Raw genomic sequence first — 144,179 nt, 5'->3', positions numbered from 1 at the left:
AAAATCTGTATAATTTTATTTCTATATTTAAAATGTGTATAATTTTATTTCTATATTTTAAATCTGTATAATTTTATTTCTATATTTAAAATCTGTATAATTTTATTTCTATATTTAAAATGTGTATAATTTTATTTCTATATTTAAAATCTGTATAATTTTATTTCTATATTTAAAATCTGTATAATTTTATTTCTATATTTAAAATGTGTATAATTTTATTTCTATATTTTAAATCTGTATAATTTTATTTCTATATTTAAAATGTGTATAATTTTATTTCTATATTTAAAATGTGTATAATTTTATTTCTATATTTAAAATGTGTATAATTTTATTTCTATGTTTAAATGTGTATAATTTTATTTCTATGTTTAAATGTGTATAATTTCATTTCTATATTTAAAATTTGTATAATTTTATTTATATATTTAAAATCTGTATAATTTTATTTCTATATTTAAAATGTGTATAATTTTATTTCTATAATTAAAATCTGTATAATTTTATTTCTATATTTAAAATCTGTATAATTTTATTTCTATATTTAAAATGTGTATAATTTTATTTCTATATTTTAAATCTGTATAATTTTATTTCTATATTTAAAATCTGTATAATTTTATTTCTATATTTAAAATGTGTATAATTTTATTTCTATATTTAAAATCTGTATAATTTTATTTCTATATTTAAAATCTGTATAATTTTATTTCTATATTTAAAATGTGTATAATTTTATTTCTATATTTTAAATCTGTATAATTTTATTTCTATATTTAAAATGTGTATAATTTTATTTCTATATTTAAAATGTGTATAATTTTATTTCTATATTTAAAATGTGTATAATTTTATTTCTATATTTAAAATGTGTATAATTTTATTTCTATATTTAAAATGTGTATAATTTTATTTCTATATTTAAAATGTGTATAATTTTATTTCTATATTTAAAATGTGTATAATTTTATTTCTATATTTAAAATCTGTATAATTTTATTTCTATATTTAAAATGTGTATAATTTTATTTCTATATTTAAAATGTGTATAATTTTATTTCTATATTTAAAATGTGTATAATTTTATTTCTATATTTAAAATGTGTATAATTTTATTTCTATGTTTAAATGTGTTTAATTTTATTTCTATGTTTAAATGTGTATAATTTCATTTCTATATTTAAAATCTGTATAATTTTATTTCTATATTTAAAATCTGTATAATTTTATTTCTATATTTAAAATGTGTATAATTTTATTTCTATAATTAAAATCTGTATAATTTTATTTCTATATTTAAAATCTGTATAATTTTATTTCTATATTTAAAATGTGTATAATTTTATTTCTATATTTTAAATCTGTATAATTTTATTTCTATATTTAAAATCTGTATAATTTTATTTCTATATTTAAAATGTGTATAATTTTATTTCTATATTTAAAATCTGTATAATTTTATTTCTATATTTAAAATCTGTATAATTTTATTTCTATATTTAAAATGTGTATAATTTTATTTCTATATTTTAAATCTGTATAATTTTATTTCTATATTTAAAATGTGTATAATTTTATTTCTATATTTAAAATGTGTATAATTTTATTTCTATATTTAAAATGTGTATAATTTTATTTCTATATTTAAAATGTGTATAATTTTATTTCTATATTTAAAATGTGTATAATTTTATTTCTATATTTAAAATGTGTATAATTTTATTTCTATATTTAAAATGTGTATAATTTTATTTCTATATTTAAAATCTGTATAATTTTATTTCTATATTTAAAATGTGTATAATTTTATTTCTATATTTAAAATGTGTATAATTTTATTTCTATATTTAAAATGTGTATAATTTTATTTCTATATTTAAAATGTGTATAATTTTATTTCTATGTTTAAATGTGTTTAATTTTATTTCTATGTTTAAATGTGTATAATTTCATTTCTATATTTAAAATCTGTATAATTTTATTTCTATATTTAAAATCTGTATAATTTTATTTCTATATTTTAAATCAGTATAATTTTATTTCTATATTTAAAATGTGTATAATTTTATTTCTATATTTAAAATGTGTATAATTTTATTTCTATATTTAAAATGTGTATAATTTTATTTCTATATTTAAAATGTGTATAATTTTATTTCTATATTTAAAATGTGTATAATTTTATTTCTATATTTAAAATGTGTATAATTTTATTTCTATGTTTAAATGTGTATAATTTTATTTCTATGTTTAAAATGTGTATAATTTTATTTCTATGTTTAAAATGTGTATAATTATATTTATATATTTAAAATGTGTATAATTATATTTATATATTTAAAATGTGTATAATTTTATTTCTATATTTAAAATGTGTATAATTTTATTTCTATATTTAAAATGTGTATAATTTTATTTCTATATTTAAAATGTGTATAATTTTATTTCTATATTTAAAATGTGTATAATTTTATTTCTATATTTAAAATGTGTATAATTTTATTTCTATGTTTAAATGTGTCTAATTTTATTTCTATGTTTAAATGTGTATAATTATATTTCTATATTTAAAATGTGTATAATTATATTTCTATATTTAAAATGTGTATAATTATATTTCTATATTTAAAATGTGTATAATTTTATTTCTATATTTAAAATATTTTTTAAAAGCATTAAAGTTATTATATAGGCTAGGCTAATACGTTTTATAGAATATATAAAATACGTTTTATAGAATATATAAAATACGTTTTATAGAACATATAAAATATATTTTATAGAATATATAAAATACGTTTTATAGAATATATAAAATACATTTTATAGAATATATAAAATCCGTTTTATACAATATATAAAAAACTTTTTATAGATTATATAAAATCCGTTTTATAGATTATATAAAATCCGTTTTATAGAATATATAAAAAACTTTTTATAGAATATATAAAATACGTTTTAAAACACCAAGCATAATAGTTTTGCAACCTTTCAATGGCTTTATATGCAGATTTTTTAGGCTTAGTTATTCAGGGTGACCATTCTTCCTTTATTTTATATTTTTTCCTATATTTCAATGCTTTCTTTTATTTTTCTATAATTTAACAATTTTTTCCTATATTTTCCTATTTTTAGATATATTTTTGGCGCTCAATGGTCTAAATAACTTTGAGAAATTGTTAACTGCTTTTCCAAAGAACTGCACTGAACTGAATTAATAATATCGTCGTCTGCTTATTGATTTCACTGCGGCTTAGCTTTGCCTCTTATATTAAATCAAATTTAAATTTTATTTTTGCAATTATCCTATATGTTCCTATATTATCAAAGATAATACTTCTATATTTTCCTATAAATCGACTGTTGAATTTCCTATATTCCTATAAACTTTTGCAGGTTTTTCAGTCGTCACCCTGCGTTTTAGGTTCTCAAGGTCCTAAGTACGTTCTTTTAAATATCTAGTGAACAAAAAGAAAGCAACTTTATTATCTTTAGAAGGGAGATTGTTTTAATATTTTTCATACGAAGGAAATGGGGAAATACGTGTAAATGAAGTAACGTTCAGCCGTCACGAAAGTTTCCGAATGACAAGTGATACACCTGCTTATCGGGAAGGGTGCGACCCGGGTTAAACGCGAGAATAAAGCCTTAATTCAAAGCGTGGTAGTTGACGTCATCATCCCACCGAGAGCTTATAGTTTTGGCCCTGGGGGGTCAGAGGCCCGAATCTAATCCGGATTATGGTAATCCCAAACCAAAACGCCTTTACAAGTTTACGCAGATGTAATAGAGACATAATTGAAACGGGGGGATTCGAGGGGCATCGCTACAGCGCGTCACACTTTTATTGGGCAAGAGCGCGGTCACATTCTTAGCTATCAGAAGAAAGAACTATAAAATTGGTCCACCCGTTTTGGGTGGGGTGGGGGGAGGCACAATGGATTAATCTTTGTGTTGGAAGAGATTGGCCAGATGGAAACGTATTCGGTGACAATAGGTGAAGCCCACGCTTTAAATCCCTCCATTCTTCGCTCTATCCCCGATAATGTCTTCTCCTTGTTGGGATAACTATCAGCCACCGATTTAACTTTTCATTTGTGCTAGATTTAGTTCGACGTGGATCGCTGAAATTGTTTTTGTATATTATAGAAAATATTTTTTTCCGCGACAAACGAATTATAATATTAAGTTCCTATTATCTACTTTTAACTATTTTGTGATAATTCATTATAAAATATTAACTTTCATTTTACTAAAGTCTGTGTGCAAAAGTTCCTTAAAATTCCACTAAAGTCTATGATGCAAAAGTTACTTAAAATACCACTAAAGTCTATGATGCGTAAGTTTATTAAAACTTATTAAATTTTGTGATAAAAGTGATAATTCTTGTCATTTTACAATCTTTGAAGTGTTAATTGTAATTCTTAGTTACAATATATGTAAAAAATGCGATAAAATAATACAAAATTGGCCAATTTTTATTATAAAAATGTCAGGGAAAATCACAAAACCATGTTAGGGAAAACCTGGAAAAGTCAGGGAATTTGGTTTAAAAAATTTCGTGGCAACCATAAATAACGTAATAACAATAAGTATGTCAATTATTACCGAACTTATTTTCAGAGTTATTGCTCAATCTAGATTTAGCTCTCAGCACAGAGCCCCGAATTGTCAAAATAGGCCCAAGGTGAAATAAACTACTACCAAGGATGATAACACGCTTTTCAGTTCGAGTGCCAGTCCAAGTCGCAGGTTGGCGAGAATTCCAGTGTCGAAAAATATTTGATCAGGAAATAAACATTAAAACAATTGGTGTCATACTTATTTTTATTATATTACTTATGCTATAATTTATAAATATAGTTTCAACCTTAGAAACGTATTTCCTAAAATTAAGATTATATTTTACAGAGACTACCTAATTCATGTTACCTATGTAAATTCAATCAATTTAGTATTCATTATCAATTGACAAATTAGTAGAAAGTTTAGCGATTTCATAGTCCTTCAGTCTTTGTGGGTCTCTTTTTACCTTGATCAGTCAGATTTACCCAATCCGATAATATTCGGTAAACGTAGATTAATACTGACCCCAAAAAATTTTACTTCGATAAATAAATGCATTTTATATTGGATCCGATTCAAAACCCATTCGTGAAATCGAAAATCTTTCAAAAGTAAAAATTGTGATTACTTCTTTTTCAAAAGTAAAAATTGTTATTACTTCTTTTTCAAAAGTAAAAATTGTGATTACTTCTTTTTCAAAAGTAAAAATTGTGATTACTTCGTTTTCAAAAGAAAAAAATGTGAATACTTCGTTTTCAAAAGTAAAGATTGCGAATACTTCGTTTTCAAAAGTAAAGATTGCGAATACTTCGTTTTCAAAAGTAAAAATTGTGATTATTTCTTTTTCAAAAGTAAAAATTGTGATTACTTCGTTTTCAAAAGTAAAAATTGTGATTATTTCGTTTTCAAAAGTAAAGATTGCGAATACTTCGTTTTCAAAAGTAAAAATTGTGATTACTTCGTTTTCAAAAGTAAAAATTGTGATTACTTCTTTTTCAAAAGTAAAAATTGTGATTACTTCGTTTTCAAAAGAAAAAAATGTGAATACTTCGTTTTCAAAAGTAAAGATTGCGAATACTTCGTTTTCAAAAGTAAAGATTGCGAATACTTCGTTTTCAAAAGTAAAAATTGTGATTATTTCTTTTTCAAAAGTAAAAATTGTGATTACTTCGTTTTCAAAAGTAAAAATTGTGATTATTTCGTTTTCAAAAGTAAAGATTGCGAATACTTCGTTTTCAAAAGTAAAAATTGTGATTACTTCGTTTTCAAAAGTAAAAATTGTGATTATTTCTTTTTCAAAAGTAAAAATTGTGATTACTTCGTTTTCAAAAGTAAAAATTGTGATTACTTCTTTTTCAAAAGTAAAAATTGTGATTATTTCTTTTTCAAAAGTAAAGATTGCGAATACTTCGTTTTCAAAAGTAAAAATTGTGATTACTTCTTTTTCAAAAGTAAAAATTGTGATTATTTCTTTTTCAAAAGTAAAGATTGCGAATACTTCGTTTTCAAAAGTAAAAATTGTGATTACTTCGTTTTCAAAAGTAAAAATTGTGATTACTTCTTTTTCAAAAGTAAAAATTGTGATTATTTCTTTTTCAAAAGTAAAAATTGTGATTACTTCTTTTTCAAAAGTAAAAATTGTGATTACTTCTTTTTCAAAAGTAAAAATTGTGATTACTTCGTTTTCAAAAGTAAAAATTGTGATTATTTCGTTTTCAAAAGTAAAGATTGCGAATATTTCGTTTTCAAAAGTAAAGATTGCGAATACTTCGTTTTCAAAAGTAAAAATTGTGATTATTTCTTTTTCAAAAGTAAAAATTGTGATTACTTCGTTTTCAAAAGTAAAAATTGTGATTATTTCGTTTTCAAAAGTAAAGATTGCGAATACTTCGTTTTCAAAAGTAAAAATTGTGATTACTTCGTTTTCAAAAGTAAAAATTGTGATTACTTCTTTTTCAAAAGTAAAAATTGTGATTATTTCTTTTTCAAAAGTAAAGATTGCGAATACTTCGTTTTCAAAAGTAAAAATTGTGATTACTTCGTTTTCAAAAGTAAAAATTGTGATTACTTCTTTTTCAAAAGTAAAAATTGTGATTACTTCGTTTTCAAAAGTAAAAATTGTGATTACTTCGTTTTCAAAAGTAAAAATTGTGATTACTTCGTTTTCAAAAGTAAAAATTGTGATTATTTCTTTTTCAAAAGTAAAAATTGTGATTATTTCTTTTTCAAAAGTAAAAATTGTGATTACTTCGTTTTCAAAAGTAAAAATTGTGATTACTTCGTTTTCAAAAGTAAAGATTGCGAATACTTCGTTTTCAAAAGTAAAAATTGTGATTACTTCGTTTTCAAAAGTAAAAATTGTGATTATTTCTTTTTCAAAAGTAAAAATTGTGATTACTTCGTTTTCAAAAGTAAAAATTGTGATTACTTCGTTTTCAAAAGTAAAAATTGTGATTACTTCTTTTTCAAAAGTAAAAATTGTGATTATTTCTTTTTCAAAAGTAAAAATTGTGATTACTTCTTTTTCAAAAGTAAAAATTGTGATTACTTCTTTTTCAAAAGTAAAAATTGTGATTACTTCTGTTTCAAAAGTAAAAATTGTGATTACTTCGTTTTTAAAAGAAAAAAATGTGAATACTTCGTTTTCAAAAGTAAAGATTGCGAATACTTCGTTTTCAAAAGTAAAGATTGCGAATACTTCGTTTTCAAAAGTAAAAATTGTGATTATTTCTTTTTCAAAAGTAAAAATTGTGATTACTTCGTTTTCAAAAGTAAAAATTGTGATTATTTCGTTTTCAAAAGTAAAAATTGTGATTATTTCGTTTTCAAAAGTAAAAATTGTGATTACTTCGTTTTCAAAATAATAATTAATTGTTGAATCGGAAGGTGGTTGGAATTTGAAACTGTCGTTTCGTGTCTTACTTATTGTTATTATTTTACTTATGGTCCGTGCAAATTACACTTGTTCCCAATCATTTAGTAACATTTAATAGTATAACTATAAAAAGAACGATTAAAAAAAACGCCAAAATCTTATCCATATGACATTCCGCCGAAATTTGTTAGCCGTGGATGGAAAATGGTACGACCCTGTCAACAGTGAACTATAAAGTGGCTGCTCTCTGCAAGCTCTGAAAGGGAAGAAGGGGAACTCGATAATGGGTACCTTTTTCAATCGCCTAAAAAGGGAGAGAGGGCCCGGACGGGAGAGTGGTCTTGGGGCGCGAGTGGTTCCATAACAGAGGCTGAACAGAGAGAGCCATGAAAGAGAAAGTGTACAATGGGAAGGAGCACTTTAAAAATAGGAACCTAATTTTGAAAGGGGGGAGAGGGGCGACCCGCAGCTGAAAAAGCACAGCGCCGTTGCTAAGCGACACTTCCAACGCGTTTATTTAAGTAAGAAAGCGAGTTTTGATTGTTTAAGTTTAGTCCAAAATTTCAATTAGAATTCTCCATTGTTATCCTTTTCATCCGCGTAGAGAAATGTCACCACTGAAAAAAAAAACACTTAATCATTCAAAGTTAACAATAAGATCCGTTATATCAAGAATTTATCTAGGTTATTGAGAACGCACGTGTCGATCAAAGTTTACAGAATACAAAATTTGAATTAAGATAAAATAAACTATTTTTCTAGTGTTGTAAAATTTTCCGGAACATGACTGAGGCCTTTTTTTCCGGAATATTTTCCGTATTATTTTTCCGAAAAAAATTAAAAAAAGTTTTAATTCCATGATTAGTCTAACATATTGTTTGCAAATTTAAATAAAGCGGAATTTTCGCCTCATTTTTTCGAATCTGACAGTAAAACTAAACCTCTAGTTTAATCTGATTAACAATGTAACACTATTAATGTTTGTAGCATGTTTACTGTTATTAGACATTTTATATCGATAAAAAGTTAAAACAATTAAAAATCCCTAAAAAGTAATTTATGTATATTTTTGTATTTTTCCGATTTCCGGAAACTTTTCCGTATTTTATTTTTCCGGAAAATTAACAACACTAATTTTTTGTTGACGTTGTAATTTACAGTTTAATAAATATTTGCTGTTATGATGAATTATAAGGAAATAATTAACTGCGGCTTTAATTACAATTTTAACAATTAAATTCAGGATGAAAGCCGTAATTATTTAAATAAAACGTTCTTACGGTCGATACTAGATGGAGCTAGGTTGGTTCTCAGTAACTTATAAAAGTTACTGCTATATTACGATTACGGTCATTCCAATAAAATAATGCATTTTAGTAGAAGAAAATCCAGAAAATTATTAACTTTTCACGTTGCCCGCTACGTGGATCAGTATAAACTGAATAATCTAATTTATATTTCATATCAGAAGTAAATAAACTAAATAAAGTTTTTTAAGTATCAAGAAATAATGTTTTAAATAAGTGAAGATAAATTTCTGCTTTATTGAAAAATAAATATAAAATAAGGTTTTGATTAGGTCATCGATAGTCCGAGGGAGATCGAAGCGAAACCTGGCCGAGTTCGAAACGCTTTATAATAGTCTACAGCAAGACGAGCTTGCGGCGGCGGGTGCAGAGGGAGCCAGTGTATCGAATGGAGGCTGTCGCGAAGGGCCCACCGTGACGCCGCGGTTCCCAAACAATGAGTGGCTGATCAAGGGCACCATAGAATTCCCGGTAGCGTAACAAATTAGGGCAGCACGCTTTCGATTAAAGAGTGCTAATGACCAAATACACGGGGACACCTGCAACCATATCCCCCTCCCCCTCGCGGAAAGACTAATTCGCTCTCTCCCGGGACATCTGCTCCCCCTCAAACCACCCACCGTCAGTCTATCACGGGCAAAGTTAGATAACGCCACTGACCTGGCTAAAGGGTCAAGTTAATTAAAGTGGATTTTGAGTAAACACTTTTGTTTATTTCCAATAGGAATTTATCCGATTTAGTAATACGGTATACGCCTTTGTTAAGAGATGGGTTAAAATGTCGACGAAACTGGCGAAATTTGAAATTATATGGAGACGAATTTCCCGTCTAGCGTAGTTTCGTGTTTTCGGTTTTAAGTCGCCTAGACGACGTGTCACGAAATAGCAGTTTCTTATTGGTCTTTCATATCAATTCAAAATCTGGTCACCGGCTGGGATAAAACTAGAGTTGTTAATTTTCCGGAAATCAGAAAAATAAAAAAATTAAATATAAATTAATTTTAAAGGTTTTTAATGTGTTTAACTACAAAATCTTAATAGTGTTACATTGTTAATCAGTTTAAACTAGTCTAGAGGTTTAGTTTTACTTTTAGATTCGAAAAAATGAGGCGAAAATTCCGCTTTATTCAACTTTGCAAACAATATTAGACTAATCATGGAATAAAAACTTTTTCTTATTTTTTTCGGAAAAAAGGTCTCGGTCATTTTCCTGAAAATTTTCCGATTTACAACTCTAAAAAAAACCAAACATAAAATAATATGTATAACCATTCAAAAATACACCAAAGCAATGAAACTAAACAGATATCTGAAATACTATTCATGGTCCTGATATACCTGATAATGAAAAAATTAATTTTCTAAAAAGGCTTTTAACAAAAAAATAAGGTATACTTACTAAAATATAAATCGAAAATGCAGTTGCTACGAAATACCCTTTAAAAGAACTTTTAAGAGAAGAACAAATTTTTAAATAAACTAACAACTATAAAAAATGAAAATGGACGGGACACAACTTCACACGGCGAATTATTTAAAGAAGAACTATTACAAAAACTTATTTGCTGACGAAGACACCGAAAATTGTGATGACTACCTGAAAATATTACCTAAACTCACAGAAACAAACGAATGTAATCTTAGATTAACAATAGTAGTGCCTATCTGGATATATAACTCTAGCGTTCCGCGTGCATTTCCTAAGTGTTTGTTACGGGTTCTGCCTTGTAGAAGGCTACGTGTTACGGGAGTTTCGGAAATTCTCCGTTAACTTCGCCGAAGCGGCGCTGCTGTTGAAAAAGTCATTTGCTTGTCAGTTTTTTTCCAAATGATATATCCAGATAGGCACTACTATTGTTAATCTAAGAAGTATTAGCCCCTCCTAAAATTGGAAATCGATTTAGTAGTAAAAGACTTATCCACAAATAAATCTCCGGGAAAAGACGGACTAACAAACGAACTTTATTCACATTTTTGGCCAATTTTAAGCGACACTATTTTTATTATTTCTATTTCAATTTGAATTTCAAATTTTATACCAAGCTTTTTAAGCACAGTAATTTTTACATTTTTATACAAGCATGGTGATCCGACAACTTTAAAAAACTGGAGAGTTATCTCCGTTTTAAAATTTTATCAAAAATCATCGCTAACCGAATCCAGACGAAAATAAGGAAAACGATCGATCCTGATCAAACAGCATTCAGTCAAACCTATAGATATCACAATAGTTTCAATTCAAGTGAAACTTTTGGAGTAATATCCCTTGATCAAGCGAAAGCGTTTGACCGTGGCAAACATATTTACTTTTTAAAGATTATTAATTAAGTTGGCTACGGTAATATGATGGCAAATTTTATACAAAAGCCGCGTTCACACTAGACACTTTGGAAACGTTTTAAAACGGTTTCAAAAGATAAAATCAAAATTTTCGGTGTCAACTGTATTAAAAGGCATATGGTAAATACATTCGACACTAAACTTTTACAATTTGATCTTTCGAAACCGATTTAAAACGTTTCTATAAGATTATCTTTTATTCCTAGACCCTGGACAGTTTTATCGTTGGCAGACGATTTAAATACTTTCATCACAAAGGAAAATTGGTTTGAAATTTTAAAAAACGAATGCCTGAAATTTTAGCGGTATCAGCAAATTTTACCTCGAAAAAGGTAATGGAAAAATAGAACCTACGCTACACTTAATGTAAGTTGAAATATTAGCGGAAAAAAATCCTAAATTTTACAACTAACGAAAATTCATTAAATAATCATGCCTAAAAACTAACCGAAGAAGTTACGGCGAACTGTGCAATATTATTTTAAGCATTTTTTTTAACAAGTTACCAGTCATATGTCTACCCGCTAATTTCTCAGATAATATTTTCCGTAGTTGTGTAACTTTAGTTTGATCCAAAGAAAAACATGGGCTTAATTCAGCGTAAATTATAAACAAACAATTAAGACCTCAAACGGGACGCGCACAAACAAGTCAATTTAAGGAAATTATAAACTTAATAAAGGAATATTTACCCATGACTCAAATAAATGATAATGCAAATCTCCATATATTAAACCACAATTACGAATTAGAATTGGAAATTTCAGAAAATTTCTTTCTCAGCAAAAAATCTCAAAAAAAAAAATTTAAACAATTTGTAAACCCTAAATCTAGTAATTTACAAAATAGGCTCCAAGGAAATTTTTTTAATTCTATAAAAACGTATCGTTTGACGTCCATCTGGTACCCATGCTTTTTCTCCGGGGAAAATAATATTATCTGGAGAATTAAAATAACTAGGAAATATTACAACCCCGATCCTAGCAAAAAAATTATTTAACATTAATGATACGTGTCCCTTATTCGAAAAACTTGTTGAGGTTAACGGTAATAGTTCCGCGTTGAGTTTGCAAGTTCTCTCCTCACTGGTTTAAGGGGTTTTCCACCGAGCTCTTCGATTTCCCCTTCCATAAAAACTGGTTGAGGTTAACGGTAATAGTTAGTGCAGGGAGCTGTTAGCTCGCGTGGCATGAAGGTCTTGCCACTATTATTGGCTTTTAAAGTCGCCTTAAGCTTGGTTTCCACCAGAGTAGAAGGAAAGTGAGGGTGTGGCATCGATCCCGGGTTCGGGTTTGGGTTCGGGATCGAAATCCGGGATTTAAGGGATGAAATGGGGGTAAAATCATTGAAAAGTCAATGTATTTAGGGTATTTCTCGCGACGATTTGTTTTCCCGTATATCAACATATTGTGTCCAGGCCAACTTGTTCATTTATCTACGCTTATCTCGAAAGATACTTGAACGTATATCTTATCAAGTTTTATCGTACGGAATAAGTTGAAATGATGTAAAAATTGATAACCTAGGCGGCGCGTGCGCAGATTACCCCGGGGGACGCGGTTAATTTGAATTTAAGAGTTTTTTGACGTCATGGAATATGGGACGCGGTTAACGTGCGCGGATTGGGGCGCGGTTAATTTGAATTTAAAACATAGATTTGAGTGTTTTGACGTCATGGAATATTCGTTGTTAAAATGACGTAGAATGGAAATATTTTTAAACTTAATTTTAATATCATTGTAGTACTTAAATATGCTTGACACTTGAACCTTTCTCACGAGTATTTCAAACGAATATCTAAAGTTTAAGTATGAGAAACGTATCGTTCTCAAGTATTGTAATTGTACACGTGATTCCGTATGAGGACCGGGTAAATTCCTATATACGTAACGCGATACACTTCAAAATGCGTATACGTAGAATGGAATTAATTTTAAACTCCATTTTAAAAAATAAGATATCGAAGATAAATAATTTCAGAGTATAAAAAGGGAAAACCGTATAATAGTAAGACCATATTTAGAAAGTTCACCATCTGAATTGTATTGGAAGTGACTTCGAGGAACCTTAAAATGTAAGTAGGAATACTCAGTGATAATTCTTAACTTTGTCTTAATGTATTTATTTTATAGGAATTGTTCATTTCCTGTGTCTGCTGACAAAGGGTTAATCGTTTATGCAGATGAAACCATCTACTGCGGTCTATTAGATTTAACAAAGGGTATCAAACTAACAGAAGCGGAACTGCAAGAGCTATGGACAAAGAAAGATGCCATTGAAGCTTATTTCAATAACGAAGCTGAAACTTCGTGGGTTTTCACAGGTTCTGAAACTAAACGGTTTTCGGTTCATAGATTTGCCGAACAAAAGGTTTTAGATGTTAGACAAATGTACCATGGTTATGGAGTAAACTATGGAAAACTGTTACCGACTAAAGAGGGGGTAGCTTTCGCTCAATCTTCTTGGTTGAATTTCCTCGACCAGTACAAGTCTATTCAGAAGTGTTTAAAGAAAATCAAGGAAATAAAGGAGGCGATGACTAACGTTGTAATTAAACAATTACACGAAGCTCTTAAGAAAGCGTGCAATGGCTGTCAAATTGATCATCCATCTCAACTCCAGCATGATTGTATCATGACGGATTATTCTAAGCGCGTAGATTTGCATTTTTATGAAATAATTATGTCGGTAGATTGTGAAAATATTATTGAAATGTTTACTATTCGCTGTGAATTGTCGAAAGAAATTTTAAATAATATAATGTCACTAATAATATGCAATGCTAAAAACTTGTTAAAAAGTTAATAAAATTGATTGCACTAATGTTCCGATTCTCATTTACCATTATGGATTTAAGCTTACAACATCCAATGAATGGGCTTGTAGCCGGGTCCACCCAATGCGGAAAGTCATTCCTGGTGGGACGGTTGATTCAATATAAGAAGACCTGTATATCCCCTCCTCCGGAGAGGATAATATGGTGTTATACCGAGTATCAGCCGAAACTATTTCAATCAATATTAGAACACACACCTTCAGTCGAGTTTCACGAAGGGTTACTCGATGTTAATATATTAAACCCGCAAATTAGGAATTTAGTTATTTTAGACGATTTGTTATGCGAGATATCTAATAATAAAGATGTAACTAATTTATTTATTCGTGGATCTCATCACAGAAACACCTCCGTACTAATTTTAATGCAAAACCTTTATTACCCCGGAAAAGAAATAAGAACTTTAAATTTAAATGCTCATTATCTATTTATTTTTAAATCACCACGAGATAAATCAACAATTTATCATCTCGCGAGGCAGATATCTCCAACCAATAGCAAATACGTTATTGATGCGTTTCAACAAGCTACGTCACGGAAATTTGGGTATTTATTAGTTGACTTGAAACCTCACACCCCAGATCAGTATTTACTACGAACAGGTTTAATACCGGGTGAAGAATCGGCTGTCTTTATTCCAAAATGAAGTGTATTATAGAAGGGAATTTTTTTAGGGTTAATCGAGAGTGGATTATTAAAGAATTAGCTTACGTAGTATTAGAAACTGAAGAATCGGAAGTGTTTACTTTCAAATCTCCATGCCCTTTCAAAGAGCTTTCAAACGAAAATAAAAGACAATGCAGATGGATATCTCATAACATTTGTCATCTTCGATGGGATGACGGCGAACGTCCTTACAGAACGAGACGTGACATTTGCAATCAGATAGCGGAAAAAGCTACTTCGTTTTTCACCAAAGGTTTAGAAAAAGCTGCAGTATTATCGACACTCCTCGGTGTTCCAGTAACTAACATCGAAGATACCGGTTGTCCTAAATTATCAGAACTAGAAGACGTTGAATTAAACTGCCCTTTTCATTCCGAAACTGTTCATTGCGCTTTAAGAAAGGCTAAGAAAATCTCTAAATGGATGTCTCAAAACGAGTAAAGGAAAACCTAGACTTTCTACGTTTCCTGACATCCTGTAATCTAAATCAAAGAAAGACAGCTATTAAATACGCTAGCAAGGAAGCTATACTGGCTCTCGTTGAATGTTGTATAAATGTATTACACGGAACAATTGAACTGTCAGAACGTCATCGTAAGCGGTTAAAGAAACATAGCGCGGTTATACGAAACGTGTCGAAGAAGAATCCTATATCAAAACGACGAAAGATACTGGTACAAAAAGGTGGTTTTCTTCCATTTTTATTAGCGCCACTGCTATCTATCGTTAGCTCAGTCGCCGGAAGTGCAATAAGCCGAGCTATAAACCGATGATGGCTCGAAAAATGCTTCTAGTACCTGAAGATGTAATGGAGAGATTAAAAAACACTCCACCTTCCAAAACAGAAGAAACACCTGAACTTCAAAAAGAGAAGACACTCGATGATGAAATGAAATCTATTCTAGATAATCCAGATTTAAACGAATCAGAGAAATTAGCATTATACAATCAAACTCTCCAACGACGGTTAACTTACGTACGTAAAGAGCAAATCTCTCCCGTTATTGAAAACTCTGAACGGCCTAAAACCTGGTTCGCGCAAATATCTTATTCTCTACCTGCAACTTATGTTAGTGATGCGATTTCATTATACCGAGCGACTACGGAAGATCCGAGATATATTAGATGGACTAACTCAGGAGAGCTTTCTATTCGAGGACAAGTGATTGGAGGATCTAATATAATCGATCTTTTGTATGACGCTGTGAGAAAAACGCCTGGAACAGCGATTGATCCTATAGGAGTTACAGAGTTTTACGAGGGCATTCATAAGTCAAATATTTCAAAACGTTTAATTAAAAATCCTGTAAGATTGACACTGTTAAAAACATTCGCTGTATTTCATACACCACCAAGTAGTTCAATGTTATCATCATCTTCACCTAGTCCTCTAAGATCTTGGATACATACTAAATAAAATATATTAACCTGATAATTTTGTTCTCATTTCATAGTATAAGCCTACAATGGAAGGTTGTACAGAAACGGTCTCTTTAGGACTTTTAGCCTATTTATCACAATCATTTTCAAAATCACCGAAAATTATCACAGCTGTATTAATTATCATAGTTATTATAATATTAGAATTATTTAATTTCCTTTTTTGGCGTTACATGCCATTACATCAAAATATTACCCAATATGGAGAAAGAACTTGAGCAGATCTATACTAACCCCGCAGACCCAGGGTCATTCGCTGGAGTTCAAGCGCTCTATAATTCAGCTCGACATAAAGGTTTAAAGGTTTCATTGGAAAAAGTAAAACAATTTCTAATAAAGCAGGATACATATACGCTGCATAAACCTGCTAGAAGACGATTCAAACGAAATCGAACTATTGTTTATGGAATTGACGAACAGTGGCAAGCGGACTTGGCAGATTTTCAGAAGCTGTCTAAATATAATTCAGGATCTCGCTACGTATTATGTATTATCGACATATTTAGCAAATACGCTATGGCTGTAGCGGTTAAAAATAAGAAAGGTGTAACAATTTTAGAAGCGTTACGTAACGTTTTTGAAAAAGGCCGTCAACCGAAAAGAATTCAAAGTGATCATGGAAACGAATTTGTCTGTCAAGAAGTGCAGAGTGAATTAGAAAGAAGGAACATTAAATTTTTCGCTACCCGATCGGAAATGAAAGCGTCCATTATTGAAAGATTCATTAGAAGTTTTAAATCTCGTTTATATCGCTATTTCACGCAGAATAACACCCTTAAATATATCGACGTTTTAGATGATATTATAAACGCTTATAACAATAGTTATCATAGATCAATTAAATGTAAACCCGCGGAAGTTACTCTAGATAACTCTGCTAAAATATGGAAAAATCTTTACGGTTCGGTAAATTTTTCTCCTCCGTTAACATACGCGTTTGAAATTGGAGATATTTGTAGAATAAGTAGAAATTTATCAATTTTCGATAAGAAATATAACCCGAATTTTACTACAGAATTGTTTAAAATAGCTGAGAGACTACCACGTGACCCACCTGTATATAAGCTGATGGATTTAAATTCTAACCCCATTTTAGGAGTATTCTATCGAGAGGAGGTTCAGATTGTTGGTCGAGATTTAAAAGACTGTTACTTCATAATCGAAAAAGTAATAAAAAAGAGGAAAAAATCGGACGGTCGCGTAGAACTGTATGTCAAGTGGCAAGATTACGACCCTACATTTAATTCTTGGATACAAGAAGTGGATTTAAAATGAGTTTTTACGTAACGCTACCTTCAGATTCCTCGTCATTATATTACCAAGATAATAGCGTTGGTAAATTTCGAACGTATTTAGCTGAACCGTTAAGATTTGAGGAACAGTACGAAGTTGGGTTAGCGGAAATAAGCTATCCTCGGACATGGCATAACGTTCGAAAACCTAATCTATTGGTTATTAAAGACCCTCTCGAATATGATAAAATGACTGATAACCCTCTAGTTAAAGACCCTCTCGAATATGATAAAATAATTGAAGTTCCCGCGGGTTTTTATAAAACTCCGGAAGAACTATTACATGTTATGAACGTCCACAACCAAGAAGAAGAACAAGTTACATTCGCTTATTTAAATTATTCTAATCGAATTAAAGTTAAATTGCAACCGAAAATCAGAGCTGTAATTGGCCCCGATCTATCGATTTTACTAGGTTTTAAGGATAGAAGAGATAATGATTTCACCATTTTAAATTCAATGATAACCCCCTACCCAGTTGATATGAACGCTGGGTTACATTCCTTATTCGTTTATTCCGATCTGGTTGAAAATAGCGTTGTTGGGGATAGTTTAGCACCTCTATTAAGAATCATAAGCGTCGAAGAGAAAGCCGAGTCTAATGGGAAAACAACAACAAAAATATTTTCACAACCTCATTACCTACCAGTCGTGTGTAATAATATTAAGACTATAGAGATTAATATAACAGATGATTTAGGTGAGCCAATACAGTTTCATAGTGGAAAAGCTCACGTTGTATTACATTTTAAACCCCGTAAAATGTGGACTTCACTATAAACCTTTAATCATTCAGGACACACCTTCATTCTAGCTTAAGAGAGCGAACAGTTAACATCATGAGGTCTGAATATTCACCTTCAAGAACTGATTATGAAAGTTACTATTTAAACCAGGTTGGTTTCGGTGGAATACCTGTATATAGAGGTTTAGCCGTGCAAAGAGGACATGGACTAGGAAATATATTATCTTCAGCGTTTAGATTCGCGGTACCTTTACTGAAGAAAGGCGCTACTTACTTGGGAAAAAAACTTTTAAGTACCGGAGCGAAAGTAGCGACCGATGTTGTTAGCGGAGTCCCAATTAAAACAGCGCTTAAATCGCATTCTATTAACGCTGGAAGGGAAACTTTAGCTTCAGCAGCTGATGAAGCCATGAGACTAACATCTTCAGCTACGGATCATATTAAAAGAATGACGGGTTCCGGAAATAAAAGGAAACGAACTCAATCGAAAAGCGCCATTTCAACAGCAGGCAGGATAGCGAAAGGACGGTTCCCTAAACGTTCCGATATATTCTCATAATGTCCCTTTTACACCCGCACTCAGTTGAGTGTATAAATTCCGAGCTAGATTTGTTTCAAGTACCTATGACACAATCTTCGATTATTGGTGGAGAATGGGTTGAGTATAATCCAATATCAAATATAGTTGATAACGCATCAATTACATTTTCTATCAACGGTAACTCTGAAACGTATATAGACCTTTCACAAACTTTGCTGCACGTTCGAGTTAAGGTAACTAAAGATAATGGTCAACTACCGCAACCCGCGGTTCCAGGTGTTGCGGGTGGGGCCGCCGGAACTCCAGCTGACAATATCGCCCCCGAGAATTTGTTTCTTCATTCGCTTTTTAGCGACGTCCACGTATTTCTTAATGAAAGATCAGTAACACCTTCCAGTCAAAATTACGCTTATAAAAGTATGATACAAACTTTATTAACGTTCGGAGATTCTGCGAAAAAAAGTTATTTAACGAGTTCACTTTTCTATCGGGATACGCCTGGAAAGTTCGATTCATTTTTCGATAACGATGGTTTCTCTAAACGAGCGAGTTTAGCGCAAAAAGGGGCGATTGACTTGTTAGGCGTAGTCCATACTGATTTATGTCAACAACCACGCTTTTTATTAAATATGGTTGATTTGAAATTTAAATTCGATAAAAATAGAGCAGCTTTTTGCGTTCATTCCGACGTAAAATGTAAAGTGGAGATTTTATCAGCTTCCCTTTATCTGAGGAAAGTTAAAGTGATACCGGAACTATCGCTCGCTCAAGCCAAGGCGTTACAATATGGAACCGCTAAATATCCTGTAACTCGTTCGGAGTGCACCTCATTTTCTATACCCGCTGGACTTATGGCTAGTGTGCAAGATCATTTATTTACCGGACAAGCACCTAAGAAAGTTGTTATCGGGTTTGTGGAACAAAAAGCGTTTCTAGGAGATTTGAAAAAATCCCCGTACAACTTTCAACATTTCGATTTATCAAGCATTGGATTGTACATTGACGGTAGCAGCGTCCCTCATAAGGCGTTATCTCTAAACTTTGAGGAAAATCTATATATTCAAGCGTATTGCAATCTTTTCATTCAAACTAATCAGTGGAACGTAGATGAAGGGAATCAGATAAGTCGGGAAGATTACCCTAACGGAAATTGTTTATTCGCGTACAATTTAACCTCGGATCTTAATAACAACGCTAATCACTTGCATCTTGTAAAAAACAGTAACCTGAGATTAGAATTAAAATTTGCAAAACCGTTACCGGAGACGATTTCCATTCTAATTTACGCCGAGTTTCAAAATTTGATTGAAATTGATAAAAATCGAACCGTGATTTTCGATTACAGTAATTAATGGATTCGCTACAGATAACTAAAATACTTGAAAAAGATTTAAGTACTAAAAGTATATTTCAAGGCGTGTTCGCGGCTGACAAGCTACCTAAATACGTAAAAATATTCCCTTCTCTATTTATTGTAAATACCGATACGAGTGCTGAACCTGGAGAACACTGGGTTCTAATATATTTTTCTAAACATAAAAATTGTGAATTCATGGATTCCTTTGGAAACCCGCCAGATTATTTTAAATTTAATGACTTTATTGAACGAAACAGTAAAACTGTAACTTTTAATTCTAATCAATTACAGAGTAATTCTAGTAATACGTGTGGAGCATTCTGTATCTATTTTGCTATAAACAGGTGTAAAGGAATAGAAATGTATAACATTGTGTCTAGGTTTAAGAAAGATAAATATGTAAACGATAAAATGATTAAAGAGTTTATGTGCAAAATGTATTCAATAAAATAATTTTTTACAATTTATAGCAATAGCAGTTTTTTTTTATATATACATAAATACAAGCATTCATTATAATTTTTCAATATCTTTATGACCGTGCGCTAATGTACGAACCCCGCAGGGTAGAATGTATCTCTTATCATCATTTGGTGATAAACAAAGTTTTCTAGTATTTATAGTAAATAGTTCATGCTTGAAACTAGCTATACGCATCATCTCGGCTGACATGGTTTCTTGATTAAAAAGACAACGTTCATAGTCTTCGTGGCGGATGACGTTTCTAATAACGTTCATGGCAACGCCCTTACAAACCTTTTTATGGTTTAAAATTGACTCTAAAGATTTCCCCAATCGCAACTCCTTTTCTATCTCTTCAGCGGTCTTAGACTCCCCGTACAATTTAATAGAATAAAGCTTTGGACGAAGTCCTACAAAGCTTTGAATTAACTGCGAATTTGTCTCGTCTTTAAAATAACCGAGAGCTTTTTTATTCTGATTAGAATGAAGGAAATGCGAAGGTGGATAATCAGAGAAGTCAAAGCGGTTTTTATGAACTTCAAAGTCTTTATAAACATCATCCGTCTTAATGTTGTACGTTAAACTGTCTGTAAATATTTTATATATTAGTACTATTTAAATAAAAAATGCATATTAAATTAAATTACCAGTGTCTGTAAATAATAGTGATGCTTTGTCCCCGTACGTATTTTTTATGAATCCATAATGGAACCGATACATGAGCTCCTTGGATAAATCTAGAATGGTGAATCCGGTAAATATAGGCCGGTTAAGAACAATTTTAGCTCTCTTCTTATGAGCGCCGGCTAACTCTTCATTAAAGATGGTAAAGTGTTCAAACTGCGGGGAACTTGTAACTTTTAACATTCTTTCTGGTTTATGAATCAACTCGAAATTTATATGCTTCCGTAAATTTTCCATTGTTTTTCTAAAGAATTAAATGAAGTAAGGGAAAAAACAGCAATAAATTATTTAAATTGATTTACCCGAAAACAGAGTTAACCATTAGTTTCCAGAAATTCTTTTCAAATGAACTCTTGGATAATTTCCTCTGTTCAGTGTTGAATCTAACATATTTTTCTAACCATTTTCCTTGAGTGAAGGTTAGAGCTCGATGAACCTTGGTTATTTTCAAACCTAATTCTACATAATATTTTAAATTGCGGTAATGTACTATGTATTTCTCTTTATTATTTAAATTAGGAAGAAGTTTTGGTAGACTTTGATTCTCCTTAATATTTAATTTTCCTAAGAGATCTTTGGAGTATGGAGATAGCATATCATGTGTAATAACTTTAGATTCCGCCGCTACTGGGAGATCGTTATGTAAGTCATGCAACTCTGGAGGATATTCAAGATCCACCTGCAAAGGAAACAATTCTTTAAAAATATAATTCAATAATTATAACACTTGTTATTTACCTCTAAAATGTATCCGTTTTCAACGTTATTGGGAATACTCAGAATATTTTCACTGAGTGTTTGCAAATCATCCTCCTGAACCCACTGGAAGTCGCCTAGCGGTAGTGGTTCACACATAACAGCACCGTACAAATTATTAGCATCTTCAATTAAGTTAAATTAAGTTAATTAATATAATTAAAATTAAAATAATTAAAATAAAAAAATAAAAATAAAAAAAATTATTTATTTTTTTAAAAATGTAAATTACCTAAATAGCATATATAACTGCTCTCTTTAGACGAATCATATGTGTCGGCCATATATTTGTTATTCGCTTCAGAATAACGAGTTGAGATCATTGAAACACCGCCTCGAATCCCTAAAAATTCAATGTAAATACAATAATATTTAAAATATCACAAAAGCGTTACCCTTTTCAATAAATAAGTGTTGATCTATATCAAGTATGAGATCGAGGCGAACATCGGTCATCTTCAAAGCTGCTTGCCAGGCTAAACCTGGTGCGGTGTAAGCGTGAGCGGGATCTAATTTATAATGGGTTATAGATAATGTTCTAAAATTTTCAAAAACGTCGGCTAAGAGCAACGCATCGCTTTTCACATAGAGGTCGGTGTATTCCCCTACGAAAACCGAGGTTAAGAGATTTGAAATATTTATACTATAGTAATTTTACCTAATGTTTGAATATTAAACGCTGTCCAAACATTTTGGGCGTGTAAATAATCAGATTCTAAAATATTTTGATTTTTCAATGAACTGAAAAACGCTTCTCTAGGTGGCAGCATCGTCTCGTCAAATTTCTTTTCATCGTCCATATACTCGTATGGGTAGACCCCCTTCCGCAAAAGCAGTTGAACTTTCTCACTTTCAAAATATTTCTTAACAATCTGGAATTTACTGGCTCCTTCCAAAACGAGATTAGATACTAGAGCATCGAGGCTATCACTTAGAAATCGATAAGAGTCTAAAAACCGAAATCTCCCTAAAAAACAATAAAATTAATGTTAAGGTTAAATTCATAATTAAATATATTTTACCTAGTTTCAGCGAAATATAATTTTCGCTAGTGGAAGGAATACAGTCAAGTGTCTGTTCCTTAAAATGACCAATCTCCTGACATATAAGATGTAAATCGTATCTATGAAGATTTATTATTATTAGGTTTATTTCCTGGTTAATTAACTTAATAAATTCACCTGCTAAGGTTATGAAGGAAAATAGGGATAAATTCTGGAACTTTCTTTTGAAGATTACAGACGTTATGCGCTGGCCCCCTATATTTGCCGCTGAAATGGCAATGATCTCGAACAGCGGGCATATTTCCCTGATTTAGCTGCTTCTGACAAATGTAGCAATGCGTAGCAGCTTGAAACTGTTCCTCCTCCTCCGGGGTAATAATCATTGGTACATTTGTCTCAATGAGTTCCATCAACTCCTTCTCTAATTCCAGAATAGACTCCAGAAATCTTCGAGTTGCATCTTGTCCTCGATAGCAATCGGTTCGAACAGGTACACCTATAAGTATCCTATTGTAATATATCTAAAAGGGAATTTTGTCAAATAACTTACCGTCAGGTCCAACAAACACCCACGAATACGCGCAGCTGATGTGCATGTTTACTTTGCTGGTATTTATATCGGGATCTAGATCACATCCTTGAACTCTCGGTAGGATTGCTTCAAAATCGGCGTAAAATACATACTGCACCTAATAATTTCATTTCATTAAGAGTTAAATTAAATAATTTTTATTTTTACCTTTTCTGTCCACTCATATTTATCAAAATAAACCGTCTTCTTCTTAGTAGGGAAAACTGTTTTTTGGACGCCGTGAGTGGCGCATTCTTCGATATGCGCATCACGTCGCTGTTCAGCGTTGCTTCCACTGAATCGGTGAAGACACATTCTAATACAGAAAATAATTAGTATATTTCAAACTAATATATTGGAAACTAAATTACCTGCAATAATAACTTGTATTTCTGTGTTTTGTTAGATGCTGTAGCAGTTTTCCTAGGTCTCGTATAAGACAGTAATGTCTATTCCCATCGTCAATATCTTTAGTTTCGTCGGTGATGTATAGCAAATCAACCTCCCTTTCCTTACAACACTTGTTAGCGCTTACGTAAAGAGGGAATATGTCTCCCGAAAAGCCGAACACAGATATTGATAAATTATTCATTAATTCAAATTTTTTAAGTTCCGTAGCGTTTAATTTGAAAGGAAAAGATATATCACTGGTATCAAGTTCATTTTCATAAGGTGTATATTTGGAAACACGATTAGCGTTTTGAGTCCGAGGAACTGGGTGAAGTTTAGCGAGAATTGACCAGAGAAAACATTTCTCGTCATTTTCGTTTCTAATATTAAGAATCGCGTGACGTCGAGATAGTTTTTCAGGTAGTTCCATATACGATGACCCTCGCAACGGTTGGTAAGATGCTACATTTAATTCTACATACAGAACACGGTCAATTACCCAACCCGATCCTATCAAAAATATAATGTTTTAGTTCAAAATATAACTTATAAATTTTAGTACATACCTGTCGCTTCAAAGTTTTCCGCTGCTGACTGTATTGTTTCAAGACATTCATTCAGCTGGCTTTCAATGACATCGGGCGTTAATGTTGTTTGCATAGTGCTCCGGAAATAGGGTCGTACTTCCGCTCTTTGTTCCTCACCCCCTAAAGGTCTCATATAAACCGATCTTACGAGTAGGAACCATTTAATTCCACGTTTACTGGTGAGTCTTTCCATTAGAAATTTACTGAAAGCGGCTCGGTAACGTCCGATAAACATCCCCGCATCAATATCATAGTCTTCAGCATTGTAACGGATAGATGCTAACGTATCATTCAAGGCCTGGACCATACTTGGAGATGCTGGTGGTGTTTCATCAAGTATTGATGAGGCGGGAACAGGTGATGGCGTTGGGTTGTTGGGTAAATCCGCTGTAGATGGTTGGATAGATTCCAGTTGAATTTCTTGAAGCAGACTAGGTGAAGGTGGACGGTATGGCGATGGTGGACGGAAAGATGCTAGCGAACGTTGCATTGGTGACGGTGTGCGAGACAGGTCCATGGGTTCGGAAGGGCCGGGTGCGTTCAAGTCATGAGTTCGTTGATGGCTCTTGAAATGTTCCAATCTAGCAACATTCTTACCACATACTTCACAGACAAACGTATGTCTATCACCGTGTACTTCTCTAACATGCCGATTTAAGGAGGACTTGGTAGTGAAACTTTTCGCGCACGTAGGGCAAATATGTTGGGCTTTAGGCATCTTGAATATAGCTACCGCAGTTAACCGTGGAATGACCTCCTACAACGCTATACAACCTCTTTTATAGTATATTCAAGTATCATTTGAGAACAATACGTTTCTCATACTTAAAATATTCGTTTGAAATACTCGTGAGATAGGTTCAAGTGTTAAGCATATTTAAGTACTACTTACGCGTTAATGCTATTAAAATGAAGTTTAAAAATATTTCCATTCTACTTTAACAACAAATATTCCATGACGTCAAAACACTTCAATTCAAATTAACCGCGCCTCCCGGGGAATCTGCGCACGCGCCGCCTAGGTTATCAATTTTTACATCATTTCAACTTATTCCGTACGATAAAACTTGATAAGATATACGTTCAAGTATCTTTCGAGATAAGCGTAGATAAATGAACAAGTTGGCCTGGACACAATATGTTGATATACGGGAAAACAAATCGTCGCGAGAAATACCCTAAATACATTGACTTTTCGATGATTTTACCCCCATTTCATCCCTTAAATCCCGGATTTCGATCCCGAACCCAAACCCGAACCCGGGATCGATGCCACACCCTCACTTTCCTTCTACTCACCAGCGCGCGTCAAAAAGCGACACTCAGCTTTGAAATGTGCAAATGTTCTTACGCGCGACAAAAAATTTACATTATGACGCGCTCTTACCCGCGTTGGTGGAAACCAAGCTTAAGGTGGTGCCTTGGGTATTAGCCTATCTGATTATTATTATTATATAGGAGATTTAACTGTGAAATTGTTTTTAAATTAAATTCTAAGTTTTATACACCGTTTTAATATTGACTTTAATTTAGAAAACAAAATGTATTGGTTTTATAGCACGGAAAAACTCCTTTTTATAAATTAACCTGCATTTTAATGAGCATTATTACATTGGCTATATATTTAACTTATCACATACGAATGAACGAATTAAAAAAAGAAATCGTTATTATGTACACTAACGGAATTTGAATTTTATAAAAAGAATGATACCTACGCCTTTAATGAATTTGTAAACGCGGGCATTTGTACTATTCTTTTATATAAAAATTACGCAGGCAATGATTTTTTACCGAGAGATAGCTCGATCTGTAAAAGCTTGGATTATCCAAGGTAAAAGTGTCAGCAGGCTGTATCTTTGTTTCTTCCAAAAATACCAGCCGGAACGTTACGTAGAATCAAAAGTACATAATATATCAACCGCGAGAGTAGAAGTTGAATCTTTGGCTCAAGTTGACTTTTCTAAAAGATGTTTCGTCGTCATTCATCAAATAATGATTTACTAAATCATTTACATCTGAAAAATATGTTTTCATTATTTCAATAAATATCCTTAGTAAGTAAATTTAATAGAATATAAATAAAAATATCGTGGAAAGTTCCAACTAGTTAAGACTAGGTTTGTCTCTACGGTCTCGACACTTCACTGCCAATTGCTCTTCCGGTTGCCTAGATGGATGGCTACAGCTCTTGCAGTTGGTTTTGGTGGTACAAGTGCAAATAGAACATACCCAGTACACGAAAATAGATGCACATTTTTGAACGTTAATATTTCAAGTTTGTATTTCTCGCGTTTTTAGGTAAATTTGATGATCGTAGGTTATAAACCTTTACTACAAGTATCTGGGACAATAGATAAATTTTAAATTTCGGGTTTCGTCAGGACATAGGTCATGGGTAGGACTAGCTATATAGCCATTTGAATAGGTGATAAACAAGAATCGCTCCAAACGTTAGCTTTGGTAAAAAAGTACGAGTCATACTTATTGTAGTTACATTACCTATGTTAGTACGTAACTTCTATTTTTTCAAGTTTATACAAAAATTAAATTTATACCTGTTACGAAAAACTGCCGTAGATGGCGCCACAGAAATATTATTAATAGGCTCAAATTTGAGCGTCATCAAACGGTAGAAACCTTTAAAAATAGTCACGTGGTTATGAAATTGCTTACAAGTTTACCGTTAAACAGCGTCATTAAATAAATCTTAAAAGTGGAACTTTTAAAGAAAGTCATTCTTAAAATTTTGTGATAATTAAGTTCTGTTTTAAAATATTTATACTTTTTTAATAGAAAAAAAAGATTATTTGTTGAACTTAATTTAACGACAACCCGAACTTTAGTATTATTATTGTGATAGTGATGTTAAGTCTCTGACTAGAAAATTGTAAAAAAATTAAGGACTTAGACTAGAACACGTTTTTAACCTAGATTTAGTGAAGCAGCCCCTATGTTTTGACCACGGCCAACCCCGATCGCGGAAGCGCGTTATAGAAGTTGGCAGTGCTATGACGAAATTCCGGGAACATTTTAACAGGTTAGATACGACCAAAACAATTTATGCTATCGCTTATTGTATTAATCCTATTAAATAGAAAAGTATCAACCTAAATTGAACAATAACAACTCGAAGGACACGGAACTCGCTTCAAAAATGGGTAAAGAAATTCAGCCGTTAGTCATATATGTCTATAAATACAAATCGTATTTATTTAGGAGATAGTGTTATGACTAAAAACAAAATTTTACTCCAGGAGCTGAATAATGTAGATACAGCACCAAAGCCTAGTTTTATTTAGGGCTCAGTTGGGGCTCTAAGCTTTTACCGCTACCCCAGATATAAGCCGGGGAGGGAGGCTAATCTTGAAGGGGGGTTGCGGAGAACACGCATTTCGCGTTGTGAGTGGCCCAATGGAGAGACATTCACCTGTTCGCATTCCCACACTTTATCGACCGTCTTCGGTTAGAAACTCGGCGTCCCTATCTCAGCCCTGTAGACCCGATAAGCAGCCTTTCACCATCCTCAGGGACCGAAATGTTAGTCCCCAATGGAAGCCTCTTCTACCATTTAAAATTAATCGCGTTACCTTTAAAATTAATTCAATGTAATGGTCTTAACTCTCTCTGGGGTGGAGAGAATTATATTTAATTAAAAATATTGATATTATGATTCCAATTTCCCGTGTGCGTTTAATTATTTATTTTCTTTAGTAATTAAGTTTTACGATCATATTTTAAATTACCTTACAACGTTACGATAAAGTCAATAAAATTCAACGTAATGCGTAATTTCAATTATGATTTACACCCATTTTTAAGGTTTTATTGAGAATATTATAATACTAATTCAAATAGTCATTTAAACAATAACAAATGCTTCTTTAATTATTTTTTCATTAATAAATTTTTAATATTTATATTGAATTTTATTAATGTTATCTAAACTATGAAGGTTTTTTTTAATGATTTCATTGATAATATTATGTTATTCAAATAGTCTTTTGAACAATTTATATTCTTCATTAATAAATTTTTATTTTAATATTGAGTTTTATAGATTAAAGTTGTGAGGTAAATATTAAACTTTGATTTGCAATTAACTTCCATGATTTTATTTATTGAGAATATAATAAAATAAAAATAAGTAAAACAATTAAATAAAAAGGCATAATCATATCTAATTTTGTTACAAGAGCTAAGCCTTTATAGGGAAAATATTGAACACGGTATTATAATTGTAGTTTGAACAGGTGAATGGCGCAAACTCCAGCTCCTTATCGCTGTCAAGTGTGCTGTATCGAACTATTACCACTTGTAATACAAGTCTTAATAGTTGCGCCTTTACGCGTCTTATTAATTAAAGCAGCGGACCCGTTTTGTTGGTCAAAGATAAGCGCGTTTGGCACACACCTGCATTTTGTTGGAAACAAAAGACTGAAGTGTATTATTCATATTTGAAGCTTATCCCGCTCTCTAGCGGATAAGTCTTTCTAATTCGCCGAGTTTGAGTCGTGTCACATCTCGCGAACACTTCAAACTTTATCGTTTGGTGTGGACGAAACGAGGTGTTTTCCACGTCTATCCAGACTCCATTCTCGTGTCAGTATTTACACCTGTTTCGGTAGATTACGACACGAAGTTCTAATTTCATACATTCATCTAATAATTTCTAGACTGAAAATTATCAAAAAAGCGGAAAATCATTTGATCTGATCATATGTAACATAATAATAATAATAATCATCAGCTAGGCTAATACCCAAGGCACCACCTTACGCCTAAGTCATCGAGTGACTTTTAATGCCATTAATTCAGGTGGCCGGGTTACTAGAGGTCGGGGATGGTTAACTTTTATTCAATAGATAAAGCTCTCAAAATTATCCGTAAAACGTTTTGATCAAGTAATTTATATTTCTGTATTATCCGATTAATTTTTTGATAAATTTGTAAAATATATCGGAAAAACGACGTTTTTTTTCGATAAAAAGCTCAAATTTTACGAATAATACGTGTTTTTTAATCATTTTCCGAAATATTAACCGGGAAATTTCTTTGTTTACATTTTTTACCGAATCAAATCAATTTAAACATGGATAATGATTAACCATCCCCGACCTCTACGGGTTACAATCGACGGTTACAATGCGCAGCAGGGTGGTGGCCAGCTCTTCATGCCACCGTTAACAATTAAGTATGTCAATTCCTATTGTTTTAACGTTAAATTTCTGGCCCAGCGCCGTGTATTACCGTTTGATAAGGGCATATTTGACACTAGGGGGCTCTGTGCAGAATTAAACTTTGATTGCGTAGCAAAAACTTTGAAAATCAGTTCGGTGGTAATTTTGGATAATTGTCATACTTATTTTTATTAAGTTACTTGTGGTTTAATGAGTGAGAATAACAAGGACTCGACTATTTGAAATTGTATTAGAACGGAAAGTTGAAAGAAAATTAAACGCTCGGATAACGCGGACTAAAGCATATTGTCCCGTAAAAAATATTTGGAAACCCAGTCACCTAGAAAACAAATTTTTAAAACCATGCAGCACCTGCCCCCAATCGGGACCCACCTGGAAATGGCGAAAAATTACCCAAATACAGGTATTCAAAGCTCCATTAAAACTAAAACATTTCACCCTACACTGAGGGAGGGGGGGGGGGTAATACGGGTGGAATGGCAAACCCTATAGAAAACCCCCAAAAAAGGGTCCCAAAATGACATGGACGCGAAAGGGAGGGCAGTCGAGACAATCGCCTTTGGTTACGTATTGAATGTCGGGCAAGGTGGTCAGTCCCCGCGGACACGGCCGCGAGATGTGGGCCTCCCTTGTTTCGATTCGCTCATCCGGAACCGCCACTGGCAATCGTGCCCGGCTTTCCATGTACGCACACATCCAAAGCTCGTATTAAAAAAACGAATGTTTATAAGCCTCGTCACTCGGTATCTCGTGCTGAGCTCCAATTTTTCCCCGCAACACGAAAAGCCCACTCTGAAAGTAAAATAAATGAAAGTCGAACACGAATGCTGATAGAAATGAATAATTTACACCCATATAGATACAAAAATTTAGATTTAAAAGAAAAATATTGCCCTGACGAAGACATCAGTAACAGGCATGACGAACGTTTTGAACCGGGTACAGCTCCAATTTTTATTTTGGTCGACAATGTAGTGCTAACCAATTCACGCGCTTTTTACTACTTCGAAATGACAACGAATCAAAGTGGTACTAATTTTAGTAATTGACATAATCAAGTTAAAATTTAATTATAAAGGCATCATTATTATTGAACCATTTGGGGGCGTTGAGTGCCGGGTGTGTTCAACTTAAATTTTTAAATGTTTTTCACATTTGAGTTTTTTCTTGTTCAGGTAAAGCAATATTTTAGTAAGCAGCCTAAGCTAGTTTAAGTTTTTACACGTGAAGAACAGATTATTTTAATTTTGTTTACGAACAACTTATGATTTGACTTTCTCAGATTTTCAGAATCGTAATCCTCAAATTCCGTACTGTTAATTTGGGTGTATCGCGTGGCTATAGCAAACTAGTTGCAACTTGTATACGCAGCTTTCTACCGATAAAACCAAAGTAACCTTTTATTTTCATGTCCTAACAGACAATGCAATAGGTAATGATGAACTTTGGGCACTAGAGTTCTATCAACAGATGGCAATCTTACAGTACCAATAATTGATAAATTTTGTCATTTTGAGAATCTAATAGGGGTTTTATACTATAAATACCTTTGTTGAACTTACTTAAGAATAAAACCAATCAAATATACTAGATTATTAACGGAATAACTCAGCTGATAGTCGTTTATGCCATCTGTTCATAACTGTAAAAAATGACAATGGGAAAGAGGGGAATTGCTGATTTGGCTGGTAACGTTTGACAAATGAAGTTCCAAAGATATTATTTCTGATAATTCAATGGTTAGTGATGAAACTTAAGGGATAGGAATTAACTACTAATGATAGACTAATTTTTGTGAAATTGAAAAATTATGTTTCAAAATTATAATATTTACGTTTTCCGGAAATATTTCCTTAGCACCCTATGGGCAGCGTTTTGGCACCTTTCAAAGGGGGAATTCCACTCAGCACTCAACCCATCCTACGCCACTGTTTCGCATTTAAAATAAAGCGTACGTTATTATGGGTACCTTTGGATGTAGCTTTACGTTCATCTTTAACCCCTTAAACGAATCTGTTGTCGGCTGAAATAAAATCATTCGGGATCAATCTTCAACGTTAAACACAAAATTGGAGTTAAAATAATTTATTTATAATCTCTTCTATATATTCGCGCGATAACAGACTAGATTTTTACACTCATCGAAACGAAACCAAAAATTAAAAATATAACGTTTCATTGAGAAAGACGAAATTGGCGCATTTTCACTCAAATTAAAATCCATCCACGGTTTCAATCATTGCGAAGGTTCGAAAGAAACTGATCACAAATTATCAGAATCTGATCGTGAATAGTCAAAGGTTGATCACAAATTATCAGAAACTGATCGCCAATAGTCAAAAACTGATCAGAAATTATCAAAAACTGATCACATATTATCATAAACTGATCACAAATTATCAGAAACTGATCATAAATTATCAGAAACTGATCATAAATTATCAGAAACTGATCTCAAATTATCATACACTGATCGTAAATTATCAGAAACAGGTCACAAATTATCAGAAATTGATCACAAATTATCAGAAACTGATCGTGAATAGTAATGAACTGATCACAAATTATCAATTAATGGAGAACAAATTATCTGAAATTGATCATAAATTATAGAAATTGAACTTAAATTATCAGACACTTGTCGCAAGTTATCAGAAACTGATAACAAATTTTAAGAAACGTCACGAAATTATTTCTTTCTCGGTATAAAAATTAAGGACGCAGATTTCGATTTTATTCATATGAATCCCAAATTCGAATTATCGAAACTATACGTATTTACGACGACGAAATTCTTGGCAAAATCCTTTTTCAGTTTCCAAACGACATTATTGGAAAGATATTTCAACTGTTTCCATTGTTGGATCGATATAGAAGGTGGGATGACGTTATTTTGCCACGTATTTCGATCAGTTTTGCACGCGTCTAATTTCTCGAGATTTGTACAATGGCATCACGTGCAATCGGTGTCCGAGAGTGCCCCGTCTTTTCCCTTTCGGGGGTCCTCGGGGGTCCAGACCTTGGCCACCATGATGTTCCCGTTGGTCGGACTGCACACCGGCTGTTTCTCCGCCGCCCAAGACAGGGAATGGCCGGCCAATGGAACCACACCGTTTGGAGAGCCTAATCGGAAAAGTATTCATTATTAGCAATGTTCTATATAGTGTTGTAAGTCGGAAAATTTTCCGGAAAATGGCCGAGGCCTTTTTTCCGGAAAATTTTCCGTATTTTTCTAAAAAAAAATTAAAAAAGTTTTCATTCCATGATTAATCTAATATATTTTTGCAAATTTAAATAAAGCGGAATTTTCATTTATTTTTTTCGAATCTAAAAGTAAAACTAAACCTCTAGACTCGTTAAAACTGATTTACAATGTAACACTATTAATGTTTTGTAGTATGTTTACTGATATTAGACATTTTATATCGATAAAAAGTTAAAAACATTAATAACTCTTAAAATATAATTTATGTTTCAATTTTTTATTTTTCCGATTTGCGTAAAATTTTCCGCATTTTATTTTTCCGGAAAATTAACAACACTAGTTCTATATAATATAATCATACAAACACGCTTATATCTAGGGCTTTAGGCAATCGAGTTGGTTATCGAGTATCAATGTTTTTCATCGAGTATTCGAGTGGAGTAATAATGAAATCGAGCCGAGTAATCGAGTACTTGATTAAGGGGAAGCTTTCTCTTATTCGAGTCGAATAACTAAAAAAAGTAACTTTCAATGCAGAAAAATATTCGTTTAATTTAAATGAACCACGGTTTCCACAACTTTGTAGGTACCGTTTATTGCCCCCAAAAAGTTGTAAAAAGCCCTCTTCGAACTTTAAAGCAACGATGATTTAAAAAACAAATACTCGACGTGTTTAGAGAGCAGCTTATTCCAGTAATCGGTTACCCGAATGTGCAATGTTTTGGTACTCGGTAATCGACGAGTAATCTACAATTATTTATTCGAGGTCGAGTTTTCGAACTCAAAAAAGGCCGAGTACTCGATGATGTTCCAGTACTCGCAAAGCCCTACCTATGTCCTTTTCAGACAAGGCCTATAAAAAGGGATGTAATAAAACAATATTTATTTTTCATATACATGTATATTGCAGTATATAACAAGTTACTTGTGGTTTACTAAACGCAGTCAAAAATTTGGTTTTATAAGCATCGTCTGAAAAGGGTATTAAGCCCCATTTTCATACTCGCTGGTAGCGGATAAAAATCGTCAAAATTCGCATCCGCCACTCGCAAGCGTGAAAATAAAGCTAAAATATCTGTTTGAAACAGATCGACGCGGAAAGTGAAAAAGTGTATAGCTGAAGCGGATTTTGTCGATTTTTACCCGCTACCAGCGAGCGTGAAAATGGGGCTTTAGGCATACATTTTAAAACATATTACGCGCGTGTGTATAAATGTATGAAAATAAGCTAAATGATTTAATTAAACAAGTATATATCGTGTCTTTTGCATATAATTTTATATATAGTATTTTATCCATGACTTTTAAAGCTTTCGATGTCAATTAACATTAGCACTATAGGGAGTTGAATACTTATCTCTAAGAAACATATTATATACTTCTGATAATATATATATTAATTTTCCTACACTATTAATGTAATGTACTTTCGCGAACTCACGTTTATTTTTAGAAATACGTGTATAAATCAGCAAGTATCCCTAGACAGTGTAATATTTAAATTTTACATCGTTCGGTGGAGTATTATCTCGTAAAATCTTTGCACACCTGATTACCGATTTTTTAAAATTATTCTGTGATTTACACTATAGTTTCTCAGTGATTTCCACTGATTTTTCACAATTTATCTGTAATTACCAGTGATTTTCTAAAGCGATTTCCCGTGATTACCTAAGAGATTTCCCACTCGAGTAATACACGCGTGGACGCTTATTTATATTTATTAATATATTGACGGCATGGATAGATGATAAAACTTTGGTCAGACTAATTTTTTGTAACTGTAATTCCTAGCCCGTAAAATATTTCAATATTGTACATGCCCTATAAATGACGAACTGAATATCTTATTTTATACGTTTAAAAGCGTTTCTATTTGACGGGAAGGAGAACGGGTAGTTGGGTTGGACAGCTGACGGCGACGAATGGGGGTCACGGGTGGGTCACGGGCGAAGGCAAAGAGCGCCCTCTCAACGACGCCGAGAGGGGAAATCAAATCCGAACGGAAACTCTTATAATTCACAACCTGATATTTATCCAAGGGACAAAATGGCGAATATAGGGGGAGCCCCGTACGTTCGGAAGCGAGTGAAAGGTGCCCCCTCCGACGGGATATCCCAGATTCGAGGGACTGGACCGGGCGCGTTACCGCATCGCACCTGGGTTTGTCTAACGAGGATTACACCCGTTTTCCATTCGTCAAACTTTTAACGTTCTAATACCGCGAACAAACAGACCGATCCGAGTGAATGCTAATTCGTACGAAATACAATATCTTCTCCCGTAGCGCGATGGTAAACGTATGGGTTAAAATGTTTGGTAAATATCGGGCCTCTGACCTCTGTGGCACTGGATGATGACCTTCTTGGGTTGTTCCTGGACTTGCGTCTGCAACGTGTCGGAGGAGTGTTTCCCCGTGGCCACTAGTTCGCTCAAGAAGCTGATGTAGCCGATGGCCAGGCGCAGAGTGTCCACTTTGGACAGCCGTTTCTCGTAAGGCAGAGTCGGAATGTGCGTTCTAAGGCCTTCGAAGGCGTCGTTGATGGATTGCATGCGACGCCGTTCTCTCAAATTGGCCGCCTGACGTTGTTGTTGCTGTTGCTGCGGACCTATACGAGACGAAAGAACAACTTTCCGTTTTCAAATGATTCATGAGTTTATGTTGGTTGGATGTATGGTTCTAGTAGGGACTTGGTAGCGTGACGTCACTGGTATACTGTTATATTTAATTGAATAAGGCAAGGGTTGCGTAATATCTACGTCATGCTGCCAAGTCCTATACTGTCCCTGATATCAGAAGTATGTCGTATATCTCTTACGAGAGAGGTTAACGGTATAGTTAGTGTAGGGAGTGGTTGGCTCGCGCGGTATGAAGGGCTTGCCACCAACTTTTTACGCATTGTAACCCGGCCACCTGAATTAAGGTCTTTAAAGGTCGCTTGATGACTAGGTCTAAGGTGGTGCCTTGAGTATTAGCTTAGCTGATTATTATTATTATTATTATTTATTAGGTAATTAGCTCGAAACACATACTATTTGCGGCAAGAAAATATGATTTAAATTTTACATGTAGCTAAGGGTGCAATTTTAACATTTTATATCGTTTGACGAAGTTATACACGCGCTAATGTTGAGCCGGGATTCGGTGTCAACATACGTGGTTTGGACAAAGCTATATGTGTAATTTTAATGGCTATTTAATTGGATATTTCACTCGTAAAGATATGTAATACAAATTTCTGGTGATAATTAAATCAGAGTGGTTTTGATTAAATTCGTCTCAAGTTGGTAGAGTTTCGATCCTTACCAATCTTAACATTAATCACGTGCGAAGGTATGCGTTTCATTTGCATGGCCTAAATTAATATTTCACTCGTAAAGAGATTTCGATAAAAACAAATAAAACGGATATTTCTTATCCAAACGCCGAGCTCTAAAAAAGATGCGTTATAAATTTCTGGTGATGTTTAAATCAGGCTGGATTTGATTAAATTCGACTCAAGGTGGTACAGTTAAAGAATTTAGATTCTAACCAATCCTAACGTATTTCAAAAATGTTTAAAATAATCCAGAAAATAAATGTACCTCTTTTTCGTTTCCTTTTCTGTTGGCGCAGGTTCTCTTGATCGGGATTGTAGCAACTGCTGCTCCGTCCTCCGTTTTCGGAGCCGTAATCCCCTCCGGGAGACCCGAGTGGGCTGCACGGCGACGAACACGACCCGTATCCGGAGCCCGAATTGTCAAACACGCTGCTCAGGTGCTGCTCCAAGAACTGTCGGTTCACATTGGCCAAGTCAATGTTCTCCATTAAAAGCCCCCTTTTTTCCTTTCAATCGCACACGGCGAAAATTCCACGGCTCAATCAGGGCCGGCCCCGAAATCTCTCGCTCTCGCTAGCGGCCTCCAAACGAAAAAACTATTAAAATCTTCTTCTTCTAAGATGTTCTCCTTCCCAGAGGGAACTCTGTCCCGACGATCCAGATGTTGCTACTTCTTATTATGGGAACTTGCAACAGCCGCGCGACCCTGTACAATCAAACCCGCGCAATCTACCTTTCAGATTAATTTCGTTTCCAACTATAAATACTCCTTTAATTATCAATATTTCAACGGATATATCCGTAATTCGTCCCTCTATCCCGATATTTAACAAAATTGAGAGAATCTTGATAGCCGAGGTGCTCTTGGGAGTTAATCAAATCAACAACCGCTTTAGAGTCTAGTGACTAGATTAAATGTTAGCAGACGACGTCGCGCGGGGAGGGGGACCCTTATCAGGGGCGGGAATGGCTCGTGGCCGGCACGCGCCGCCCATTATGGATCCGAAGGCATTTCCGGGAACAAATGAGAGGCACGCGCCCGACGGCGAAGCGGCCAATACGGGGTCGCGCGGGAAAGCCCACCCCGCCCGACACTCTCCGCTATCAGACCCGCGACACTTATCTGTATATAATAGACAAACGTTCCATTGTATTTCGATTTTTGCCCTTTTCAAGTGCCGCTTATTATAAGGGAAAGCGGGAGGGGGACCTTGCAGAGGTAAATCTCAAAAATAGGCTCTCAGCACCTGCACTAACTATGTTTTAAGCGTTTATGTCAAGCTTTATAGATTTATCGGTCGGTTTTCAAAATAAAATTAAAAGAAACTTATTTGATTTATACGTAAGGTTATTTGTATATTTTAAGGGGAAACCTGCTAATTTTTTATTGAGTTTTCTGCCACCAGATGGAGGTAAGGACTCCATCAACATCCTGCTGTATTGAGTAGAGTAACGCTCAAATAGTTTCTAGCATCGTCTTTTAATTCATTCATATTTCGGCCGCAAAGTAAAAAATAAAGACCTGTTAATTGTTTAGAAGTATTGCGACTATAATAAATAATACAGGGTGTCTGGTTTGGCTCTGACATTGAATTTTGCTCAAAACTTTCAATTATAATTTCTAATTTTCAGAAAACTGGAAATTATAATGATCCCTACCTCTACTTATGATTTTTGAGAAAAATTCGATGTCACAGCGAAATCAAACACCATGTATAAAAACAATGTATATGACATTATAAGTATCCAGAATTAATGACTTTAAAAGTCGCTTGGTGATGGGTATTAGTATAGCATTATTATTATTAACGATGACTATAGTGTGACCTAAAACGACTATTTTGAGTAAACTAGAAAGGTAATTAGTATATTGAAATTTAAAATGAAAAAATGTAATACAAGTAGCTCGAGACTAATAACGATAGATTTTAACTTTTAAAAATAGTTTACTATATTGCTTCGTTCATTAATGGGCTAATGGTATATTTTCAATCAACATTTTATTTATATTATCAGAAGTATATAAAATATGTCTTATGAGAGAAGTATTTATCTTCCTACACTGATAATGTTATTCGCCTGAAACATGTAACTTCGTAAGCTAATGTTAACGAAATTCGTTATACAGGGTGTCTGTTTATGATCTGACATCGCATTTTCTAAAAAACTATAATAGGAAGAGGTTTGGAGTTTTCAGGGTATACGTATAACGTAAGGATCAATCTAATTTCTAATTTTCAGAAAACTTGAAATTATAATGATCCCTACCTCTACTTATGGTTTTTGAGAAAAATTCGATGTCACAGCCAAATCAGACACCCGGTATAAAAACCATCTACATGCATTAATAAGTATCCAGAACGATGTGACTTAAAACGCCTATTTTGAATAATTTGTATAAAATAATTAATCGTTTAAATTGTAAATATGATCATAAAACCATTGTCTTACGCCATTCTCATAATACATTTATAAGATGTATTAAATAATAGCTAGGGGGTCAATGAAACAATTTCTCTGAACAAATTCGAGAATACATATCATAGTTTTATCTCAAAAAAAAATTACTCTACCAAAAACCAATGTTAGTTATAGAAATTCAGCATGTCTATAAATAAGAACGCATAAAAGTAAGTACTCCACGGATCCGCCTCCAAAATTATTCAGAGCCGGAGCCGGAACCCAATTTCGGCTCCCGGATTTTAAAGAAGCCAGAGCAATAAAGCTTGCGATTACGATTATTGCAGAGTACATAAATATTGATTACCCGGCTTTTTTTAGGTCTAGTACTTGAGCTCGACCTCGAATAAGTAATTGGATCACGGTTTTTAATACGTAGTGCTCCTGCGCGGTTTTTCTCCAAACAATATTATGAAGTTTTGGTTTGGGTTTGGAGTGTCACTTTGATGTCTCTTCACGAGTTCGGATGTCGGCTGGCGTTAGGACTCAGGAGTCTTAACTTCCTAAGTAAGGATTTTGTATTGTTATTTTACTATTAATTACTAATAATTAGGCTAGTAGGCTAGTTTTTTTATATCCCACTAGTCACTTATTTTTTAACTAAATATGTGGAAACTGTGGTTCTTTTAAATTAAAGGAATATTTTCAGTATTGAAATTTAGTTTATACTCATTTTAAATTTAATTTCCTAATTACTCGAATAAAACCAGCTCCTAATCAAGTGACCTCCGGGCCGTGCAAAGGGGGGAAATCTCCGGGGCCGGGCGAAAAGGGCCCACGAGGGACTGGTAGGGGGGCCCGTAGCTGTAGGGCCCATCGAAGAAGCTTAAGAGGGGGGGGGGTGCAAATTAAGATTACTTGGGAAAAGTTTTCAGGGCTCAAGGAGGGAGGGGTGCAAATCGAAGGGGCCCGCGAGTAAGATTGACCCCGGGCCCCAGGATACCTCTGCACGGCCCTGAGTGTACTCGATAACCAGACTCTTTATAAATATTACTCGGGTTTATTTCAGAAATACTTTACTCGAAAATTTCCCCTTAATCAAGTACTCGATTACTCGACTCGACTTCAATATTACTCGACCCGAATACTCGATGAAAACAATTCGTACTCGATTACTCGACTCGATTGCCTAAAACCACTACTCGCACAGCCCTAAAAAAATACAACTGTTCCAAGAAATTTTGGATCATTGTCATCAGTGCCGTCGTTAGTATATTATATATGGCACCTGAGCTACATTGTACCTGAAACATTTCTGAATCGCCTCTGAAAATATTCGAAAAGTCAAGGTGGTAACTGCATTTTCAATGTTTGGAAATACACTTCAGCTAGCAGGGCTTATGGCTCAAGCCCTCTCAAACTTAAAACCTTGATTCCGAAATATCCAAGAGCCGGAGCCGTGCGGAGCACAATAAGTAACCAAGAACTCTGAAAATATTAACTGCTGGCACATGGACCAAGAATCTAAAGGAATTCATTGTTTAGGCTTTAAAAAGCACGCGTTAATACTGGGGAACAGGAAAATCCGGGGTAATTTTAGTTCAATGTAGAAGTAGCTTTCCGGCGTTGTTTCATAGAGAAGCTGAAGCGTTTACGTTCAATTTTGAGAAAATGGCGCCGTTGTTGTCAGTCGGTTAAATGATTAAACTTAGTAAGTTTTTGCCCTTTTAATTTTGAAATTGAGCCTTTAAAAGTTTAAGAAATGGTAAATAACCATTGTGTTGAGTAAAAATAAATGGCTGAGGTTTTTCAATCAATTTTATTGGAATCCATTTCATTTCTAAAAAAAAATTATTGAACTAATCCAACTTTTTCGCACGTACTGTCTCCTAAGTCCCAACTCACAGTGATAGTTGAACAGAATTCTTGAGGCGCTTCAAATCGGCTGATGTACCTCAGTAAGCCTTCCGATTTAGGCCACGCCTACCGTGTCAAAATATCGAGAAAAGTGAGTCCCCTTAAATTATTGGTCAATGGCTGGCACCATGAAGTTATATTTTTCAAACTGAAGAAATTGATTGGTGCCCTCTAGTGTTTACATTTTCATACATAATAATTATTACTTATTATTGTTATTATTCTTTATTATAAAGATATAAATTATAATACTTCAGTCATTTTAGGATATTCAATCAGAGCGGGGGCGGAAATATCCCACTTTTTCATTTTCCAGATGGCGCTAAGGACAGATTGTGAAGGCGTTTCCATTCTGAGAAGTATAAGATCATGGCAGCCAGGGACAATATTACCATACAGTTCTTACAAAAATTGATAGTTACTTCAACGCGTTCCGTTCTTGCTTTAATCAACTAGTATTTGAACTTCACACTTGACAATATTTAAATATATTTATCTTATCAGATAAACTTATGTACAATGTGATAAGAGCAAAACTCCAACAGGAACGAACGTAGAAGCAGCAAAAATAATTTTAATAAAAAATTGGACAAAACGCTTGTAGAGGTGTTCTACACGCTCAGATTCGGTGTAGAGAGAGAAGTTAACTATCAGGGTTGGGACTATACTACAGGGACGTGTCCCGTTGGGATTATGAACAATGACGTTAACGGAGAGCTATGTTCCCCTGAGGTATCGTATTAATTCGCACGCGAATGACATAAGAAGGTAATGGTTTTCACGTGATATCATTTCCTCTTTGATGGAAGGCTTACGTGCAACCCGCATTTTAAATCAAAGCCGCCATCTTGACAACATTTATCGTGAAACCCTTCTCCCAAAGGTATCGTGTATATAATAATGGCTAACATGTCAATCCGCGTTAAAAAAATTATACTTACGGCGACTTTGATAGATAGCTTGTGGCACTACTACTCATACGTAGAGTTTGCAAGTTCCCTGCCCACTGGTTAGAGGGCTCCTCCTCCGAGTTCTTCGGTTTCCCCTTCCATAAAGACTGTCTTGTCGAGGTTAACGGTATAATAGTGAGTGTACGGAGCTGTTGGCTCGCGTGGCATGAAGGGCTTACCACCACCCTCCTACGCATTGCAACCCGGCCACCTGAATTAATGGCTTCAAAATTCGGTCGATGACTTGGGTATTAACCTAGCTGATTATTATAGCCGTTTTTATCAGCGTCGGGAATTTAGAATCATTATACTATAAGTCAATTTCGAAAACTAATCCAACTTTATATTTAGTTTCCAGTTTGGGTATACTAGAAGGATAATTAGTAAATTGAAATTTAAAATGAAAAAATGAAATACAAGTCGCTCGTGACTAATAACAATAAATAATAGTCTAAGCCCTGTGATCAATATAATATCATCAAAACTTTTAAAAATAGTTTGTTATATCGCTTCGTTCATTAATGGGCTAATCGCATATTTTTTAAATACAGGATGTCTGATTTTGCTCTGACATCGCATTTTTTTAAAAACTATAATAGGAAGAATTTTGAAATTTTTAGGGTATACGTATAGGACGTAGGGAACATTCTAATTTCTAATTTCTAATTTTCAGAAAATTCTAAAATGATTTATTGGTGTTTAGTTTGTTTTTGGTTTCGATTAAATAAAAAGATCAAACTTTGGTACATTTATGGTATGCTTAAAATGTGTTTTCTTACAGTGCCCGAAAACGCTACTGCTTCCTATGACCAACTTTTTTTTTCATGACCTTATATCTTTATGAAAAATCGATATTTTTCGACCGAACCAACTATATTTGTATGTTATAAAGTATCTTCTACAACTTTATCATTGAAAATTTTCATCTATCTCCTACCGGTCAAAATAGAAACTTTTGAAAATCATGAAAACCTTTTTACAATTTTCTGAAAATGATAAATTAGAATTTCCCTTACGTCATACGTATTCCCCGAAAATATCAAACTCTACTTATTACGCGTTCTGAGAAAAATGCTATATCAGAACAAAATCATACACCTTGTACATCGAGTTTCTAAAATTATTACATTGGGAAACTGTGGTTAAATGAAGAAATATCCTTAACAGAGCCGTGATGCCGTGTATGTATTCGTCATCAATCGAATCTGCCTAGTTATATACTTCTATCGTAAGAAATACATTGTAAATACTGAAATCAAAATTGCCAATTGATTAATCCACATTTTCCTAGACTGTAAAATTTTAACAATAACGGTTGTATTTTTATATTTTGAAACTTACTCTATTAGGATAAAGAAACTCTACAGAAGTCGCCTTAGAAGTTAACACGAACTCCTCCGATCAATCTATTGATTTGTTATCGCAGCGACCTCTAGTATGTTTCTATGAATTATAAATGTGCGTTTATTTAAAAATAATAAAATATATAAGCAGTTTAATTTTAAATCTCAAATTGAAGTATTTCAACGCTTGATAAAATTTGTTTCACGATTTTCAGGAGCATTTGTTAATAGATGTCTCTACCGTCTTGGCTACAATAAACGGCGAAAGCCAAGCTAAGGTAAGCTAAAATCAAACCTGTAGGAGTTTAAATTACATCCAGTCATTTGTAGCCTAGTCCATGTATGTTATTGCACGAGTGGTTTTAATTTAATAAATTTTGGGTTTCGATACAATAATTTATTAGTATTTTGTCTAAGTATGTATTTTGACAGCGTTTTAATTTAGTTAAGCCTTGGCATCAAATGGTAAACAAACAGTGCTTAACCTTGGATTAATAATATTAATTCAAGGGTTAACGAAGTCGCTATTTTAATTTCTTCTTGGCATCACTTCTAAGAAAATACCAAGTGTAATATTTACTGAAGAGAACCTTTTCTTAGCAGTTAATAAATTATTATGCGACCATCTACTACCATTATTTAGGGATGCACCGATATATTGGCCTATTTTACTAATATCGGTATCGGCCAATATCGGCAAACGATATATCGGCCTATTTTTCTAATATCGGTATCGGCGAATATCGGCAAACGATATATCGGCCTGGTATCGGCCAATGCAAAGCCTATATTGGCCGATACCGATATTAGAAAAATATTAAAAAAAAAACATTTAAAAATAAGAAAATTATCGATTAACTAACAAATATTTTATTTGGTTCACCGCGCCACGTACGCCAGACTTCAGAAGCTAGATCATACCTTTTTAATGCCTCTCAGAGAGGACTATGTAACCTAGGAGGGGTATTACAATCACCGTGTCTGTTTGTGGGTATGTATGTCTGTCGCCGCGAACGCGTTTGTAGTACGGGGGTCAAAGTGTAAGAACCGTGCTAAAGTAAAGAACGGATAGAGTCGGCGTTGTGTCGGGGTGTTTTCTTTGTTAACGCGACGCTTTTGACTTAGCACAAACCAGGCTTCTCAGAAATTTAGTTATTGTAATGTTTACATAAACATGCGGTGTTCGTTTGGTACGTGTGTGTAATGCTTACGTGTAGTGTGTATGAAGGTTGTGTTTGATTTTTGTATGTACGGGGTCTCTACTCTCCTACTTCAACGCACTGATTTTGAGTTACGGTATTCGTCTCATTATCAATTTGCGATAGTATGGGACGGGATTCGATCCCGTGCCCTCCTGTATGACAGGTGAGCGTTCTGCCACAGAACCATCGATACATGTTACGCTACACTGAAAATTATAAACTCAGCTTAAGCGGAAGAGTAAATTAATAGTTTATAAAGTCTTACATTTTTTACGTATGAAATTATAAAGGTCAAATCTTGTTTCAGCGCAGTAAGCAAAGATAAGATGGTGAAAGGGTAGAACCCCTGGGTGGTCCACATAGTTAATTTCTTGTCTATCGGTATTTACTTTTGAACTGTTAAGGGTCATTTATGAACACAATTTTAAGTTGTGTACAACGCGCTCTTGTGCCTTTTCGTTTTGCTTACCTTACTCGTAACTTCATCCGATATTACCACCGATATATCGGCCACGAATAGCCGATATGTTTGGCTGTACCCATATCGGTACATCCCTACTATTATTCGTACATTTTTGTGACGTAAGTATCCCGACTATAGTGTAGATGGCGCTACACAACAATAGAGGTATTTCCAGCTTCTATGCAACAACGGCGCTCGATGGCATATTCCAATCATGGACACTGTATCTTTAACCGGACGGGAAAAGCTGTAGCTTTTTATCTTATCAATATATCAATTTTTTTAATTATTCGTAATAACAATAATATAATAGATAGATCATCATAATGTTGAGCCTTTATTTAAATTACCAAAATTTACCCGCTAAGAATTATTTAAGTGGCAGAATTGGCCAGTGGCGTAGACAAGGGGAGGGTTTCCGGGTCCAGACCCCCTCCTTGAGCCTACCTTTGACTGTACTCAATTTCCACCCCCTTCTCGGCCCCCTCTTATCATTCACATAGTTCGAGCCCCCCCTCCCCTTGACGAATTTATGGCTACGCCACTGTAATTGGCCCTAGATGGCCACACCAGACACAGTGATGAACGGGTTGCAATTCCTCAGGCTTCATCACACTAATCTCGGTGTCAAAGTCCCCTTAAAAAGTAAAGGTAACCCCTCACTTTTTAATTAATTTCCCATTTACCTCACAAGGTGTGACAGAAATTAGGGGTGTTTAGTTAATATTGACCGATAGTCGATAATATAGAAATATTTAGTAAAAAGCTAAAACAACTAATTTGAAATTTCCAATCTATTTATTTTAAAGTTGTTGAATACTCAGAACAACTCCTTCCGCGTTGAGTTTGCAAGTTCTCTCCCTACTTGCTTAAGGGTTTTCCCAAGAGCTCTTCAGTTTCCCCTTCCATAAAAATTTGTAGATAGGGCTTCTAACGCTGATCTGGTGTCTGATGCTTTCACAGATGAACTGGATTATTTTTAATCCGATACCTTTAGCGGATAACAGATTTTTTACTCTAACGGCAGTACGCGGATACGCTTTTGCGCTTGTCTGACAAGCCTATATGATTTTCACGGGTTGATCTGTTTTTTAAATTGTATCTTTAACCCGCGATAACGGCGGATATACCTTTTTAGTATATCTGTATATTGACTTCTTGGAACTAAGCCATTTTTTTTTTGTTGCTATACAAAAATTTAAAAGGATAAAAAACATTCAACTAGATGTCGGAAAGTAGACATCATATAGACAGATATCTACGCGCTTATCAAATAAAATAACTGCTTTCTATATCTGTGGCCTCGTCGGTTACCGAAACGAGATAACAAAACTAGATTGCCGCGGGTCAGATAAAAAAAAGGAACAGGTATCCAGTGAATTCAGGTTTTTTATCGGCGATATATCTTATATGATAAATAGTAATCAGATTGCCTTATTCAGATCATCGTTAGAAGCCCTACTTGTAGAGGTTAACGGTAATAGCTAGTGTAGGGAGCTGTTGGCTCGCGTGGCATGCAGGGCTTGCCACCACCCTCCTACGCATTGTAACCCGGCCACCTGAATTCATGGCTTTAAAAGAATAAAAGTCGCTTGATGACTTTGGCCTAGGGTGGTGCTGACCCATTAATTCAGGCGGCCAGGGTAAATCGCGTAGGACGGTGGTGGCAAACCATTCATGCCACGCGAGCCAAAAGCTCCCTACACCGTAGACCTCAGCGAGTTCTTATGGAAAGGGAAAACCGAAAAACTCGGTGGAAACCCCTCTAAAACCAGTGGGAAGAGAACTTGCTACTCCACATTCTATATTGGGTCTCCGCAAGCCTTTGTCATCGCCGCCGTTATTTCTCGTTCCAAGTCTTTTCATTTGAAAAGAATGGTTCATTTGTGGAGATGCTCTTCTCTCTCTTTTGGCCCGGAAGCGAGAAGAAAGGCTTTCTCGTCATTCGGGACAATTTCGGAGGCGAGGCGCGTTGAATCAAACATTGATTGCCAAATTTAATTGGGATGTACGCGCGTTAAAAGACCATCACCCCGGGCTTCATCGTCCTAGTTTAGCTTTTATATTACGCTCGGATAAAAACAACGGTTCATTTCGAAATTTCACGAAAGCCCTAAAGCCGCTCCGCTTTGTTGCGTAGTCCTATAATTTGGTTCAGGGATATTAGATTTAAAATTTATTTTCGAGAGAAAATTAACCGACTTAATGTATCTCTATTTATGGTAAGAATTATTAATGATCGTTAAATACTCCTCCATATCAGGGGCGTAGGAACGTACTAGAAGTTGGAGGGGGCAAAGAGAAACCAAAAGGGGTCTGGAGAATGGTTCTGAATTTTTAATGGAGCGTAGCTTCTTCGAATGCATGTGTACTTTTTACTACTGTGTAAATTGACGGGAAAAGACTGAAATTTAAACACAGTTGAGGTTCTATACGATTTATATGCTTTTAAAATGAGAATTTGAGCCTTTTGAAGATTTCAACTGACCAAAAGGTTGGAGGGGGCAATAACATTAGTTGCCCCTCCCAGCAAAATTCTAGGGAGGTGCATTGCCCCCCCCCTGCCCCCCTGGTTCCTACGCCCCTGCTCCATATTTTGGGAAAACAATACTGATAAATAAGGTTTTTGGCTCAAGATATGTAGGTGCAGTATCACGCATAAACCGTCAATTTTAAGCACCAGAACAGAATAAGTTTTTCAAGTATAAATGAAAAATAAAAAATGAAAACCGTTTGAAATGCCCCTTCCAAATATTTTATTGAAAAGGGGAACTAATGTAATAGGCGCTTAAATAAAACCTCTTCAAGGAAATCGCCAATAAGTTATATATTCGAAAGCCAGGACCCGCAAATTACTATTTATAAAGCACTTGTTGAAATAATGGAAATCTTAACCTTCAAACAGAACGTCGTGTTGTTGCTAAGCCTTAATATGTCAAAAAAAGCTACATAGTTAAAAGGAAACACTTGTTGCATACCGAACAGATGAAAAGTTTCCATTATTTCCATAAGCACTCTATAAACCGTAACTTGCAGGTCCTGGCTCTTAGAAATATTACTTCTTGGTGATTTCCTTAAAGATGTTTTATTGAAGCGTCCAATACACTCTCAACTAGTTTTTTCGGTGCAAAAAGCTAAGAGTGGACGTGAAGCAAAGATTAAGCGCAGATGATAACCCAGAACACTTCCCGTAATTTGATTGCGCTACGTCTTTAATTGCAGAAGAGATGCCCTTATTTCGTGGCAGTTTCAACCCTTCCAAGACGAATTATCTCCTCAGCTCGTCTACTCTAGTATTTGGTCATCTCATCTAATGAAGAATATAGATAATATTTAGAGAGTTCAACGACATGCCACTAGAACCGCCTTCTAATATATCAATATTTATAAATAAAGGTGTTTAATATTGATACTCTCATTTTGCTAATTAGCCTCGATCACCAAACCCGGTCGTTCTTCAAAACTTGTCGTACAAAAGTGTTGGTTTGTGGCCAACTAGTTGTGGAACGTTTCAAACGGAACAACTTTGTTTGAGACCCGTGTTGGCCAACAATGTACACTGTTAAAAATAAAGGTCCTATTTTAGACCTCTAAAGTGCTTAAAACATTTTCCAATATTTAAGACCATTCAGGGTTTTATCATAGAACATATTTAAACTTTCTGCTCCCCAAATTCAGTCCTTTTGTGGAGTGTTTAAGTACTTATTTTACACTCTTTTATCCATTTCACTTCATAAACAGTAAGAAGTTAATCCTTTTTCACTTTATTTTCAGTCCTTTATAGGCCCTCATTTAATACTTTTTTATTATTATTCAATACGACTCAAAATATTAACCATTAACATGGCCAGATTAAGCTGGTTTTCGCTAGGGGGAAATAGTCGTTGAACGAAGGGAGTTGATCCTTTAAGTATCATTTAATACTTTCAGTTTTTGATATACACCTAGCAAAAATTCTTTAGTGCCGATATTTGGGTACTAATAGTTTGAAGCCATAATCAATATCCCCTATATTTAAATCTGTTATAAAATTTTTAAAGACTTAACCTTAGTTAAATATTCCTGGTGATTGGAATTTCTTCGCATTATGTTATTTTAAAGAAAATATTAAAAAATAAATAACGTAGTATTCAAATACTTGTCTCGAAATTGGTCCATATCATTTTTTCTTCGTTTAAAGGAATTAAATGGGTATTCAAAAGGACTTAATGTTAGAACATAACATTTTTATACCTTTACCACCAGGACTGGAAAAGGTTTATTCTTAGGGCTAGTTCCTTTTCAATACCCCAAAAGGTATTGTATTAAACATGAAAGACTAAAATGGGTCTAAAATAATTGATTAGACCATTTTCAGTAACTAAATGGTTTTAAATAAATTAAAAGTCCAATTTTGGTCGTTTTATAAACCTATATTTTTAACAGTGTAATTACAAAATTCTTGACCCGCGTTAATAAACCTTGAGAACTGATTTTGTCGAGACCTTATAGTTTACGGTCAATATGTCATTGTGGCTAATTCTTTCTTATCAACAGACTTTGGTTTCGCGCCAAAATGACTGTGTTGCCATTTTGTAGAAGCTATTACTATAATGGTTGCTTATGCGTAGGCAGTAAATTTACTTTGTATCTAGTTACAACAAGAGAAGAACAATTTATTTTCTTCATTTCTAAATATCGTGCAAGGTCATTTTGGTATATAATAGAGAATATTTTCCAAAATATAGAAATATTGTAAATATTAACAAGATCAATACGATTTCGCTATTTCGTTGTTTACAAAGTTTGTTTTAAAACATTAACCGATAAATATAATATTAAATATTTAAAATATTGTCAAAGCTTCTGGTCCCTTCATACATAACACGGCAATATGAACATGGTAATAATTGTGCAAATCAGTCACTGCTATTTGAGCCAGATTGGCGTTAATAACACCCCAAGTTATGGCGCGAAATAAAGTTTCGGCTCCGATCCCTCTACCGGCCAAAAAATTAGTCACTCATTCTGCGCATCACAAACAGCGGCCAAGTTTAAATATAGAAATTAACATCTACTGTTTCTTAAACATGACTGCTCCTTGTGATACCTTCGCACACGTGTAGTCGCAGTTAGGCCTATTTTTACCGATAAATAAAAGGGATAGGAAGTAGAGTTTCTACTGGTCTCTCCACCTGACCCTATGGTTTAAGTTGCCTGACCCCTTCTAACTTCTAACAACTTATTACGGCTTACGGGATAGGCTATCTGACGTAAAATGTACGTTCGTGTCGCACCCTGTTGATCAAAACCATCTGTCATGACGATTCTGCGTTTGCAGTCTCGTCTGCATTTCGTAAAACATAAACTTCGGCAGGTTAGTTTGAAACAAACGTCTTTAACAGCCATTAAGATATTTAATGTACGAGAGAGAAAATTATTAATGGTATAGGTTATTTAATCCATGTTCGTGACAATCATTTTTCCGGAGACTCGCGTTGAAGATCAAATTGCGCTTCTGGTTCTTTCACACTTATTAAGAGTCAGTTTTAAGCTAGGATTTAAATGGCGCTAGAAAACTTGTGCCATTCACCGAACTTGATTTTTTTAGGGAATGGCGTTTACTGCTAGATCATCTCAAAGTAGTCATTCTGCTCAATCGGTCGCTATGTAACCGGGATGAGAAAAGGAATGCGTCATGGGGGATCGAAGAAGAGGTTTTCGGCGCTAGTGGCGTGACCGAGCTAAAAGTCCTCTAATCGAACAGTCTCTCGTGTTTTTAGTTTCAAAAACGTACGTCGGCAAGACTAAAAATGGAATAAATACTTGTTGTCAAGACTAAAAATGGAATAAATACTTGTTGTCAAGACTAAAAATGGAATAAATACTTGTTGTCAAGGTTAAAAATGGAATAAATACTTGTTGTCAAGACTAAAAATGGAATAAATACTTGTTTTCAAGACTAAAAATGGAATAAATACTTGTTGTCAAGACAAAAAATGGAATAAATACTTGTTGTCAAAACTAAAAATGGAATAAATACTTGTTGTCAAGACAAAAAATGGAATAAATACTTGTTGTCAAGACTAAAAATGGAATAAATACTTGTTGTCAAGACTAAAAATGGAATAAATACTTGTTGTCAAGACTAAAAATGGAATAAATACTTGTTGTCAAAACTAAAAATGGAATAAATACTTGTTGTCAAGACTAAAAATGGAATAAATACTTGTTGTCAAGACTAAAAATGGAATAAATACTTGTTGTCAAAACTAAAAATGGAATAAATACTTGTTGTCAAGACTAAAAATGGAATAAATACTTGTTGTCAAGACTAAAAAAGGAATAAATACTTGTTGTCAAGACTAAAAATTGAATAAATACTTGTTGTCAAGACTAAAAATGGAATAAATACTTGTTGTCAAGACTAAAAATGGAATAAATACTTGTTGTCAAGACTACAAATGGAATAAATACTTGTTGTCAAGACTACAAATTAAATAATTAGACTCCGTCTAGTCAGATGACCTCTAGCTCGGTCACGCCACTAGCGGCGAAAGTCTATTCTTACGCGCTTGCCTTTGAAACCAATCTGAAAGGACCTCAAAGGCGTTGAAATTTTACGATTTTCCCAAAATACGGTTGGTTGGATATGCTATCCCGAGGTATGGAAGAGGAGGTACTTCACCCAGATTATTGAAAAGCTTTTACGACGCTAAAAATATTTAAAATGATAGATTCGGAGGCATAAAGAAAGAAAAAGGTTTAGAAAAAAATGGAAAATATTTGAAATATGGTTCCCAAATGTAATTCAGTTTTAATTGGTCAATTGGGATCTTTTATTCCTTATAAGAAAGTGGTTTAGTGTTCCCTCAGCGCTCGTTACGTTCACAATCTTAAATTTCATTCTAAAGCATAAATACGAAAGGCAAAAGGAGAGCTTCCAATTAAGTGATCATGTAAAAAAACTAACAACGAACGGGGAAATACACTGTATTGGCCAATAGGCCTTCTAGGATTAAAAAAATGAATACTTTAACAATATGGGCGATAATGAGAAATAAATAGTACGTGAAGACCAAAGAATGGTGGAATACATACATTTATTGCGATGCCGAACTTGGTCCATACAGGAATCAAATTTTCAAAGAGCATCCTAGATTTCTTTCCTTGATTCCAGATCGTTTCCGGACAATGAGACTAATTCAATCGTCCTCGGTACAACTCTCTCTTTGGAGCTCGTGTCTGCTGACCTACTCGTTCGTGGCCCAAAGTCTGATTTCAATATCATTAGGTCGTTCTCTTCTACGCCTTTACAAAGTGTTCCAGAGGTCCCAAATTTGGCGCGTAGATCAACAAATTTTAGTAAATATAATTTAAACAAGGGGCAGTGTTTTTGAAAGTGGTGATAAAATTTCCAGATGAAACTTGCTCGTTTTTGAGAAATACCCTGATCTGAACATAACCTCCGGGATTCCCCCTTATTTTCCTCCAAGGAGTCTGGTACTCCTTCTTCCCCTTTGGTATTATCCCTCCCCATAGGGCAGCGGATCGTGTTCTTAGAAATCGCTAGCTTATTTTCAAAACCTGATTTCTCCTAATTTTGAATGTTACCTATCTGATGCCAATGGGAATTGGACGTTTCCATTCAACTGCCATTCGGCTTAAACTTTTTATTTCTACCTTTATTCATTATTAGAGCTAGAGGCCGTGAGCCCGTGATACTGTACTTGACGTTGACTGAATGTAGTAATTACCCATTTCTGGGAAAAAACGTTATTTTCCATTCTGAATGGTATTAGACCTGGTTCCCAAAAAGGTTTTACCGATGTCCATTATACCGTTAATGTTTCAAAAGCGGAAACAGGCCCGTAAGCAGCCAGCCACCAAAGCTTAGGGGGCTTAAATTTTTATTGGGGGGTGGGGGGATGCGCCAATGCCTTGATACTAAAAATCGTAATTTTTAACTCCCACTCCTGAAATTAGTAAATGTACCGAAATTGGCGCCATCTGCCTGAATATCCGTTAACTAAATATCGGAAGAAAATTTTTTCCGGTTGAAACTTTCAGCGGTTGTGCAAAGAGAATTTGAACGAGCAGACAGCTTTCATATATTCAATTTAAAACTCGGTCGGTAGGCAGCGATACGTGTAACCAAAATTGAAACTACGCACGAAGCTTATACGACCGCGGTGTGGCGGGAAAATACTTCCATTGGACAAATACCTTTGATAAATAATATAAATAAAGTGCAACGATCTCAATTACTTCTAGCAAGAATTATGTAAATTTTAATCCGGAAAATTCCTCGCGTCTCTTTAGATGTCCTTTATAAAGAGAAAAGGTCTGCTAGCCGCTTACAGACTTCTCGTTAAGACGCTAAGCGGTTTTCTACGTGAACAGTCTAGTTATAGCGGCTCAAGCAATCCGTATAATAACAACGTTGGAAGAATGTCGGTGGCCAACTAGTTAGAGAAGACGAGTGGCGCTTAAAGGCTGGTTTTCACTGGGGCAAGAACGCCGCGACGCCAAGCAAAAATCCCCGTTAGGCCTAATACAATTCTTTTTGTCCCAGTGAAAACCAGACTTTGCGCGGTAACGGGCTGTTCATATTCTCCACATCTCCGATACAGCCCCGGGGTGATTAAATGCCCGGGACCAGATGGGTCAGGATATATTGGGATTAGTAAACCGAGCGTTCTGTATCGGTCCCAATTACCTTTGTCAACGTGGGTCATTAGTTTTGACCGAATGGCGCGGACTCTTTTCGGTATATCATAATAATAACGTGACTGAAGGGATGTCAGACACGAAAAGCAAAGACGGGTTGTCGAAAAGGCGAGTTTTGACTTGTGGGAATTTGTGGACGACCCCCGAACGACGCCTTAGTAAAGTTCCGCGGACTGCATTACGGTTAAAGTGTCTGGAGAATTGAGCTCGACCTTTTTCGACGAAAGCTGAAACAAGGCGCGAATCCGCCGCGTGACAAGGTCAAGTTAGACGATCTTAGTCTGGCTTAAGTCAATACGCTTTTCCAATGGCAGTGGTCAGCGTGGTGGAAAGGAAGGAGAAAGACCCGAGATTAAAGATAACGTATACACTTCGCCAAAGATGTATTTCTCGCTCAATCTCGACCGTAACGTCGAGAGATGAATTAGCCCTGGTTTGGTCGAAGCAGCGCCCTCCCTCGGGATCTGGCGGAACTAACTCCGCTATTTCAGAACAGGGAATACGAGGAGGAGGGGGAGAAGTTTGCCAAAGAAGAAATATATCCTGGTCCAACTTGTTAGCGATAATTAGTTTTCCAATATTCTATACACCCAAACTGGAAGGGCCACGATTGGCTGATTGCAACAAAGTCAATATAATGATCAGGATGCGGATGAGCCGACGTGTATACGGCCTTCCATTCGGTAACTCCCCAAAGATAACAAAACGAGCGGTTATGGTTGTGGTAAATCACGAATAGAAAAAGTAGGAAGAACAACTTGTAATTAAATTTGTTTGCTCTTTCTTCACATTTTTATCCTCTATTATAATATCAGAGAATTGTGCATCAAATAATTAAAGTGGATCAATCAAGCATCGAAGCTAAAGCATTATAGGGGAAAACTTAAAGTGGATCAATGAAGCATCGAATCTAAAGCATTATAGGGAAAAACTTAAAGTGGATCAATGAAGCATCGAATCTAAAGCATTATAGGGGAAAACTTAAAGTGGATCAATGAAGCATCGAATCTAAAGCATTATAGGGGAAAACTTAAGTGGATCAATGAAGCATCGAATCTAAAGCATTATAGGGAAATCTTAATGTGGATCAATAAAGCATCGAATCCAAAGCATTATAGGGGAAAACTTAAAGTGGATCAATGACGCATCGAATTTAAAGCATTATAGGGAAAAACTTAAAGTGGATCAATGAAGCAACGAATCTAAAGCATTATAGGGGAAATCTTAAAGTGGATCAATGAAGCAACGAATCCAAAGCATTATAGGGGAAAACTTAAAGTGAATCAATGAAGCATCGAATCCATTAAAGCTAGTGGATAAATCAAGCATCGAATACCAAGCAATGTGGGGGGATTATTGTGAATCAATCAAATCTCGAATCCCAAGCAATATGGGGGAGGAATTAAAGTGGATCAATCAAGCCTCGAAACCCAAGCAATATGAGGGGAGGAATTAATGTGGATCAATCAAGCCCAGAATAGCAAGCAAATGGGGGAGGGATTAAAGTGGATCAATGAAGCCTCGAATCCCAAGCAAATGTGGGAGGGATTAAAGTGGATCAATCAAGCCTCGAATAGCAAGCAAAATGGGGGAGGGAATAAAGTGGATCAATCAAGCCTCGAATCCCAAGCAAAATGAGGGGAGGAATTAATGTGGATCAAACAAGCCTCGAATCCCAAGCAAAATGGGGGAGGGATTAAAATGGATCAATTAAGCCTCGAATCCATGCAATATGGTGGGAAACTTTAAATGGATCAATCAAGCATCGCATCCAAAGCAATATTCGAGAACAATAAAAATTGATCAATCAAACAATAACTCCGGCACACGCGCCAACCGTTTCAATTGTGCTGAACCATGTGGCGGAACTGGTAAATCACAGGCTGACCGCATTGTTTGATTGACCCCCACGCGTTTCTCCTAGCTAATCAAAGAACAACTAAGGGAAAAAATTGGGGAAAAGGCTTAACGTGATATAATGGAATGCAGATTATGCGGCGAGTGAAATGCAGGGCCGTGCAAAGACATTTTGGGGACAAATGTTTTCATCATGGGCCTTTTGAACTGATATTTCAAGGAGGGGGTGCTCGTGAAGATCTAGGCGATGAGTCACTGCCCCGCAATTACTACGCCCATTTACAAAACACTTTCTTTGTGTTTTTTTATCATTATAAGGGACCGTTCCTAAAGTAACATACTAGGCAATGATTTCCAAATTTCGAAAATTAATAAATGAAAGCGAAACTGAATTAAAAACTTGTGAAGCTATTTTTCACAACCTGTCTATCTTGTTGACTGAAAAAGGTTTAATACCAAACCCTTCAAGCGATTAATTAAAAAACACGATGTTATCATTGTTCAGTTAAGTTAAGTAACCTGCCGTCCAGAAGTTAGCGTTTAATATTTCCAATATATATTTAAACAGCGGCTATGTTCAAAAGCGCGAAGCGTGATATAAAAGCGACCGCGATAGTACCAATATGTTTCCATCTACAACGGCAACTCAATATCGCAAAGGCCCAAAAACAAACTATCATTGTAAGGTTTAAGCGAGGCACGTGTGAAAAAATCTCACAACTATAAAGACGGAGCAGACAGACAAGAAGTTGATGATTGAAGAAGGGAGAAAGAGGGCTGAGGGAAGATTCAAACGGGAGAAACCGTCTTTTGACTTAGTCCGGAAGGCATCGATCTCGGCGCCCGTAAAGCGTCGGACCACGCGGAAGGATACCAATTTCTCTTTTCCCGATTTACCGATAATTGAGAAAAAGAGGCTCTTCTTGGTAAAGATAGGCGTCGAGCTAGAGGGGCTCTGAAAACAGTATCCCAACTGGCCGCGGTAAACAATAAAGAATCTTCGATATTTGCTTTCACCCTTCGAGCGAAAGGACGGAAACAAATACAGGGCGTAGTTACCTTCCCTAGCCCGAAGCTACGGAGAGACGACCATGCAATCGATTAAGAACTAATTCGTTTCACGCTTATTGATTGTCACGCGCATTTCTCCGATTGGAAATGTTAATTGAAAATCGTAATTGGTGATAATTAATTTAGGTAATAAATAAAATTTCTAATAACATTTTAATTACATTTTTATCAATACTCGCGTAAAGAAATCTGCTTTAAGGGGTGGTTGTTGACTCGCGTGGCATGAAGGGCTGGCCACCAGCCTCCTACGCATTGTAACCCGGCCATCTGTTTAAGGCATTAAAAGTCGCTGGATGACTTGGGCCTAAGGTGGTGCCAAGGGTATTAGCCTAGCTGATTATTACTAAGCCTTGGCAATCTCTAAATATAATTGTAATTAAATAAATTTAAAAATTTTCATTTAAAAATTAATTAGCTTATTATCTAATCAATTGAGAATACCAAATCGATTTTAATAGCTAAAGGAATACATAGAAAAGAATATTTTGGTGTAAATGTTCAAGAAAGCTAAAATAGTAATAAAATTCGAGTACATCTAAACTTTAATTTCTCGACCACTCCCACAATAAGGCTGCCATCTAGCGGTTTAAATCGGTACTAAATAGTAAGTTGTCGCTTACAGTTATGAATATTTCTGACGTAAAATCGAATACGTAAAAAAATATACTTTATAACTTTTTTATTCGATTTTAAGAAGCTAAGTAAATTGGCACCTGTCAACTTGAGGCGCAAAGCTATTTAGCTAATAGAATAAAAAGTGTCGGCATTTTCCGAAACGCCTCCAAACATTCAAAACGCATTACTCGCTTCGCCTTGAAAACAGGCGCTCGCCTGAGCTAACTCGATTCCCGACGCTGATAACGTCGCGTTTATTCGCGACAAATATCAATTAAGCGCTATACGCTTTCGTCTACACAACCTGACAGTCTCGTCAAAGGTAATAAAATAGGTGAATGTCATCTGGGAGTACAGTATAGACGCTATAGACGCGTACGGCAAAGAATATAATTAGGCCTAATCAACCCTAATTAGTCCCGAAAGCGACTTAACGATATGAATCAGCTAAGATAAAAATGTACCTAAATAGTAGTAGCTTTTGGTAGCTTTGGCCATGGTCGCCATTTTGGGCCCAAAGTTTTTATCTATATTAGGAAAAAGAGTGGATAACGTTCCGTTACGTCACAGTGTCATTTCTCTATTTGTAAATATATTTATCGTCCTTCATAATAACGCTTAGTGCATGTACGATTTTTTGAAATAAAATTATTTTTAAAATTTCGTTATTGGCTGAATTGCTTCTTAAATCTAGCTTTGCAAAGTTTTAAAATTAAATCTCTATAAAAAATAACAAAATAACGTTATAAGGTGTCATTTGAATCTTATTTAAAAAAATTAAATTAAGAAGGTAGCTTTACGATCGCTATAGAGAAATATACAGTTAGATTGGTTTTTAAACTCATCACGAGAGTTGATTCAATATTGGTTCGAGCTTATGGAACGAAAGGTTTCAGTAGATGAATCGCTCCGATCTTGAAGAAAACAGGTCCTGGAAATCCCCATTGAGACATCGGCGCAATAAAAAGCTCCTTTCAAGATGCCGTCTTTGAAAAATTTAATCGAGTTTCGGTTAATGTTAAAAAAAACTTCAAGAAACCCCAAAGGACTGAAATTCTATTTCGAACTAGACGGAAAAAGCTATAGGCCCGTCTTTATATAGATATAATTTTATTATTTTAAAAGATTCAAAGAAAAGCAATTACCCGTTTATTGAGTTTAAAAAGATTTTCTTTGCAAATTAAAAAATAAAATAGAATACTACAGCGGAAAATGAGCGTTATTTAAATTAAATAGGGTTTCGGAATAATCACTTTTATAGTAGTGATAGTGCTTAAAAGTTTGATCTTTCGAAGCGATTTCGATATCTGCTTTTAAATCTCGTAAACAGTTAGGTTTAATTTTGATATCTGATACGAAATTAGACATAATCTGATCTGGTAACTTTGGATTAACCGTAAGTTTTAACTAGAGATACGAATCGGTAATTTACCCTGGTAATTTACGCGGTAAATTACCCTGGTAACAGTAATTTACAATTTTCTCAGGTAAATTACGAAAATGATAATTACCCTGGTAATTACCAGGGTAATTTACTGTGGTAAATTACCATGGTAATTTACCATCGTACTCGTGTTTCACTTTCTCAATTTTCTTTGATCTTTCGGGCTCAATTGTACCTAAAATACGTCGCGCAAGATTACAAAACTCAAAACCTGACGTTATTCGCGTTTTAGTGTATTTTTGCATCGTTTAATAATGTAATTTAACTCCAGCAAACACTAGGTCATAGGCGTAACGCACTAACTCGAAGAGCTAGGCACCGCTGCGCCAACTAGATTCGTTTTGGTTGCGAATTTCCAAGGAGTCGAAGGCCGTGTTAGAATAGTTTGATACGTTTAATAGGAAGAATACTTATGTCTAGCCCTGTTTAAGAAAAATCACATTCATGATTCACCAGTCGTCTGCTAAAATGTTAGTTTTATTTTCACTTGGTTATTCCGAGCATCTGCGTTGGTTTAGCGTTACTTCGAAGTAGTCTAGCGAAAGAATATAGTATTCTTTCTATAACTTCATATCATTTAAATAAGTAAATAAAGTTTTATTTGGTAAAAATGGGTAAAAAAAGAAAGTAGACCTAGTTATTCAGAAATATTTTGAGCAACAAACGGTTTCTTATTTTTGTTCCTTATTTTAATTGTAAAAAAAAACCTTTTAAAAAAAAAATTATGGTAATTTACCGCAAAACGGTAAATTACGCGGTAAAATACCGCGTAATTTACTGATTTCCTAAATTACCGTAATTTAAGAACTCTAGTTTTAACTGATTTATTACAACTTTTATATATACTAGATGGCGCCAATAGACGCTTAAATAAAACCTGTTCAGCGATTCACCTAGAAGTAGTAATACAGAGAGCCAGGACATACTTGTAAACGCGTTAAATTTTAAAGAGCGCGCTTCTTAACATTTCAATATAGAAGGGCTCGTTTAATTTCGCACGCCCCTCCTGAAAGAAAAAATGCGCGTGCTGTATCAACTTTAGCCTTACAAATAGAGCTAACATAAACACGTGACTATTTTATTAAGTGGCTCGCGCAGGCGCGTAGGGGAGGACAGAAAAAGAGAGCGGCATTTATGGAAGGGCCTATTGGTTTGACTTGGAAGGAAATAAATATTTTAAGTAATGCTTTGCGCTATAAGCAAAAGTTGAAATTAAACTGAATAAGCCTTTGGTAGCTCTCAATCTATAATCAGTTACGTAATATTTTTATTACAGTGAAAGCTTGTACGGCGATTACGGCGGTCGTTCAAACCGTTGTCTAAAGAAACCCAGCTTACTGTGGGGCCAAACTTTAAAGCATTCTTGACAATGAAATAAAGGATTGTAATAATTTAAATTTATTTAAAAGTAAGATATCTAAATGGTTTTCTAGTTATGGATATGACAAATTGTGTGAATTTCTAAATTTTTCAGAAATTTAAAAAGGTTTATTGAATTTGTTTAATTATTAACCCGGTGTTTCTTTTTTAGACCCATTGAGTTGGGAATATTAATCTAAAGGTTCAATCAAAACGTCGGATTTCTGTATTTCGCGAAACAATTTTTTGTAAAATAAGAATACTGCCGTCTACTCCCAAATGACGATAAAACTTTATCATTCTACCCGAAGCTCCGTCTATCTCTCAATGGTTCGTTCAAATAAGACACGTTTTCGGGCAAAAAGATTTTTTTTTCAAAAAAAATGGATGGCGCCACGGGTCATATGATAACGTTTTCTCGTCATTTTAGAGGAGACGGCACATTCGTAATTTTCAAAAACTTGTTTCGCGGAGAGCAGATTTGATTGGATCTCTAGATTAATATTCCCAACTCAATGTTTAGACCAGGCACGTTTTCAAAAACAAACAATGCAAGAAGCATTTCATGTAACAATTGGGTAAACAACGTTTCTAGGGTATTTCGACCCTGATGAATACGAATCTGCCTGTTGCCAAAGCGAAATTTGGTCCGGAAGTCCGGTATCCAAGATGGCGGCCAAAGCTCTGTTGTCCTATATCAGCGGTTCCCAATTTCTTTTTGCTATGGAACCCTAAATTATGCAGCTAATACTGGCGGAACCCCAACTATTTTTTTACTTATCTTAGAAGACTATTGCCACGACCAAAGATGACCGCGCTGCGAATTCTCGGAACCCCTGTGACCCTTCCGCGGAACCCCAGGGTTCCGCGGAACACCTTTTGGGAACCGCTGCCCTATATCTCCTTTGTCCGTTGGCTTAAAATAATGATTTAAACGTCTGCTTAGGGGTTTTCTCGGGTGCCAAACACATTACAATGCTCAAAATTTACTTAGTCTAAGTTTGGAGTGCATGGGTTCCAAGATGGCCGCCGAAACTTTGTAACTTGGAAGTAAGGAGGATGAGAAAACTACCATTTCAGAGTTCAAACTTTGTTTATTGCAAGATTGCAAAGATAAGAAAATAATCATTCTTGAAGTGTTTTCAGCTTATGGCAAGGTTGCAAGCAAGTTAAGAAATCAACCATTTAAAGAGTTCAAACATTGTGGCGAGCGGTGGCATAACTTGGTGCAAGTCAGTCCATTCTTCATGCACGTGCACATGGCAGTCAGGCACTGGGATGAACAATTACAGGCTACGATATCAATATGCCTGTACTTTAATTAAAATGTATCTAATAGGGCTACAATTTGTAAATTGATTGTAGTCCCCCTCACGCACGAGCTATAGCTTATGTGGAAATGGGGGAGATGAAGATGTATAGAACATAAAAAAAATCTAACAAATAATGCATCAATCAATTAAGATTGTAGACCATTGGACCGAAATCCCATTCGTCCGAATGTACCATTCAACCGAATTCCAATCGACCGAAAACCGCGTTTTGCGCGGTTTTCATTCAATATACCGTTAGTGATACATATTTATATATCGTAGGTTACGTGACGATAGTATATCTAATTTGGACTAAACTATGTCTTAAATATTTATTATTTCGTACCGACGTGTATTTTTAGACCTTTTTCCCTTGAAATTTGATATTTTCCGAGTTTAATTTTGGAAAATAACCTTGATAAGACCCGACGTGAAATAGTTGCCTACCATATCTAACCTAACCCAACCTAACCTAACCTAACCTAACCTAACCCAACCCAACCCGAACTAACCTACCCGAAGTGAAAACGAACCAGATTTAAATATCCCATTCAACTGAATCCCGCCATGTTGGGCTATAAACGAAAATACTTTTCGGTTGAATGGGATTCGGTCCAATAGTATACAACCATAAATTAATATTATTATTATTGCGCACAAACTGATAAGCCTTTACGTTATCTCTTCGCGTTTTCTAACGGGTTCGTCAACCTCTCTTCGAAAGGCTTAAACGATAAAGCTAAAAAACAGACTAAGATGAGACACAATACGAGACCCTGGGACCCAATAAACGGAACTTAGTTTTAGCGTGAATAATAGAATGAGAGGGAAATAGCCCGAATGCATTTGTGCAAAAATTAGCCCGTGATTGGGTCGAGAGAACAAAGAGCCCCGAGGCTGCTAATAAGATCAGACGGAGAAAAGAGAATGATCTGAGATGGTCCCGAAGGAAAGAACCAGCGGAGAGATGAGTAGGCTTTCGGAACCGTCACCGACCTTGGAGGAGATTTCGAGTAGGAGGGGAGGGGACACTGCCTTCAGAAAGAAAGAAAAAACTACAATAGGATCGGAGAAGCGGGAAAATAGGGAGCTTAATTTTACGCTGCCAACAACAAGTGGATTGAGACGGCGAAGAAGAGCAGACCATTCCTCGACGTGTTTTTTCGTCACTTTTAAAGGAACCCGATGGAAAAAGATTCGAGCTTTGCTACGAAATACTTTAATTTGGGGTTTTGTGATCAGCGTCGCAAATATCGGTTTAGGCCAATCTATCAGGTTTTTACAACCACCGTGTCTGTCTGTGGGTCTGTCAACGCGTTCGCATTTTCTTAACGTAACCAATGAGGTAGAATAAATAGAGATCCAAATTCGCCTTCCAGGACCTACCGTTTCGCGCCATCTATCGTGTTATTGGAAAACTAAACCTTAATATATTTTGCGGTAGTGTCTGCTTATAGAAACAGATGGCGCCAACACGATTGGATAAAGTTGAAACTTAAGCCTAATTCTCCTACTCAAATAAAACGTGTCCCGCGAATCCCCGATTTGTTCGGATCTCTATTTATTCTACCTCATTGAGCGTAGCCCACTCGCATAGAGTGGAAGGCTATCAGCGAAACTTGTGAACACTTTTCGCACGCAACGTCTTGTTTTCGAGGCGTGAAATAGACAAGTTGGCCTAAAGGTAATGTCAGGAATCCGTAACGCTACTTGGAATGAATAACGGCTTCGATTCCCCGCCGTTGTGGCGGAACATAGTAGGCGGAGCTTATAAGCCTTTGTTTGTCACTGAATTTGACGTCATTTAAGGCGGTATAAGCGTTCTAGCCCCTCCCACAATGTTCCGCCACAAAATACCACAGGGGCTATGGGGAGATACTCATTCCAAGTAGCGTTATGGATTCCTGGTAATGTACAATATCTGGATAAAAAAGTAAGTTTATACTCTAAAAAATGTAAAAACAACACCATCGCTCCTAGGACTATATTTATTCACGCCTCGAAAACCAGTTGGCCCGTGAGGACACGGCCAACTTTGATCACGCGCTGTTCGCGCTACAGCGGCCAACACATTCGTCGAAATTCCGCGAGCAAGGATTTTCCCCCTATAAACTGTACTATAACGTGTAGGAGTTCAGCGCCACGCTCGGTTTTCATATTGACTTCAATGTAAAAACTATTTGAAAAATAATAATCCGCTAGGGGCGCTCACGTCATACACATATTTTGCTCATAGGTTAACGCAGAAACGTCAACGAATGAGATGGCCGCTGTAGCGCGAGAGATGCGCGAGAGATCAAAGTTGGCCGTGGTGAGGTTAATGTTTCATGCGCTTCCATAGGCTGACTCAATGTATGGTCAGCTTCCGAATTCGTTCGCTAGGGGCGCTGAATAGAAATTTTATTAAAAATTGGAAAGCGCCAAAATTCCAATGTACGTGAAAGTTTTAGGTTTTTAATGAGCGCAAATTAAATAAAAATTAGGACTTACCTTTTTGCACCGTCTGGAAAGATGAAACTTTCGAAATTCAGTCAAGAAATCGACTCTGTCTTTCACTGGAAGTAGGCTTACTGCAATACACGTGTGCCATGCAGTCAGCCTACTTCCAGTGAAAGATAGAGTAAACCGAAGATTTATGTAGTCGGCCATTAAGGAAATATAACTTTTAAATATAGATAATAATTTCTTTTCATAAATACAATAATTTCAACAACTTTTTATTAGGTTCAAATAACAACAACCACCGTAGACATCGCAATTGGAATATAAACGAAATTTTTTATATTTTTATGAAATAGGAGTAAAATTCTATTTTTTAACCAGGAAACCACAAAATATGGACATGATTGAAATTTCTAAAAACTATATGAGCATATTTACAATTATATAACAATAATATTAATGATAGTTATTTCTATTTTAAAATGAATCGATGACTATTTAAGGATTTCGCGATCACTTGGGAACACAGCATCGATCCGATAAACTAACAAAGAACTCCAAATTACTTTTATTTGGTCCATTTTTAAGCTCATTCTTTCTGTTACGAAAACGTGTCTTACTGTACGTGAGAGTGTGACAATGTTTGAGCCATTTCGTCTGAATTCTATTATTGTTATTTTTACAGTTTAAAATCTCAACGAAGTAATGAACGTTCATCTCACACGGCCGTCACTTCCTGCATTTCGCACTGAGGTCAGGCCCAACAAAGAAACAAATAGAGAAATGTTATTTCAAACCTTCAGAACGGGCGTACCTCGATTTTTCTTTAGTAGTGTTGTAAGTCTTTTTCCCTAAAAATTTTCCGTATTTTTCCGAAAAAAAAGTTTTCATTCCATGATTAGTCTAATATACAGTATTGTTTGAAAATTTAAATAAAGCGGTATTTTCGCCTTATTTTTTCGAATCTGAAAGTAAAACTAAACCTCGAGACTAGTTTAAACTAATTAACAATGTAACACTATTAATGTTTGGTAGTATGTTTACTGATATTAGACATTTTATATCGATAAAAAGTTAAACACATTAAAAACCCTTAAAAAGTAATTAATGTGTCAATTTTTTATTTGTGGAAAATTATCCGCAATTCGGAAATTTTTTCCGGAAAATTAACAACACTAGGTTTTAGTAAAGGGGCAGCCAAATCCCGTGGTAGTTCGAGACGTTTGACTAAACGTAGCGATAATTCCCTTTTTTCATTGGTCGAAAATTATCTCGCAAACTATCTAGAGCATTTTTTCAAGCAAAATACTTTTCCATATAGCAAGGTAACCTAACCTTAATTAACTAATCACTGCTAAACATTATACTCAGTTGCAGGTTAAGAAAGGAAAAATATCTAGTGCATTTAGCGGAAAAATATCAGCACGAAGTTCCGGTAAATCGGCGGCGGGAATTTCAAACAAGAGCCTTGTGGGTAATTTGAAAAATTGAAGGGTGTCTTCCGTAAAGATTGCTTTGCAGGTTATAGACCCTTTAAGACTAATGTTTTGCATTCACCCAGAAGTCCTATAGGGCAAAACAAAAATGTTTCTGACAACACAAAATGGAAAGAAACTGACCCTAACTATTTACAAATTCTTAGAATTCCCTGACTTTTTAGGTCCATTTTTAAATTCCCTGACTTTTCCCTGTTTTCCCTGACGTGTGGCAACCCTGTTTTTAAATCCTACTAGACAATTTGTTTTATTATATAATATTAGTATGTTATGAAAATAGATGTCAGCACTTACGCAGACTGTCGTATTAGCGCAATAGTGTTTCGAGCGTTCCAGTTCTTTACTGGGGCAATTGAACCTCTTCTTGGCCAAAGAGATGATCTGGGGAAGGCGATTTTAAAAACAAGGAAAACTTGAGATCAATTAAGATTTAAAAATAGACAACGCCATCTGTAGAACTTTAAAGTAATAAATCCTAAATTATTATTATGTACAAATAAGAAAATTTAAAAACAGATGGCGTTGACTACTCGTAAGGTCAGCGTTCTAGAGAGATGGTTCGATCACTTAGCAATTCTACCATAGGAGAGTTTGGCTAAAGAAAAAGTGGAAAATAGATGGCGCGCCCGACACTGTGTAGCCCCTTCAGATACTTATGGGCGTTCCCCTAATTCATAGAAGTACTGAGGTGCAGCCTAATTTATAGGAGATAGCGGGAAATTTAAATTTTACAAGCTAACTGCGATCGCTTTAATTTCTGTTTCGTTTCTAAACGTGCGAATTTTAAAGAAACTTACTTTTTAATATTTAAAATTAATTAATTAAATTTTAGTTTCTCAAAAATTTATTTGAACTGAAATACCAAATTTGTACTAGAATTTATGAAGGAATATAACTGACCGTAGTTTTGCCTTTTGGCTTTTAATTAGTTTAGGTTTGCTTAGATTGTTTGCAATTTTCAAAAAATAAATTGTTAATGAGCTTATAAAAAAGTGACAATTAATTAATTTAGAGATCATAAAGAACCGAGATCGATCGACATGAAAACTTGGTAGTGTTCCCTTTCCTTGGGTACTCCAGTGTAATGAGGTAAGGCCCACAAAATATCTGTAGGGGCTACTTGGCGTCACTAGCGCCATCCGTGGTAGAAAAATATTTCGCCAAAAAAAAATGTAAGTGATCGAACCATCTCTCTACAACCCTGGTAAGGTTAAAGAAGTGAATAACGAAGAGTGAAAATATCTCTTACCTCCCCATTGAAGAAGCAGAACAGCAAGGACACGCAGAGACCCTATTCACCAGAGAAAAGACAGACACGATTAAGATTGAAGAACGGGAAGAGAGAGACTGATATCAGTAAAAGCGCCGCTAGGAAGGGTGGTAGCGCCCCTAGCGACGAAAGCGGAATTTTAAAACCCGTACGCGACAATTAACCTCGTCGGGTAAACGGACCGTTAATTACAAGAAAGAGGGAGAAACTTCAACCAAGCGTATCGGGAAAGTGCACGGCCATTCTTGAGGAACTGTTCATAAATTACGTCACACTTTACGGGCGTCGTCGTTGAAAAATGTCATAAAAACCAATCTAATATGGTGATTGCGCGTAGAAAATATATACACTTGATATTCAACCCCACTATAAATTCATTTCAGCGTACTCCCGTTTTTATTGCGCAACTCTTTCGTCAGCTTCTGGGTGAGGAAAAAATCTCACAGTTTCTTAGCGCCATCTATACTGGTATCCCAAACTATGTATAAGTAATATATGTAAATCAAATTATTTTATGATACCATACTATAATTAATTGGTTTTTCGTAATTATTTCAAATATTGTCCTAATATTTAAACAGAAATTATAAAACATAAAAAAATTTAATAGATGCCACAACGTAGAGTAAAGATTTTTTCAGTCCACTGTAAATTTCGAACTAAAAATCAAATAAGTTCCACTAGCGCTCGTTAGATGTCGTGACGAGACAGTGGTATTTTTCTCTTTATGTACTCATTTCCTTCATAAGGAGCAGACTTCGCTTGTGACGCTGGGGTTACAATTCGCTATACGTTAATCTCTCCATAAAAAAACCCCAACTGAATCTATATTTAGCAAATATTGTAAAGTGGGATCCGCCTATTCTGTTAACGTTATGACGTCACTAAACGTCACTCGATTAGAAACGAATCCCTTCTTCCGTAAGAGCGTGACGTCAGCTGCAAAGCCTCTCGAGAGGCTGAACACAAGCGTTAAGTAATGGAAAGCCTCGCGATTTCCACTCTTACTTCTTTATCGGATATTCGATAATCCGGACCTATAAAACTACCGTTTTCTTCGAGAATTTATCCGGGGGAATTGCAGGGGGCGTTGGAAGCGTTGGTTGGCGTGCGTTTCCGCGACTGCTCGCCCCATTTCAATAAAGCCAAGTTCACACTTACCCCTAAAATGGCTTCGTTTTAGATAACTAGTTTCGTGTTAGTTCGGGAAGCAACTCGTCCAAGTCGGCTCGCTTAGAATCGCTTTCAAAACGACAAGGCGGGCTAGTCAAATTGCTCGTATTTTTCAAAATAATGGGAATAAAATTCTAATTAATGTCAAATAATATTACTCTATGTATATAGTTTTGGGATAATAATAATAATCAGCTAGCTACAATGCGTAGGAGGTTGGTGGCGAGCCCTTCATACCACGCGGACCAACAGCTCCCTACTTTAACTATTACCGTTAACCTCAACAAGTTTTTATGGAAGGGGAAACCGAAGAACTAGGGGTAAAACTTCTTTAACCAGTGGGGAGAGAACTTGCAATATCAACGAAGAAGGAGTTATTCCGAGTTTTCACCCAGTACCACAAGCTGGGATCGAAACCGGCTCCTCTTGCTGCGAGGTGAAAGTGCTAACCACTCCAACACCCCACATACATACATTTTAGTATTTTCAAAATTCTGGTCATAATTTGAAATGACGTTAGGGTCAAACTGGGTTTTCAGCACTAGTGTGACCGTGGCTTTGGAGTCCATATTGAAAAGATTAAAGAGCTTGGTCCCCCGCAGTACAGTCGATATATTACACTGTTATTTTTACAAATGGAAGGTTAAGTAGTTCCTCTCAGAGGCGACATTGCGGACGGAAGTAGCGTTTTATTGCTCAGGGTGCGATAAAAATATAATGGCGCCAGTAACGCCTGTAAATTGATTCTTCTACAACGACAGCTTTCACTTGATTTTCATTGCTGGAATTAATTTCGTAGTTTCGTATAAAAAATTTAAAAATATTTTGACAAATTGAAAATTATTTTTGATCGAGGTTGCTTTGCTTGTATTAGAAACGTTAATTAAATATTTAAATCAATTTTACGTAAATTAAATTACTACTTGTAATTTCATTTGCTTGATTTTCCCCTTTTTTTCATAAATTCATGAGAGCGTACTATACGATTTAGCTCAATGATTTTTAATTATAATTAAAGTTCAATGAAATTAATTTAACCATGAGTTTGATATAAGTAGACATTAAACATCTTTGTAAACGGCTTTGTAGCGAAGCGTTTACCCACTTCCGGCACGTCACCTCTGAAAACTCTTCAACCATCACGCATCGTTTTTTCGGAGCTCCGGCAAGAAGTGGGTAAGCGTTATTGATTACGAGCAAAGCTCCGATTTCTAATCTAGGGTACAAATTCTATATTACCTTTGTAGAAACGTAACCCGTAAGATTATTTCAAAAATGGCCTATTTTAACTCTACAAACGCCTGTAAAAGTGTTCTTCACGCCGAATACCGGTGTACAAGGAGAAGACAAACTTCGTAATATGAAGGGGCGAATATGAAAGAAGTTCTCTCGAATCTCCGGCTACAACGCTTTTCAATTCCGAATGACTTTGAATCCGTCCCAGCGCGCCTTTTTCGACCCAAAGGGGAGTTACGAAGACAAGCGGGTATTATTCGAGAGATCGATTTGGGAAGGCGGAAATGGGGCATCATCGCGACTTTGACGTGAACCCGAAGTGAAGGACGGAATAATCGGAGATTCGCGGCGGACCAAAGGAAACTTTCGCCGGAGTTGGAGGCATAGCATTATATCTTCCGGGGGCCACAACTCGGGCCTGGAATATTAAACGCGACGAAGAAGACGTCAGCTGTCAAAGTATACAGTTCGGCGTATACAATAGAAAATGGGACCGGGGGGCGGAAAAGGGGGAGTGAAGAAATGACAATTTAGAGCCGCCTAAAGCTATTGGCATATTTGAAGGCGGATTTTTTCAATAATATTCTTGATTAAAAAATTCCATTGTTTTTATGGGAACAAAAATATATTTATTAATATAAATTGGAACTCATCTAGGACCTAATACACTAGATAATTTTGGCATAGTATGGAATTTTTGGGCGCAATATAAACATTTCCGGGATAATAAATTTCAGATCTGAGCGATTGAACGTGAAATTACTACGTAAGTTCCTAAGAATTATAAGTTCTTGGTTCTTTGGAGTGTCTGCGTATTGTACGTTTGTGAACCACTGCATAATTTATTTTTATTAGTAAATTTTAATTTTAAAATTACTACAGATTCGATTTTTTTTAATTTCACCAGAATATTATTTTAATTCAGTCAGATTTAATTTTTTCATTTAGGCAGATTTGATTTTTTTATTTAACCAAAATCTGTTTTTAATTTAAACAAAATCTTTTTTTAATTGAACCATATTTGATTTTTTTAATTTAATTTAACCAGATTTGATTTTTTTAAATTTTATTAAAGAGATTTGATTTTTTTAAATTTTATTAAAGAGATTTGATTTTTTTAAATTTAATTTAACCAGATTTGTTTTTTTTTTAATTTTTTTAACCATAATTAATTGTTAAATTTAACCAGATTTGATTTTTTAAATTTAACCAGAATCATTTTTTTTAAATTTAACTAGATTTGATTTTTTAATTTAACCAGAATCTTTTTTATTTAACCAGATTTTTTTTAATTTAACCAGCTTTTTGAAAGTTTTTATATTTAACCAGGTTTTTGAAAGTTTTTATATTTAACCAGGTTTTTGAAAGTTTTTATATTTAACCAGCTTTTTGAAAGTTTTTATATTTAACCAGTTTCGAAAATTTTAAAACATTAAGGAACCTAAAATTTGTAAAATTGCCCCTGAAAATTACTAACCCAACAAATTTTTAAAACCAAGTACAGCCCAACTGACCCCATTCGTAAAGTTTCGAAAACTCACAATCTAAATGATTTTCTAGACAAATTGTGTTCCCTAATTCCAATAGGTATCCGAGTTTAAGTCTTCAGAATAATACCAAACGATAATATAGACCTCGTCACCTACATTCGAAATCACTGCCTCGTAGTCAATAGCGTTTACCCACTTCCAACCGGAACTCCGAAAATAATCAGCTCCCTGGTTACCATGGTAACCAATTATAAATAGCGGCCTACATCAATGGATGGTGGAAGATCTTTCGTAGGTCACGTGCTGAAAGTGCGCAATCGTTCCGTTACAAACCCGTCAATCGAAAAGCTTTCCGAATTCGAATCTAGGGTTAGCAGTTCTATACTATCTTTGATTACACTCTTAACCAATAAACGAAATCCCTAACATATGGAAAACCGCAATTTTGAAACGCAATGAAAGTTCTTTAATCTTCATACTTTCGGGTTACCAAAATGCGACGTCTCAAATATGAGACGAGGACGGGAAAGATAATATTACCATCGCTCATACTTAAAGTTTGAAAGCCACGCGACGAAAAAGACGAAGAGCCGAACTATTTAGAAAAATAATACGACTGGGACTCCCCCTGGCGCTGACGGATGAAACTTAAAAATGGGCGAAGGAATAAAATGGATGAGGGGCGAAGGAATAAAAGCAAAAATGAAATGAGAAACCCTCGGACCTCGAAATGGAGAGAGAAAGCCCCAGAGCGATTAAGCGGGGCCACTCTCGGGATCGGAGGCGAAAAAAGAGCGCGGATTACAGCGCCATCTATCTCCTAGCCTTTCAATTCCGAAGAGGACGAAAATATATAATCTCGCGCTTTAAATTAATCGAAAAAGAGCGCAAAAGGCTCTCTTTACGTTTAACGGATTCGGATCCCCCTGGCGAGATTTTCCGGAAGCGTGACCGGCCAATTTGAGAGGGCTGGTGGGAGGCGCCTCCACCCACCGAAGAAAATAAAGTCGACGATGACGACTGCCAAATCTCTCCGGGACTTGAAAAAAGATCGATTTGCACCTTTGATTTTATTTTCCCTCTGCGGGTTTGAACCGAAGGTAACTCGATTGTTGGATATCAATTTGTACACGCAGACTTCACCCGATGGCCGATATCCGTAGTGTTAGTGGGTAAGCGTGAATTTATTTGATTTAAGGAAAGATTGCTTTGGACCTGTCGCGTCAGGCGCTCTCTGCCACCTGCTTCCCTCTTTAACTACCAATAGCTTATAGAACGATACCAAAAATACATAAAGCCACGTCCTTTTGACGTTCTCTATAGACTTTATTCAGGGCCAAAGCGTGGAAGCCGCCATTACTGTTCAATATTGTGAGAGAGTGGTGGTTGAAGGTCATGCTTTTAGAAAGTTTTTGGAGAGGTACTTTCTAGGGCTGTGCGAGTACTCGATGCGGCCTTTCTAGAGGTCGAATACTCGAACTCGACCTCGAATAAATAATTGGAGAATACTCGTCCATTACCGAGTACCAAAAAGTTGCATATTCGAGTACCCGATTACTCGAATAATGCTGATCTCTAAACTCGTCGAGTATTTCGTTTTTTCTATCCTCGTTGCTTCAAAGTTCAAAGAGAGGTTTTTACCAATTTTTGGGGGCAATAAACGGTACCTTCAAAGTTGTGGAAACTGTGGTTCAATTAAATTAAATTAATATTTTTCCGCATTGAAAGTTACTTTATACTCCTTTAAATTTAATTTCATCATTACTTGAATAACACCAGCTCGTAATCAAGTACTCGATAACCCGACGTGTTAAAAATATTACTCGAGGTTTTTTTTAGTTACTCGACTCGAATAAGATAAAGTTTCCCCTTAATCAAGCACTCGATTACTCGACTCGATTTCAATATTTCTCGACTCGAATACTCGAAAAATAATTTGATACTCGATTGCCTAAGGCTACTAATCGCACAGACCTAGTACTTTCCAGTCGTATGGTTTTAGTATATACTTAAGCAAAGATAATATAGATCTCCGAACCCTAGATTCAAATTCCGAGAGCTTACCGATTAGCGGTTTTCTAACGTAGCGATTACCCACCTGACCTCCGAAAATTCGGCCTCCATTGGTTTCTGTAGGGCACTATATATAGTTGGTTACCATGGTAACTATGGGGCAGTTATTTTGAATCTAGGGTACTACATGACGGTGGTATATTCCAAAATGCATCGATATTTGAAGCTTTGTCGCTCATATTTCGATATTTAATTGTTATACTTTATTTAGTTAAAATTAAACGTTCAAATTCAATTAAAAAATTAAAAAGTAAGGTTTATTATGATTAAAGAGATGATGCAGTTTGTCTGTCGTATTTTGTTATAAATGGTGTCCTCTACGTTTTGGGGTGCACGAAAGTTTGTACTATTGTTATTCAACTTTAAAAAGTTAGACTACGGAAGCTTTCGGCCTTTCGGAGGACGCCGATACGTCAGACTTGTTTTCCTCAAGTTATCCCTCTTCCGTCATTGCAAGGAAGCGCCATCTAGGTCATCTATTTCTTAACTTTGTTAATTGCATTGAGTAAAGATATTCTTCTAAGTTATAAAACAATAAGTATAGAATTATTTTAATAATTAACCGAGCCCACCATTATTTTCTTATTCTTTAACGAGCTACTATTTATCCGCAACAGAGGGCACGGTTGTGCCCCTCTTTCATACAGGGGGGTTGGGTGGAAAGTTTGACATATTGCCGGACACGCGTTTCTATTAAAGATATAGCGTCGTAATCCAACCTCCTAAAAGTTGAATAACTCTGTCCATTCTCTACAGGATGCTAGCGAAAGAATTCACTTTCTAAACTTTGCGAAGTCTTTCTAAAGGCCCTCGACCTTAATATAATACAATTACATTTCACGTCAGCGGATTGCATCGCGCAATAATGGTTGAATACCTAATGGATCATCTTTGCCGGAGGCGCCGAGATTAAAAAAAATACATATTAATGTCAAAACGTCCAAAACGAGAATTAAAAAAGGTGTGCCGAAAAACCTGACATTTCTAATATGGAAGTGGGGAAAATGGAGAACCGAATACATTACGAAGAAATTTACTCTATTGAAAAAACTCTTCAAGAAAAAACGCGCTATTTCGTCTCGAGTTTACCGCATGGATAACCCCCGAATACGATATTATTTCGCGAACAAGTCCGTCAAGCTATGACGAAAGTCAGTTTCACACCTTTACGCGTTATTCGCGCTACAACGTAGGCAGGGGAGGTATTACCTTTGTAACTAGTGTTGTTAATTTGCCTGAAAAAAATGCGGAAACATTTCCAGAAAATTGAAATATAAATTACTTTTTAAGGGTTTTTAATGTTTTTAACTTTTTATCGATATAAAATGTCTAATAACAATAAACATACTACAAAACATTAATAGTGTTACATTATTAATCAGATTAAAGCTAGTCTAGAGGTTTAGTTTTACTTTTGGATTCGAAAAAATGAGGCGAAAATGCCGCATTATTTAAATTTGCAAACAATATTAGACTAATCATGGAATGAATTTTTATTATTTTTTTCGGAATAATACGGAAAGTTTTCCGGAAAAAAAGTCCTCGGTCATTTTCCGGAAAATTTTCCGACTTACAACACTATTTGTAACTATTAAATACGACAACGACTACGCTACATTAAAAAGATACTTTAACGTAGTCAAAACGAGAGAGTAGGAGAAAAATAGCAGTAGAGACTTTTTATAAACACATTTTCGCACTTAGTCTATATTCAGTCTGTTACTACAAAGATAGGCTGGATGAAAAGGCCTCGCGAAAAAAGAATAACCTTTACCCCTTTCGAAGTAAAAAAAATTGGGAAGATAGAGGGGGTAGAAACGGGGGTAAAAGCTATTTAGAAAATATATCCGATTTCGCGATGAGCTAGGGGCCGCTCGTGTAGCCGCGTTCGCCAGTTATATAAATGTAAATTTGTCTTCCTCTTTCATAAGAGTTTTGAGGGTTTGGCGGGCCGAAAGCGACGTCTGCCAGTTGGGATTTCCACTTTTATTTCATTTTTTATGACGGAGAATTGGCCCCTCAAGATGTTCATTTTTCTCTTCACTTAGAAACGCGATTCTACCCCAGGGAGCAAATGGCAACACAGCCCAGCCATCTTTTATTTAAACTGCGAGGATTAATCGGAGATGAAGTACAAATAATAATAACAAATAAGGATGGGTGTTATTTTACGCTTGGAAGGATTTCAATATTACATTTCTAAACCCATAAATGAAAATATGAACTTCTAATTTCGGGAACATTGTCTTTTAATTAAAACCTTAACAATTTAAACTTAATACACAACATACCTTTCCATAAAATGTTCGTTACCATAAGACGGGGAAAAACTGTTTTTACAACTATAATTTAGATCAACGTTGTTAAAATATTATATTGGTTAAAATGTAGAAATAGAAAATTGCGTTAATGTATTATATTGTATTATATGAAGGTTTGGTACTTACGTAACCGTATGCGCATTGTTTTTAAAACGAATTTGATTTCTCGCGCGAAATTATATTTTTTTTGCTGTTTGAGCGCGTAAATAAAAACATGCGAATTATTGAAGATTTGAATTTGATCTCGTTCGGTTTGTTAAAATTCTCGTTTTAATAAAAAAGGTATTCGTAACGTTTAAAAAACCGGAGTTAAGCCTAGTTTGTTCAGTCGGCTAGAAAAATATTATAAAGCTCTCCCAAAATCAAAATATCAGTATTATTATTTTAACAACCGTTATATATTTTACTCCTTGTTTTTAACCTCGTTCGACTCTGGAGCTCGGTATGTCATCTGCTACCGAGTGTAAGTATTTGTAAAACACGGCGGATGAAATTTAATCCAAGTGATATTGTTAAATTTGTTATATCAAATGTTTAAAGTATAAAAGTATTTCGTTTACTTAACTAGTTAGGATTTGAAAAAGTTAGCACGGTTTCGATGATGTTTAAATAACCTTGTGATCTAAGGCTTAACATTATCATTGACAGCCACAGTAGTGTATCAGGTAATGATTGTTGTTTATCATAACAATACTTTAACAGAGTTGATATTAATATTGCAATAATAATTCATTTAATTAGTATCGAAAACAAATATAACAGGAAACTATATAGGTAGGAAGATTTTGACGGCCGTGATGAAGCTCGTAGAAACGGGCGTGTCTTAAAGCGGGAAAACTCACGAGAAAAACTTTCGCGCCTCGCTACCCTCATTCGAAGAAAACTCGTCATTAAGCCTAGTCATGGTTGTTATATTATTAGCTTACCTGATTATCTCTTTAATAACCATATTAATTAGGTATCACTACACTTCTTTCGCGAAGAACATTATAATTACTTTAAAATATTAAGTACGATAACAAATTGAGGTTTTTGAATCCATTGTTTTATAAGCCTTTTTGGCGCGGGAAGATCGCCTATTTGTTACCATGACGACGCATTATTTTAGCGTCAAACCTAGAGCCAATGAATTTGAAATGTCGTGTTACGTCTTACACTTGACGTAGTTAAGCCCCGCCTTTTTCTCGACGCGCTTTCGTATCACCGTCCCAATGGAACCTTAGACATTCCAAGTGTATACTTCTATAGTTTCCTGATTATAATTAGTTTGAACTCCGAAGTTACTAAGCCTCCCCGAGCTCCGTGCAAAATGTTTGGGGAAATCGAACCGGAAAATGCAAAAATCACCGTCAACTTTTTGTTTAGTTTTAGCGAAATTGGGGGGTGACGTAGAAAAAAAGTGAAAGCAGGCAGAAATATTTTATGGAAAGGTATATTGTAGGTAAGTAGAACACGGTTTTAATAATGTTAGGATATGTACTCTGAAAATAGGCTAATCCAATGAATTAATCCCATGGTAACCGCAATTAAATCTCATTATCCTATCGACCAAAATCGATGGTATCATACAGGTTTAAAAGGAGTATAACCCAAGCACGGAAGGTCGAGCTTCGGTCAATAATCACCGAAACTTGACCTTCCCTGCTAGGGTAATCCTCTCTCTTTATAGGAATGATAGGATAAAATTCTGATAATTATAAGATATTTATAGCAATTTATAGGGTACATTTGTTTGAATTTCATTCTTCCGAACGGTGGTACAAATGTCCGAATGATCATTTGTCCGAATGTCGGAAAACAGGATCGTATGTCCGAAAACGTATTTGTTGGTGATTTAGTGGTTCAATTTATGTTAACTTTACTGGCGAATTTCATTTGTTCGAATAATTGTTTGTCCGTTTTTTCGAACATTAGGAATTGGTTGTTTTTTCAAATATTGTTAATATAAGAAAATAGTAGCATTAACGTGAACCTAACCTAACCTAACCTAAAATATCCACAACATTCAACGTAAAGAAAATTTTAGAAACATAAACAACGACCAACAAATTTAAAGTTAGTTGCCATTATCGATATTAATACGAATAAGAAGTAAAATATACAATATATACAAAATATATATATATATATATATATATATATAGCGGCAATTAAGAAAAAACAACTTGAACAAACAACGATATTTACCATGTAGGTTTTTATTTTTAATTATTGCACTAAAAAAAATCCGGACCAAAAAAAACAGCAATAAGAAATGACGAATGAAACAAACAAGTTGTCCAATTCGAACAATTGAAACATTTGTTATTTCGGCGGTTCGGACGAATGAAATTCGAACATTTGTTCCACCGTTCGGGCGATTGAAATTCGAACAAATGTACCTACCCCAAAATATCGACATGTACGAGTGTTATAGGAATTAAGAGAAGAGATTGTAATCTAAGACAGGTCAGAGGGAGCTTAAAATCTTTACGCCTGTTGAGATAAATTTGCTCTTAAATCCGTTGATAGCCACGAAAAAAGCCAAATGATGTAAATTTATTTTTGGTGTGTTGTCTTTTACGAAAATATGATGGAATAATAGGAATTTACAGGGCAACCTTATAATTATAAGATTATATGGGAATTATAAAATCGCTAGAAGTCCTGCAATCACTGCATTGAATGTCCTATAAACCTCATATCCATAGACGAAACATTATCCTTCAGCTATTGAAGACAAGCTAGTAAGTTATATCATTTTGTAACTTAAATCATTTCTCTAAAATTTACCGAAACAAGTTTATTTCAGCTTAAAGAAGTACAACTGTAATTTATGCAGTTGCTAGTAAAAATTACAGTTAATCTTTGAAAATATTTCCGTAACATTTACAAAATAAAAATTAAATACGAATATTTATAAGTTTTATGGGAACAATTTTACTACGTTTTAAGGTTTCATTATGAAAGCGTTATAATTTTCAATAGAACTTGGTTTCAATTAAAAATTAGCTAATAACAATAATAATAAAAATTAGCTAATAACAATAATAATAAAAATTAGCTAATAATAACAATAATAATAAAAATTAGCTAATAACAATAATAATAAAAATTAGCTAATAACAATAATAATAAAAATTAGCTAATAACAATAATAATTAGCTAATAATAACAATAATAATAAAAATTAGCTAATAATAACAATAATAATAAAAATTAGCTAATAACAATAATAATAAAAATTAGCTAATAACAATAATAATTAGCTAATAATAATAATAATAATTAGCTAGGCTAATAGCCAAGGCAATACCTGAGGCCTAAATAATCTAGCAACTTTTAATGCCAATAATTCAGGTGGCTGGGCTTAAATTGCGTAAGATGGTGGTGGCAAGCCTTTCATATCATACGAGCCAACAGCTCCCTAAACTAACTATTACCGTTAACCTCAGCAAGTTTATATGGAAGGGGAAACCGAATAGCTCGGGGGGGAAATCTTTCAAACTCAGCGCAAAAAACGAGTTGTTCCGAATTTTAACATCGCCGCCGTTACACGGAAGAAACATACAGCGCCAAGTTCGCCCGTGGCGTATGTGTGAACTACGTAATAGGCCTTTAAAATAGCGTTGAATTTTTTTTTGTCATGGCAAGGCTTAACACATTATAGGCTTAAGACAAAAACATACATCCACTAAAAAAATGATCCAGGCCTAATAATTGGAAATCGGTTTTTGATAGATAGCTCATGCGAGGGGACATTTGGCCATGTAACTTTTAATGACCTTGAATCAGGTCTTCAAGGTTATCGAAGATTTATCTCGAAAACCGTTAGGTTTAGACACTCGGTTCCAATGAAAAAATGTATGCCGTCACATTTTAGGTCCAAGTAGCTTTGAACCGATGTAACTCGACCAATCAGTATTCAAGAAAACCAACACCAAAAACAAGAAAGCCGTTGAATTAAAAATTAGTAATCAGTCGAAAAAATCACGTTGAAATGTTGAATCCCTATCAAGTACAGTTTTACCATTATTAAGCCTGGATCGTTTTTAGTGGACACCAAGTATATCCTCTCTTCAGTTGGTAAGTAGATGTACTCACCTGGAAAGAGGTGACCACAGCGGAGGTGATCTCGTAGACGGCCTCTCCGACCGTTTTGGGTTCGGGACGGAAGGGGGTGACCACGTAATGCAGGCCCAGCAGGGGGATCAGAATCAGAGTGGCCCGAACTGCTTTTCTACACCAACAGGCGGGATGAGAGGGTGTTAAAAATGTCTCTGTTAAAGGATCAAAGAGGCAGAGTTCTTTGACCATCCACTCTTACCTCGTCTGATGAGTATCCTGAGAATTTGGAGCCCGGAGCTTCGTCACCAGCACGTGAACGATATTAATCAGAAAGACAAAGTTGATCTGAAAGATAAATTTAAAAAAAATCATCTTTGATAATTCCCTTTTCTCAAAATGAAACCAAAGAGATTTAAGAGAGAGGGGAAAGAAAAATAAGGCGGTTTTATTTTACATGTCAAAAGACAACAGTTTTAAGCATAGATAAAATAACTTCGTATATAGATAGAAAACTTCAATGGGGCAAACTGACTCTCACGAGATTGCCTCGACATCTAGTGACTGTGCCAGTTGGCTGTGTTCTCTAGAGCGTAGAAAGCATTGAGGAATTTGAGGTTGAAGTTTTGTGAATAAAGGTAAATGTCTTCAAATATACAAGAAATATCTTTTAAAACAAACTTGAAATCATTGTTTCTTTAGTGCAATTTTTTTAAATTTGCTCTCAGTTCAAGAAAAAAGCCTTTGCAATTGATATTGCGTTACACCAAGGTTCTAGTACGGACTTCGTGTAGTACGAACTTCACCAAATAATATTATTCGGGTGCCGCCACCAGATGTCTTCCAAAATTCTGGCGTCACTAATACAAAAGTTGATTTTATAAAATAAAAAGTGGTCTTGCCCAGCTTGCTAAAATGTTGCTCTTACGGCACGAGACCCAGCTTTATTAGTATATTCTTCGCACGAGCGATTTTCTCGCGCGCTAGAAAAAGCTACACTCCTCTGGCGACTGTCGCGCGCGCTCGTAGACTTGTAAAAGTAAGAGACTGACGTAAGAACCACATTGAAACAAGAAGGCCACGTTAGTTTAGAAAAAGAACTATCGACGACGCTATAACGTCGAATAATACGTTTGAATAATAAATTGAATTTTATTGTACAATAGTCGCTTTTTATTTGAAGTTAGTTCAAGACAGTCCGTAAACCATTTGTAATTTATACATTTAAAGTCTGAAAGTTTAATCGTACACAATTTAGGAATTTAAACTCAGCGATTGAACATTCCGATTTGTTTGTCTTTAAAGACTATTGAATAGAAAGTGAAAGGAGAATGAGTAGAGATCTAGCGCGAAGAGCAAAACCAAACCAAGAAAACATATAAGGTACCTATTAAATATTCCTTAGCATTTGCATTTCCTTATTCTAACCGGAAACCTTAGCTAGACAAAGAGATTGCTTAAATTAAGTGGGAACGACAATTTCACTGCTTAGAACTTCCAGGCAAACAAGGAATTTTAAATTTTCGTCTCAAACAATTATATTTCTCGCAAATACGAATTTAAGCCTGGAAGCAGGACACTATACTTTATGATGTCCTAATAATCATGATTAAATGATTAAAAATTTAATAACGATTTAATCATTACAAATCTCGACTTCATCATTACAAATCTCGACTTCATCATTACAAATCTCGACTTCATCATTACAAATCTCGACTTCATCATTACAAATCTCGACTTCATCATTACAAATCTCGACTTCATCATTACAAATCTCGACTTCATCATTACAAATCTCGACTTCATCATTACAAATCTCGACTTCATCATTACAAATCTCGACTTCATCATTACAAATCTCGACTTCATCATTACAAATCTCGACTTCATCATTACAAATCTCGACTTCATCATTACAAATCTCGACTTCATCATTACAAATCTCGACTTCATCATTACAAATCTCGACTTCATCATTACAAATCTCGACTTCATCATTACAAATCTCGACTTCATCATTACAAATCTCGACTTCATCATTACAAATCTCGACTTCATCATTACAAATCTCGACTTCATCATTACAAATCTCGACTTCATCATTACAAATCTCGACTTCATCATTACAAATCTCGACTTCATCATTACAAATCTCGACTTCATCATTACAAATCTCGACTTCATCATTACAAATCTCGACTTCATCATTACAAATCTCGACTTCATCATTACAAATCTCGACTTCATCATTACAAATCTCGACTTCATCATTACAAATCTCGACTTCATCATTACAAATCTCGACTTCATCATTACAAATCTCGACTTCATCATTACAAATCTCGACTTCATCATTACAAATCTCGACTTCATCATTACAAATCTCGACTTCATCATTACAAATCTCGACTTCATCATTTCAAATCTCGACTTCATCATTTCAAATCTCGACTTCATCATTTCAAATCTCGACTTCATCATTTCAAATCTCGACTTCATCATTTCAAATCTCGACTTCATCATTTCAAATCTCGACTTCATCATTTCAAATCTCGACTTCATCATTTCAAATCTCGACTTCATCATTTCAAATCTCGACTTCATCATTTCAAATCTCGACTTCATCATTTCAAATCTCGACTTCATCATTTCAAATCTCGACTTCATCATTTCAAATCTCGACTTCATCATTTCAAATCTCGACTTCATCATTTCAAATCTCGACTTCATCATTTCAAATCTCGACTTCATCATTTCAAATCTCGACTTCATCATTTCAAATCTCGACTTCATCATTTCAAATCTCGACTTCATCATTTCAAATCTCGACTTCATCATTTCAAATCTCGACTTCATCATTTCAAATCTCGACTTCATCATTTCAAATCTCGACTTCATCATTTCAAATCTCGACTTCATCATTTCAAATCTCGACTTCATCATTTCAAATCTCGACTTCATCATTTCAAATCTCGACTTCATCATTTCAAATCTCGACTTCATCATTTCAAATCTCGACTTCATCATTTCAAATCTCGACTTCATCATTTCAAATCTCGACTTCATCATTTCAAATCTCGACTTCATCATTTCAAATCTCGACTTCATCATTTCAAATCTCGACTTCATCATTTCAAATCTCGACTTCATCATTTCAAATCTCGACTTCATCATTTCAAATCTCGACTTCATCATTTCAAATCTCGACTTCATCATTTCAAATCTCGACTTCATCATTTCAAATCTCGACTTCATCATTTCAAATCTCGACTTCATCATTTCAAATCTCGACTTCATCATTTCAAATCTCGACTTCATCATTTCAAATCTCGACTTCATCATTTCAAATCTCGACTTCATCATTTCAAATCTCGACTTCATCATTTCAAATCTCGACTTCATCATTTCAAATCTCGACTTCATCATTTCAAATCTCGACTTCATCATTTCAAATCTCGACTTCATCATTTCAAATCTCGACTTCATCATTTCAAATCTCGACTTCATCATTTCAAATCTCGACTTCATCATTTCAAATCTCGACTTCATCATGAAAATCTCGACTTCATCATGAAAATCTCGACTTCATCATGAAAATCTCGACTTCATCATGAAAATCTCGACTTCATCATGAAAATCTCGACTTCATCATGAAAATCTCGACTTCATCATGAAAATCTCGACTTCATCATGAAAATCTCGACTTCATCATGAAAATCTCGACTTCATCATGAAAATCTCGACTTCATCATGAAAATCTCGACTTCATCATGAAAATCTCGACTTCATCATGAAAATCTCGACTATATTTTAAAGTGAAACTATTCCTATTACTAAAATATTCCTCTCCTAAGAAATGAAAATCGAAGAATTTATATTTTTTCATAATATTCTACATAATATTTTATTTGTGAAATAGGCAAAACGTCTTTGGAATTCTTAGTGCGGCAAATGGGGGGGGGGGTGATAAGAAATACGAGACAGAGAAAGAAAATTACCAGCATCGAGAGAATAACGGGTCCAGAGAGAATCCACGAGAACGAACTCTCTTCCAGCCAACAGCTGTTGCCAGCGCCACCATCGGACCAGCCAGAGACACAGACAGAGAAAGATAAAATAGGAAATATGTATCACAACTGACAATATAGAATATCAAATGAAGAGCAATATTTCTCACTATATCCCAAGGTCTATTTTTATTCTTTCATCTTTTAGAGTGAACATAAAAGTGTATTGCAGGGGTGCCTTAATCGGCCATCTTTGAAAATGGCGATCTCAATTTTCAAAATGGTTGGACATTTGGGGAGCCCTGATACTAACCATACGTAATGAAATTCAAACAAAACACAAAGACCGGAATATTTAATTTATTATAAAAAGAAAAACATGAAAATTAATATTAATTAATATTTAATGAGTGTTGCTAGTGAAGAATATTACTGTCATTCTACGTTACACATACTAAATGAAACGCTTGATTGATCCGTGTAAATTACACTAAATGAAACGCTTGATTGACCTGTGTAAATTATACTAAATGAAACGCTTGATTGATCTGTGTAAATTATACTAAATGAAACGCTTGATTGATCTGTGTAAATTATATAAATGAAACGCTTGATTGATCTGTGTAAATTATACTAAATGAAACGCTTGATTGATCTGTGTAAATTATACTAAATGAAACGCTTGATTGATCTGTGTAAATTATACTAAATGAAACGCTTGATTGATCTGTGTAAATTATACTAAATGAAACGCTTGATTGATCTGTGTAAATTATACTAAATGAAACGCTTGATTGATCTGTGTAAATTATACTAAATGAAACGCTTGATTGATCTGTGTAAATTATACTAAATGAAACGCTTGATTGATCTGTGTAAATTATACTAAATGAAATGCTTGATTGATCTGTGTAAATTATACTAAATGAAATGCTTGATTGATCTGTGTAAATTATACTAAATGAAACGCTTGATTGATCTGTGTAAATTATACTAAATGAAACGCTTGATTGATCTGTGTAGATTAATATGTAATTTTTTTCTGACCAGTTTGAGTGAGTAGAACGTAATTCTTAAACAAACTAAAATAATCAGAAACTAATGCAGACTTTATAGATAACGGATGAGGCAAGACCGGGCGAAAACCACTAATTCGGGTTTTCATTCAAGGAGTTAATTTAAAGAGCTGCGTATTTTGGTGGCAGACAAACAACTATAAAATCTATGGACATGAGTAAATAAAAGTATATCATATTTGTCTTTAAGGCAATAATATTGATGATACTCCCCTTAGCCATGTATTTTCTAAATATTTTACATTTATTAAAAGCAATTTTTCCGACGAAATTGATTTATCTCGATACGTATTTTGAAGTATTTTGCAGCAGGCCTGCAAAGGTACATTTTTCAAGCGAAGAACATCAACAGGATAGAAAAATAATTACTTATATTCAGTAAAATACTTATTATACCAATGAAAATTGAGTATTTTTAAATATCGTTTTTCTTTAAAGCATTTATAGCAACATGGAAATTGCATATTGAGAAAATATATTAGCGGAAAGTATTCGATGAAAGGAATATATTTCGTAAATTTGTTGAAACGTTTGGCCAAGCGAAGGCAACGCCCAACTTCGGGAGTTAAAAAACAAGATCGCAACTTAGGTATTTGGGTATTTATAGCTCCCTGATGTGTTAAGTGTATCGTGCATATTTCAGTTCAATTTTAACATTAAACTACCAAAATCAAATCATTAGCCAGAGATTACAATATAAAATTGGTTTAGCCTTTTTGTGGTGTTAAGTACTGTATAGGGATTCTAACCTTCTTCTTGAATTTGACAATAGGAGTAAAACCAATTTACAACTGAGTTTTCCTATACAGGGTGTTTCAAAAGGTTATGCAAAAATTTTAAGGAGTTGTAGGGGTGAGTTGAGAAGTATGCCTGTTTTTTCCCATTTTCGTACGATGAGTGAAAAGAGCGCCAGAGAGCTTCAAAGTGTGGCCTACTAGCCCCTGGAAGTAGGCTGGAATAAGCGCAAAACCAGGCCGCAGGGAAATGCGAACATTAAGGTTTGGGTTCGTGTGATAGGTAAAAAAGGACTTGGTACATGTAAAAAAATCGAGCTAACCAGCGTAAACAAGTAAACTCAAACAGTACAATAACATGTTATATAAAATGAATAAGGCAATGAAACGCAGTTACAGCCTCTGTCAGAGTTACCGAAATATCCTCGCAGTTAATATAGACAGCAACAGGGCCGTGTTTAGGGGGGGGGGCGAGCAGGGCAGTCACCCAGGGCCGCTAAAATTGTACCGCTACACTCAGTTTCGCCCATTTCGCCCGTGGACAGCAAACGTATTGAAATTAGAGCTATACAATCGACTACATGTTAGACAATTTCGTAGAACAAAGGCCATATGAAAAATTGTCATACGAACAATCGTTTTGCGCATTCTCAGTATAAATTGTATACGTTTTATTTTATTTTCAGGCAATATGAGCAATAAGAGACTAAATTTTAATATGTTAGAAGCGGTGTTGGTATGAAAATAAATATGAAAAAGCTGCGTTGAGTTTGCTAGTTCTATCCCCACTGGTTTAACGGGTTTTCCCCCGAGCTCTTTGGTTTCCCCTTCCATAAGAACTTGTTGATGTTAACGGTAATAGTGAGTTTAAGGAGCTGTTGGCTCGCGTGGCACGAAGGGCTTTCCACCACCCTGCTACGCATTGTAACCCGGCCACCTGAATTAATGGCTTTAAAAGTCGCTTGATGACTTAAGCCTAAGGTGGTGCCTTGGGTATTAGCCTAGCTGATTATTATAATTATTATGTTTCGGATCAATTTATCGCCAGATACTTTGGGAGGATTTGGCAGGCTGATTGGTGCTTGTACGATTTGGTGACTAACATATATATTTAAATTTCTTTGGTAGTAAGTGGGAATTAGTAGTAAAACATTAGTTGAAACGATATTTCAATCTTTATGGCTTTAATTGAACGGACCACTAAACTGTTTTTTGAAGAACTGTTTTTGTGGAGCCAAGAACGCTTAAGATTCGAAAATGCGAAGGTACAATTAATCCACTAAAATGGTACTTCAATTTTAAATTCAGAAATGCAACTATAAAAGTAGGTTAGAATTGTCAAGGCCTATCTAAAAATATAGTTTTCAATTAAATTCTGGCCCCGAAATTGTTCCAAGTAATAGTAATAGCAATAGTAATAACCAGCTACGCTAAATAATCAACTATACGCTAATACCCAAGGCTTTTAGCGACTTTTGATATCTTTAAAACGCGTATGAAGGTAGTGGCAAGCCCTTCATGCCACGCGAGCCAACAGCTCCCAACACTTACTAGTACCGTTAACCTAAGCAAGTTTTTATGGACAGATGAAACCGAAGAACTAGCGGGAAACCCCTTCAACCATTGTAATACTAATGGTTGAAGAGTTACGTACAATACGGCGGTGGCAGCGGTTTACGCTCTACGTGAAACCTAGGAGCAACAAACACAACACCCCACACAAGGAGAACGCAACCCGTCAAAAGTCGTGCATTTTCTTGTGTACATTTTTGATTGGTTAGACGCTTTAGCGCCTGCTGCCGTCGGAAGGGGAAAATTCGGAAATTGTCTTGCCCCCGCCCGTAAAACGCTCAGCGTAAAGGCTCGTCCAATGAAATTTGTACACAACACTGCGTTAGCGTGTTTAAAGGCTAGCTGCGTTCTCCTTGTGTTTGTTGCTCCTGGGTGAAACTAACACACACAAATCAACAATTGGAATTGCGCGCGAAAAGCCCGAATTATTTCCTTAGACAGGGATAAAGTAGAAACTAAAATGGTAGCCGGGAGTTACAACATAATTTGTCAAGTTAACAATGCCCCCGTAATAATAAAAGTGACAGATTCTATCAACAGGGACCGATGGCGATAGTAAAAGGAAAAGAAAGCTTGGAAAAAAACCACAAATTGAAAATGTCACCGACGATGGAAAGCCCGGGTTATTAAAGTTCAAATCCTTTTACTCTCGTTGGAACCGAAACCGATGGACCGAAGAAGACTAGTTTTCGCTGGTCCTAAGCACGAGATAAAAATCGCGCAGCGGAATTGAGTTTTTTCATTTCTGAAATAAGACGCAAAAATCAGAACTCTTAACAATCCTTACTCTCTGACCACTGGGTGAGGATCGTGCTATTCCCCGTTGTCAAGCGGAAATGTCCGTCATGTAGGGAGGGGATGGACCAGTGAGGCAACTAAAGAGGACGTTTTCTGACCCGTAACATTTCAGATTGGACAGTGAAAGCGAGCGTCTTTCCTTTTATCTTTAATGTCACTCGTAAAAAGAAATAAAAGACTGCTATCATTTCCTTCTTACCGCGGGTTCTTAACTAATTCCTCCTTGGGAGCCTCTGGCGGTGACGCGACCTTTAAGGTTCCTTTGGCGCGGACACAGGGGTCACCGACGGAAAAAGACAATAAAACTAACGTCGTATTTCCGGCGGAAACGGCGGAATAATTCCGACTGATAAGGAATCTTCTTTTTCATTGTTCAGAGTTCCAATTGGGGGGAGTGTTAACGTGATTTGATATTAAGTAGGCTTAACTAACGAACCCCAAATTTAATTAAAGAATACCTATTACTTTTTATACGGCGCGCGCTCTCTTTTTTAATTAAATTTTTCCTTAAAGGGACTATTTCGGAGAATTGGGACTAGAATGTGATCTTTCCAACCTCGCTTATAATGACGGTCGAAAGCAGTAAAGGAAGTTGTAGCAACCGGGGGGGAAGGCACTCAGTGAATTTGCACTTCAAATTTCGGTACCGCAGCGCCACTACGGCAGTTTTAAGTGGCAATCATTTTGATTTAGTTCAACATTCTTGAAAATTCCTTAAGGACTTGGCTACCTTTAGGACTTGGCAAGGTTAGAAAACAAACGCCTTATTCTTCACTTTTTGAAAATAAACACCGAAACAACGAATCCACAAATTCTAACTAAAAAATCACGAAACAGTAACCAATTACTGTCACTTTTTTGAATTGACAGATATTAGACAATTAAATATCCAAAATGCCAAATTTAGCACCTCCGCAACACCGTAACTGCCATTTTTCTCCGGTATTATTATTTATTGTACTAAAAACTGCCGTAGTGGCGCTGCGGTACCGAAATTTGAAGTGCAAATTCACTGAGTGCCTTCCCCCCGGTTGCTACAACTTCCTTTACTGCTTTCAACCGTCATTATATCTCTAGGTTACGTAGTTTTTATACTCTTTGATTAAAGTATAAAGCTATTTCTCCGCAGCATCGTACCTAACCTCGAGCACATTGAGGTGTCTGAATTCTCTTTTAGATAGGTAGGCTAAGCCCAGACAGGATAAAAATAAGAAAATACTTACAGAGCGGTTCTATCACGCTGAGTGCCCCTGACGGCGGTGTAGATCGTAATCAACAGGCCGGGAAGTCCTACGACAAGCAATATAAAAACAATCTTCAAAAAAACAGATCGCGGTAGGATGGAAATAGAAACCATCGTCAAATATAAATGAACAGAAAAACCTTGTCCCGATTGTTGAGATGGGGAAAGCTTCTATCAGACAGCGCGAATAACATAGGCAAAAGAGGTTTGCTAAGCCTATTTTTCTTATATATTAAACTTATTATTTACCATGGTGAATATTAGTAGAAATTATGTTTAATTCAGAGAAAACGGCATGGTATTAGAAGATAAAACTTATTTTATACAAGACGTTTCGAGCCGAGGCTCTTCTTCAGTCGTTCGTTAGTTTTAATTTGATTTAAAATTTTACCACGCGCCATATTCAAGTTCTAATATCACGCGAGCAGAAGGTCAGCGTGTTAAAAAATAAACAAAAGTTTTACTGATTTTAACAATTTACGTGTGTAATAGAATCAATGTAACCGATAAATCCAAAGTATATGTAAGTCAGTGTGAATTATTAAAATATAAATATAAAATAAAATAAAATTTTAAATCACAATATTACCCCAATTAGTTACTTCTTGACATCCTTTATCTAAATTTAAATTACCTAGTTTACGAATATACAATCCTTCATAGAATTTTCTTTTGTACCAATTGGTTTCCCGTTTTAAAATTTTGTAATCATCCCATTTAATAGAGTGGTTTAACGTAGACCAAATATGTTTTGAAATTCCGTTATTCATATCGCCCTTAGCCACGCAGGATTTATGTTAAAATCAGTAAAACTTTTGTTTATTTTTTAACACGCTGACCTTCTGCTCGCGTGATATTAGAACTTGAATATGGCGCGTGGTAAAATTTTAAATCAAATTAAAACTAACGAACGACTGAAGAAGAGCCTCGGCTCGAAACGTCTTGTATAAAATAAGTTTTATCTTCTAATACCATGCCGTTTTCTCTGAATTAAACATAATTTCTACTATTTTTCTTGGTCTCTTTGGTACCGAAAGACACGCTTCCGTTTATTTTCAGCTAAAACGTATCTCATTGTTAGGCGAACCGAGAAACATTGGGAAGTCAAGCAAACTCGCTTTATTTGGAAAGGAGTTTACCAGTTGCGCTATTTTTTTTAGCTATTCCAAGGGTCAGAATTTGACGCCTTATCCATGATTAACTCTATGGGGCCTTTGGCTGGGAGCAGCGCTGTCAGGCGGTATTGAAAATACAAGGAGTAATGTAGTTCAGTTTTATGAACAAATTGAAGTCAGTAGGTTTCCACAATCGAAATGTGAAATTCAGTGGCGTAGACAAGGGGGGTTCCACCCCCTTCTCGACCCCCCTTGAGCCTACCTTTGACTGTACTACATTTCCACCCCCTTCTCGACCCCCCTTGAGCCTACCTTTGACTGTACTACATTTCCACCCCCTTCTCGACCCCCCTTGAGCCTACCTTTGACTGTACTACATTTCCACCCCCTTCTCGACCCCCTTGGCCTACCTTTGACTGTACTACATTTCCACCCCCTTCTCGACCTCCCCTTTGGCCTACCTTTGACTGTACTACATTTCCACCCCCTTATCAACCCCCCCCCTTGGGCCTACCTTTGACTGTACTAAATTTCCACCAGCTTATCGACCCCTATTAACATCCACATACTTCGACCCCCCCCCTTGACGAGTTTCTGGCTACGCCACTGACTATATTTATTTTCTTTGGTTGTTTTTAACATCAACGAGTCAGAAATTAGTTGGTCTTTTTACTACTTTATAACAAATATTGCGATAAAAGTAGTGTGATATATTCATATTATTTTCCAGATTCAATTTGCAAAATAAGTAGCAACTCACCCCAGCCAAGTAGGTAGAACCACCTGAGTATCTTATCCTCTTTGACGAACGCCACGACCATCAGTGTGTGCAGATATAGACCTTCGCAAAACATCCACAAGTAATTACTGACCATGAAGTAATGAACCACTACGTGAAGAATTTGGCACGGTAGCTAAAAACCAAATTGAAACACGAAATTACAAGAAGGAACGCGATTTTACCGCCATTGTTATTTCCACATAAGTTTGTCACTTTGGGGAATATTTTAGTGAGAGCTAGTAACCGAGTGACGTCATCGCAAGAAGAAAATCTCCCCCTAGCGAGGCGCAAAAAATATTCACGTTGGACGATTTTTGAAAAAAAAATGCTCATGGTTCGCAAAAACCGACTCGATGACGTCACGAATCGCTGAAAACATGGCCGACGAAGCGGTTCAGCCGAAGCGATCTGAAACGCTGGGACGCGCAACGGGGATTGTTTACACGACGAGATAACAAAAGTTGCGGGAGCACTCGCAACGTTGAAGAGGCTTATGTGTAAACGCGGCTCAAGGCTACGTATGACGCGTTTTAGCAAGCGGACGCAAAACGGCGACGAAGCCCGTAATGCAGTGAATAGCTCTGAGTAAAACTTTTGCATGTGAAGCATAGGAAGTGTCACACTTATGTAACAATATTATAAACTTATGGTCCAAGGTATCGTTAAGATATTAACGACCACGCGTCTAAAAAGCGAGTAACACTCAAACATATGCACGTGGTGTTGCGGCCAAAAAGGTCATATTGAGATCGGTCAATCGAAAAGCTATTCTCTAATACGTACCCCGTTATTAAGAGGTACATCGGGCTTCTGCACGACCTCGCTGTACCACACAATCCACATGACATTGTTGATAATGAAGGAGACAAAGAGATTCTTGTGGATAGTGATCCGAGTGCAGCATAATTGCCTGAAGGAAAGACGAAATCGGCCGTTAATTGAATTTTCTCTAAGCCTCGGCGAGTCCTAATCTGCCGCTAACTTATATACTTAGAGGAAAGCGCGCTAGAGGGCGATAGTTTGCTAAGTATGACACTATAGCGCCCGCTATCCGCGTCCCCGGGGAACAGTGCCTTAAGAAATCTCATTGATTAATCAGGAAGACGCGGAATAGACAGATACGAAGCGACTGTAAATTAATCCATACCCAAACTTCGCGTTGATTTTAACAAAATTTAACTTAACCGCTCTCCGCGTATTTAGAAGATGCTATATTACTGGCACGTGGCGTAAATTAGATAATTTCAATTTTGATCTAACTAGTGATGACCTGGGTCTAAACTACGATTGAGTTGAATGTACGAAACGTGAATTCTAGACCATAAATTAAGATTGAATTTCGTAACATTTACTGTTCCTAAAAATAGCAAGCGTATCTTCGAAGTTTTGAAACCTTCTTGATAGTTAGAGATCTACAGAATCGTTTGAAAAATTCGGGCCCAATTTCAGCACAAGATTATGTTGCCCCACCCACCAAATTAATCGCTAACTGGTTTAAGGGCCTGTTGCAAAAGTGGGCTTGGCGAGGATTCGACCATTGAAGTTATATCAATAGGCGAAACTTTAAAGTCCAGGGGGGGCTGAAAAATTGGTAGTCACGTGATTTTGTGGAGAACTGCAGCGCCATCTATCCTAAGAAATACGAACTATTATTCATTTTATTTTGCTAATGGTGGTTTAAATTTTGATCGATTCGTCTAAATTATCTATTTATTATTATTATTTAAAACATTTTGTAATAGAAAGGTGGAAGTTAATTAGCTGTCTGCAGTATCGGGAAGGAATAACGTTTTTCTTTATTGTCGCACGGCCAACTATTTCACCAGTTACCGAATCGAAGTTGGCTGTGATATGGTAGTCCCGTGATTTTGTTTTCCCATTTTAACAAGTTGGTTAAGACCAAATTTTCTTTATAGTATCGCCTATTGGCAAAGACTAGACAAACATACTTTTGCAACAGGCTCTAAGTGTCCTAAGTTTGGTACGTCAAGAATAGGAGTATTTATGGAACATGGTCATGGTTGGAATTTTATACACTTTCCCTTCTGAAATATTTCTTCTTTGGACCATCTAACAATCCCACTTACAGTTTAATACGCGGATTAAACACGACACGACACTAACTTCACAATGACTCGTAAACATGTCAACTCCAAACAATGGACTAAAGAATATACTATTTGGAAACTAATTCTATAAATCCTAACGCCTTCTCCGTCCTTTGTCGGAGACCTTTGAATACTTAACGCGCGTCCCATCGAGACTGAAAGAGCCCTGGCGAACACCTTAGACACCTAACTGGTAGTCTCAAATTTAATTGACATTAGAGTGCATCATGTCGGGCAAGGCTGCGTACGTGTCACTTAGGTTTACTAATTTCTACGTACAAGGCGTGCTTTATAGGTTATTAAGTAGAGTAGCTTTGGCTTAATTTATGACGTTGGCGCCTCCACGATTCCACGAATGAGCGGCTGGGGATTCGAATGCTAGAGACCAAGAAGAAGTTTACTCACTTGAAATAACAGAAGAGGGTGAACGAGATGGTCAGCGCCACCACTGACAAGGAATAGCCCACGATGTACAGGTTATTAATTTGTTGCCTAAACTGTGTACGAAAATATCAAAGGATAACTTTAATGATAATATTTAAAGGGGAACGTTCAAGCTTTAACCAGTTAGATAGCCGTTAAAAACTAAAATTTATGGGGAAATCCACATCAAAAAATATTAAGTGGTTAATTTTTAATAAAATTAAGAATTTTCGGGAAAGTGAAAAGCGCGCGTCCACCGCGACACCTGGTGAGGAATCGGTCAGACAGGAAAACAACATAAAAGCGCGTGCTGCTGAAGACGCGAAAGATTGGTTTTGCACGCGCGGCGCGTTCCAGATATATGAGACCTAATCCTAAATTGCGCGATTTTAAAAGTTAGGATAGTCCGCAAATCGCTCACTAAAGCGCTGCTGACGCTGGCGATACACCTTAAGATGGCGGCGAAAATTCAAACCCAAATACTAGGCGTTATTTTTCGTTTCAACTTTTTAGGCCAAAAACTTTTCTTAAGACAAAATAAGGTACGTGGAAGTATATTGAACGTCTTGTTGATCTTTTGATATGCAAATAAGGTGATATTTGGAAAAGCTTGGCCGTTTCCCTTTAAATAATCATAAAAGAAAAATTAATTGACCATGGTTAAAAATATAATAATATGAATTAAAACAAACGACTATGGTTCATTAGATATTTATTTGAATTTAAAAATCTGAAAGCCTTTGGGTTCGAAACCCATTCTCGAGGTACTGGCATGGTTAATTACAATTTAAAAATTAAATTGTAATTAACCAAGCCAGTAGCTTGAGAATGGGTCTCGAACTAGAAAACTTTCAGATTTTAAAATTCAAATAAATATCTTATGAACCATATAGTATCAGTCGTTTGTTTTAATTCATATTATTAGAATATTTAAATCTTGTTCTTGATTTTATCTCAAAGGTTAGCTAAGGTTGCTCGTTTAAGACTACCAAAGAGACTACAATCATCAGGGTAACCCGGAAAGTTTCTAACACTGAACACTATTCGTTCTAAAAAATATATTTTTAAATCAAATTCTGCAAGAAAGACCTCATTCTATGGCTTAGATATCGATAAATTTATTTTAAAATACCTCAACCACAAACTTATTGACTTGCATTAATGCTAATTAGTGTTTTAAATCGGAAAATGACCGAGGCCTTATTTCCGGAAAATTTTCCGTATTTTTCCGAAAAAAAATAAAAAAAAGTTTTCATTCCATGATTAGACTAATATTATTTGAAAATTTAAATAAAGTGGCATTTTCGCCTCATTTTTTCGAATCCAAAAGTAAAACTAAACCTCTAGACTAGCTTTAAACTGATTAACAATGTAACACTATTAATGTTTTGTAGCATGTTTACTGTTATTAGACATTTTATATCGATAAAAGGTTAAAAACAGCCAAAACCCTTCAAAAGTAATTTATGTTTCAATTTTTTCTTTTTCCGATTAGAGGAAAATTTTATGGAAATTTTTCCGCTTTTGATTTTTCCGGAAAATTAACAACACTAAATGCTAATTTTAATACATGTTAACTTTTTTTGGCATCGTTATAAGGTTTTGCAAAAGATCTAAACAATGTTTATCCACGATATAGATAAACATTTTGTCTACAACATCAATTTTTTAAACCTTGAATTGCCACAAGTAAATTGGCTAACTCCGAAATATAAATATTTCAAACTTGATTTTAATTAATTAATAAGACCAAAATTGCTCCTACGCTCAGGGCTGTATATAAACCTCGCCAAAATATTGCGTCGGATTTAAAGAACAAATGTTTGTTTAAGTGCGTGTATCTAGGACCTAAAGAGTCCGAATATTTGATATAACCAAGCACGTACATATTTATATAAGGACCTTGAACGCTAATGTTCGCTTCTACTCTGGCCTTAAAATCGGCATATAGCGGCATCCGGATTTTGCCAAACTAGGATATTCTATCATTGAACAACCCAGGCTCGAAACTCGGGTCATCCATCGGCGGCTCCCCCCTCCGTTGTCCAGTTTCCGGCCTGCGAGAAAGCAGACTTAATATTGTTGAGTCTAGACACCAAAACCTTCGTGGTGGAGACAATCTATATGTCGCCGATCCGCCGGTTAACTAACAAGGAGACTACCAGAGGTGTTACACACCGATTTTGTTCAAACTCGGGGGATTGGTAGACCTTCATGTAACTTCTAAAGGGAATTTATTCAATGGGCAACGGTTTTACTATGGCAACGAAAAATGTTTTGACAACATAAAATGGAAATTTTCCCATTGAAAATAACATGGGATTTGGACCGATTCCAAGGGTCCACCCCCCCCCCCCCCCTGTGAGAGATTTAATAAAATTGAAAAGTTTTAAAATACCAAAATTATAAAAAAATATTAAAAATTGACGAAAAAAAATCAAAATTGATCACATTTTGATCAATTTGAACCAAATGGGTGAAAATGAACCGATAGGGCTTAAATAGGCAAAATTTCAATTTTATGTTGTCAAAAACATTTTTCGTTGCCATGGCAAAACCGTTGCCCATTGAATAAATTCCCTTTAGGATTTTTCAAGTTACATGAAGGTCTACCAATCCCCCGAGTTTGAACGAAATCGGTGTGTAACACCTCGGGTCGTCTCCTTGTAAGTGTATAAAACTAATTTTATGTCCTATAAAATTCTTTTCAACAGCAAATGACCGAGACCTTTTTTCCGGAAGTTTTAATTCCATGATAAGTCTAATATTGTTTGCAAATTTAAATATAGCGGAATTTTCGCTTCATTTTTTCGAATCTAAAAGTAACACTAAACCTCGAGACTAGCTTTAAACTGATTAACAATGTAACACTATTAATGTTTTGTAGTATGTTTACGGTTTTTAGACGTTTTATATCGATAAAAAGCTAAAAAAATTAAAAACCCATAAAAAGTAACTTGTGTTTCAATTTTTTATTTTTTCGATTTGCGGAAAATTTTATTGTTCCGGAAAATTAACAACACTAGTTTATTGTAAATATAACAATTTTTAAGAAATTGTATTAAAAAATATTTACCGGGCAACTGCTATTTGAATCTAGGTTATTCAGTAAGAGAAATAGGGTCATTCCATACGATTTCGACCACTCATGTCACCATAGGTCAATTGATTTTTTTTTAAATTTTAAACACAGATATACATGTCTAAAAAACGGTAATATCCAAGGTTTTAGCTGAAAATATTGAGAAGTTTTAGAATAAACACAGTTTAACCGAAACCCCACATTTTTTGGTATATCGTACCTCGATTTCAGTACCCCTTCGCTTTAAGTTTAATAACTTTTTATAAATATATTTAATTTTAACAAAATAACACAATCTTACACATTTTGGCAAGGCCAATTCAATGGTGGAGTTTATATAGTCCTAACTAGAATTGATACCAGGTTATTGGATGTCAAAATGTACATTTTTATTTTTGGGGGGTCTCATTCGAGGGGTTAAAGGGTCATGTGGGCGATTGAAAACACGAAATATAAATACACTATTAGATAGCTCTATAAAGGAGCTTTAAAAAAAGCTCTTAAAAAAGGGGTATTTTCCTTGTTTTTATTTGATAAATCAATAACCATTTTCTGGAAATTCAAGACTTTTGAAATTTTTTATTTTTGATATCATACAAAAAATGGTTTAAATTATTACTACGTATTTAACTATGTGTGATAAATAATGCTCGAATATTTTCGAAATCATAATCTTTAAGAATAAAGGATCTAGCCCTGGAAGAAGTCGCTGTAGGCGTTGATATTAGTCGCAAAATCAAGTTAAGAGGTACATGGCATTTGTCGTCCCGCTAAGGCCATGACAGACTGTTAACTTATGTATATATTTTTCAAACCCTTAATTTTGAGTAGTAAATTGATAAAAAAATTAAATTGAAAATAATTGCGTGTTAAATAGAGGCATTGAACTTTTTAGGGTCGCCTGTAATGTTTGTTGTAACTGAAAACTAAACCTAATCTATAAATAACTCGAAAAAACCTTATACCCTTCAGTATTGATGTTTTCTAATCCACCATTTTGGTTAGCTTGGAAAATACATTAAGAAACCCAGTGGTACAATAAATGCTTCCGAATTTTATTTTTACCTTTTGTAATACCAAGCTCCCATAAGTATAATGTGTAATCATTTATATGTATAATCAGGAGTGGTTCTTTGATATATTTTCAATTACTAACGATAAAACAATATTAATTTTAACTACGTATACAATCACAAAACTAAATTTGTGTTAAAATAATACTCAACGGCTCATGTTTCTCACTTCGTAAAACTCACCTTTTTATATCTGCTTATGGAAGAGATGATTTTATTTAATGGTTTTTGAGGCACCAGTTTAAAATGATTAACAATAAGGTCAACGTTAAAATAATTAATAAAAGACGAAATCAGTAGTAAATGAACCGAAGTTATTGAAATAGCGCTCAGAATCGGAGGGCGTTTTCCTTATGAAAATGATGAGAAAATCGAGTCAAATAAAAGCTAATTTCCATCCCCGTCTTTTGACGTGATATATTGCTCTTAGAAATAGCTATACCAACAGTTCCCTTGTATAAAAAAATGGTTTCATAAACACAAAAACGTTTTTTTCGGCCTAGGAGCGCGCAAAATTTCAAATTCGAGGTCAAAATGTAACTTTATAAGGAAAACGCCTCCAACATGGGGAGTTTAGCAGTCTGATAACTTCGGTTCATTTACTTCTGACGAAATTTAATGAAACTAACATTACGCAATTTCTTAAGTACTAGCAATTTTTAAAACTAAGGGTGTTTTTAAAAGATTGTGTACCTTCCTAGAATTTGCACAACATAATAAGGTAATAACAAGCAGTATAGGCTTACATAAAAAAGTTTATTACAATTAAATTTATTAAAATAATTACAATTTTTTCAAAAATAATTCATTGTGAATTTGCATTTTTTTATGTAAACTGCGCATGTGCCAGTCACGGAAAATAAACATTTATAAGAGGAATTGGTATTTATTGCATAAATTAACAAAGGCTGGTTGTGAGTAGATAAAAAAATCTGGTGTGAAGAAATATATAGTTCAAGTTGTTATTCCTCTTATAAATGATTATTCTAGGAAGGTACACAATCATTTAAAAACACCCTTAGTTTTAAAAATTGCTAGTAATGTTAGTTTCATTAAATTTCGTCTATTACTAATTATTTCAACGTTGACCTTATTGTTAATGATTTTAAACTGGTGCCTCAAAAACCATTATATAAAATCATCTCTTCCATAAGCAGATATAAAAAGGTGAGTTTTACGAAGGGAGAAACATGAGCCGTTGAGTATTATTTTAACACAAATTTAATTTTGTGATTGTATACGTAGTTAAAAGTAATATTGTTTAAGGGTTACTAATTGAAAATATGTCAAAGAACCACTCCTGATTATACATATAAATTATTATTTTTTCTTTAAATTGTTAATTCCGCCTAAGATTCAGTGAAAAATGAACTGGTCACAGCCGAGGCTGCCCCCATAAGAAGGTTAAATTGAACCTATCACACATTATAGATGATATAAAATGAATCTTTTGCAAGTGTTGATACCATGTGTTTCTTAATGTATTTTCCAAGCTAACCAAAATGGTGGATTAGAAAACATCAATACTGAAGGGTATAAGGTTTTTTCGAGTTATTTATAGATTAGGTTTAGTTTTCAGTTACAACAAACATTACAGGCGACCCTAAAAAGTTCAATGCCTCTATTTAACACGCAATTATTTTCAATTTAATTTTTTTATCAATTTACTACTCAAAATTAAGGGTTGAAAAATATATACATAAGTTAACAGTCTGTCATGGCCTAAGCGGGATGACAAATGCCATGTACCTCTTAACTTGATTTTGCGACTAATATCAACGCCTACAGCGACTTCTTCCAGGGCTAGATCCTTTATTCTTAAAGATTATGATTTAGAAAATATTCGAGCATTATTTATCACACATCGTTAAATACGTAGTAATAATTTAAACCATTTTTTGTATGATATCAAAAATAAAAAATTTCAAAAGTCTTGAATTTCCAGAAAATGGTTATTGATTTATCAAATAAAAACAAGGAAAATACCCTTTTTTAAAAGCTTATTTTAAAGCTCCTTTATAGAGCTATCTAATAGTGTATTTATATTTCGTGTTTTCAATCGCCCACATGACCCTTTAACCCCTCAAATGAGACCCCCCCAAAAATAAAAATGTACATTTTGACATCCAATAACCTGGTATCAGTTCTAGTTAGGACTATATAAACTCCACCACTGAATTGGCCTTGCCACAATGTGTAAGATTGTGTTATTTTGTTAAAATTAAATATATTTATAAAAAGTTATTAAACTTAAAGCGAAGGGGTACTGAAATCGAGGTACGATATACCAAAAAATGTGGGGTTTCGGTTAAACTGTGTTTATTCTAAAACTTCTCAATATTTTCAGCTAAAACCTTGGATATTACCGTTTTTTAGACATGTATATCTGTGTTTAAAATTTAAAAAAAATCGATTGACTCATGGTGACATGAGTGGTCGAAATCGTATGGAATGATCCAGTGGACTAATTTTGTAACTCCTAGAGGCTAGATGGCACTACATGTTATAGGGTGTGGTCATTCTAAAAAGTATAAAACGATGTAGAGAGCACTGATTAGTTTTAACGTTCATAAGGACCTTAATACGATTTTTTAATAAATTCATTTCCTGCCCTTGTATTTATTTTTTGCAGTGGCCACAGGGAGAACGTTCCCCACTGTATTAAATTTTTAAGAGTCAATTTGTTTCCCAATAGTGATGCTTCTATAGTTAGTGAAATACGCCGGACACTACGGATCTAAAGTTTAAAAATTCAATTTTAAAATACCTGGAGATCTTCAGTATCGACGCAAGTGGTATAATTGGACCAGGTTCGGTTCGTGTCCGGATGTCGAAACCAGGTACCATCTGAATTGCATTTGCGATACGCGAACTCTGAAAAAGAAATTAAAAATTGAAACACAGACCCAACGGGAAGATTTCCAAACAGTTTGGCGCGAAAGAAAATTAAATAGAATGATCAATAATGCAACGCAATATATGAAGCTGAACGTCATTTCATTTTGGGGTAAATAGAACACCCGTGGAGTGGCGCAATCCCAAAACAGGTTCTCTTCTTTCTAATTTAGCCTAATTAATCATTTCCGAAAGTTGAAAACCCACGAAAGTATAAGTAACATAATGTTTAGTTAATAAGAACCACCAGGAAACTATATAGGTATACACTTGGAATGTCTAAGGACGATTTTTACGTGATGAAGCTCGTAGAAATGGGCGTGTCTTAAAGCGGAAAACTCACAAGAAAAACTCTCGCGCCTCGCTACCCTCATTCGACGAAAACTCGTCATTAAGCCTAGTCATGGTTATAATATTATTAGCTTACCTGATTATCTCTTTTATAATCATACAAATACCTGAATTTAGGTATCACTACACTTCTTTCGAGAAGAACATTATAATTACTTTAAAATATTAAGTACGATATCAAATTGAGGTTTTTAAATCCATTGTTTTATAAGCCTTTTTTGCGCGGCAAGATCGCCTATTGGTTACCATGACGACGCATTCTTTTCGCGTCAAACCTCGAGCCAATGAATTTGAAATATCGTGTTACGTCTTACCCTTGACGTAGTTAAGCCCCGCCTTTTTCTCGACGCGCTTTCGTATCACCGTCCCAATGGAACCTTAGACATTCCAAGTGTATACCTCTATAGTTTCCTGGAACAACCTATGAACTGAATAGGTATAATATTGTTACATAAGTGTGACACTTCCTATTCTTAAAATGCAAAATGTTTACTGAGAGCTATTTACAAGACAGACTGCATTACCGGTTTCGTCGCAGTTTTGTGTCCGCTTGCTAACGTGTCACACGTATCCTTTGACAGCGCCTCACTAGAGGGAGATATTCTTCTTGTGATGACGTAACTCCGTTACTAGCTCTCAGTAAAATATTCCCCAAAGTGACAAACTTATAGAATAATATTATAGACTTATAGTGATTCTTATTAACTAAACATTTCGTATATATTATTATCCATCGCTATCCACAAAATTCGGCTTTCCGCTGCTATGCAACGCGTTTTGAAATTTTTAATGTTTAGGCTTAGTTTTTCTTTTCGGTGTTATAAGGTGGTTTCTTTTCGCCTGTTCTCTGACTAAAAGTGTACTCTTTTTAACCTTAAACATTCGCCCGTTCCGTGGATGAGAATTACTCTGCCGAATAATCTATTCGCTTGTTCCGGAGTATTAGGGCTACTCTTTTTACTCCTTCTGAAAAGGAGGTGTAAAGAGAGGGGCAGATTACTTTGTTACAGGGTGTCCTAATAATCATGATTTAATTTTTAATCATGATTTGTTCATTTTTAATCTTTGTACAGCCCAAACTACAGATTTAATTTTAATCTAATCATGATTTAATCATACGAGGGTTTCCTAATAACCATTAGAGTACATTACTTCTGTTTCTAATTAATGAAACAACATCTACTTAGTAACTTGTCAAGGTAGGAACTAAGACTAAGAATTGGTTCAGGTTAACTGTGAATATGTGGCTGCAACTATTCCCTCTGTTTTCGTTAATTCCGGAAGATATGCTCCACCCACACGGATAGAGAACACGTGATTGTACCGGAGAGTCTTTCAAAAAGAGGTTAAAAGAGGAAAGGTGGATGGGCGTGGTTTTTCGTCCGGAAATCACGATGTGAGTCGACGTATTCTCTGTTGACGCGAATAGATTCTTGGCAAGACTTACGGCGAAGGCTCGTTCCCTCGCTTTGGGCGGACAGCGCGGCCGGCACCCCGAGGAATAACAATCATAGTAAGAGGAAACTTAAAATTTCAAGCCAGCAGCGGGGGTTCGGGTGTACGCGCACCCCTTTGTTTACGCAAGCAGTTCAGGCGCGATCGCAGTCTTCCTTCGATTGAAAATATGCCCGGAGAAGAGATCCCATTAAAATCCACGGAAACTCGTCCAGAAAGCAAACGCCATTGGGAGTCCTCGTTGTCGTCCTCGTTTGTCGCTAATTAAAAATCTCGCTAGGATTAAAGCGAAGGCTAAGCCTTGACCCCATTGTTTTTGTAAGCTTAGCGCCTAAGCCTCGGCTACCACGCCGCCGAATGAAGACGGCGGTGTACGAAAGCGGAACCGTAGATGGGTACTTACGGTTGGCGGAGAAGCCGGTGATGAAAGTGGGACAAGGAATGTAGGCGACCTGTCTCGCTGGGGTGTCGTTCCAGCAGCCCCACCCGTCGAAGGTTCGAGGACAGTATGGAGCTTCTGAACAAAGAAAAATTACGTACGCGTTGATATAAGAAATTACTCACCAATACGTGCCCCACCCGATCAGTGTTAGTTGTATTAAAAAGGAATTAGGACTAATTGACTTGGTTAGTGGACACTCTGATGCGTGTCACAGATATCTCATTGACACAAAGAGAAACAGTCGCTTGGACAATTATACGCTCGGGTAGAAATTGCATTTATTTACATTAATAGGTTGGTTTCGATAATTATCTTCCCCCTCTCTTGTGAAGACTCACTTTCCCTACGTCATAACATCGTCTGTTCCGTCGTCTGTTCCCCCCTACATCATAACGTCGTCTGTTCCCCCCCTACATCATAACGTCGTCTGTTCCGTCGTCTACCCTTAAGTTTGGGAAAGTGGGACAGAACAGTGCCTATTTTAAGAATTATTTGTATTAAATAAATATAGTGTAACTAACCCTATGCATTAAAATACTGAATAAAGTAAAATCAAAACCACTTTTGCATAGTAAAAATTAAAAGAACATTTTATTTCAAATGCTGGTCACGACTAGTTTCGCTTACCGTTCGGTAGCATCATCAGGTGCGTGAGTGCACTCACACACCTGATGATGCTACCGAACGGTAAGCGAAACTAGTCGTGACCAGCATTTTAAATAAAATGTTCTTTTAATTTTTACTATGCAAAAGTGGTTTTGATTTTACTTTATCCAGTATTATTTGTATTAACCAAATTTGGGATAAGATTGGTAATTATGTCACTTTTGCTAAAATGTTTTATTTCAAAACCCATTTTGCCACTACCCAAAATGACTTCCAGATTGAACGTTTTTGGGTAGTAGTCAATTTTAGAACAACCCAAATACGGCAGAACTTAAAACTAAAATAGGCACTGGATGACGTAGGGGAGGAGAATGACATTTTCATCCACTGACTTTCGGAATCGACATATCTAATAATTTGTTTATTGTGGCAGCACGCATGGCGTATATTACATTTATGATAACACGCATCGAATCTCGATTTGTACTAATACATATAGTTTGAAAACTTCTGCTAACACGAAAAAGTAACGTAACTAGTTCCAGTTACCCTAGTATCTTTTAAACCTATAATGACATAATTGTGAAATAAGGTACTCCACGCATGAAGAACAGTCTGCGCGCATTAAGGCTATAGCAACGTTATCCCTGTGGGATTTCAAACTAATGCTAAACCTGTTTAATATTATGATACGGTTTTTTTTTCAATATAGTGAAATTATATACTTCACAATTAGTGAGGAAATTCTCGTCATATTTAGTTTTCTAATTTTTAATTTATTAAAAAAATTATTTGAATTAGAGAGTCGTGATGAGTTTAATTTAAAATTAAGAAACAAGAACCGATGAAATGATTTCCATTACCATCCTATTTCCAATCGAATATTATCATAAAATTCAACATAGTTTGCTCATTCCCGATTCAAAATATTGCGAACAGTTTGAAAATCCATCCAAGTCCATTGCGAAAATAACAATTACCTTTTTCTTCCTTCACATAACCGAAATAAGTTATGAGTCTGATTCCCGTCCATTACCGCTCTATTTCAATGTTTATCGTGGTAAATGGTAATAAATGGTTTTAGTCCACTAGCTTTAACGAATAAATAATAATTCGTAATACAAACATTATATACTGTGTAGAAGAGAGCTGCTTTGAAAGCAAAAAAAGTACCCACTCCTGCTCATTCCAGTTGAAACCATTTACATTCGCATCCCATTTTCGTTCAAATATTTGTCTTCCAACCATTCCCATTACATTTCCTATAATTATTCCCATTCCCTATAAATATTCTCATTCCCGTCCATTCACGAAATTCCCATTCCCGAAATTCACATATCCAAAGTTCCCATTCCTGAAATTCCCATTTCTTAAAAATCTGTTCCCGAAATTACCGTTCCTGATATTCCCGTTCCCGAAATTCACGTTAATGAAATTCGCGTTCCCCATATTCCCGTTCCCGGTTTTCCCGTTTCCAAAATTCTCATTCCCGATATTCCCATTCCCGATATTCCCGTTCCCAGTATTCCCGTTTCCAAAATTCGCGTTCCCGATATTCCCGTTCCCAGTATTCCCGTTTCCAAAATTCGCGTTCCCGATATTCCCATTCCCAGTATTCCCGTTTCCAAATTCTCGTTCCCGATATTCCCATTCCCGATATTCCCGTTCCCGAAATTCACATTTCCGATTCAAAGTGTTGCGAATTTGCTCCATTCCGGACCATTCCAAAAACAGAAATTCCCTTTTCCATCCATTCACTAACCGAAAATAAGAAAGCAAATCTGATCCCCAGCCTCTCCCACGATATTCCCACAATTACCGCGGGTCTCTACTGTACAGGCCGAATATTTACCTCCCGGATAGTTTCGCCCTTCCTCCTCTTTTCAGTGAACGTAGGAATTTCAACCACGCCCACATAAGGTCAGGATGACGATACGCATTCCCATACGCTGTTACGAGCCGCGAATTACCCCAAAACACGCGTTATAGCGAGGTTAAAACGCTTACAAAGGTCAAAGCGATTAGCGAGGTTATAGCGATTAGCAATCTTTTCCACGTTCCTAGGAAATTGAAGACTGGACGCTACTTAGCCACGACTATCGCCAATTTCGCAGAGCACGTCTCTATAATACTTGACCGAGGACTCGTACCTTAGGAAATTAAATTCACCTGATACGAATTTACGAGCGAGATTTATAACGGAGAGATTTGGAACCCAAATCTTTACCAGGGAAGGGTGGGAGAGAATTCGGAAGGCGCTGGTATGAATATTAATTATACGTCGAACGATATAATTTCAGTAATCTTAGCTATAGTTCGGAAATTGCCGGTAAAACCGACGGAAACATAAATACCACTGTTAGGACCAAAATAAAATATTAAGCGAGTGAAAACCAGACTTAAAGCTAGGAACAACAAATACAAGAAGAACGCAGTTAGCCTTTAAACACGCTAACGCAGTGTTGTGTACAAATTTCATTGGACGAACCTTAACGCTACACGTTTTATGGACGGGGGGAAGACAATTTCCGAATTTTACCCTTCCGACGGCAGCACGCGCTAGAGCGTTCAACCAATGAAAAATGTACGCAAGGAAATCCACGTCTTTTTACGGGTTGCGTTCTCCTTGCGTGTTTGTTGCTCCTAGCTTAAAGGGAGTATACACTCTTTTTCGCGCCTTTATGTTACCCCTCTTACTTGCCTCCCGCTCGTCGGCCATTGCCTCTGCCCTCAGCGGGGAGTCTAGCATCCACTCTTGGGGTTCCCGTAATGGCGGATGGGGATGAAAGGGGGAAAACCAAACATAGACGCGCCCAGGAAAATACCGCAAAAAAGAGTGTATAGCGCTAAAGGGAAAGTTCTAACTTCCATCGTTACTCACTGGTGGCGCTACAGTCTATGACGTACTTAGTAGAAATCCTGCCAAGAGCGTATATCTCTCAACGATACTTCTATGCACCTCGCAGTGGGATGGGAAATTGGAAGTTTCTCCTACGTACTGACGGAAGCTTGACCTTCATTGCTAGGGTAATACTATACCTTTATAATTTTTATAGTATTTCTGTCGCCTGCCCAAGTCTTCCATTATTGACCGTTTTCTTTTGTGACTTTTGACATTTCGTCGCCGTATAGTGGTTTGTTGTTTGGGAACTAACTAAAATTGTTGGGGTCATCCGTAAAGAATATGATTTGCAGGTTATCATCCCTTTAACCGACTTTTCCAGAGCTGCCTGAAACTGATTACAGTACGAGGAACGGATTCAGTATGGCTTTAATTTGTAAATATAAAAATATTTCGACAATTTAATTAACGAGTTCATTTCGAAAATAAAGTTAAATTATAAAAAAAGTATCCCTAAAATAATCTTAACATCAAACGACGGAGGTTCTCAAGCCAAGATACCAAAACCACTATTTTCTATAGAAATGGATTGGACATGTACGGTACTACCATAAGTGTATAATGGTATTACAGAAGTGTAGCGCTTCCTATTTTTTACATCCAAAAGTTTTACTGAGAGCTACTCACAAGACAGACTGCATATCGGGCTTCGTCGCCGTTTTGCGTCCGCTTACTAACGCGTCACACGTAGCCCTTGACAGCGTCTCGCTAGGGGGAGATTTTCTTCTTGTGATGACTACACTCCGCTACTAGCTCTCAGTAAAATATTCCCCAAAGTTACAAACTTATGGAACAACTGCACGCGGGAATAATCTAATATTATGGGAATTTCGAAGATGGCATCGAACACGTCTAGCGGAACAAAGGGTGAGACCCGTCCTACAAAATGCGTAAAAGTGTAGGCGTAGTTTTATCACGAGACTGTTTAGCGCATACGTTTCCCGTACGCGTTCTCTAGCGCAGGTTTAACCTGACTAATAATCCAATCAAATGTTCCGAAAAGAGCCCAGATGAATAATCCATCTGGGCGTCGTTAATGAGACTGAAGACTTCGCGCTGCAAAAGTTAATCTCAACGAGGAGAAAAGAGAGAAGCGCTCTTGGGTCTTCATTTAGCACTTCTTTGAAGATACCGAGACTCTTAATTAGGAAAAATAATCCGCAAACGGAAAATCCTAATTAAAGGATAGAAGTTCGGATAACCGTCGATACTTTAAACGATACTAGTGATCAAATTATTGACGACTGCGAGTTTAATTACCTCTAGGATTAACCTAATTAAGGTGCCGCTCATATTAGGAGCGTGCAAGATATTTGGTTGCGTCGACTAATTCCTTCGAATAGCAAATCGAATATTCGATTGGTCGAATCGAATAGATTTACAAAATGTCTCACGTATCAAATAGTCGAAAAGAGTGTTTTGATTTTTGAGTTTGAACGACATCAATGGAACAGTTAAGAAAAACTAAAACTTTTACATTATTCGGTATTCGAAATACTATTTGGTATTTGGTCAGATTATTGGCCCGTTTTTTCATTCAAAAGTATTCGTCTTTTTAAATATTCGAAGTTTGGTATTTGTTGTGCTTAAAAAACAGATATTGAATTTTCGATCCAAACAAATTGTACTTGCACAGGTCTAGTTCATAGCGCGTCCAGTGGGTCAAGCGCGTGACCTCCACGCATTACCGACTGACCCAACCCACAAAGGAAGGGAAAATGTTTAATTGGCAGTGTCCGGAACGTCTGGAATCGAGACGGCAGCCGCGCCGGCGTCGAGTCTGCTAGAGAAGAAGTAAAGTGTCGATTTAGCCGAGGAATTAACTGGACACTGTCAAAATGTCAGCGACCGGACTTCGGATAACGGAACAAAAAACCTACTTTTTCCAAACTAAATAAATCCCTCAATACAGAAGAAAGAGAAACCAGTGAAAAGTCGGTACATCTCAGGATCTAAGCGGACAGTCCGACGGAAGAGTCGAGGGGGGTGAAGTCAGCGCGAACTGCGGGCTCGGATTTCTTTTAGGCGTCTTTATCTTCGCTATCTTTACGAAACCTAAGGTCGATATATCATCGTTTCAGTCGGAGGCGTTGCTAGAGAAGTTAAGTCAATGCCTCCGTGTGGAGGTTTCAACGGGAACTTCAGAATGCTTCGATAGCGCTTCCAAGTTAGCCTTGACAACGCGTCGGAACGGTACCGCGAACGCCTAGACGTACGCGTTCGAAACGCCGAGTGCTTAACCCCTCTATTAACTAAAGAAAAAGGGGGGCGTTTGATAAATCACCCTTTAACGGGACAACGTCGACAGCAGATTGGCGGGCAACGATAGCGCTGGGACCGTGCAGCATTGATTTCACCCCCTTTCTTCGCGGGAAACACGGTAGAAACCACGCTATACTCTTTCCCACAACCGTTAGCAAAGTTCTTTGACCCATAAGGCACTAAGGGATAATATTCGGGAATAATAACAATAATTATGCCACTAGATTTCAACTCAATTTAGAAAGGCGCGGGCTATTATGACAATAAACGAGCCCCTTTTCTTTCATACTTACTCTCGAAGGTAGTTGTTATACACTTCTGGAACTGGATCTCATTTTTTGCACACCTCATCAGGACTCACATTTTAGCGCATGTTTTAATCCGTCTAACTATATGAAATGTACAAATTACATTTCGTAGGGATATGTATTGATTTATAAACTATATTTTCCATTAAAATAGTTTAAAAAAATAACCTTTAAAATAGGGATGCACCGATATATCGGCATATTTTTCTAATATTAGAAAAATATTTTCAGAAAAACATTTAAAAATAAGAAAATTCTCCATTAACTAAATAATGATAATATTTTATTTGACTGGCCGCGCCACGGACGCCAGCCTTCAGGAGCTAGATCATACCTTTTTTTATTAGACAGGGGGTTACGAGTGTAAACAAATGAAAAACAACGATATTCGATTTGTGATAAAAATATGTATCACTTATCCGATATGCTCTTGCAAAACAATGAAACTGGAGAAGATCAATTATAAATTTATTATTTGTAGACGTTTCGAGCCGTGGTCTTTTATCAATCCACTTGTTTAAGCCTATTAATATAAATTTGATAAACACGAGATTTTAAAGATTTGACAAATGGTATTACGAAACATATTTGGGAAAATAACTCTCACTCGATAAAATGGGATTATTTCAAAATTCTGAGGAGATAATCAAATTGGTATAAGAGAAAATTCTTAGAAGGCATGTTTATTCGAAAAAAAGGTCCTTAAAAATTAGATAGAGGCTGTTTAGATATAACTAACTGGGGTCTACTAAATGTTTAAAATTATATTTTTATTGTATTTTTATTGTAGTATTTCTTCCATTTGGTATCTGTTTTGTTTCACCTAGGAGCAAAAAACACAAGAAGAATGCAGCTAGCCTTTAAACACGCTAACGAAGGGTTGTGTACGAATTTCATTGGACGAGCGTCACGGGCCTTTACGCTGAACTTTTTACGGGCGGAGGGGAAGATAATTTCCGAATTGCCCCCTTCCGACGGCAGCAGGCGCTAAAGCGTCTAGCCAATGAAAAACGTACGCAAGAAAATCCACGACTTTTGACGGGTTGCGTTCTCCTTGTGTGGGGTGTTGTGTTTGTTGCTCCTAGGTTTTACGATATATCTTTTTTTTTCACACATGCGCCTCACGCGACATACTTTAAAATCTCGTGTTTAATAGACTTAAACAAGTGGATTGATAAAGGGCCACGGCTCGAAACGTCTTCAAATAATAAATTTATACCGTGTGATATTCTCCAGTTTCATTGTTTTTTTAATGTACTAAATAGTCTTTTACAATGATTTTATAATATACACTACTGTTATGATAGATAACTTTGATAATATCGGCCGATATATCAAAAGATTTAAAGCGTGGAATAACATTGTTTAATTAACTTTCTAATGGCTCTTAAATTCGGATCTTTCGCTGCATTTTAATTTTTCCAAAGCCACCAACTTCAACTGGATAAACATTAAACTTTATAAAACATTAAATAACAAACTAGTTTAACATAAAAAACCTCAAAACTAACGCGTAAGGATTAAAAGTTAGATCTTTCAAGCCTGTGCTACACGCGTAAAAGCTGAAACTTTTAATCGCTTCTCTTGGAACGAAGATAATTCTAGCAGACGTTTCGACGCAAAACGCCATCGTCAATTTATAAGTTCCCCGTTATGTAATTAGAGAACGCTTTTAATATAAAATCCATTTTCTTATGACACATAATACCAGGAGCTTATAATAAACCAACTTTTGGGGGGAAGTCAAATAGAGTAGTTCGAAAGAGTTAAAAAATATTTTTATGATAAAAACATGATTATAAAATTATAATTCCGTAGATTATTACGTGTTTTAAAGTTTTATATAATAACGATAATCACCTTATTTCATAAATTATTTAAAAAAATAATAACAAACAGTAAGACAAAAGCTTATGCTAAGACTACAATGCGCAACGGGAGATGTCGCCACTGCGTTGAAAAAAAGACATTGCTTTTACACCCAAGGTTCGTAAAAAGTGAACTATAGAGTAATATCGGCGTGACGTATGTCGACGTCACCCATGGATTTTCCTGTAGATAAAAAACTGCCCTCAAAATGGCGGCCATAGCCCAAAGCTAAAGAGCGATACTAGTCTATAAGGTTGCCTCGATCGCGTGGTTTTTTATCAAAATAATACGGGTTTGAGTTGCTATGTAAAATTGTGACGTCACCCAGATGAGATCGTACTGAAAATCAACGGAGGCTCATCTGGGTGACGTCATCAATTTTAACACGTACAGATATTTTTTCAAACATCTCCTTGGTTGAGACCCCTTTGTTTTACACCGACTATGTATTAGTTGCACATAGCCAAATACCACCTACCCCAAGAGGGACATGTATCACTGGTATTAATTTAAAAAATTTAAGTCTCGAATGCGATGCGGCTCTTTAAAGAGCGCGCCATCTCACGGCAAGTAGAGGCAGTTTCGAAGGTACGCGCGACAATAAAAAATGTATTGTAGAAGCTAACTCGCCCACGATTTTTTTTTATTTCGTAAAATAAAGAATATTCATGCGCCTTTTTCTGTTGGCTGTAAAAAATGCCACGAGACACCTTTTTTCGAGGTTGATGCAAGACCTTCTTGGCGTGGGTGATCTGTGCTATAGCTTATTAGTTTATAATTTGTAGCAGGAATCCATACCTCTACTTGGAATGCTCATCCTGGCGTATCGCGTATGGTAAGATCACTCTGACGGCTTTGGCCCCGCCTACTAGAGAAAAATCCCCTCGGCGCGCGCTCCACTCTCACGTTGTTGTTTGTTAAGCTAACATAGTTGTAAACGTCAAAAAAACCGTCAGCCCCATCGAGACGAAAATCTGCCGCGATAAGCATTCCAAGTAGAGGTATGGATTCCTGTTTGTAGTGAAACTCTGTTGTTCGGTATTTTAAACATGGCTTGTATATTAGCTTTCATACTTCCCAGATTTTGTTATAAACTTCTGATAGAAGCCACGAGTCGAATGGATATTTCAGCGTATAGAGTATTAAATATAACCGAGAAACAGCGTATTTGTAGGACAAAGGGGCCCAATTTGTTGACGTAACATTTGCCTACCTCTTGGACAGCGAAGCACGAACACTGGAAAAACAGCATCAAAGGATCTTGACAACAAATGATGTCAATATATCGGAAATCTTCGCCTTTGGTACAACTCACCCTGCGTCATACCCAAAAATCCTTTTTGTCTCATATAATCTGTTCATACTGATAGATTGGACACATCTAAGCCGTGGCTAGTGCGATTTGTGTCACGGATAAAAACATAGCGTGTTTGGATAACGCCTAACCCGAATAGCTTATAATTTCAATAACCTATAAGCGAGAAAGACTCTATTGACTATTTTCAAGGCCAAACGTGGTTCACGCTGTTAACGGAAAATCCTAATTAAAGGATAGAGGTTCGGATAATCGACGATACTAAACTAGTGATAAAATTATTCACGACTGCGAGTTTAATTACTTTGAGGATTACCCTAATTAAGGTGTCTCATATTAGGGGTGTGTAAGATATTTGGTTGCGTCGAATAATACGATCGAATAGCAAAACAAATAATCGATTGTTCGAAAAGAATAGATTTACAAAATGTAGTAGGAAATTGTAGTTGTGACGGTTTTTGGTTGAAAGATTACCCTACATAACGACACGTTACCCCATATTGCCCTACATTACCCTACTTCCAGCTATTTCACTATTATATTGATTTCGAGGATTCTAAGGTAACCTACAAGATGGCAATATATTCCAAAACCAATCGGTATTTAAAGTGTAATATTTACGTTGTCGTCAAGATTTCGATATTTAATTGTTATACTTAATTAAACAGTTTATTATGATTACCAAGATGATGTACTTTTTACATTTTCCGGTACGATTTCCGCAAACATTTTACGCGGAGCTCAGATTAGGCTTAGTGACTTTGGAGTTCAAACTAATTTTAATTCATATTCGATACTAATTAAATGAATTATTATTACAATATTCATATCAACTCTGTGAATGTATTGTTAATGCTTAGATATTTAATAGCTAGTATTTTATGATAAACAACAATCTTTACATGATACTCTACTGTGGCTGCCAATGAAATGTTAAGCCTTAGTTCACAAGGCTATAAATTCTTAAACATCATCGAAACCCTGCTAAATTTTTCGTTCTTTTAGATATTTAAATCATCTCCTTTCATGACTAGTTAAGTAAATAAAATACTTTTATACTTTAAACATTTGATATAACAAATTTAACAATATAACTTGGATTAATTTTAATCCTCCGTGTTTTGTAAATACTTACACTCGGTAGCAGACGGCATACCGAGCTCAAAAGTCGAGCGAGGGTAAATACAAGGAGTAATATATATAACGTTGATCTAAATCATCCTTGCAAAAACAGTTTTCCTTCCCCCTCTTATACCGTAACGAACATTTTATGGAAAGGTCTATTGAATGCACCCAACGTTCAATTTAATTGTCCTTAAAAAATCGAGTAAATAAAAACGACTTTAAATGTCAATAGGTACTCGAAAAAACTACGGAAAAGAAGAGGTTCGCTAAATTTCTTGTAACTCTGAAACGTGTTCAAGTGGCCCTCCGTTTCCCCCCAACTACCGATCGAATGAAACAACCTTTCGTTAATTTAAGTCGAGGCTAGCAAAAAGAGGGAAAAGCTATTTTCACTTAATTCTAAGGAATTTCCTAATAAAAATTCCTGAAGATGTAATAGAAAGTGGTATAGAACGGATGTTCTTCCACCTACAACTTGGATAGCGAAAAAAATGGTTCTTCGAAAGGTTTTTCCAAGGCAATTTATTAGCGGACATCGGAGTGACTTTTAGCTTAGATCTTTAAGCCTGCTAGAAATATTTCCTTTTTTACGCTTATAACGAGAGTATTTTTGGGATTCTATTTTTCAGCCGAAATCTTCTTAGAGAAGAAAAGACGGATCACAGGGAGCCGGCTTCCGCAAAAGTTCGGAATAAACGATCTTCTTATAAGAATCGCGCAGATTTCGAAATGAAATATCGAGCTAACCCCGGAGTTTCCTTCGAGGGTGGGCCTGGCTCGTCTTACCTTTATTGGGAGTGTCGGGTAACGTTCGACGGATATATACAATAGCGGTGGACCGCTTTCTTAGAATTTTTTTAAAGCTTGTCTTCCGCCGTACTGGACGCCAAAAGTTAATCCCAAATAATATATCCCCTCCGAAAGAAAGCGATAGGTTTAGAGGGGTCGAACCGCGTAGAGAGGGACCCGCGGGAGTTGTTGGTCACGATTTGGGAATATTTTATATAGACTATACGGAGAGTTTACTGGAATTCGAGACACCTTACGGGTAATCTTAGATTGGCTTAAAATGGATTTAGTTTGTTTTATGGATGTGAGAAAGTGCGGTATCAGCTACGGGGCTAGGACGGCTTAAACCCTTCAAGTTTCAGAAACTAGCGAAGACACCGAGTAAGAGTTACGGGATACCCTGACTCGCGAGTAAGTGATTCATCCGCTTACAGATAAAATACACAGGGTGTTTCGGAGAGATTTCGTTTAAGCAAAGGGACATTTATTTTTGGATCACAAGAAGTCCAAAACGTCCAAAGTGCTTTCTAGCGGATCTATGAGCTTCCAAAACGTATCCCTGGAACAGTCTCGTACTGGTAAAAGAATGCACGCAAAGAATGCATGACCATGGTCGTCTATTTTTTGGTTAGGTCCGGAATCTTTACACACCCGATCATTGATTGGTAAACGATTTTCAAACGGTAGTTGCCATGCAAACCGATTTAACCGATGTTCTTTAAGCATTTTAGGAGCCATGCAAACCGATGTTCTTTAAGCATTTTAGGAGCCATGAAAACCGATGTTCTTTAAGCATTTTAGGAGCCATGCAAACCGATGTTCTTTAAGCATTTTAGGAGCCATGCAAACCGATGTTCTTTAAGCATTTTAGGAGCCATGCAAACCGATGTTCTTTAGATATTTTAGAAGCCATGCAAACCGATGTTAATTAGACATTAAAATTTTAAAAACCCATGAAACCCCATGTTCTTTCTACATTTTACAGCCCTTGTAAGTCCATGTTCATTCGTCATTTTAGGAGTCATGATAACAAATGTACATTAGCAATTTTTGACGCATTTTAACCCAAAGAAAAAGCCCCGAATTTATGTGAGTAAAAATCGACAAAATCCGCTTCCGCTACACACTTTTTCACTTTCCGCGTCGATCTTTTTCAAACGGATATTTTAGCTTTATTTTTACGCTTGCGAGTGGCGGATGCGAATTTTGACGATTTTTATCCGCTACTAGCGAGCATGAAAATGGGCCTTTAGAGTCACGTAATTTCGTATGAGTTCGAGGACAAAATACTAAGATAATTATTAATGTAAGTGGATGAAATGTTTCAACTAAAAATGAAGAGGCAAAATTTGATTATACACAACCATTTCCCGCGATAAAAATGTCTATTCCAGATGATGAACTTTTAATTGCTCTCAGCGGAACTCGCGTAATCATTGCCCCCGGAACAAATTTATTCTTCGCTGTTGAATCGATCGACACGCGTAATTTCCAATCAAGAACGCGACTCCAACAACGCGTCTCCCCCGACGTCAAGATCATTCCATTTAGCCCTAATCATTTCGGAAGTAATAATATAATGATAGGCGAACAAATAGGAGAGACCCGAGACAAGACGCCAAACCCAATCAATTTTCTGGCGGGATGACAGAGTAATTAGAAAAACGCGCCTGAATTTTTTTCCGTTAAGGGGGAAGTTCGAGGATCTAAGCGCATTTTGGTCCCCTCGACGGAAATTTGAACCGGTCATTCTCGGTAACCCCAGGCGTTACTGACTGCTTAGTAAGGTGATGGAAAAATTTGTTCCCGGGGTCACCTATCCCACTCCGTTTCGTTAGATTAAGCAGATACACGTCAAACATCAGCATCCGCGTCTGTAAAGCCAGGTTCACACTTAAGCCTAGTTCCCACTTAGCGAAAAAACCAATTTTCGCGCTGAAAATTGACGCTCGCGAATAAAATTTGCGATTTTTTTCAAATTCGCCGCTAAAGTCGCGTCTCCGCGGTATCTAGCGAATGCTCTATTTTTTGACGTCCACACCTTGGCGAAAAAAAGCTTCAGCCAATCAGAAAACGCGTTCCCTCGATCTATTCCGCTCCCGTCCGTCACTTATTAAGCCTAGGTCTTTAGAAAAGCGGTTCAGCCAACTTGACCAAGATACTGAAGTAAAGGTAATTATCTCACGAATAGAATCGTTTATTTATTGAAATTATCAACAGGAACATCCATTTGGTTCATTTTAAACTGATGTTTTATGTTAGTCCTAAAACATTACTAAAAATCCGCGCGAGTTGTTTTCAGCGTTTTTAAATTTTCGCGCTAAAGTGAGAACCGCTTCCCCAGCGACCGAAAAAACGCGTCTTTTTTCATTGCGCGAAAATTTTATTCGCCAAGTGGGAACTAGCCTTAACCCGTAAAATCGCTTCGTTTTAGATAACTAGTTTTCAAAACCAGCGTGTGAAATCGCTTCGTGTTGGTTTGGGAAGCAACTCGTCCAAGTCGGTTCGCTTAGAATCGCTTTCAAAATGACAGGGCGGGAAGTCAAATTGTTCGTATTTTTCAAATAATATTACTGTATTCATAAATTTTAAAATTGTTTAAAGTCATGGGTGTATTTACATTTAACAAGTTGGCAAGCCAAAATATACCTCTCCTCGGAAGAGTTTTTATTTTTCAATGAAGCGTAACTGTATCCGTGGTTCTGCGGTAGAACGCTCACCTGTCGTGCAAGAGGGCTCGGGTTCGAATCCCAGCCGTTTAAAAAATTATACTACATCCAATGACAAAAAGAGGTCGCTTTTGGAAAAACCTTTTCCCTGATTCTAAGAAATACCCTTTGCCCCGAAAATGCGAACGCGTTCGCAGGCCTGACAGACAGACAGATACGGTGGTTGTATAACCCCTCCTAGGGTACAAAGTCCCCTCGGAGAGGTAAAAATATATAATAATAGAGACGAGATACGTCATGACTAAAATTTTTGTAATTAAAATAACAAAATTATAAATTTTATATTTATTATTATTTATTTATTATTATATTTAGATTATTATATTTAGTTTTAAAATTAAATAAAATTATGATGTTATAATTTTGTTATTTTAATTTAAAAAAATTAGTCATGAAGTATCTCGTCTCTATTATTATTTATTTTTAAATATTACTGTATGTATAGTAAACATGATTAACTAATTGTTTTGGGATACATTTTAGTATTATGAAAATTCTGGTCATAATTTGAAATGATATTAAGCCTTGGCTATAAGCGAACCAGGGTAAAGCGATAAAAAGATAACTTTAATGATAATATTTAAAGGGGAAAGGTCAAGCTTTAACCAGTTAGATAGCCCTATATCCCATTAAAAACTAAAATTTATGGCGAAAACCGCATCAAAAAATATTGAGTGGTTAATTTTTCATAAAATAAAGAAATTTCGGGAAATCGAAAAGCGCGCGTCCACCGCGACACCTGGTGAGAAGTCGGTGAGACAGAAAAACAACGTAAAAGCGCGCGCTGCTGAAGACGCAAAAACTACGTTTTGCACGCGCGGCGCGTGCCTAAATTGCGCGATTTTAAAAGTTAGGATAGTTTGTTTGCAAATCGCTCATACGGGGGAATTATCGTCGGCGGTCAAAACTCTCATTCAAACCTAACTAAACTGGGTTTTAAGCTCTAGTGTGACCAAGGCTTAAGTGACGTTCTGGGACCGGTTTCCGACAAGTACGCTTCTGCGGCGAACTCTGGTACTCGTTTAGCAGTCAAGTTAATAAATATTAACGAAGATTGAAGACGTGAATTAGTGATGCGGAATTACATAGATAGCTAAAATTATGGCTTACGTATTTATACGTAATGTTCGGAATGGATAAGTTATAAAGGTCCATCAAGCGTCCACCGCGCCTTTACTACGCCAATAATTTCTAGTAGAGATTGGACCATTTTTTCGAAGGGGTTATCTAATTTTTTTGGCTTCCGCTCATTAACGATGCGCATTTAAATTGGGGATTTTAGAGCGCGAGGTGGCGTTGATTGCCTACCGGGGGAGATAACGAGGTAGCGAGCGCGGTCAATCGCGGCGGCAGGAAAAGAAAAGAGATAAAAATGAACTTCTTACCGTGTTGATTTAGGTGTTTAGGTGGCGCTGTCAAGACGTCGTGAACGCATTCTTCAAACGCGTAGCTCGACTCCTGGTGAGCGAATGCCCAAGCTTCCAAGTGTCTTAGGTCAGTGAACAAGTCTTCCAGCGATTCCAATTCTTTCTGGTGGACAAACGTTTTAAATTAATTAACAAATATCTTATTTGTGAAATTTTTTAGTGCCGCGATAAATTTTGGATTTTTACCATTTATTACTTTTAACATAAGTCAATAAATACATATAATTATATGAATAATTATTATCTGACCTCTATTTAATAGTCTTTTTCGCCAATGACGTCATAAATCATAACTTGGCTATAGTAGAGGGAAAGTGAGGGTGTGGCATCGATCCCGGGTTCGGGTTTGGGTTCGGGATCGAAATCCGGGATTTAAGGGATGAAATGGGGGTAAAATCATCGAAAAGTCAATGTATTTAAGGTATTTCTCGCGACGATTTGTTTTCCCGTATATCAACATATTGTGTCCAGGCCAACTTATTCATTTATCTACGCTTATCTCGAAAGATACTTGAACGTATATCTTATCGCGTTTTATCGTACGGAATAAGTTGAAATGATGTAAAAATTGATAACCTAGGCGGCGCGTGCGCAGATTACCCCGGGGGACGCGGTTAATTTGAATTGAAGTGTTTTGACGTCATTGAATATTCGTTGTTAAAGTAGAATGGAAATATTTTTTAACTTCATTTTAATATCATTGTAGTACGCTTGGCACTTGAACCAATCTCACGAGTATTTCTTAAAACGAATATCTCGATCGCGTTTTATCGTACGAAATAAGTGGAAATTATGTAAGTTGTATGATTAATAACCTAGGCAGGAAGATAGCGCGCGCGTGCGTGGATTACCTGGGAGGCGCGGATTGCACGGGCGCGCGGTTAATTTGAATTTAAAACATGGATTCCCTCTCCGAAATAATTCATATACCCAAAATTGGACCGCAAGTTTTTCTTTTTAGGGGAATCTCTATGGGAGTTTAACATTACTATAAAGCTAATAGGTCCAGTTTGGGGTACGTTTGGTCCGAAATGGGGTACATAGGGCCAAAAATGTTGACTTTGGTCGTTTTAAGGGTACTTTTGGTAATTTGGTCCATTTTTGGGTACATCAGAAAAGCAGTTGGAAAAACGAAGAGCCTATTTTTTCCACCCATCTCCAAACTCCAAAAATGTATTGCTTTAATTTATTTATCCCTTCCGTAGGTATAAAATAAGATAAAAACCACTTACCTATATTTTAATTACGGTAAATTAAAAATACTTAATTAGTGTACTAAGTTACGTTTAAAAGAACCTTTTGTAACAATTCCAATATGTAAATATAGGTAAGAGACAAGGCTACCATCTATAGAAGCGTTTTACAGTTCATTTAAAAATATATATATATTTTTTTTAAATCATCATCTCGTTCGTAATTGCCTTTCTATCTCTTCAATTTTAAAAGTATCCTAATGAATTCTATATTTTTAACATTAACAAGTCTCCAAATTATACCAACTTTTAACCAATTTTCCCCAATTGTACTAATTTTTAACATAATCTCCCAAATTATTCTAATTTTACCATAAGCCAACTTAATTTCAAAACTATTGTCTATTTATGAAAATTGAGTTTTGTACGTATTTTGAATTGTTTCATTTTTATCCATAAAATGGGTGATTTGTAGGAAATTTATATTATTTTTATTGGCTTTACAATATTTCAAGTTAATTTATAAAATTTATAAATGAGTTTAATTAAATTAATAATTAAGTTTCGTTCGTATATTGAATCGGTATTTATTTATAATATTTTTTTTTTCACCTAGATTAATTTTTTTATCCCCCACACTCTCGATCTAGCTCCCTACTATACGTGTCCATTTATAATATCAAAATTGAACCGTCATGAATAATCCATATAAACGTAAAAGACGCGGGCGTCTTGAAGTCCAAGTTTCGTTTCCACTGAAATAGAAACAACAAGAGGAAAGGGTCTTTCTGGTGACCTAACATTTAACATTGCTGGACGTTTTATATTTATTGTGTTCTGTTACTTATAGTCATATGGATTTCCATTCATTCGAGGAAGTTAGTGAAATAGTGGAAGAGTATAATAGGACGTGGTTAGATATGCAAGAAATAAAAGAACATTTGGACGAAATAAAAAAAAGCATTTAAAAAAGTGGGAATTGAAGTTAGAAGAAGCTTGTCAAAGGGAAATTGTACTGAGAAATAAAGTTAAAGATATAAAAACAAATACAATTGGATTGAAAATATTGCAAGATAGTTGGAAGGGAGCAGAGAAGTAAAGGGATAATATTGTATGTCATTTATTGGCTTAAGACCTGTTAAATAAAATATGAAATAAAATAAAATATAAAATAAAATATGAAATAAAATAAAATATAAAATAAAATATGAAATAAAATAAAATATTTCCCGGGGGACGCGGTTAATTTAAATTTAAGAGTGTTTTGACGTCATGGAATATTCATTGTTAAAGTGGAATGGAAATATTTTTAAACTTCATTTTATTATGTCGAGTGATTCAATAATTTAAAGAGATAAACTGTTATATAAGACGCGTGTGGCATTGGGTAGTGGGGGTTTTTCCGGGAACTTTCCCGCATACGAGCGCGTTTACCGCGTATATTTCCGTATAAGGGCGTTTTCCGCGTAGTTTTTAAGCGAATGAGCACGTTTTTCGACACCGGCGCGTTTTCGCGTAGTTTTCTGCATTGGGGATCTTGTTTCTTGGTATGTTGATGAAAACTCAGAAAAATTTGAGATATACTAATAAAATATTACTCTGATTGACGGGAATTTTCGTCACTGCTTATCGAATGTATAACACCTTTTAAGGAAAATAAATTTTTGAGCCAAGGCTGCCATCTTTAGAAGCGTTTTACAGTTCATTGAAAAATCTTTTTTTTTTAAATCATCATCTCGTTCGTAATTGCCTTTCTATCTCTTCAATTTTAAAAGTATCCTAATTAATTCTATATTTTTTACATTAACAAGTCTCCAAATTATACCAACTTTTAACCAATTTTCCCCAATTGTACTAATTTTTAACAGAATTTCCTAAATTATTCTAATTTTTACCATAAGCCAACTTAATTTCCAAACTATTGTCTTTTTATGAAAATTGAGTTTTGTACGTATTTGGAATCGTTTCATTTTTTTTATCCCTAAAATGGGTGATTTGTAGGAAATTTATATTATTTTTATTGGCTTTACGATATTTCAAGTTAATTTATAAAATTTATAAATGAGTTTAATGAAATTAATAATTAAGTTAAGCTGAACGTTTTATATTTATTGTGTTCTGTTACTTATAGTCATATGGATTTCCATTCATTCGAGGAAGTTAGTGAAATAGTGGAAGAGTATAATAGGACGTGGTTAGATATACAAGAAATAAAAGAGCATTTGGACGAAATGGAGAAGCATTTAAAAAAGTGGGAATTGAAGTTAGAAGAAGATTGTCAAAAGGAAATTGTACTGAGAAATAAAGTTAAAGATATAAAACCAAATACAATTGGTTTGAAAATACTGCAAGATAGTTGGAAGGGAGCAGAGAAGTAAAGGTAATAATATTGTATATCATTGATTGGCTTAAGACCTGTTATATAAAATATAAAATAAAATATGAAATAAAATAAAATATAAAATAAAATATGAAATAAAATAAAATATAACATAAAATGAAATAAAATAAAAAAAAATATAAAAATATAAAAATATTAAAATTACTAATTTTTAACAGAATTTACTAAATTATTCTAATTTTTGTCATAAGTCAACTTAATTTTAAAACTATTGTCTATTTACGAAAATTGAGTTTTGTAGATATTTTGAATAGTTTCATTTTTATCCCTGGTTAAAAGTTATTATAATTGGGGATATTTTGTTAAAAGTTAGTATAATTTGCGAGATTCTTTTTAAAAAAACTGCATAGTTTTGGTTATTTTCAAACAAAAATAGAAAATTAAAGCCTGCTTTTTGATTTTGGATACCTCGGAGCTTAATAACAACGCTAATCACTTGCATATTGTAAAAAACAGTAACCTGAGATTAGAATTAAAATTTGCCAAACCGTTACCGGAGCCGATTTCCATTCTAATTTACGCTGAGTTTCTTTAAGTATTTTTTCAATCCTTATACCTATATTTACATATTGGAATTGTTAGAAAAGGTTCTTTTAAACGTAACTTAGTACATTAATTTATTTTGGAAGTCCAAAACGTATTAAGAGCCCTTCAAAGTACTATAAAAGGATTTAATTTACAAACTAAATTAATATTTTCTTCAAACTTTCAATTCGTTATAATTTGAATTTAAATGAAAACATCATGGATTATAGATGCGTAATCTACTATTAGACCGAACGGATTAAAAAATACTTAAAGTAAGTGGTTTTACTGATAAACTCTAAAGGGTATCTTAGATTATTGTTTTTAATTTTATTCAAGTTCAAAACGTATAAAGAGTCCTTCAAAGTACTATAAAAGGATTTAATTTACAAACTAAATTAATATTTTCTTCAAACTTTCAATTCGTTATAATTTGAATTTAAATGTAAACATCATGGATTGTAGGTGCGTAATCTACTATTAGACCGAACGGATTTATCCATTTGAAAGAGTCCCTCTTTTGATACCTGCAAAGTATTGAACGATTCTATCTTATTGATTAAAATAGGTCTTAAAATCATATCTATTAGTACAATTACAACATTTGAGAAAGACGCTTTTCCCATTGTGAAAGTGGAATCCAAAATAAGAATCACTTCAATTTAAACGCACTTTCAATTTCAATATAGACTATTTTACCATTCTCGAGTATTTCTTTTTTCTTTAAAAGCTGAATAAATATTAGAAACGACATCAGTGATCAAATAATTGTTTCCGAGTATGACAGACGATTTATGATATTAAAGAGTCATTTTTCAAAAGTAAGATTGTTTTCGGGTATTTTTTAAAGCTAGCTTAGAAATTACATTATTTTTTATATTTAATTATTTAGTTGTAATGTTAAAGTTTGGTGATGTTGTTAATTCTTAATTAATGGTAGCCTTCACTATAAACTATTATAAGAATTATATATGAATTTATAACCACGCGTGTATTTACCACTAGTGAATGCAATATCTGTCGAAGAATTGAAGAAAGACGGAATCACGTCATTATTAAGAACTGGTAGCTACTTCTGTATATATTGTGACGGTTCAGTTTTTCATTTTCCAACTGACGGAGGGTTAGCATGGTACTGTGACGGATACTCAATCTGTTTGAAGTATCGTAAAGCTGTTTATTTCCATCTAAAAGAATTTTGAGTATAAGAATTCCACCAGGTGTATTAAAAGCATTACCACGCATATATTTGTGTTTAAATTGTGATATGTTAGGGACAAAGAGAGCAGCCAGTTCGTCATATTGCGAAGTAACTGGGGGATGTTGTGTATTTCCAAAAATTAAAAAAAAAAAAAAGTATGCGTGTTTTTCTAGTATTTTTTCACCTATATTTACGTATTGAAATCTATTTTAACGTATTGAACGTAGAGTCAGAGGCTTTTGCAGTATTTTACTACCTATATTTACATTTTAGAAAGCTATTTAAACGTATTGAACGTAAAGAGTATATATTTGTATATCGGAATGTAATTTAACGTATTCGTATACCCATTTGAAATGAGCTAGTCGAGACCTTTTTTATTTTCATTAACCATATCACACAAAATATAACAAACGTAACAATGGATTGAGCAAAAATCTGCTTACTAATACAATGGCTAGGAATTAGAATTAGCAAGAGTTAAAATAACTAATTTACAATCGCTTACTAGAAAATGATAAAAAAACTTTTTTTTGCATGAAAATGTGTACATTTAAATACAAAACAAAACAATTTTTTATATTTATTGATAAATAATTCAAATTAGATTATAAAATAAATTAGTTTCATTTTGTAATAACAATCGTACAATCTCTGGATACTATCGAAGCTATGTAAAAATATTATTAAAATGTTTAATTAATCGATAGTTTTTTTTTAAATCAATATACCTACTTTATAATATTGTCCTACCACCATATGTATCAACGCTATTCTAAAATAAATCATTTAACATATAGTTATTCTAAAATAAACCATTAAATTAAAATTTAAACTTCTAAATAAAACAATACTTTACCTGGACGTATACTATTTTGCTATTAGATCCACCTATAATCTATAATATAAATTAATCATTTATAAAACCTTTAATTATTTTCATATAAAATATATTATAAGTAAATTACCGCATTGTTGATGTTTAATGATTCACCTTTTTTCGAAGATAAACAAATATAATCTCTTGATGCACCGTAATCAGTCGGTTTTTGTTTATGATTTTTAATTATCTGAATACTGCTTACTGGTGAATCATCTTTTGGATTTTCCAAGTTAATATCTTGATGCATTTTCTTTACATTGGATTCAATAGATTCATTATTACTTCCTATTATCTAAATATAAATAAAATAATTACTTAGTAACTATATAATATAAATACAAAACTATTTTATTTATATAGATTAACGAAACTGTAATAGATGAAGGTGTATCAATTTCTCCAGATAAAGATCGAAGATTATTCGATGCCATTTCACTATAGAAATAATAACTAATATTTAGCTATACTATGAACCTTAGTGTATAATTTCTTTATTCTTTATATTTTATTTTGAAATATATCAAAACTTTTTTAAAACTTTTTATAAGTTATTCACATTTTTTCTATTTTTTTTTACCACAATTAGATATAATATATAATAAGAAATGTTAACGATGTTTATCAAATCCCCCAACACCCGCAAATCAATTCCGATGGATTTATGTAATTTACTTTTTATTATATTTATATATATATATTTTTTAATTTAATAAATTAATTTATAAAATAAACGATTAACCCTTTGTCAGCAGACACAGGAAATGAACAATTCCTATAAAATACATACATTAAGACAAAGTTAAGAATTATCACCGAGTATTCCTACTTACATTTTAAGATTCCTCGGAGTCACTTCCAATATAATACAGATGGTGAACTTTCGAAATCTGGTCTAACTATTTTACGGTTTTCCCTTTTTATACTCTGAAATTATTGATCTTCGATATATTATTTATTAAAATGGGGTTTAAAATTAATTCCATTCTACGTATACGCATTTTGAAGTGTATCGCGTTACGTATATAGGAATTTATCCGGTCCTCATACGGAATCACGTGTACAATTACAATACTTGAGAACGATACGTTTCTCATACTTAAACTTGAAATATTCGTTTAAAAAAATACTCGTGATATAGATTCAAGTGCCAAGCATATTTAAGTACTACAATGATATTAAAATGAAGTTTAAAAATGTTTCCATTCTACTTTAACAACGAATATTCAATGACGTCAAAACACTCTTAAATTCAAATTAACCGCGTCCTCCGGTATTTTATTTTGAAATATATCAAAACCTTTTCAAAACTTTTTAGAAGTTATTTACATTTTTTTTTACCACAATTAGATAAAAATTATTTTTATAAAGCATTATAACGTACGTACCCTCGTCCAATAAGAAATGTTAACGATGTTTATCAAATCCCCGAACACCCGCAAATCAATTCCGATGGATTTATGTAATTTACTTTTTATTATATTTATATATATATATATTTTAATTTAATAAATTAATTTATAAAATAAACGATTAACCCTTTGTCAGCAGACACAGGAAATGAACAATTCCTATAAAATACATACATTAAGACAAAGTTAAGAATTATCACCGAGTATTCCTACTTACATTTTATTTTATTTCATATTTTATTTTATTTCATATTTTATTTCATATTTTATTTTATATTTTATATAACAGGTCTTAAGCCAATAAATGACATACAATATTATCCCTTTACTTCTCTGCTCCCTTCCAACTATCTTGCAATATTTTCAATCCAATTGTATTTGTTTTTATATCTTTAACTTTATTTCTCAGTACAATTTCCCTTTGACAAGCTTCTTCTAACTTCAATTCCCACTTTTTTAAATGCTTTTTTTATTTCGTCCAAATGTTCTTTTATTTCTTGCATATCTAACCACGTCCTATTATACTCTTCCACTATTTCACTAACTTCCTCGAATGAATGGAAATCCATATGACTATAAGTAACAGAACACAATAAATATAAAACGTCCAGCAATGTTAAATGTTAGGTCACCAGAAAGACCCTTTCCTCTTGTTGTTTCTATTTCAGTGGAAACGAAACTTGGACTTCAAGACACCCGCGTCTTTTACGTTTATATGGATTATTCATGACGGTTCAATTTTGATATTATAAATCGACACGTATAGTAGGGAGCTAGATCGAGAGTGTGGGGGCATTTATAAATTTTATAAATTAACTTGAAATATCGTAAAGCCAATAAAAATAATATAAATTTCCTACAAATCACCCATTTTAAGGATAAAAATGAAACGATTCAAAATACGTACAAAACTCAATTTTCATAAATAGACAATAGTTTTGAAATTAAGTTGGCTTATGGTAAAATTAGAATAATTTAGGAAATTATGTTAAAAATTAGTACAATTGGGGAAAATTGGTTAAAAGTTGGTATAATTTGGAGACTTGTTAATGTTAAAAATATAGAATTAATTAGGATACTTTTAAAATTGAAGAGATAGAAAGGCAATTACGAACGAGATAATGATTTAAAAAAAAAATAGATTTTTAAATGAACTGTAAAACGCTTCTATAGATGGTAGCCTTGTCTCTTACTGGACCTATTAGCTTTATTGTAATGTTAAACTCCCATAGAGATTCCCCTAAAAAGAAAAACTTGCGGTCCAATTTTGGGTATATGAATTATTTCGGAGAGGGAATCCATGTTTTAAATTCAAATTAACCGCGCGCCCGGGCAATCCGCGCCTCCCAGGTAATCCGCGCACGCGCGCGCTATCTTCCTGCCTAGGTTATTAATCATACAACTTACATAATTTCCACTTATTTCGTACGATAAAACGCGATCGAGATATTCGTTTTAAGAAATACTCGTGAGATTGGTTCAAGTGCCAAGCGTACTACAATGATATTAAAATGAAGTTAAAAAATATTTCCATTCTACTTTAACAACGAATATTCAAAGACGTCAAAACACTCTTAAATTCAAATTAACCGCGTCCCCGGGGTAATCTGCGCACGCGTCGCCTAGGTTATCAATTTTTACATCATTTCAACTTATTCCGTACGATAAAACGCGATAAGATATACGTTCAAGTATCTTTCGAGATAAGCGTAGATAAATGAACAAGTTGGCCTGGACACAATATGTTGATATACGGGAAAACAAATTGTCGCGAGAAATACCTTAAATACATTGACTTTTCGATGATTTTACCCCCATTTCATCCCTTAAATCCCGGATTTCGATCCCGAACCCAAACCCGAACCCGGGATCGATGCCACACCCTCACTTTCCCTCTACTGGCTATGGTTCTAACTTAGACCAAGAAACACAGGGACGTCACACGGTATATATTTCGCGCCCGAAGCTTTGTTGCGGCTGCCTATTTCCTATTTATCTCGCGCTGTGTCGCTAGTAGCGAAGGTGAGTCAATTTTTATCGGCTATTTGAGTCACGTGCACAGCCCTACAATCTGTCAGCACGTGGCCTGTAACAGCGTGGCTCCAAAAAACGAAATTTCTGGTATGTTTTTTAATATTTGTGTCCCTAAATTATTAAAAAAAATATAAAATAATTTAAAAATATGTAACTCTTGGCTGATTATTTTTTTTCAAGTTCTTTAAAAAACGTTATTTTTACCTCTCATGGATGGCGCCTATTGACTATCTGTATCACCTAATCCCCCTCTCCCTACTGCAGCCGCAACAAAGCCCCGTCGAAAAATAAAGCGTTGGGTAAGCTATGAGCGAGACGTCCCTGTGTTTCTTGGTCTAAGGTTCTAACAATTATCCGCGCACTGATCATGGACAGTAAATTAAGAGGACAGGTTTTCGATACCCTTCCACAGTTCATTTTATTTCTCCCCGCGTATCAATCAGCTCGAGAGACTCCGAGGGAGTATTACAAGGTCGTTTGTACCACGTGATCTTCAAATTTCAAAATGGCAATCTAACGCGGTTGCTATTGTTACGTAATTTTTTGCGCTTTATATTTTAGTCATTTTTAATTTTGGTTTTTTAATTCAATAAAAACCTATCAACTGATATTTAGTATATCATATTTCATCTATAAAAACGTAAAAAATACCTTTTGGCGTAAAAATGTACTTCGTGTTTATCTTTTTTCTTTTTTCGAACAGTATCGTCCACTCTTAGCGATACTTGGTTTTTTCAAATAACCTTGGACGACTCCCTTAGTGTGATTGGTTTACGGGGGCTAAAAACCAGGCTTTTTACCGATCTACTATCCATGCATTGATGAGATAATTACGAGTTTCTGATTTCGAATGCACTCAGAAATCGTTTAATATTATAGTTAGGATTTTATTGAGAAAAAATCTATTAACCATTAATTTGTAAAACTTATCAATTAATAATAAATTGAGTTGTTAATTTTCCGGAAAAATAAAATGCGGAAAATTTTCCGCAAATCGGAAAAAGAAAAAAATGAAACATAAATTACTTTTTAAGGGTTTTTAATGTGTTTAACTTTTTATCGATATAAAATGTGTAACATCAGTAAACATACTACATTGTTAATCAGTTTAAACTAGTCTAGCTAGAGGTTTAGTTTTACTTTCAGATTCGAAAAAATGATGCAAAAATGCCACTTTATTAAAATTTGCAAACAATATTAGACTAATCATGGAATAAAAACTTTTTTTATTTTTTCGGAAAAATACGGAATATTTTCCCTAAAAAGGCCTCAGTCATTTTCCGACCTACAACACCACTAATAAACAATCTTTGAGTAACTAAATAAAACATAAAAACCACTGTCGTACAATAAAAAGTTTTATTATTAAAAACTATGCTACTTCCGTTTCGACGCCAAACCACTAGCGTCGTCGTCAGGCAAGGTGTGTAATTGCATGGCAAAGACGCTAGTGGTTTGGCGTCGAAACGGCCGTAGCATAGTTTTTAATAAAAAAACTTTTTATTTTACAACAGTGGTTTTATGTTTTATTTAGTTTCAGTATGTACAAAATAGTCTGTAGATGTATTTAGAATATTTGAGTAATTACAACTTCCCAAGTCAGCGCTACAAATTACTTTTAAAGACGCAACTTTACCAGGTGAAAAAAATTGTGAAATATCACGACGTGGTCAAATGGTGATGAAAAACATAAATGAAATAAAGTCTGGACAGAAGCGGCGTGGCTCGGGGAAAAGGCATCCTGGAGTGTAGGTCCATTTGAAACTTCCGACGAGGGAAGACCGAGAAGATTTATTTACAGGGGCAACAGCCTTATCCCCGAAATACAATTCACGCGATGGAAGGACTGACGTGGTCATGACGGCGGAGAGGGTAAAGGCTCTTCGCAGCGAAGGGCGACCCGGGTGTCCGGTAGTCGTAAACGGTAGCGGAGGCGGGTCAAAATCATCATTCATTTTTGATGCCGCTCCGGAAATAGAAGAGAAGGATCCCACTATGAATAAAGGATAAGGCGATGCTGGCGGGAAATTCACTTTGCTCAATAACAAAAGGCAATTTTCCGAAAAGGCGAGTGGCCCTGGCCGCGACGTACTGTACTACTCTATCTTCTCAATGGCTATCCCGCAGAAACCAGCGAGAAACGCGGACCTCGAGATGGGAATCCAGATTTATTAGACCATTCTTGTCTCTTCGCAGTTGGCCAATCCAAACGAGTAAATTAAACGATTCTTTCGCATTTCCGAGAGCCTGCAATCTGGGAATGTATCGTGTGATTTTTTTGCCGGTTGCAATCCATATCGATTCAATCCAGAAGTAGAAACCCCTGCGCCCGGGGAAATCTGCTTTTCATTTTTAGGAGGGAAAGGTAGGGGGCTCGTGCGGACGGAACAGTGGGTTTCGCTAAGACAAATGGGCCAAGTTTCATACCATCTTCTTTTGTTCTTCAACCGTGGATAGAGACGTCACGTAGTTTATTGGTAGAGATGCCTTATAAATAAACGGGGGTTTTCATCTAAACAATCTATCGTATTGGCTTTTTCACCGTTTTATTAACTATCAACACTGAGAATTGTACGTTTTTACGCTTGGAAAATTTCTACGTTTGAAATTGTCCATTTCCAACTACACTTACAAATTGCTACACATAAAATTGTACGTATCCAACTACCCTTACAAATTGCTACAGATAATATTGTCCGTTTACAACTAAACTTACAAATTGCTACACATCAAATTGCAAGTTTCCAACTACACTTACAAATTTCTACACATCAAATTGCAAGTTTTCAACTACACTTACAAATTGCTACACATAAAATTGTCCGTTTCCAACTACACTTACATTTTGCTACACATAATATTGTCCGTTTCCAACTACACTTACAAATTGCTACACATAAAATTGTCCGTTTCCAACTACACTTACAAATTGCTACACATAATATTGTCCGTTTCCAACTACACTTACAAATTGCTACCCAAAATTTTCCATTTACAACTACACTTACAAATTGCTACACATAAAATTGTCCGTTTCCAACTACGATAACAAACTGCGACACATAAAATTGTCCGTTTCCAACTACACTTACAAATAGCTACACATAAAATTGCACGTTCCCAACTACACATACAAATTGCGACACATAAAATTGTCCGTTTCCAACTACACTTAAATATTGCGACACATAAAATTGTCCGTTTCCAACTACACTTAAATATTGCTACACATAAAATTGTCCGTTTCCAACTACGATAACAAATTGCGACACATAAAATAGCACGTTTCCAACTACATTTAGAATTGTACGCTTCCAACTACATTTATAATTTGCAACCTAGTGCTTCTAACCGATTCTCAGATAACAGTGGCACTATCTGAACCGAGGAAAGATGAGCTTTCAGATAATTCGCATTTACGCTCGCGTGTTAACAGATCAGTCGATACGGACCAAAATAGGAACCCGATAGCTAAAACCCGAAACTAGTCCGAATTCATCCTAAGTCGACAGACGGAAGGTGAACGGATTTCACATGCATTACAAATTCCCTTCCAGAAGATTATATACATTGTTTATCAACTAAACGCAGAAGTCAAATAACTGCTCAAAGAATTGAATCTGATGAGATGAATTACGTCAGATCAGTTCAATTGCGATAATGAATCAGATACAATTAGAAATAACATTGCAGGGTGAGGGGAATAATGATAGATTAATCTGATCTGATTATCTGATTAAATAATAATAATGATCAGCTAATACCCAAGGCACTAAATTAGGCCTTAGTCATCGAACGATTTTTAATGCCTTTTAAAGCAAGTGTCGGCTCTATCGTTGCCCTCTGTATTTTTGATTGGGTCTATTTAACGAAGATGGCTATGATTGCTTAGATCGTCGGGAAGGTGCTTCCATCTATTATCGACTTTCAAAAACGTATTGTCATTTATTTGATTACGTGATTGAAACACGTGATTACGCAAAGCCAATCAAAGGAAGGGGTACCTCGAGGCACCTACTTTTGAGGCAATAATTTGCTTGCTCAACTAGTTTCAATTTCGACTAAACTCGACGTTAGTGACATCTCTCGCTCGCCAATGATAATAACCCTAAAATAGGAGCCGACACTTGCTTTAATAGGTGACCGGGTTATATCGCGTAGGAGGGTGGTGATCAGTTGGCCGTTGTAAGCACTATTGCTACCCCAATTAATAACTCACCTGCACGTGATGAACTGGACAATTGTTGAAGATTATTTTATCTTTATCCGTCAGAATATCTACCTCCCAAGTTCCATTCGACAAACACCTTCTCGTGATATAACCTACGAATGTACACAAGATCAAAGTCGAATTAGAATTCATTTGAAATTTTTGATATTCGATTACCACATAATATCTATAGTGTATAATATCTCTTATTAAAATCGCAAGTTTGATGCACTTTCCCGCCAAATCACTGTCAGAGGCTAAGTAATTTTATAAATCTACGTAATAATTTTTATTATTACATATATTTAATTTTTGGTGAAAAATTACCATCTATTTTACTCTTCTTGAAAGGTTCGTTATCAAAATATATTAAATCCTTCTGGATTTAAAGGACAGAATTAGAAAAAATGCTCTTTACAAACAAGAAAAACATTTCCCAGCTGGGCGAAAATATAAGGTAAACATATTTTTTTACCTGAATTTTTCAGTCTGCTTCTGAGAGGGCAAGGCAAGATAGCCGTTTCCCCTGCCGGGGTGGCATCCCAGCAAAACCAGCCGTCGGAAGTCGAGGGACAATGCTCTACGGGAAGAAAAAACGTATAAAGAGTCTCCGAACTGGGCGACAGTTTATATCAGCTTTCGAGTAATGCTGGAAAAAGAGCTTTATCGCTTCGTGTACCAACAGTCCAAAGCGCAACACCGGAAGAAAGCTACTTTGGAGAGCTCGTCGCAGCTTCGCAACGATAACCCCCTTTACGCTGTTACGGTTAAAGAGTTTGGGAGTTGCAGTGAGGAGGTTGTGTAGGTTAACATTGAGAGGGGTGGAAAGGTAGTCTAGTCTAAAAACGAAAGCCAAGATATCCTAAAGGGGAGATTGAGGCTGGCTCTGGAATGGATTGTTCTGTTTCCATTCGTCCAAAACAGTTGTACAAATACCCAATAAAGTGATATTGCTTGCGCTAAACTCAAAGATTTGATAATTTTGGACGTTAAGACAGAGGGTACATACAAATAAACTACCCGAGGTGTTTATCTCCGATTTGGTTCAAACTCTGGGGTTAGTAGACCTTCATGTAACTTGACACTCACTGAAGGGAAAAGTTACAATGGGCTTTCGTTTTGCTATGGCAAACGAAAATGTTTTTGACAACTGAGAATAACAATTTTCGTATTTAAAATAGCATGTGGCGGCGTTGTAATAGGGGAAGATAGGTTTAGAGCCACGTTGTTATAAGGGAAGATAGGTTTTGGGGTAACGTTGTATTGAGGGAAGATAGGTTTTTGGGCCACGTTGTAATAAGGAGAGATAGGTTTAGGGGGCAGGTTGTAATAAGGGAAGATAGGTTTGTAGCCACGTTGTAATAAGGGAAGATAGGTTTGGGGCAACGTTTTATTGATGGAAGATAGGTTTTGGAGCCACGTTGTAATAAGGAGAGATAGGTTTTGGGGCCACGTTGTAATAAGGAGAGATAGGTTTTGGGGCCACGTTGTAATAAGGAGAGATAGGTTTTGGGGCCACGTTGTAATAAGGAGAGATAGGTTTTGGGGCCACGTTGTAATAAGGAGAGATAGGTTTTGGGGCTACGTTGTAATAAGGAGAGATAGGTTTTGGGGCCACGTTGTAATAAGGAGAGATAGGTTTTGGGGCCACGTTGTAATAAGGAGAGATAGGTTTTGGGGCCACGTTGTAATAAGGAGAGATAGGTTTTGGGGCCACGTTGTAATAAGGAGAGATAGGTTTTGGGGCCACGTTGTAATAAGGAGAGATAGGTTTTGGGGCTACGTTGTAATAAGGAGAGATAGGTTTTGGGGCCACGTTGTAATAAGGAGAGATAGGTTTCGGGCCCCGTTGTAATAAGGAGAGATAGGTTTAGGGGGCAGGTTGTAATAAGGGAAGATAGGTTTGTAGCCACGTTGTAATAAGGGAAGATAGGTTTGGGGCAGCGTTGTATTGATGGAAGATAGGTTTTGGGGCCACGTTGTAATAAGGAGAGATAGGTTTTGGGGCCACGTTGTAATAAGGAGAGATAGGTTTTTGGCCACGTTGTAATAAGGAGAGATAGGTTTTGGGGCCACGTTGTAATAAGGAGAGATAGGTTTTGGGGCCACGTTGTAATAAGGAGAGATAGGTTTCGGGCCCCGTTGTAATAAGGAGAGATAGGTTTAGGGGGCAGGTTGTAATAAGGGAAGATAGGTTTGGGGAAACGTTGTATTGAGGGAAGATAGGTGTTTGGGCCACGTTCTAATAAGGAGAGATAGGTTTAGGGGGCAGGTTGTAATAAGGGAAGATAGGTTTGTAGCCACGTTGTAATAAGGGAAGATAGGTTTGGGGCAACGTTGTATTGTGGAAGATAGGTTTTGGGGCCACGTTGTAATAAGGAGAGATAGGTTTTGGGGCCACGTTGTAATAAGGAGATATTGGTTTTGGGGCCACGTTGTAATAAGGAGAGATAGGTTTTGGGGCCACGTTGTAATAAGGAGAGATAGGTTTTGGGGCCACGTTGTAATAAGGAGAGATAGGTTTTGGGGCCACGTTGTAATAAGGACAGATAGGTTTCGGGCCCCGTTGTAATAAGGAGAGATAGGTTTAGGGGGCAGGTTTTAATAAGGGAAGATAGGTTTGTAGCCACGTTGTAATAAGGGAAGATAGGTTTGGGGCCACGTTGTAATAAGGAGAGATAGGTTTTGGGGCCACGTTGTAATAAGGAGAGATAGGTTTTGGGGCCACGTTGTAATAAGGAGAGATAGGTTTTGGGGCCACGTTGTAATAAGGAGAGATAGGTTTTGGGGCCACGTTGTAATAAGGAGAGATAGGTTTTGGGGCCACGTTGTAATAAGGAGAGATAGGTTTTGGGGCCACGTTGTAATAAGGAGAGATAGGTTTCGGGCCCCATTGTAATAAGGAGAGATAGGTTTAGTGGGCAGGTTGTAATAAGGGAAGATAGGTTTGTAGCCACGTTGTAATAAGGGAAGATAGGTTTGGGGCAACGTTGTATTGATGGAAGATAGGTTTTGGGGCCACGTTGTAATAAGGAGAGATAGGTTTTGGGGCCACGTTGTAATAAGGAGAGATAGGTTTCAGGCCCCGTTGTAATAAGGAGAGATAGGTTTAGGGGGCAGGTTGTAATAAGGGAAGATAGGTTTGTAGCCACGTTGTAATAAGGGAAGATAGGTTTGGGACAACGTTGTATTGATGGAAGATAGGTTTGTAGCCACGTTGTAATAAGGAGAGATAGGGTTAGGGGGCAGGTTGTAATAAGGGAAGATAGGTTTGTAGCCACGTTGTAATAAGGGAAGATAGGTATGGGGCAACGTTGTATTGATGGAAGATAGGTTTTGGGGCCACGTTGTAATAAGGAGATCTAGGTTTTGGGGCCACGTTGTAATAAGGAGAGATAGGTTTTGGGGCCACGTTGTAATAAGGAGAGATAGGTTTCGGGCCCCGTTGTAATAAGGAGAGATAGTTTTCGGGCCACGTTGCAATGAGGCAAGATAGGTTTTGGGGCCACGTTATAATTAGGCAAGATAGGTTTGGGCCACATTGTCATAAGAAAAGATAGGTTTTGGGGTCACGTTTTAATAAGGGAAGACAGGTTTCTGGACTGGCTATAGAAAAGCATAATGTAGATATTTACTAACCTATCGATGGGTCTAAGGGCACGGTATGAGACCTTTGCAAACACTTCCAAAATTGCAACATCAACACCCCTCGAGTTTGATGGTCCACATTATACGAACGCTGGTGCCGGAACGAACTACTCGCCATCTTCCAGATAAAAATGAAATTAATAATATAAATATACGGAATCAAATGATCAAACTTGAAAAAATATGGATGAGTAAAATAATAGACATAAGTATGACACTGAAAGATTTAAGTTAATGTTAGTCTGTCGCGAGTGATTGCGTAATCGTAAGTTTCTGAAGAGGACACTAGTAACATCGTACTATCTTCGTTGATAAAATTACTGGCATGTTAGTATGTCGCTTTCAGGTTTCAAATTAGAAAATATCTACCATCAGAAACGATGGAAAATAAGCTTGTTTTAATAATATCTGACACATGCACAGTTAAACGATGGTACTTTGATCTTATACCTATAAAGTAGGCTTAAGCTTGCCTTTGTTATGACTAGTACCGTCCTAATAGTTAATTTTAGAGTTGTTAATTTTCCGGAAAAATAAAATGCAAAAACATTTCCACAAATCGGAAAAATAAAAAATTATTTTTTTTAACTTATTATCGATATAAAATGTCTAATAACAGTAAACATACTACAAAACATTAATAGTGTTACATTGTTAATCAGTTCAAAGCTAGTCTAGAGGTTTACTTTTAGATTCGAAAAATGAGGCGAAAATTCCGCTTTATTTAAATTTGCAAACAATATTAGACTAATCATGGAATTAAATTTTTTTAAAATTTTTTCGGAAAATATTCCGGAAAAAAGGCTTTGGTCATTTTCCGGAAAATGTTCCGACTTACAACACTAGTTAATTTTGAAGATGGCAGTGCGGTTATTAAATGATCCAATTCAATAGTTTATTATGATTTTGCCTTATTTCAATTAGCCTTGGCGATTTCTTGGGTACCCTAACTCTACTTTTCCAAAGACTAGTAACAACTTTTGGAGAGCTCCCAATTCATAGTCTCGTAGTGAATTATATGGTCATTGGCAAAGCAGTTTATCGTTAAAAAAATAGCACCGGGAGTATTTTTATTGTCATACTTATGTGTATTATGTTACTTATGATATGAGTAATCATTTTTCAAGTGTTTCTCATTAATAAAAACCCTACGTAGGATTCTCACTCATAAACGATGGAAAACATTTTTTGTAGCAAATATTTCCTCTATTAAATCCATAACTTTGAAATGATTAAAAGAAAGAGTAGAGACCTCCAAGCTTCCAAAACAATAAGTGGGAGGTCTCTTATCTCGTCCGAATTTCTATCCGAGCCTCCAATTCGTCTAACCTGACTTCGCTAGCTAAGAAGGCAACGAAGTAAAGTATACGGCGTGCCCGGTAACAACTCGGATGTCAGGTGAGTTTCAACGTTCTTTCGCAAAAACGAGACCGCAAAAGTTTCTTCCGAGGGATGATAAATGATGCCAATTTTCAAAAAAGGCTATTTTGGCGGTTTACGGTTCACGCACGCCATATTATACGCAGTTTCCAGAGTTTTACCCGAATGAACTTTGGAAACTTTCCCCAAAAACTTTATACTATACTAGCTGAACCCGGCAGACGTTGTCCTGCCAGTGTATATTTGTTTGTTAATGGGGCAAAATGAAAGATAACTCCTGCCATAAGCCTATCATAAGCAAAGGTTTAGGCCAAATTCTTGACAATCACAAAACCGTTATTAAGGGGTAGGTATTCAAAATTTGCTTCTAGTGGCTACGTCCTCAACTATGCATTTCTGAAATGAATTTCGCGAAATACATTATTAAACTTGGAACCACGCGGGTGAAATCTCCACCGCCAGCCCTTAGCACAGTGGCCAAGGCTTATTCACAATTTTATCGGTTTAAAACTAAAAATGAACACTTATCTTTGCAAAATGATTCATCGGAACCTAAAAATGGCTTTTAGAAATAAAAGTTCTGTTTCTGAAGGTATTTATTTTTTAAATTTGAAATTTAGACGCGTTTTGTGTGGCCTTTATCAACCCGAGCGTGGCTGCTCTACCAAGTAAGAGAGTATTTTAGGTGTAGAAATTATAAGAATAAGATGTCGCTACTGCCCTATCGTCCTACGTTAATTTTCTTCTCTCCAGGACAACGCCGTTACCATGGGCCCCTATGGTAGACCTTATAATAGGCTTATGCTCCTACTGATAAGGTTTCATTATTTTTACTGGTATAAATTGATGATGAACTATATACATTTTTTAATAATAATTCACGTGAATGATCTATATTTTTGACTATTCTATTCGCTATGTAATCGAACTAACTTAAAATTCTGATTTGGAGTATAGATGTACAGATTGAACGGTATAGAAGTTGATTCGCAGCGCCATCTAGTGGCGAGTTATAGCAAAATGGTTGCTTCGAAAATATTATCCATGATGAAATATCTATGTATTCCAATTTTCATGGCGAACGGTTGTACGGTATAGAAATTGATTCGTTCCAGCGCCATCTAGTGGCGAATTAAAGTGAAATGGATAGCAAGCGCCATCTAGTGGTGAGTTATAGCAAAATGGATTTCACGAAAATATTCTCCGTGTTCAAATATCTATGTATACCAATTTTCATGGCGATTGGTTGTACGGTATAGAAGTTAATTAGCTGCAGCGCCATCTAGTGGCGAGTTAAAGTGAAATGTATAGCAAGTGCCATCTAGTGGCGAGTTATAGCAAAATGGATGGCACGAAAATATTCTCCGTGTTCAAATATCTATGTATACCAATTTTCATGGCGATTGGTTGTACGGTATAGAAGTTAATTACCTGCAGCGCCATCTAGTGGCGAGTTAAAATGAAAGGGATAGTATAAAAACACATAAATGTTTCAACTTTCAAGGTGATCGGTCAAACAATGTTGGAGTTTATAAATTTTATACATAATACCACCATCCATTTTTATACATATAGATAAAATGGTAAATAGGTGTTTCTATAAAATAAATCAATAAAAATTAAATGTATAAAATGTTTTTCTCTGCGTCACGAGCTTAAGCTTTTTAGTGCTTTATTGGCACGTGCGTTTCGCACGTCGACTTCAAATTCCAAAAGCTTTATCGACTCGAGCGCACGCTCTCTATCTTCAATAACTGTAGCTAGTGACGTAGAAAAAACATTTACACGTGACCTCCCGTATTTTATAGAAACACCTATTGAAATGTTACGACTTTCTACTCAGCGATTTACATTAAAATAATTATTAATCATAATTATAAAAAAGGATATTTTTAAAGAAAACAATGAGTACAACTAATTTGTAAATTTTTAGATCTATTTTTGATTGAAATACGCCTGTAAAATATTCCAAACGCGGAACACCGGTGGTCAGAGAGAAGTTAACATTTAGATAATATAGGGCCGGTATTGGAAATTTCTCTATTGCATTTTATCCGAGAACTTGCACACCAAAAAAGTACGAAAAATCTAAAATGATTCCAAGATTTTAAGATAGTCTTTGAGATTATAGAGGAGGATTATCCACGTACAGGTTGCCTGATACAGGTTGATATAGCTTTAAAAAAGGATGTAGCTCATAAACACATAATTGTTAAATGATAAACATTTCTTGGTCACTCCTTGTAGCCTATTTTTGAAATAAATACGCCTGTAAAAGTGTCCAACACGCCGAACAGAGATGTTCAAGGAGAAGCCTACATTTGGAGATCAATATTCACGAAATAATAAAGGTAATTTCGAAAAAATTTAAAATGATTTTAAGCTTTTAAAATGGATTTCGAAATTATAGGAATAGCTTTCGTAGCTTTTAATTAAATGATAACTTGCTCCAGAAGTTACTAGTTGACTAAGGCTTAGCTGATTAATATTAGTGTTATTTAGCATTGGTTTATTAATTTTAAGGAAGATTTTACAACGGATTTTAAGATTTTCAAGGTGTGTTTAAGATTTCTTTGCCCAGATATATGTAAATAATTTTAAGCATATTTGTGATCTTATAACATGTAAAAAACTAATTACGTTAATAGAATAAAAAATAGGTCATTATGCAAATTAGGAAAAAGGAAAAAATCGTAACTCACCGTTTCGTAGCTAAGACAAACAACGAAGAAGCACACGATGCCGAGCATACTGTTTCCCGAACTTCCTTCCAAACGTCATAAATATCCCATAATTTCAGATCGAACAAAATGCCTATAAAAAAATTTGAAATTTATAACCTAAATCCTAAAGCGCTTGCTTAATAATTAATAAAAAGAACTGGCGTTGTTCGTTTAATAATTAACAACGTCCCCGAAATTAGCTCCGCCTTTTCGAGCTAGAAACAAAGACCTTAAGCAAACACGGTGTAAATTTTATTCGTGGTAAAGTCACTGTATTGATTAAAAAATTAAAACCTGTACGCTAAAATAAATTCGCGTACGTGATTTTCTGGATGCTACGCTGTTTAAATTTGCGGAGCTTGTTTGAACTTTACCGTAAGACTTTGCTTACAAAAATTACAGAATGAATGGAATTGACTTTCACGGCGCCAAAAGAACTTGGCAGTGCTATCAAAACTTTCTGAAATTACAGAATGAATGAAATTGACTTTCACGGCGCCAAAAGAACTTGGCAGTGCTATCAAAACTTTCTGAAATTCGTGAAACCCAATATTTTGGTAAAACATTGTTGGGATCATGAACTATTTTGTTGGTCAAGTTTTGTAGATCAATTTGTATGATCGGCATTTATAACCAAATATTTCAATTTAATAAAATTCATGCCCATCACTTTGATTTAAGAAATTTAAATGAAATTAACAATTTTATCAGAAACATCTCCTTATAATTGCTATTCTCAGAATATTTTTCTAAAAAACCAATAGTTTGGCACTAAATACATCGCATAAAATTAAACAACTCTTGTACATCGAGAAAATGTGGTTAAAAATATTAAATATCCCTACGGAGTGTAATTTTTCTGATTTCATAAATATAAATTTGAGCCGTATTTGGCGGGAAAATAATAATAATAATCAGCTAGGCTAATAGCCAAGGCACCACCTATGTGATCCAGTGACTATTTAAAGCCATTAATTCAGCTGGTCGGGTTACAATGCGTAGGAGGGTGGTGGCAAGCCGCGCATGCCACGCGAGCCAACAGCTTCCTATGAACTCACTATTACCGTTAACCTCAACAAGTTTTTGTGGAAGGGGAAACCGAAGAGCTCGAGGGAAAACCCCTTTAACCAGTGGGCAGAGAACTTGTAAACTCAACGCGGAAGGAGCTGTTACGTGTTTTCACTGGGTGAAAACTCGGAGCTCTTATTAAAAACTATCAGGAGTCCGTCATATTATATGCTTCTGATATTGCACAATTTCCTTAATAATTTAACATAATTAGGTATATTTTTTAACTTTTCGTTTTACCAGAAGTTTATAGTACATATTTTACGAGTGAAATGTATCCACTCAGGGCATTTAGATGAAACACGTAACTTCCCAGGGCCGAGGCGCTTTCAATAGGAGCTAATATCCTCGGATGTATACACCGCATCACGGTCCAATCTTTGAGCGTGTGTAGTACTGCGCCTAACGATTTGAAACGTAAAAATTACACTGCGTAGTGATCTGTACCAGTATAGGAAGATAAGTCTCTCGTAAGTATATATTATGTACTTTTGGTTTTACGAGTTATAAAATTCTGGGGGTTTGCAGACTCGTGTAAATAGTTTTTCTAAACTAGCGAAACTCTCAAATTTCTTTAAATATAACTGTCACATCTGCATATGTAATTATAAATTAGGAATTAAGAATGAAAATATGCGCTTGAGATTTCCAAAAGTTAATTTAAAGTTCTGTTTAGTTGATTTACTTAAATGCTAAAGACAACGTGTTTCACAAGGGTCATTAGGTTTGCAAATTAAATAAATTCTAATACGAGAGACTTTAAATGAAAATACTGGAATAATGCTCTAAGGAAAGCGACTCATTTGAAGACAAAACAGAATTCTCAAATAGCGACCAAAATAAAGGGAACTCTTACCCTAATCCTAAGGCTTAGCAAAGCTATATCATGGTCGAATTTTCCCCCGGGGGGAATTGGTTTGTTTTAAAAAAAAGTCTAATTTTGCTCATGTTTCTACTTTACAATTTCAAATCCATTCGACCCGAGAAGCTTTTGAAAATAGCGTGGCTTAGGCGTAAAGCGCCAAAATTTTCTAGGCGCATTGATAATTGCTCCACTACAAATTTTCACCTCTTTACCCTCTAATTTTAAAGCTAAGTTGGCCAAATCCGTATATTTAAAGCGCGTCTGAATGAATAAAAACTGGTGAAATGTAAATGTAATTATTCATAAGTTTAAATGTCATTCCTTAAATTTGAATGCTTATCTTAAATTTAAATGAGGTACTTTCAAATTGTATTGTTTCTAATTTATTTATAATTGCACAAGACACCAGGCCCAATAAATGTATACACTATGGATGCACCGATATATCGGTAACCAATATATCGGCCTATTTTTCTAATATCGGTATCGGCCAATATCGGCTTAAGCGAAGCCGCTATTGGCAAATACCGGTATTAGAAAAATATTTTCAAGAAAACATTTAAAAATAAGAAAATTCTCGATTATCTATAACTAATGGTAATATTTTATTTGATTGGCCGCGCCACGGTCGCCAGACTTCAGAAGCTAGATCATACATTTTTTTAGACCGGGGGTTCGAGTGTAAACAAATAAAAAAAACGATATTCGATTTGTGATAGAAAATATGTAGCACGTAAAACGAAAATAAAAACATATTCGGATATGCTCTTGCGAACCTTTTTTCATAAAATGGTATGACAGTGTACTGAACCGTCTTTTACAATGATTTTTTCATATACACTACTGTTATGATAGATAGCTTTGTTATTACGAATAGCCGATATATCGGCTGTACCCATATCGGTGCATCTCTAGTATACACTTTGTATTTCCTGTACAATAATAAACTCCAATTTTATTAAATTCAGGTCAAACTTTCTGGCCCCTTCGTACTCAAATGGTAGAAATCACATTCGCTACTGGTGATACCTGGAAAATTACAACTAGCAGACGGAATACGGGGAAACAAATGCGAGAAAAGAAAGAGGTATAAAAATCGAGGCGGCAGCTACACGCAACCGTCGAGGAGCTCTGACACCTTTGATTTATTGGTGGGAGAAGAGGTAGTTTAAATTACTTTTATTCTCGAAACAAAGATATCATTTTACAGCAGTTGAGAGTGAAATCTTTTCGACTAGCCAGACTTCTCAGATTTCAAACGAGCAGTTGGATGACTCGAGTCTCAATGCGGCAAAAGATTTGACCTTGGCCATAAGAGGTCGTTTGCCTTCTCAAAACGCGCCAAGTTCTCGAGTGCGGGAAAAGACAAATAGCAATTGGAGAGCTCATTTATTTCCACTTAAAGAGCCTCGATCGGACTAAAGCTAAGATCACTAGCTCCCAAAATATACATACATGGCGTTAGATATACCACAACTACGATCTAAGAATATACCAAAGGCTACACTTTGTATTAAAATTTCAAAGGAAAGTGTTTTAGAATGAGCGTCACGTAATGCCGTGCAGATGCACTTTGCGGATTTGAAAGGGATTCAGATTCAACTCCGAACATATTCGTAATAGAGTACAATAATTTGTATATGGGCTTTGGCAGCGTATTAGTTTCATAAAAACCAAAAAATTCATTTTTCTTAAAGGGAATATAACCTGCAAAGCAATCTTTATGGAAGACCCCTTCAATTTTTAAAATATCCTTGTACTGTGGCGCCAAACATTTCTAAAACCGAAGGCAAGAGCGGCCAGAGCTGCAAACGTTGGTGTTCCACACCAAATACCTGAGGTTATATTCCCTTTAACCATGATAAAGGCGCAATAAAAACCGTTTTAAAGGAGAAAATTGGGCTTATGGAAAGTATAGTCCATAATAATGAAAGTTGAAATGAAAGTCGTAGTGTATGCAAATAAACACTTCACTTGGATAGTGAAGGACCCACGATGAGTTTGAAATTTAAAGTTAGTAATGGATACGCCTCACGTTTCTAATTGCCCACAGTTTGTTAAGCCAAAACATATTTGCAATTGTTTGTATTTTAAAGTCCTATTGCTTAATTATCGCTCTTGCACGCGAGCGCCATCTAGTTTATTATTAGATAATTAAATTAACAAAATATAATTATGCAATTTATTTAAAATAAATTTGTATATAGACTTGACCAAGATCAGATTATTCTGCTTTAAAAAAAAAGCTTACACTCGATTTTCATAAAGTTTTTTATTATTTTGTTAATCAAAGCATTATTTACCTGATACTTGTTAGTTTTTCCGACTTTTCAGCCTTTTTCACCGTTGAGAAAGCGATCTAAAAATGTTTCTGGTCCTGACACAATTGTTCATTATGTTTCACTAGTTTCTACTTATTGACAATAGATAGTTGAATAATCTTGTTAGAGACTACAATTATATATATGTAGACTTGTTGAGGTTAACGGTAATAGCTAGTGTAGGGCGCTGTTGGCTCGTATGGCATGATGGGCTTGCCACCACCCTCTTACGCATTGTAACCCGGCCACCTGAACTAATGGCTTTAAAAGTTTCTTGATGACTTAGGCCTAAGATGGTGCCTTTGATATTAGCCTAGCGGATTATTATTATTATTAGTTTGTCGCGAATCCTACGTTATCTAAAAAGTCCTTATTTAAAGAAAACGCCCGTTCAAGAAATAGTTTTGATAAAAATGACTAGTTAAAATGTTAAAATTTTTGGAGTTTGAATTCGAAATATGGCTTACAATTTTATTAAAAATATTGAATGAATGTTGTTAGTGCAACCATATTTAAGTCACACGTACCCCCCCCCCTCCCCCCATCTACGTCACTGATCGAAACTCAACAATCATCAATGCTCTAATTCTGGGATTATTGTTCATCGAAGGAAAAAAATTAAAGTTTCACCTTTAAAAAAACTACTTTCCGAGTATGTTTGTAACTTCTAAATGTATGACCTTGATTGATACCTCAGCTAAAAGTATTACCAAAGTTTAAGTTAAGCTCCCATCTCCAGGGTATAAAATTCTATAGTAACTAAGGCTTTACTATAGTTGGGAGAGTTTTCACCGGCTCAATGACGCAACCAAGGGAAACTGAGTTATAACGAGATTGTGATTGTTGTAGTTTACGTTTGGGAGAGCTTAGGCCTAAGCTGGGCCTATTAACGGTTTGACTTAAAGATCAAGGTCAAAAACCAAACCCACGCACACCCGTACGTGTTCGATGTTAAATATTGGACGGGGAAAATCCGCATTAAAATCGAATAGCTTCTCTTTCCTGTCTAGTGCCAATCGTACCCAGAGATTTATTAATTAGGACTTGATCTAATTTAAAAATTTGAATTCAACTGGAATGAAGACAGTTTCAATCCAATTCTGTTTGGATGAAATAATTTTGATCAAATCGAAAAAACTTGATTTGATTCATGACCCATTCTGTTTGAATCTAATTCTATTTGGATCAAATGATGTTGATCAAAGCGGAATAAATTTGAATTTATTCGTGACACATTCAATTTGAATCCAATTCTGTTTGGATCAAATATTTTTGATCAAATCGAAAAAACTTGATTTGATTCGTGACACATTCTTTTTGAATCCAATTTTGTTTGGATTAAATATTTTTAATCAAATCGGAATAAAATTGATTTTATTCGTGACACATTCAGTTTGAATCCAATTCTATTTGGATCAAATAATATTGATCAAATCTAAAAAAGATTGATTTGATTAATGACAAATTCTGTTTGGATCAAATGATTTTC

At 35.3% G+C, this 144,179-nt stretch overlaps 4 protein-coding genes across 5 annotated transcripts; 1 reads left to right on the top strand and 3 right to left on the bottom strand.

Annotated features, from left to right (window-relative positions):
• The first annotated feature begins 13,157 nt into the window (after positions 1-13,157).
• Positions 13,158-13,846, top strand: LOC149926026 (uncharacterized). The gene is made up of 3 exons (XM_090161841.1): positions 13,158-13,168; positions 13,227-13,782; positions 13,838-13,846. Coding segments are annotated over exons 1-3 (567 nt in total). The 5' UTR covers positions 13,158-13,166.
• A 5,018-nt stretch (positions 13,847-18,864) lies between these two features.
• Positions 18,865-24,618, bottom strand: LOC149926025 (uncharacterized). The gene is made up of 12 exons (XM_090161840.1): positions 24,405-24,618; positions 23,820-24,348; positions 23,617-23,764; positions 23,428-23,566; positions 23,055-23,373; positions 22,896-22,996; positions 22,532-22,840; positions 22,269-22,478; positions 22,106-22,216; positions 21,856-21,998; positions 21,519-21,796; positions 18,865-18,868 (listed from the first exon to the last, which is right to left on the bottom strand). Exons 1-12 carry the CDS (start codon positions 24,616-24,618, stop codon positions 18,865-18,867), a joined length of 2,505 nt encoding a protein of 834 aa, XP_090017966.1.
• A 7,552-nt stretch (positions 24,619-32,170) lies between these two features.
• Positions 32,171-36,859, bottom strand: LOC149926024 (pancreas transcription factor 1 subunit alpha-like). The gene is made up of 3 exons (XM_090160580.1): positions 36,417-36,859; positions 35,171-35,440; positions 32,171-32,749 (listed from the first exon to the last, which is right to left on the bottom strand). The coding sequence occupies exons 1-3, from the start codon at positions 36,637-36,639 to the stop codon at positions 32,580-32,582; spliced, it is 663 nt and encodes a 220-aa protein (XP_090016706.1). The 5' UTR covers positions 36,640-36,859; the 3' UTR covers positions 32,171-32,579.
• A 26,665-nt stretch (positions 36,860-63,524) lies between these two features.
• LOC149926023 (calcitonin gene-related peptide type 1 receptor-like) lies at positions 63,525-138,514 on the bottom strand. Of its 2 annotated transcripts, XM_090160319.1 has the most exons (17): positions 138,416-138,514; positions 134,325-134,451; positions 131,161-131,265; positions 130,695-130,798; positions 116,788-116,932; positions 101,459-101,572; positions 99,122-99,228; positions 92,182-92,273; positions 90,452-90,578; positions 89,648-89,801; positions 87,753-87,819; positions 82,341-82,404; positions 78,602-78,687; positions 78,379-78,514; positions 65,982-66,023; positions 65,027-65,113; positions 63,525-63,984 (listed from the first exon to the last, which is right to left on the bottom strand). In XM_090160319.1, the coding sequence occupies exons 1-17, from the start codon at positions 138,461-138,463 to the stop codon at positions 63,955-63,957; spliced, it is 1,635 nt and encodes a 544-aa protein (XP_090016445.1). In that variant the 5' UTR covers positions 138,464-138,514; the 3' UTR covers positions 63,525-63,954. The 2 variants fall into 2 exon arrangements, with proteins under 2 accessions (XP_090016445.1, XP_090016446.1); XM_090160320.1 differs by lacking the exon at positions 101,459-101,572.
• Between the last annotated feature and the right edge of the window lie 5,665 nt (positions 138,515-144,179).

Source organism: Leiobunum rupestre, chromosome 10, assembly GCF_980474605.1.
Source record: "Leiobunum rupestre chromosome 10, qqLeiRupe1.1.hap1, whole genome shotgun sequence".
NCBI lineage: Eukaryota > Metazoa > Arthropoda > Arachnida > Opiliones > Sclerosomatidae > Leiobunum > Leiobunum rupestre.
This window is presented reverse-complemented; position numbering and strand designations above follow the sequence as displayed.

Bases quoted from the DNA above. Each gene is read 5' to 3' on its own strand.
- LOC149926023 (XM_090160319.1), bottom strand. From the start codon at position 138,463: ATGCTCGGCATCGTGTGCTTCTTCGTTGTTTGTCTTAGCTACGAAACG. The intron at 99,229-101,458 runs GTAAGTACCCAT...TTTCTTTTTCAG, and splicing joins CACCGGCTTCTCCGCCAACC to AGTTCGCGTATCGCAAATGC. The intron at 66,024-78,378 runs GTGAGTACATCT...TCTGGTGAATAG, and splicing joins CTGTGGTCACCTCTTTCCAG to GGTCTCTGCGTGTCCTTGCT.
- LOC149926025 (XM_090161840.1), bottom strand. From the start codon at position 24,618: ATGGAAAGACTCACCAGTAAACGTGGAATTAAATGGTTCCTACTCGTA. The intron at 22,997-23,054 runs GTGAATTTATTA...AAATCTTCATAG, and splicing joins TTCCTTCATAACCTTAGCAG to ATACGATTTACATCTTATAT. The intron at 21,999-22,105 runs GTAATTTACATT...ACTTAATTGAAG, and splicing joins CAGTTATATATGCTATTTAG to ATGCTAATAATTTGTACGGT.
- LOC149926024 (XM_090160580.1), bottom strand. From the start codon at position 36,639: ATGGAGAACATTGACTTGGCCAATGTGAACCGACAGTTCTTGGAGCAG. The intron at 35,441-36,416 runs GTACATTTATTT...CGTCTCGTATAG, and splicing joins GAAAAGGAAACGAAAAAGAG to GTCCGCAGCAACAGCAACAA. The intron at 32,750-35,170 runs GTCAGAGGCCCG...TTTTCCGATTAG, and splicing joins CATCATCCAGTGCCACAGAG to GCTCTCCAAACGGTGTGGTT.